This window comes from Tachyglossus aculeatus, chromosome 19, assembly GCF_015852505.1.
Source record: "Tachyglossus aculeatus isolate mTacAcu1 chromosome 19, mTacAcu1.pri, whole genome shotgun sequence".
NCBI lineage: Eukaryota > Metazoa > Chordata > Mammalia > Monotremata > Tachyglossidae > Tachyglossus > Tachyglossus aculeatus.
Window position 1 is genome coordinate 6,332,268 of NC_052084.1, and position 140,922 is coordinate 6,473,189.

The window sequence follows — 140,922 nt, forward strand, 5'->3', positions numbered from 1 at the left end:
CCTAAGTGCTTAATACAGTATATACATATTTATTATTCTACTTATTTAGTGGCTCAGTGGAAAGAGCACGGGCTTGGGGGTCAGAGGTCATGGGTTCAAATTCCGGCTCCGCCAATTGTCAGCTGTGTGACTTTGGGCAAGTCACTTATCTTCTTTGTGCCTCAGTTCCCTCATCTGTAAAATGGGGATGAAGACTGTGAGCCCCATGTGGGACAACTTGATCACTTTGTATCCTTACCAGTGCTTAGAACAGTGTTTTCACCTGTGTACATGTTTTGTTTTGTTTTGTTTGTCTCCCCCTTCTAGACTGTGAGCCCGTTGTTGGGTAGGGACAGTCTCTATGTGTTGCTGACTTGTACTTCCCAAGCGCTTAGTACAGTGCTCTGCACGCAGTAAGCACTCAATAAGTACGATTGATTGAATGAATAATGATGCGTATATATCTATAATTCTATTTATTTATACTGATGCTATCGATGTTTACTTGTTTTGATGTCTGTCTCCTTCCTCTCCCCTCCTCCCCCTCCCCCTCCCCCCGCCTTACCTCCTTCCCCTCCCCACAGCACCTGTATATATGTATATATGTTTGTACGTATTTATTACTCTATTTATTTTACTTGTACATATTTATTCTATTTATTTTATTTTGTTAATATGTTTTGTTTTGTTGTCTTTCTCCCCCTTCTAGATTGGTGAGCCGGCTGTTGGGTAGGGACCATCTCTATATGTCACCAACTTGTACTTCCCAAGCGCTTAGTACAGCGCTCTGCACACAGTAAGCACTCAATAAATACGATTGATTGATTGATTGAAGGAGGGGGCTCAGTCTGGGAGCTACTGTTGCTGAATTGTGCTTTCCAAGCGCTCAGTACAGTGCTCAACCCACAGTAATAATAATAATAATAATGTTGGTATTTGTTAAGCGCTTACTACGTGCCAAGCACTGTTCTAAGCCCTGGGCGGGGGGGGGGGGGGGGATACAAGGTGATCAGATTGTCCCACGTGAGGCTCACAGTCTTCATCCCCATTTTCCAGATGAGGTCACTGAGGCCCAGAGACGTTAAGTGACTTACTGTACCTCGTTCTGTCTCGCCTGTCCCGCCGTCGACCCCCGGCCCACGTCATCCCCCGGGCCTGGAATGCCCTCCCTCTGCCCCTCCGCCAAGCTAGCTCTCTTCCTCCCTTCAAGGCCCTGCTGAGAGCTCACCTCCTCCAGGAGGCCTTCCCAGACTGAGCCCCTTCCTTCCTCTCCCCCTCGCCCCCCTCTCCATCCCCCCATCTTACCTCCTTCCCTTCCCCACAGCACCTGTATATATGTATATATGGTTGTACGTATTTATTACTCTATTTATTTATTTTACTTGTACATTTCTATCCTATTTATTTTATTTTGTTGGTATGTTTAGTTCCGTTCTCTGTCTCCCCCTTTTAGACTGTGAGCCCACTGGTGGGTAGGGACTGTCTCTATGTGTTGCCAATTTGTACTTCCCAAGCGCTTAGTACAGTGCTCTGCACATAGTAAGCGCTCAATAAATACGATTGATTGATTGATTGATTGATTGACTTGCCCAAGGTCACACAGCAGATAGGGGGTGGAGTCGGGATTCGAAGCCATGACCTCTGACCCCAAAGCCCGTGTTCTTTCCACTGAGCCATGCGGCTTCTCCAGTAAGCGCTCAATAAAGACGATTGATTGACTGATTGTTCCGCACGTACTAATTGCTCAATAAATTCCATCGACTGATGGATGCAGAGCAGGGGGCGGACCACGACCTTATCAGAAGAGCCGCGCTCCTTATATAAGACCAGTGGGGAGCACCGCCTTAGCAACGCCTTAGCAACGCCGCGCCCTTCCTTCTCCTCGCTTCCCTTATCTGCCCCCCACAGCGCTTTCCTGTAGCGCGCGCGCGCAGCCCGGCGCCGCTCACGTGACGCCCGGGCTTTGGAGTCAGAGGTCCTGGGTTCAAATCCCGCCTCTGTCAGCTGGGTGACTTTGGGCGAGTCACTTCAATCAATCGTATTTATTGAGCGCTTACGATGTGCAGAGCACTGTACTGAGCGCTTGGGAAGTACAAGTTGGCAACATCTAGAGACAGTCCCTACCCAACAGTGGGCTCACAGTCTAAAAGGGGGAGGCAGAGAAAAAAAACAAACAAACATACTAACAAAATACCACTTCTCTGGGCCTCAGTTACCTCATCTGTAAAATGGGGGTGAAGACTGTGAGCCCCCCCGTGGGACAGCCTGATCACCTTGTATCCTCCCCAGCGCTTAGAACAGTGCTTTGCACATAGTAAGCGCTTAATAAATGCCATTATTATTATAATTATTATATTATAGTATTATTATATTATTATAATAATTATTATTATTATTAGAGGCCTTCCCAGACTGAGCCCCTTCCTTCCTCTCCCCCTCGTCCCCCTCTCCATCCCCCTCATCTTACCTCCTTCCCTTCCCCACAGCACCTGTATATATGTATATATGTTTGTACATATTTATTACTCTATTTATATTACTTGTACATATCTATTCTATTTATTTTATTTTGTTAGTCTGTTTGGTTTTGTTCTCTCTCTCCCCCTTTTAGACTGTGAGCCCGTTGTTGAGTAGGGACTGTCTCTCTATGTTGCCAACTTGGACTTCCCAAGCGCTTAGTACAGCGCTCTGCACACAGTAAGCGCTCAATAAATACAATTGATTTACTGATTTTATTTTGTTAGTATGATTGGTTTTGTTCTCTGTCTCCCCCTTTAGACTGTGAGTCCACTGTTGGGTAGGGACCGTCTCTCTATGTTGCCAACTTGGACTTCCCAAGCGCTTAGTACAGCGCTCTGCACACAGTAAGCGCTCAATAAATACAATTGATTGATTGATTGATTTTATTTTGTGAGTATGTTTGGTTTTGTTCTCTGTCTCCCCCTTTTAGACTGTGAGTCCACTGTTGGGTAGGGACTGTCTCTCTATGTTGCCAACTTGGACTTCCCAAGCGCTTAGTACAGTGCACACAGTAAGCGCTCAATAAATACAATTGATTGATTGATTTTATTTTGTGAGTATGATTGGTTTTGTTCTCTGTCTCCCCCTTTTAGACTGTGAGTCCACTGTTGGGTAGGGACTGTCTCTCTATGTTGCCAACTTGTACTTCCCAAGCGCTTAGTACAGTGCACACAGTAAGCGCTCAATAAATACAATTGATTGATTGATTTTATTTTGTGAGTATGATTGGTTTTGTTCTCTGTCTCCCCCTTTTAGACTGTGAGTCCACTGTTGGGTAGGGACTGTCTCTCTATGTTGCCAACTTGGACTTCCCAAGAGCTTAGTACAGCGCTCTGCACACAGTGAGCGCTCAATAAATACGATTGATTATTATTACAGCGCTTTCCTGTAGCGCACGCGCAGCCCGGCGCCGCTCACGTGACGCCCCGCGAGGGCGGTGCCGGAAGTGGGGGCCGCGCATGCGCACCCGCGCTCCCTCCCTCCCGCCGTGGAGCGGGCCGATCGTGAGGGAAGGAGGGGGAAAGATGGCGGCCGTTGTGGTGAGGGGCCCCGGCCCCACCTGCCGGGCCGGGCCGCTTTTTGGGGCCGGCGGCGGCTCGGTCGGACAGATGATCCGCACCTTCTGTTGGCGGCAGGTAAGCACCGCGGCCGGCCAGGGCCGGGACGCCGTGGAGGCGTCTCCCCCTCGTCATCATCATCATCTTCAATCGTATTTATTGAGCGCTTCCTATGTGCAGAGCACTGGACTAAGCGCTTGGGAAATCCAAGTTGGCAACATCTAGAGACAGTCCCTACCCAACAGTGGGCTCACAATTCTAAAAGGGGGAGACAGACAACAAAACCAAACAGACTAACAAAATAAGTAGAATAGATATGTACAAATAAAATAAATAAATAGAGTAATAAATATGTACAAACATATATACAGGTGCTGTGGGGAAGGGAAGGAGGTAAGATGGGGGGGATGGAGAGGGGGACGAGGGGGAGAAGAAGGAAGGGGCTCAGTCAGGGAAGGCCTCCTGGAGGAGGTGAGCTCTCAAAAATATCATCAGTCGTATTTATTGAGCGCTTGCTATGTGCAGAGCACTGTACTAAGCGCTTAAAAATATGGTACACCACGAATTTGCGCGTCATCCTTGCGCAGGATCCCCCCCATCTTACCTCCTTCCCTTCCCCACAGCACCTGTATATATGTTTGTACATATTTATTACTCTATTTTACTTGTACATATCTATTCTATTTATTTTATTTTGTTAGTTTGTTTGGTGGTGTTCTCTGTCTCCCCCTTCTAGACTGTGAGCCCGCTGTTGGGTAGGGACTGTCTCTAGATGTTGCCAATTTGTACTTCCCAAGCGCTTAGTACAGTGCTCTGCACATAGTAAGCGCTCAATAAATACGATTGATGATGATGGTGGTGTTCTCTGTCTCCCCCTTTTAGACTGTGAGCCCGCTGTTGGGTAGGGACTGTCTCTAGATGTTGCCAATTTGTACTTCCCAAGCGCTTAGTACAGTGCTCTGCACATAGTAAGCGCTCAATAAATACGATTGATGATGATGATGATGGTGGTGGTGTTCTCTGTCTCCCCCTTTTAGACTGTGAGCCCGCTGTTGGGTAGGGACTGTCTCTAGATGTTGCCAATTTGTACTTCCCAAGCGCTTAGTCCAGTGCTCTGCACATAGTAAGCGCTCAATAAATACGATTGATGATGATGATGGTGTTGTTCTCTGTCTCCCCCTTTTAGACTGTGAGCCCACTGTTGGGTAGGGATTGTCTCTATATGTTGCCAATTTGTACTTCCCAAGCGCTTAGTACAGTGCTCTGCACATAGTGAGCACTCAATAAATACGATTGATGATGATGATGAGGCCTTCCCAGATTCAGCCCCCACTCCCCCCCGCCTCACCTCCTTCCCGTCCCCACAGCACCTCTATATACGTTTGTACATCAATCAGTGCACAGCACTTGTATATCTGTATATATAGGTATATATTTAGACTGTGAGCCCACTATTGGGTAGGGACTGTCTCTATGTGTTGCCAACTTGGACTTCCCAAGCGCTTAGTCCAGTGCTCTGCACACAGTAAGCACTCAATAAATACGATTGATTGATATATACTTCTCTGAGCCTCAGTTACCTCATCTGTAAAGTGAGGATTAAGACTGTGAGCCCCATGTGGGACAACTTGATCCCATGGTACTGCCCCACCGCTTAGAACAGTGCTTTGCACATAGTAAGCGCTTAACAAATGCCATCGTCATCATCATGTTTGTACATCAATCAGTCAATCAATCAGTGCAGAGCATAGTACCTGTATATATGTATATATGTTTGTACATCAGTCAGTGCAGAGCACAGCACCTGTATATATGTATTTTTGTACATCAATCAATCAGTGCAGAGCATAGCACCTGTATATATGTTTCTGCATCAACCAGTGCAGAGCACAGCACCTGTATATATGTATATATGTTTGTGCATCAGTCAGTCACTCAGTCAGTGCAGAGCACAGCACCTGTATATATGTATATATGTTTGTGCATCAATCAGTGCAGAGCACAGCACCTGTATATATGTATATATGTTTGTACATGAATCAGTCAATCAGTGCAGAGCACTGTACTGAGCACTTGGGAAGTACAAGTTGGCAACATATAGAGACAGTCCCTACCCAACAGTGGGCTCACAGTCTAAAAGGGGGAGACAGAGAACAAAACCAAACATACTAGCAAAATAAAATAAATAGAATAGATATGTACAAGTAAAATAAATAACAAATACCATCATTATTATTATTATGCAGTGCAGTCAGCTCCAGCCCCCTAAATGGGGGAAAACGTTCTTTCCCGGGCTCCCAAACTGTACATTCAGCTGGAGGCAAAGGCTATTTTCAGAGCAGGGGAAAAGTGAATCATAAAAATGCTTTTCCAGGCGAGATTCCTAACGGACAAAGAAATAGATCAGGCGGTCATCTCATGAGCGTTTAGGAAAAGCGGGGAAGAAGGACTCTCTCCCCTCTGCCCGATCCAAATTATCAGTATCTTCTTTCCGTGGCCAAAAGCCTTGTCTCCCTCGGTTCATCCAAATTAGGCGGTCATGTTTGTACATCAATCAATCAATCAGTGCAGAGCACAGCACCTGTATATATGTTTGTACATCAATCAATCAGTGCAGACCACTGTACTAAGCGCTTGGGAAGTACAGGTTGACAACATATAGAGACGGTCCCTACCCAACAGTGGGCTCACATAATGATGGCATTTTGTTAAGCATTTAATCAATCAATCAGTCGTATTTATTGAGCGCTTACTGTGTGCAGAGCACTGTACTAAGCGCTTGGGAAGTACAAGTTGGCAACACATAGAGACAGTCCCTACCCAACAGTGGGCTCACAGTCTAGAAGGAGGAGACAGAGAACAAAACCAAACATACTAACAAAATAAAATAAATAGAATAGCTGTGTACAAGTAAAATAAATAAATAGAGTAATAAATAGGTACAAACATATATACATATACGCAGGTGCTCTGGGGAAGGGAAGGAGGTAAGATGAGTGGGGTGGAGAGGGGGACGAGGGGGAGAGGAAGGAAGGGGCTCAGGCTGGGAAGGCCTCCTGGAGGAGGTGAGCTCTCAGTAGGGCCTGTAAATATGTATATATGTTTGCAGTTGTAGGTTGTAGGGACCGTCTCTGTATGTTGCCAACTTGTACTTCCCAAGCACTTAGTACAGTTCTCTGCACACAGTAAGCGCTTAATAAATACGAATGAATAAAGGGGAAATGGGACAACCTGATTACCTTCTATCACCCCCAGCGTTTAGCACATCTTAAGCACTTAATACCATTACTATTATAACGATGGAGTTGTTAAGCGCATAACTGTGGGCAGGCACTGTGCTAAGCACTGGGGTAGATACAAGCAAATCGCATTGTACGCAGTCCCTATCCCAGGTGGGGCTCTCACCAGTCTCAATCCCCATAATAATAATAAAAATAGTAATGATGATGGCATTTATTAAGCGCTTACTATTTGCAAAGCACTGTTCTAAGCGCTGGAGAGGTTACAAGGTGATCAGGTTGTCCCACTGGGGGCTCACAGTCTTTATCCCCATGTTACAGATGAGGGAACTGAGGGCCAGTGAAGTGATTTGCCCAAGGTCACACAGCAGACAAGTGGCGAAGCCGGGACCAGAACCCATCACCTTCTGGCTCCCAGGCCTGTGTTACTATTCTATTTATTTTATTTTGTTAATATGTTTTGTTCTGTTGTCTGTCTCCCCTTTCTAGACTGTGAGCCCGCCGTTGGGTAGGGACCGTCTCTATATGTTGCCAACTTGTACTTCCCAAATGCTTAGTACAGTGCTTTGCACACAGTAAGTGCTCAATAAATACAGTTGAATGAATAAATGAATAACTCTGACCCCGCTCCCCGAGCAGCCCTTCGGCCCGGACCGTTGCTCCCGGGAGAGGCTGGGCAACGGGATTTCAGTGGCACTTGGTATCAGCCGTTGTTTCTCCCCACTCTGTTGTAGCCGCCTCTTCCAAGCACTTAGTACAGTCCTACACACCGTAAGCGCTCCGTCCAAACGGTCAATTGATTGATCGAGCAGCTGCAACGTGTGGGAGGGGCCTGTGATGGATGTCCCCGCGTGGTCGGTGGGCTCCCCACCTTCCCCACCCACCCCGGTCCTTAGAGTCACTCCTGACAAGGGAGGTCAGGGTAATAATAATAATAATAATGGTATTTGTTAAGCGCTTACTATGTGCTAAGCGCTGGGGTAGATATCAGGTTTTCCCACGTGGGGCTCACAGTCTTAATCCCCATTTTACAGAGGAGGTAACAGGCACAGAGAAGGTAAATGACTTGCCCAGAGTCACACAGCTAAGTGGCTTAGTCGGGATTCAAACCCGCGAGCTCTGACTCCCAAGCACGCTGCTTCTCAGAGAACATATTTACTGTTCTATTTATTTTGTTATTTATTTTGTTAATGATGTGCATATAGCTTTAATTCTGTTTGTTTTGACGATTTTGACACCTGTCTACATGTTTTGTTGTCTGTCTCCCCCTTCTAATCAGTCAATCGTATTTGTTGAGCGCTTACTATGTGCAGAGCACTGTACTAAGCGCTTGGGAAGTACAATTTGGCAACATATAGAGACAGTCCCTACCCAACAGTGGGCTCACAGTCTAAAAGGGGGAGACAGAGAACAAAACCAAACATACTAACAAAATAAAATAAATAGGATAGATATGTACAAGTAAAATAAATAAATAAATAGAGTAATAAATATGTACAAATATATATACATATATACAGGTGCTGTGGGGAAGGGAAGGAGGTAAGATGGGGGGGATGGAGAGGGAGACGGGGAGAGGAAGGAAGGGGCTCAGTCTAGGAAGGCCTCCTGGAGGAGGTGAGCCCGTCTAGGTGAGCCCTTCTAGACTGTGAGCCCGTTGTTGGGTAGGGACTGTCTCTATATGTTGCCAACTTGTACTTCCCAAGCGCTTAGTACAGTGCCCTGCACACAGTAAGCGCTCAATAAATACGATTGAATGCACTTTGGGCAAACTGGACAGGGGGCTGTTTGCCGCCCCACCCCCACCCCAGTTCTCCACTCTGAACCATGAGGGAGCCCACTCTCCTCGGTCCAGCGCTTAGAGCAGTGCTTGTTACATAGTAAACACTTAGCAAATGTCATCATCATTATTATTAGTATTATTACTAGGACAATATCCTTGGGTTCAAGTGAGCCAGTGGGAAGCAGAACGCTTAGCATTTATGATCATTAATTACCGGCTTTAAGGTCACGTCCGTTGCGAATGCAGTTTAAAGCGTCTACAGCTTCAATTGTATTCTGACTCCCAGGGTTTCCCGGTGGTAGTTGATCGGTTGAAATCTCTCATCATTTTGCATGATTTGTACTTCCCAATTCCTGGGAATTGGTACTTCACTGTTTAGTATTTGACAAATGGTGGGTTTGCAGTCCAATTACAGGAGCTGTAGAGAACTTGGACGATATCCATAAAGAGGAAATGTCTGTTTGCAAATATTGTGGTTTCTCAGCTTCCCCTTTTTTCTTCCCACACGCAATCCAGTCTACAAAATAACAGACCTGTTCATTTGCTACCATCTGAAGTGGGGGAAGGCTTCCAAAAAATGAGACACACTCTAACTTCATCTTATCAGTGAAACTTGTTTCAAAAATTAATCCAAATGAGAACAAAAAAAGTCAACTCATGACAGAAATACTGGTTAATTGTTAAATATGAGACAAAAACCTGAAAAGCTAACACACTCTTCAACAATAGTAGTATTTACTAAAGCTTAACAGATCTTGGAAATGGGACCATTTAAAGTACATCCAATTGAAACACTTTGACTTTGTTTTCTCTGAGGTAAAAATTGTGACTTTTGTAACTGCTCAGCTTCATGCAGTGAAGTATGTATCAGTGCTGTTTTCCTTCATTTGCAGATACTTTCCAAAATATTTACTATTCACTCCCTTTTGTGAGTTCCCAAAATACTTTCTTCTTTTTGAAGCTGGAGAAGTAGATAGGTGTCCCCTCTTGGATACATGCCCTTGTCTCTGTTTACTTGTCTCTACTACTTTCAGTGAAGCTTTTGGAATTTTTTTTATGATACTTAAGCGCTTACCATCTGTCAGGCACTGTACTAAGCGCTGGGGTAGAAGCAAGCAAATCAAGTTGAACACACATGTTCCACATGAGGCTAATATTCTTAATCCCCATTTTATAGATGAGGTAAGAGAAGTTAAGTGACCTGCCCAAGATCACACAGCTGACAAGTGTTGGAGTTGGAATTAGAACCCAGGTCCTTCTGATTTCCAGGCCCTTGCTCTATCCACTAAGCCACACTGCTTCTCAATATAGAATATGCAAAGCAGTTAGGAATTATGCCACTCTTGAACAGAAAGGCCCAGTTTTAAGTTGCATTTGGCCTGATGGTGTGTCCTGTCAGGAATAACAGATAAGCCTGGGTTCTGGGGCTTTGGGATAGAGAACCTGTGCAGATGAATTGATTCTAGTGCTAGTGGCTTGCTCAGTGCTGCTCATCCTCATCCCTGCCAGTCGTCTTTTTCCTCTGGGTCAGGCAGGAGGGAACGGAAAGTCTTTTTGGAGTACACTAAAACATTGTTTCATATATGTCACATGTTTTAAAAACAGACATCTTGATGCTATACAAAAGTAATTTCATTTGAAGGCATGCTTTAAATAAATAATTTTATTATCTTTAGGAAATTCCTGTAGAATGTTTCTACGTGAAATGTAATGGGCAGCTGGTTAGCTTTGAAGACGTCATCCAAGATGGGGCCATTTACAGTCTGGAGCCTAGACTCTGTGGAGGGAAAGGAGGTGAGTAACTACATCTTGACAATTGCAACCCCTTGGATTCTCTAGGTTCAATTAAGCTTGTGCTTGTTTTAATCTGCCATCATCTTCCGTCTGATAATCTACTTTGTGTCTCAACATTTCTGTGCTTCCTATGCGTTTGTTCACTCATGATCACTTTACATATTCGTTTGTCTGCACTTACGTTTTTCTTTTTTCCTCCCTATAAATGACTTTTGTATCTGTCTCCTTTGCTAAGATCCCCAAGGGCAGGGATTTACTTGTTCCTGCACTCTCCCAAGTGTTTAGTACAGTGCTGTGTGTAGGCTATTAAGCTAATAATTGCAATTGCTTACAGATCATTGTATTCATTATACATCTCTCTCCAGACAACTTATTTGCCTCGTGTCTGCATGGGGCAAAATCCATATGGTCAGTTCTGCCATATAATGAATGTTTTTGGCTAGAAAGCTGTTGAGGAATTAGGAAGTGTTGTTCCCATCACTTGTATTTGGTTAGAGCGCAGGGCAGTTTCAGAAGAAACAGATGTGAGCAGCATTTACCTAGGCAGAAGTACAGGAAAGTAGTGTGGCCGAGTGGAAAGAGCACAGGGAGAGACAGAGGACCTGGGTTCTAATCCCAGCTCCACTAATAGCCTGTTGTGTGACCTTGGACAAATCACTGAACTTCCCCGTGCTCCCTCATGCGTATACTCTGAGCCCCATTTGGGACATGGACCATCTGACCTGATGATCTTGGATCTACTTCAGTGCTTAGTACAGTGCCCAGCACATAGTAAACACTTAACAGATACCTTTAAAAAAAGTATTGCAATCTGATTTCTCCATAACAAAAGCTTCTGCAAGAACTGCTAGGGGAGAAATAGAAATAAAATAACAGGACATGAAGGGATTTTAACAGCCTTGTACAATAGACCAAGTACAGTGTAGTACAACTACAAGAAAAAAACAAATGTCCATCTACACGATGAAAAGCTCAGAGATAACTGACCTGACTCAAGAGGCCTCAGAGTCATTGTTGGCTGTTCTGTTTAGGCATCGGTCCAATGTGTAATGATAGGTCCACAAAAATTAGCTGAACCCTGGACTTCGTTTCTGTCACTTTATAAAATTACGGTGTGCCCATACTTGAACTGTTGCAGGCAATCTGGTTTCCAAATTTTAGGAAGAACGTAACAGAACTAGAGAAGGTACAGAGAAGAGCAACTAAGTTAATCAGCAAAAGGAGGATGCTTCCGGGAAAGGATTCCAGTCTGGAGAGATGCAGAATGAAATCTAATAATTGAATAATTATTAGATGAATTGAATAATTGCATAATTGAAATCTACCAAAGTGGGGAGTAGGGAAATTTAGGATTTCCTATTCACCAAATCCCATAGCACCACGGTTGAGGGATCACCCTTATTGAAGCTTGGAGATGGTAGGAGTTACAAACAAAATGAATCACTTCTTCAACCACTAGGTTTTAAGCAAATAACACTTGTTTCAAGTTGTGCAGACTGATGATATAAGACAGTTCAAAAAGGGGTTGGGAAAATTAATGGATGAGAAGGCCATAATGGTTTTTTATAGGGAGGACTTAAGAATTCCATACAGGTATTAGGGAGGTTGCCAAGGAAGGCAACAACCTCGTGATTCCTTCAGTAATCTTTTGCTACTGTTAGAGTGAATACTGGGCTAGATCGACTCTGAGTTTAACTCAGTAATGACCTCACTTAGATTTTTATGTTCTTAATTGGCCCAAACATCAAGTTTGACCTGTGCAGATACAAGCCATAAAAAGAATACCCTACTAGAAGAATCAGCTTCACACCCTAAAGCTTATTTCCCTTAGCTGTGCTATGCCTCCTGTAGTGAGTACTAAGTTCTGTTAGGAACAAGATTCAGTTCTAACCGTCCTTGTGTCCTCTCTGAAATGTTTACCTAGTTCTTCCAAATTTACAAGGCTTATTTGACATCTCAGAATGTCATCTCAATCAGAGCCTGTTGGATAGCCAACTACTGCTTAATATTCTGTTTCCTGTAAAGACTAGGCAGAATCTAGCAGGTGATTATCAGAGTGATTCATTTGGAAATCCCTAGAACTAACAAAAACTGGCAAACCTTTTTAACTGGTTTGTGGTTAACCGGGAGACCTAAGGTGAAGTTACACTGAAATTTTTCATTTTCTCATTTTTTCTTTCTGTGCTGAGGGTCAGTGTATTTCAAAGAAATTAGACACTTCATCTTTGGATGTTGTGGCTAGCAAACAGTTGTCATTTTTGGATTAAACGAATGTTACAAAAACATTCTTAGTATTTTTAATCTGTCTATATATTTTTCTCAGAATATTTAAATTCTCAAATAGCATTCCAAAGCATCATACAGTTTGTGACCATCTCAGTGTCAGATGGTGGTAGTTTGAGAATTCATTCTTGGGTATTTACTCTTAGTTTTCTCGGGTGCCAACAGGACCCGTCATGGCTTGATTTCATTTTACATTTTCCCTTAGGTTTCGGGTCTATGCTTCGGGCCCTTGGTGCGCAGATTGAAAAGACCACCAATCGCGAAGCTTGCCGAGATCTCAGTGGAAGGAGACTGCGAGATGTTAACCACGAAAAAGCGTGAGATACTTTTACGTTTCTTTGAAGCCACCTCAAAGCTGAATGCCGGCAGGCTTGTGTTCTCCACACAGGCAGAACTATAAACCTGCTATATTTCCTCTCAAAACCTTAGTGTTATTAGGTTAATTTTGCTGTTTAAATGTGGTGAAAGTTAACTCTTGAATCACTTAGAAGCCTGCAGTGGGGACTTAAAGTGAAGTGTGGGCTTTATCTTCTAAATGTTTGTGGCAAAAGCTACTCAGAACTCAGTTTATGTAGCTTGGTTTCCTTGGGGAGAGAGGCAGTGTTATCAGAGCTCCAAGAAACCTCGTTTTGTTAAGTCCCCTTTCCTCAAGATGGGCTTGGTATATACACTGGCCTCCTTCCCTGCCCCCATCATCACTAGCTCAATCCATTTATGGGGAGAATTGAAATTCCCTTCCACCTGGTGAAAACAATGTCGCTTTCCCAGCCTGATACCCGAACCCCGGCCCAGTGACCAGAAACTGAGAGGTTTCCCATGCCTGAGCCTCACAGTGATGATATGAGCAACCAACCTTTTGGAAATTGTATTAATTGGAGAAGAATGAAATCGCAGTGTGGGCAGGATGTGGGGAGGAGCGGGTGACCCAACAAAACTGCTTGACCCACTGCTCTGTATCTGTTACCATTTTCCCTGCTGAAAATGGAAGTCATCTTTCCAGTTTGCACATGGCTGTCTCTGGGGTCTTTCAGCACGGCCACTCCTTTTGTCACGTAGCTGAGCACAGGGGTGGTCCTTCTGTTCAAGTCTCTGCCTTAAGTGGAAAGGACTGTGAGGGTGCTGGATTTCAAACGGAGGTTGAGGAGAAAAGTGACGGTGCTGAGAGAGGACTGCAGATCTCTGGAGCAGGTGGGAGCTGGCAGGTATTCAGGGAACAGCATTGGCTGCAGGGGTTTAGGGTTCGCCAAATGGAAGCACTTAGAGTTGCCATTTAGGCTTGGATATGAGAGGAGCAAATGAAATGAGATTGTGCCTGCTTGTTTTCGTTGCTGCAGAAAATGTGTTTTGGGGTGGGGAAAGGTCTAACTTTAGCCACAGTAAATTGGCTTAAAAACAGAATTAAAAGTTGATCTATTTTGGCTGTACAGCTTCTCCTAAAGCCAAGGTGATATCCAACTATTAAGCTTTCATTGGGTTTTAACTGGGGACGCCTAGAACCCATTATGAAGGGTGCGGGGGAGGAGAGAGAGAGAATATGAATGCAGTGTTGCCTCAAAAGTCAACAGAAAAAACACAAGCCATAATTTTGAGTTCTATCCGTAGCATCATCAAAATGGGAAGAGGAAGTTGGTGATATCCGTCACTCTTGCTGCCTGGAGAAGGAGCTAGTGGAAAGAATCAACATTTAAAGGAGGGCAGAGGAGAACACTGGGACAGAAGCAAAGAAGTTCTGGGCATCTGTTCAGAAGTGGTGATGGGAGGGGAGGGGAACACAGCATAAACCTTGTAAAAGGCGAAACTGAGGCAGGATGGAAATGAAGTTAAGGCAGGAGCCATAGACTACTGTTATGATAATCCCCAGCAGTGCCAAGCACCGACAGCTGTTTATTTTGTCTGCAACTTTTTCCCAGTGAGTGATTGCAGATGAAGATTATTTGGGGGGTCCAGATGTGTCTTTGCCTCAGTTTCTAATGTTTCTCAGTTTGAATGAAGGAGATAGGCCGGACAGTGTTATGTCCTCAGAGCATTGTGTCCAGTTTTCATCAATTCTCGATAAGATGAAGAAGCCATAGAGTCCCCAAAAGAGCTACCAAAATGATTAATAAGGTGGAAAATCAGTAAAATGAAGACTTAGCTGTCTAACCTAGCCCCACACTTAACTGTCTTCAAGAAAATAAAAGGTTTTTTTTGAAGCAGATGCGCTCTCTTAAATCTCCTGCTGCCTGAACGGTGCTCTGAGGTGAGCATTCCTCTCTCTTTCTCGTGCTCTTCCCCTCCTCCCCCGCCTCACAGAATGGCTGATTGGGTAAAGCAGCAAGCAGAAAGGGAGGCTGAGAAGGAGCAAAAGCGCCTGGAGAAACTGCAGCGGAAGCTCACAGAGTCGAAACACTACTTCACCAGCCCCGAGTACCAGCAGCAGTGCCACGAGATGGCCGAGCGCCTGGAGGACTCTGTCCTGAAAGGTGAGAGGGACGAGTCCTGGGGGCCGCACTGCTACACCCCCCCTTCCCGCTGCTGGGCCTTCCGGCTGAACCCTCCCCTAGATATTTAGCATTTACCATAGTGAAGTGCTCCTTTCTGAATTTTCCCGGGTTGTCCCTGGAAACTCTATTCTTCCAAGGTGCGTGTTTTGGATAGAATGCCATTAGGGAGTGCTTTTCCAACATCATGCGTCTGTTTTTACCTTCCCAAGGGCTTGTACTCTAGTAAATATGACTGAATGATTCAAAGTTGATACCGGAAGGAACAGTGGTGAGCCGGTGCGTGGCATTGGCCAAGGTGCCTGTCCTCCTAACTCGAGTTGGCCTTCAGTCAGGGTTTAAGGATGAACCCCTGTGTCACAAGAGAACTGAGTGACCCTTGAACCAAGCATCTCCTGAGGCAGTAATGTGTTGAACAACTAGCCTGACTTTTTCAGGATTGTGATTGCCAGGTGCTGGGCCAGAAATTCTCCACAGCTGTGGGAAGTGGCAGTGGTATCTAAGTGTGCCCTGCCTATGTCTGCCCGCCAGGCCCTTCCCCTAGGGAAGACTTCCACCTCACTGCCCGCAGCAGCCTCTGTGTCCCTGCCCTACACTCACTGGTCAGGTTTACACAACCATGGCCACAGACAGAGACCTCAAACTGGGGCACACACCAGCAAGCGCACAGTCTAGGTCACAAGTAAACGAGCAAACAAACACAGGGAGGAAAAATGGATGACAGACTTCTGGGAACAGACCAGGAATGTCTGCTAGACATCATTTGAAATCTCAAGGTGAGTTAAATCCTGAAGCTTTTCAGTGTGCTCCATCACTGTCTTAGCCTTCCAACATTACCAGGTTTGAGAAGTATTGCTTCTGATCCGGACCACTGAATTACCCCATCTCCCATCAGGCATGCAGGCTGCCTCCAGCAAGATGGTGTCACCAGAAACCAGGGATAGTCGGAAGCGGCCGACCGAATCCGAGATGACAGGCGTAAAGTCGGAGAAGAGGAAGTGCTTCTGGTAAGCGTCCTCCACCTGGATGCCAGTTGCAGCTTTTGGGAGTTGAGGTAGCTTAACAACCCTATATCTTTGGGCTAGTTTCTTCTCCATTCCTCCCCCCGCCCCCGGCCCAGTGCCAGCTGAACTTCTAGGGAAGGGAGATTCTCCACATCAGTACAGGCTTACACTGCAGGTAGTGGAACTTCCCAGTTTGGGCTCAGGAGTTTCCATCATCGTTCCCCTTGGTACTTCTGTGGCACCCCTGCCCTTTTGGGCCTTTCAAGGCAGGTGGGGAGTGTGGAGAGGGAGTCCTGGGATAAGGACTCTTCTGTGGTTCACTAGTTTCATTTCAGCGTATGTGCGGGAGTGTGCTGCAGTGGGAGTGTCTGTCTGAATGAGAGTCTGTTTGTATAGATATGTCGGGGATCCAGACCAAAGGGAGTATGGGAGGGGTGGGAATCTTGGAGAAACAGAATGCTGGGGGGAAGGGGAGAAGACTAAGCCAAGGGGAGATCATCAGGAGGAGTGAAGTTGCAGTGAGGGGGTGGAACCCGGTGGAGGTGAGTGAGAGAAGAGAAATGCCTAACATAGGTGAAGACCAGGTACTCTAGAGTTGTTTGGTGATTCTCACTTTGTGTCCTAATATGCAAATTATAGTTTCAGGGCTACTGAAACTTAGTTTTTCCTGTAGGTACAAACTAAACTGTAGACAAAAATCAGTCATCAAACTGCTACAGCTCAAACACTTGGGGTGTATATGTAGACAGTTGGTACTATAAAATGTTATGTGATTTTTTGTCCACTCTTTTGTCTTTCTGTGTCATTCTGTCTCCTGTGTCTGCTGTTTATCTTTGAGGGCACCACACCACCTTCTCTCTAAGTAATTGTTTTGGATAGTTCAGCTTCATTTACTAGCCCTTGTCCTCCTCCCTCCTTCCTGTACTTCCTCCTCCTGGTGTCTCCCCTTCAGTCTCTTGGGAGAGATGGCTTTAAGCAAGTAAATCCTATTTTTCCTCCTCTTCCTTATTCCTTTTCCCCACTTCTTGTTCTGGCCCTCCAACTCTCCCCATCCCCGGTTGGTGTTTGAACATCACATGCTGTAAATTCACATATCTTCCCAAGCCAAATCTGCTCAATGTTTTAAGACCTTGCGTACAGGCAGTAAGTGATGGGATCAGGACTGGAGAAATGATAATTAAATTATTGAAGAATGAGTTTAGCCATCAGCATATATATCGTCTGTCTGAGCCTCATCCTGAATTTTTGAATTATTTGGGAATGGGTAGACATTCAGTAGGGGGAAAATCATCAGGAGTGGTATCACTTCCTTTTAACTTTTTCCTGGGGTCAGTCTGGTTCTCTAAAGTGGAAACTTAGTAGCTTGGTAAGGGAAGCTTTGGGAGGCAGAGGGATTTAATCAACATAATCTGGAACTGGGAGCTAGGAGACCTGATTCTCATCCCAGCTCTGCCATTAATGTGCTGTATGACTTTGAGCAGATAGCTTCATCTCTCTGTGCCTCTTCCCTCATCTGTAAAATGGAGACGATAACACCTGTCTGTGTGTGTTTGTTTTTTCCAAGAAGCTCCTTTACTTCACTAAGATTCTTTCTAACTGAACTGTCTTAGAGGCAGTATCTCTAGCTCCATTTAGACCATGTACTCTTTCCCTGAGGTCCTCCCCCATCACCTTCCTTAGCTACAGTGAGGAGGGGAAGGTCCCAGGGGGTCTGGCCCCAGGATCTCTCTCCTGTTGACAACACCCACTGCGTAACTAGGGGTTCCAACCTGAAAACGGTCAGCATTGAAACCTCCTATTCCCTCTGGCAGGTTGGGGATCGAAGAGCTGCAGGATGCTGGGAGCTCCGAAGATGATGAAAGTGAAGGTGGCGAGTCCCCCGGCACTTCGGGAGCGAGCTGCCAGCCTGCTGGCAGCCAGATGGATCTTGCCGTGACATCAGCTGGGTTGTCACAGGGCTCCGAGGGGTCTGTGGGGCCCAGGACTGAGGATGGAGCCCCAGAGAAGCCCCGGGAACTAGTGTCTTGCCCCGGGCATGCCGAGATGGGAGAAGCAGAGGCAGATCAAGGGCTCTGGGAAGAACCAGCTGAAAGGCCAACTGCCAAAGAAAAGGGAGAGGACCACATGGAGACAGGAGAGGTGGACGAAACCCGGACAGGAGCAGAAGTGAAGGAAGAAACCAGAGCAGAGATTACGGAGGAGGAAAGGACTGAGGTGGAAATAAAAACCAGAGCAGGCGTACAGGCAGAGGAGGAAAAAACTCCAGTTGCCAGGCAGGAGGTGAGCCAGTTAGAACTTCCAGTAACTACTTTGCCGCAAACTTCCTGAGGGGGATTTATCTTTGTCCCTGTCAACCCTGGCAGGAAATGGGAGTTCGGTGTACTCCATTTGTGGAAAGGCCTTTCAGTTCCAGGGATGCAGTCAACCATCTTGGCTCTGAAAGCGCCTTGCGGAAACAAAGCCCTGAAGTGGCTCTTCACCACTAGGTGGTGGCCGCGTATTTCCCGCTGGGTGTTTTTATTCCTTAAACCTACCTCCCCGCACCTCTTTCCCCTTCGGCCCCCACAGATCCCCAGCCGCTGTCTTGAATTGGGTGACTGTGTGCACCCTTTGTTCTCCATCTGTGATAGGGCGTGTTCCTCGAGCAGCGGGAAGAGATGACTGCGCGTCAGAGCACAATCCAGCACTTGATCTTAGAAGGAAGGGCCGGCCTCCGTTGCTTGTAGCTTTAAAACGGCTCCCAGTGATCAGCCGCTGTCTCCCTTGGGCTGACGTGAGAGAATCTTGCTCGAAGGTCACACGTCAGTCTAACAGGGCGGACAAAACCTGCCCTGCCGGTCTTTTCCACGTGGCTTCGCTCGGCATAAACACGTTCTGTCGTTGTGGCCGCTCTGCCAGCTCCTGGGGAAATGGTGGGATTCCTTTGCAGGGAGAACAGCTTTGCTGAGTGCTGGCCTGCCTTGTGGTCTCACTGGTGGTGGGATGGGGGGCCCGGATAGGACCCGGGGCTCTAAGGAAGCGGGGGGCAGGGACAGGAGTTCCCTGAATTTGAAGTGGCTTCATTCATTCATTCAGTCGTATTTATTGAGCGCTTACTGTGTGCAGAGCACTGTACTAAGCACTTGGGAAGTACAAGTTGGCAACATATAGAGATGGTCCCTACCCAACAGCGAGCTCACAGTCTAGAAGGGGGAGACAGACAACAAAACAAAACATATTAACAAAATAAAATAACTAGAATAAATATGTACAAATAAAATAGAGTAATAAATGCGTACAAACATATATACATATATACAGGTGCTGTGAGGAGGGGAAGGAGGTAAGGCAGGGGGATGGGGAGGGGGCTCAGTCTGGGAAGGCCTCCTGGAGGAGGTGAGCTCTCAGTAGGGCTTTGAAGGGAGGAAGAGAGCTAGCTTGGTGGATGTGCGGAGGGAGGGCATTCCAGGCCCCGGGGGATGACGTGGGCCGGGGGTCGACGGCGGGACAGGCAAGAACGAGGCCCGGTGAGGAGATTTGCGGCAGAGGAGCGGAGGGTGCAGGCTGGGCTGTAGAAGGAGAGAAGGGAGGTGAAGTAGGAGGGGGCAAAGTAATGGAGAGCCTTGAAGCCCAGGGTGAGGAGTTTTTGCCTGATGCATAGGTTGATAGCCACTGGAGATTTTTGAGGCTTCAGACCCTTTGGAGTTGGTGGGAGGTCAGGGTTGGGCGATTTTTTATTTTTGATGGAATTATTGTTGGTCTTGCTCAAGGCTCTCTTCCCCAGGTGGTCCTTTCCACAGTTGTGAAACAAGTGAACATAGCTACTGGTTTTTCATAAGAGGTATACATTCAAACATATTTATTGAACGCTTACTGTGTGCAAAGCAGTGAGAGAGTACAGCATAACAGACACATTCCTGCCTACAGTGAGCTCACAGTCTAGAGGGGGAGATAGATACTAATATGAATAGAATAAATAACAGATATACAGAGGAGGTATCTGGTAATTGTGGCCGTGAAGAAAGGAGTATAAATATAGCAGATAAATTAGTGAAGATGTGGTGAGCCAGATGGCAATTTCTTTGTAAAGAGAGTGAAATGCCATTGTTTAGAGATAATGTAGGTCTATGTTACCAGGAAAAGATGTGGGGAGCAGCGTGGCCTAGTGAAGAGAGCCTGAACCTGGGAGCCAAAGAACCTGGGTTTTCATCCCAGCTCTGCTACGTACCTGCTGTGTGACCTTGGGCAAATCACTTAATGTCTTTGTGCCTCAGTTCCCTCGCTGGCAGATGAGGATTCAATAACTGATATCCCTCCTGCTTAAACTGTGAGCCCCATGTGGGACCTAAATATTTTGTATCTACCCCAGCAGTTAGGGTTGTGCTTGGAACATAGTAAGCACTTAAAACAAATACCACTATTGTTACTATTTGTTTAAAGACTCTTCCTTTGTTTTGTCTTATTCTTTTCTCCCCTTCTCTTCTCAGGAGCCTGAGAAGAACCTCATAGACCTGCTGGCATTTCATTCATCTGCAGAAATGGAGGCTCTGGGTTTGGACAGACTCAAGTCTGAATTGCTGGCGCTGGGATTGAAGTGCGGAGGCACTTTGCAGGAGCGAGCCGCCAGACTCTTCTCCGTCCGAGGCCTGGCCAAGGAACAGATAGACCCGGCTTTATTCGCTAAACCTTCTAAAGGGAAGAAGAAGTGAAACCCAGAGTGGCTGATTTCTTACTGCTCATGTATGCCAGTGCTTCTTGGAAGGACTTGATCGCCTTTTGGAATATTTTCTTTTCTTTTTTTTTTTAATAAAATTATTTAATGACCTTTCTAACTTTCATTTTGCATTTATTACATTAGAAGAGTATCCTATGAAGGAAGGAGGGGCTGGAACATAAAGCGTATCGTTGATGGACATCTAACTTTTTAAAACAATGAGAATATTTTTGTACTCTCCACTGTACCTATTAGCAAAATGAGGCCAATTTGTATGACTTAGTAATAGCAGCGTTTACTGAATGCTCACTTGGAGTGGAGTGCTATACTCTGTGCTTGGGCAGTACAGAATAAGCAAGTGGCACCTTGCCAGCTCATAAAAAGTTTCCACTCTAATGGGGGAACTGAACGTAAACATTTTTATAACTAGAGTGATCAAAATAGAGTAACAAAAGACATGGAATGGTTTAATCCCAAATTTGTCTTCCATACATTTCAGGTAACCAAAAAGTGTCTCTGGATGTTGGGGTAGGTTCAGACCCAAAAACGAAATGGGATCTTTTCATGCTATAAATACTATTTTGAGAAACTTGAAATTAAAACTCTTATTCAAAGAGTGAAAAGTTTTACAAATGCAATCAGTGTATGGTGTTTGAGGTTGTTCTGATATCTATTTAAATATTTGTGTCTTCTAGGATTTTTCTTTGCCAGAGGGAAAGTGACCCAGACGCTCCTGAGCCAAACACCAAGGAACCTTTCTGATCCAATGCACCCATGGGTAGGTTCAGGTATGTATAGATGCAGCATGTAATACAAGGCAGCTAAAACTTTGGAGAAGGGTGGGATGCTGTGTATACACACAGGGAGTAGTCATAAGAGGAGGAAAGAGAGTGCAGGAAAAATAATGAGGAGGCTATTTCACTTGTCTGTGAGCCCCAGGACTTAAGTGATCTATAAGCTATTGCCCTAAGCCACCGGAAGGCAAGGAGTGGCCTGGGCTCCCAAGCCACCTGTAGGATTTTGGGAATATAAAAGTTTGAGAATTAATTATCCCTTGAGTCCAAACAAGTGGAACAAGAATTAGATTAGCAGGTGAGCCGGAGGGAGGGAGTCACTCTCTCCCTTATTTCAGAAAGGAAAGACATGGCTTGGTGTGACCAGCAGTAGAGACGCCAGAAAGGTTGAGGGGAAGGAGGAGGAGTTCTGATCTTGATTGGAGGACCCTTTTAGCCATAAAATGCTCATCGGTTTTCTGCAGATTGTCTACCTAGCAATTAATCGTATTTATCGAGTGCACACAGTAAGTGCTCAATAAATGCGATTGAATGAATGAGGAAGCAGGAGGGTTGTTCTGAAGGGAAACGATCATATAGTGGCAGGGAGGGAAGGGTGAGGTGGAAAAGGGACAGCATTGGTGGGGGCTAAGGGTCCCCAAAACGTAGTCAAAAGGGATTCCTGTGAAAACCAATTGTGCAGATATTGCTGTGGACAGATGGCAACTTTGGCCATTAACCAACATGTGACTCTTGGTATGTTGGGTCAAATTTATTGCTCCGAATTGTCATGTAAAGTTCACACTTTGTGCGCACACACCCCTTTTTCCAAATTCCCCCTAGATCTCGGGCAGGCTGAGTGTTTGGGGGGCAGCTGGGTCCTCGTCCCTCCCAGCCGGAGAACATGGCGTGTCAGCGTCTCCGACAGGTGCACTTCTCTACTCTCATGTCGAGTAGCTTGCCCAGGACGACCTGAATGCCCTCGCTGTCTGGCGCCTGGATGACATACAGGACGGGCACGGAAGAGGTCTCGGTGGGGACGCAGTGCCAGGATGAGAGGCGGGGCAGGGACCCTGGCAGGCGTTGGCAGCCCCCGACGCACTCGGAGGCCTCAAAGCCGGGGGGGTGCAGGATCCAGTGGTCGTCCCAGTGCATCTCGGCCAGGTTGATGTATTTCTTCTGACGGCAGCAGTGGGTGGAGTTGGAGTCATTTGCGGAGTTGCAGTCTTCAGAGGTGCTAAACAGGTGGAGAGGCAGAGGACATTTGGGAACCGGGTTTGAAGTGCTCTGGAGAGCACTTGGTTTTCCTATTGCTGTGGCATGCGGTGCCTCAGCTGTGTTATGTAGAATGTGTGCTAGAGTGGCCTAGTAGCAAGAGTATGGGACTGGGAGCCAGGAGACTCATATTCCTGTCTGTCACTTTCCTGTTTTGTGACCTTATCAATCAATCAATCAATCGTATTTATTGAGCGCTTACTGTATGCAGAGCACTGTACTAAGCGCTTGGGAAGTACAAGTTGGCAACATATAGAGACAGTCCCTACCCAGCAGTGGTCTCACAGTCTAAAAGGGGGAGACAGAACAAAACCAAACATACTAACAAAATAAAATAAATAGAATAGATATGTACAAGTAAAATAGAGAAATATGTACAAACATATATACAGGTGCTGTGGGGAAGGGAAGGAGGTAAGATGGGGGGGATGGAGAGGGGGACGAGGGGGAGAGGAAGGAAGGGGCTCAGTCTGGGAAGGCCTCCTGGAGGAGGTGAGCTCTCAGTAGGACCTTGAAGGGAGGAAGAGAGCTAGTTTGGCGGATGGGCAGAGGGAGGGCATTCCAGGCCTGGGGGATGACGTGGGCCGGGGGTTGATGGCAGGACAGGCTGAATTTCTCTCTGAACTAGCAGTGCTCTGCACAGTATACACTCAGTGAGTACTATTGATTGTCTGTGCCTCATTTTCTTCATCTGTAAAATGGGGATCAGATACCTGTTCTCCCTCCCTCTTGGACTGTGAGCTCCATGTGGGACAGGGGTCAGGTCTGATCTAATTATATTGTGTTGACCGCAGCGCTTGGCCTAAAGTAAATCCTTAGTAAATTCTATCATCGTGATTAGTTACAGCATAGGCAGGCCCCACTGGTCCCGGCAAAACTGTCCCACCTAAACGTGGCCTACCCATAGCTGCGGAGGTCCAGGGTTTGTAGCTCCAGTTGGGGCTTCTGCAGCGGATTATCGAGCGGGTCCTGGGAGGCAAAGCGGATGACTTCGGTCAGGTCAGTGGACATGTGGCTGGCGCTGTCCCCGTGGACCGAGATCTCCAGCACCAGAGGCTCGTCCGCAAGGCCCTGCTGCTGCCAGTGGTGCACGGCCTCCGTTACGTCAAAGGTCACCCAGCCAGAATGGCCGATGGCCACTTGCCTGTGGGGAAAGGAGAGGTCAGCGGGCCCTGCTTGGGTACGGAGAGGGACTTGAACCCCTCCAGTTCCTGAGTCATAGTGCCGGGTGCGTTGCAGAAAGAAGGCGGAGAGCTGGGGGAGGGAGAGAGGGAACCGAGGCAGGAGTGGGAGACCAAGCTCTGGAGTTGGAAGCTTCCTCCAGGAGGCCTTCCCTTGTTTTTTTTTTCTTCTCCCTTGCTTATATCCCTATAACTACCACCCATCCTTTTACCGACTTAGGCACTCATACCATCCCAGAGTCCTTCTGTACATATAGATTTAGACACCCTGTTGTCTGATCTGGGGACCTCATATCAATCAATCAATCAATTGTATTTATTGAGCGCTTACTGTGTGCAGAGCACTGTACTAAGCGCTCGGGAAGTACAAGTTGGCAACATATAGAGACAGTCCCTACCCAACAGTGGGCTCACAGTCTAAAAGGGGGAGACAGAGAACAAAACCAAACATACTAACAAAATAAAATAAATAGAATAGATATGTACAAGTAAAATAGAGTAATAGATATGTACAAGCATATATACATATATACAGGTGCTGTGGGAAGGGAAGGAGGTAAGAAGGGGGGGATGGTGAGGGGGAGAGGAAGGAAGGGGGTCTGCCCCAACTGCAATGTTTAGTGCATAGAGCCCTCTAGACTCCTTGTTGGCAGGGAACATGTCTACCAACTGTTTCACTCTACTCTCCCAAGGCCTTAGTATAGTGCTGTGCACACAGTAAGTGCTCAGAAAATACCATTGATTGGTAGTAAGTGCGTAATAAGCACCATAATTATTATTATTTAAGCATCTATCTACATAACCATTTTTCCTTTCTCTTCTCACTAAATTTTGTGCCCCCTCCCCCTCTAAACCTTTTAGGTACAGGGGTCATGTCCTCTAATTCTACTGTGTTCTTCCAAGTGCTTAGCACAGCACTCTTCACGCAGTGGGTGCCAGATAAATGCGATTAATTGAGTTCGCCACCACAGCGGCTCTTCCCACTAAGCCACCCTGCCTTTCCCCTGCGGAGCTTGAGTCACCTGGAGTCGATCAGCGAAGTGCGGTTGGCCCCATCCACGTGCAGGTGCAGCCAGTAGACGGTGACACGGGCGTGGGAGAAGGAGGAACCGGGGTGGAGCTGCAGCACCTGGCCGAGGGCTGCCTTGGGGGAAGGCTTCTGGAAGAGCTTGATCGTGGCCTGGCTCACCTCGCTGTCCGGGGGAATCTGGGCCGTTAGGTTGAACACTAACAGCTGGTTGAAGGTGGCAGTGTGCAGGAAAGAGCCTGAGATTTCTGTTCCATAGTAATAACGATAATTATGGTATTTGTTAAGCATTTGCTATGTGCCAAGCACTGGGGTAGATACAAAGTAATCAGGTTGTCCCATGTGGGGCTCCCAGTCTTAGTCCCTGTTTTACAGATGAGGTGACTTCGGCACAGAGAAGTTGAGGGGCTTGCCCAAAGTCACACAGCAGCCAAGTGGTGGAGCTGGGATTAAAACTCACATCCTCTGGCTCCCAAGCCTGTGCTCTTTCTACTAAGCCACGCTGCTGTTCTAGCAACTCAGTTAAGCACCCCTTCACATAGGAGCTGCCCTGGGCTGGGACTGGCCCCTTGAGGGAGGGTGAGCTGGCAGCTGCTCCCCGTTTTACAGATGAGGAAACTGAGACACGGAGAGGTGAAGTGACTTGCCCAAGGTCACACAGCAGCTCTGCCACTGGGACTAGGTCTCCTGGCTCTCAGTCCCAAGCACTTTCTACCGGCATACTGACTCATACTGGGGGTTTAAGGGCTCCCTCTCCCACTCTATCCCCCCCACTCAGAGTTTTTGTGGAAAACAGTGGGGGTAGAGGGCCCTCTATGCCAACCTGGCCCCTCCTGGAGACCACAGGAGAAAGTAGCCAGAGTTCCAGGGACTTGAGACCAACTGTCCCTCCCTCTGCACAGTGTAAAGTCAGAAGTCCATCAGATGAGGGTGGAGTGCAGCCCAGCCCCTTGGGGAGAGGCCAAAAAGAGGTCTCTGTGGACTGGGTCTGAAGTTGAAGGAGCTGCATCAGATCAGAAATAATGGTAAATGTTGTATTTGATAAGCACTTTACCATGTGCCAAGCACTAGGGGTAGATACAGATCAGACAGTCCTTGTTTCCCAGGGCTTTTAGTTTAAGGGAGAGGAAGGACAGGTATTTAATCCCCATTTTATGGATGAGGAAACGGAGGCAGAGAGAAAAGTTACTTGCCCAAGGTCACATAGTAGTGGAAAGAGGAGCTCCCCTTCCTTGCCCCCGCCTCCTGGCATGCAGGGCCCCATCCCTGGCAAACAGAATAGCTCCAGGCCACCTGTATCTGTCACCTCTCCCAGTACCGATTGGTCCCAGATGAGCAAGCGACCGAGGGACCGGAGCTTCCAGGAAGGTTACCTGCAATGTTCTCGCTGTTTTCTGCCACATTCCTCTTCCTCCTCCTGGCCAGGGCTCGCCTCTCCCAGTACTGCTTCACCAGGCCCACGTACTCATCCTTCAGGGCATTGGGGACCACCACGGCCCTCCTCGGGTCGGCCTCCCACTGGGCAGCACCCTCTCTGAGGCTCTTTTGGAGCTTCTCTGTGTGATGCGTCCTGGCATAGGCCAAGAACAGAGCACCCAAGGCACAGCTGAGCCATGCGGTGTTCATCATGATGCTCTGCCCCAGTTGGTTTGGGAAGGAAGCCGCTTGGGCTCCAACTGGCTGCTGCAGAAAGAAAGAAAGAGAGAGAGAGGGAGGCTGCAGGCCTGGCTTTATACAGCCAGTCAGCTACCACCACGGAGGGGAGGCCCCAGAGGAAGAAGAGAGGAGGAGCACTCACATTGGGGAACAGAAAGACCCATCAAGAAACATGGGGATACAAAGGACACAAAGGCCTTTCAAACTACTGTTCTGACCTTTGGCCTCAAAGGATTTTGCAGGCTTCCGCTCCCCCTCAGCCTGCCCTTCACCGCCACCCCCTTCCCCTCACCTCTCCTCCCACCTGGATCACCAAGAAATCAGGAAAGCGGAATTAGAAACTGCAGGGTTTCACTGGAGAAAACTCCCAGCATTTCTGCCTTGGAGCCACCTATTCCACCCACCCCCTGCAACACTTCCAGCCTCAACCCTGGGAATTAGAGGTGGGGAAGAGAGAGACTGAGGGATTTAGTTCAGGGCTGTCACTGAGACTCCAAACACAGAGAGTTTGTGCTCATCTTGAATCATTTCCCATGGGACTGGGACCTGATAATAGTTCATTCAATCATATTTGAGTGCTTATTGTATACAGAGCACTGTACTATGCACTTGGGGTACAAAAGGACAATTAAACAGACACATTCCCTGTCCACAATGAGTTTACAGTCTAGAGTAGTGGTGGTGGTGGTGATGGTGGTGGGAGTAGTAGTAATGATATTTTTTGAGAACCTCCTGGGTGCATTGCATTGCACTAATCCCTTGGGAAAGCACAAGGCACATTCCATGCTCACAAGGAGATGACAGTATAAAGCTCCCTGCCTATAGGAGTTTACACTGTGCAGAAAGAAGCAGTATGAACCCATGTGTTGGCATCATTGCTCCTGAGCCCTAGGTGCTCTGGTAATATCCCTAAAAACACCCTCTATCTAAAAATTCACTTCCTAATAATGAGAAAGTGAGTCTTAGCCAAGAGAAGACAGGATTCAAAATTTTCCTCAATCACTTAAAGGCAGAGATGAGGAGGGGAGAGAAGCTGTTGGCTGGGCTGGGAAAGGGTGAATAGCACAATGGTTTCTGGCAGTTCAAGCCCAGCTACCCAGCTACAATATCTTATGGAGTAATAATAATAATTATGCTATCGTGTTTTTAAAGCACTCTAATTTTTCCAATGTGCTTTCACATTGATTATCTCACTTGATTTTCACAGCACTCCTTTGAGAGGCAGATATTAATGCCCCGCTTTTACAGATGAAGAAACAGAGGCTTAACCTAGCAGCCCCTCGAACATTTCCCATCCCAAGGTATTATTATTATTAAGTACTGTCATTTCCCATTCATAGCTACTCCATGGATTTACTTTCTCCAGAATGTCCTGTCTCTTTTCAGTGCAGAAACAGGCCTGCCCAGATGTGGATGGAGCTGCCCATCAAATCCCTGAGGGGCCTTGGGACTTCAGGATGGAGAACCCAGAGAGAAGGTGCTGGAGAATGAGTGATGGTGCTGGTGGCTTGTGCAGCATCACTCCTGGGGGAAGCCAGCCAGGCTGGCTAAATAATAATAATAGTAATAATGATGGCATTTGTTAAGTGCTTACTATGTGCAAAGCACTGTTCTATGTGCTGGGGGGGGATACAAGGTGATCACATTGTCCCACGTGGAGTTCACAGTCTTAATCCCCATTTTACAGATGAGGTAACTGAGGCTCAGAAGTTGTGACTTGCCCAAGGTGACACAGAAGATGTGGTGGAGCTGGGATTAAAACCCGTGACCTCTGACTTCCAAGCCTGTGCTCTTTCCACTGAGCCATGCTATCCAGGTGACTGGGAAACTCTCCATTTCCTTTGGGTGGGGGCAGGGGTCAAAAAGGGTCTTCCTGACAGGGTCATCGGGACTGAAAAGGCAGGATGTGGTTGGCTTTTGCAGCTGTGAGGCAAAGAAAGGGAAGGGGAGCACCTGGAAGCGATTGCCTGAAGGTGCTGCTTGACCCCTCCCTCACCTGCAAACCCAGAGAGAGCCTCCAGATCAGAATGATATTGTGCCTGACCTGACTGATTTGTACCTATCCCAGCGCTTAAAACAGTGCTTGACAGTCTGTGCTTAGATAATAATAATAACTGGCAGAGCACTACTACTCAGATTTTTTTTGTTGTTCCCTCCTGAAAAATATGGAAAGTCAATGGACTTCTTTAGTGAACTCCACTGTCTCCAAAGGACTTTCTGTTATTTCAAAGGACCTGGATTTGGGGATGAAAAGGCTTCACTGAATCAGACTGGGCCTGTGTTTGTGGTTGCTGTGAATAGAGGGCTTGGCCTTTCTTATTCATGCTTAATGGAATCCTTCACCTAGGCAACATAATTCCTACCTTAGGTAAATGTATAATAATAGTGGTATTTGTTAAATGCTTACTATGTGTCAAGGACTGTTCTAAGCACTGGGGAGAGTACAATATAATAATAATAATGGTATTAAGCGCTTACTATATGCAAAGCACTGTTCTAAGCGCTGGGGAGGTTACAAGGTGATCAGGTTGTCCCATGGTGGGCTCACAGTCTTAATCCCCATTTTACAGATGAGGTAACTGGGGCCCAGAGAAGTTAAGTGACTTGCCCAAAGTCACACAGCTGACCAGTGACGGAGCCGGGATTTGAACCCATGACCTCTGACTCCAAAGCCCAGACACATTCCCTGCCCACAATGTGTTAACAGCCTACATTCTACCAAGTGGACCTTCCCTGCAGAAATCTTGAAAGTAGTTAGAATGGCTACCAACGTGGCTGCCCTGGCAACTACCTGCTGGGTCCATGGCTCTGCAGCCCATTGTCGCTACCCACTTGAGCTACCTATCAGTTTTGTCTCTAAAGCTCCTGCAGGAGTTTTGCAGTGTGTCGCCCTCCTGTCCACTTGCCCCTTTGTTGCACTGCCTCCAGCATAAACATGACTGGCAGTTTGAGAGAGTGTGGGTGGGGCTGTGCATCCCACTTGCATTGTAATAATAGCAATATTTACTGCTTACTAGGTGCCAAGCATTGGGGCAGACAAATGGTAATCAGATTGGACAAAGCCCTTGTCCTACACAAGGTCCATAGTCTGAGGAGGGAGAACAGGTATTATCCTCACTAAACAAATGAGGAAACTGAAGCAACAGAGAGGTTAAGTGACTTGCCTGTGGTAGAACAGCAGATAAATCATCATCATCATCATCAATCGTATTTATTGAGTGCTTACTGTGTGCAGAGCACTGTACTAAGCGCTTGGGAAGTACAAATTGGCAACATATAGAGACAGTCCCTACCCAACAGTGGGCTCACAGTCTAAAAGGGGGAGACAGAGAACATAACCAAACATACTAACAAAATAAAATAAATAGAATAGATATGTACAAGTAAAATAAATGGCAGAGCGGGGACTAGAAACTCCTCACTCCTAATCCCATACTCTTTCTGCAGGGCCATGCAGCCTGCCTAATAATCAGTTCTTTACCCAGGTTCTTATCAATCAATGGTTTTAATTGAGCTTTTACTGTGTACAGAGCATTGTACTAAGCGCTTGGGCAAGTACAATGTTCTGCAGCCTTTAGACATGATTTTCTTGGTCCTAATGAGTGACCCGGAGTTCCTCGGCCATCTCTGGATGACTTCTGTCCCTCCATCTGTTTTAATTTTGTTAGAAACCCTGGCTTGAATCGGAGAAATTGGTCAAAATCCTGAGCCTCCAGATCAGAATAATACTGTGTCTGAGCTGACTGACTTGTACCTATCCCAATGCTTAAAACAGTGCTTGACACAGTGCTTAGATGATAATAATAGGTAATCCTTTCACTCTTTAAAATAGAAACTCCTCCTTCCTTTTCCCTCTCTTCCTTAATCTCTCTCTAGTTCCCTCCCTCTCTCTCTCTCCCTCCCTCCCTTCATCCTTCTCTCCCTCCCTCTCTCCCTCTCCCTTCCTTTCTGTCCCTTCCTTTCTCTCCCTCCGTCTCTCCCTCCCTCTCTCTCCCTCCCTCCCTCTCCCTCCCTCCTTCTTTCCTTCCTTCTCTCCTTCCTTCCTTCTCTCCCTCCTTCTCTCCCTCCCTCCTCTCCTTCCCTCTTCCTTCCTCTCCTCTTTTCCTCCCTTCTCCCCCTCCTTCCCTCTCATCCCTCCTCTCTTTCCCCCTCCCTCCCTCTCATCCCTCCTCCCTCTTTCTCCCCTCCCTCCCTCTCATCCCTCCTTTTCCCCCCTCCCTCTCATCCCTCCTTTTCCCCCCTCCCTCTCATCCCTCTTTTTCCCCCTCCCTCCCATCCCTCCTCTTTTCCCCCCTCCCTCCCTCTCATCCCTCCTCTCCTTTCCCCCCTCCCTCCCTCCCTCTCATCCCTCTGCTGTTTTCCCCCCCCCTCCCTCTCATCCCTCCTTTATTTCCCCCCTCCCTCCCATCCCTCCTCTCTTTTCTCCCCCTCCTTCTCATCCCTCCTCTTCCCCCCCTCCTTCTCATCCTTCCTCTCTTTCCCCCTCCTTCTCATCCGTCCTCTCTTTCCCCCCTCCTTCTCATCCCTCCTCTCTTTTTCCTCCCTCCCTCTCATCCCTCTTCTCCTTTACCCCCTCCCTCCCTCTCATCCCTCCTCTTTTTTCGCCCTCCCTCCCTCTCATCCCTCCTCTTTTTTTGCCCTCCCTCCCTCCCATCCGTCCTCCCTTTTCCCCCCTCCCTCTCATCCCTCGTCTCTTTTTTCGCCCTCCCTCCCTCTCATCCCTCCTATCTTCCCCCATCCCTCCCTCCTCTCTTTCCCCATCCCTCCTCTCTTTTTCCCCCCTCCCTCCCATCCCTCCTCTCTTTTCCCTCCTCCCTCCCTCCCTCCCTCTCATTCCTCATCTCTTCCCCCCTCCCTCCTCCCTCTCATCCCTCCTCTCTTTTTTCCCCCTCCCTCCCTCCTTCTCATCCCTCCTCTCTTTTTTCCCCCTTCCCTCCCTCCCTCTCATCCATCATCTCTTTCCCTCTCTTCTTCTGTCCTCCATTTTTCCCCCCCCCCCGTCCCTGCTGCCTTACAACAGGCCTTCATGCTCTTTTCCCCCCCGGAGTAGCTCTCCTCCTCATGAATATGGGCCACCTTCCTTCACAACTCATTAGCCGGAAAGGAGCCTCTTTGTGCAACATTTGGGCCCTGAAATGACACCAAAAGGTGCAGACTGCGGGTGTCACCTGTAGAAGAGTCTCTCCCCCTGGACCGGAGGTTCTGAGTCTTTTAACACTGTCTGTGCCCTGGTGTCTCATAACACAGGCTCTGGTGTGAAAGCTCAGTGGAAGACAGGAGAGTTGAACGCCCAAGGGTGTTAAGGAAGGGATGAGCCAAGGCTGAGTTGGGGGCGGCCCGGGGAGAGCAGGGGTAGGGCAAGGAGGGAAGGAAAGCAACTTGGCCTAGAGGAAGGAGCACTTTTGCCTGCCATGTGACCTAAGATGTCAGCTTCTCTGAACCTCAGTTTCCTCATCTGTACTTATTCTTCCTCCCTCTTTGACTGTGAGCCTTGAATTGGACAAGGACTGTGTCTGATCTGAGGGTGGGAGAGCAGGTATCTTATCCCCACTTCACATCATCAATCCATCAATGGTATTTACTGAGCCCTTACTGTGTGCAAAGCACTGTACTATAACAACTTGGGAGAGTACAATACAACAGAATTGGTAGACACAAATATTGCCTGCAAGGAGCTTATAATCTACAGTCTTTTCCTAATTATTCCTTTTCAGTAGCAGTAGTAGTAGTGTTTACCGAGTTTTTACAAAAACTGAAACCAGAGAGGTTAAGTGACTTAGGATCATAGACAGCCAAGGGTTGAGCTGAGACTACAATCCCCATCTCCTTACTCGTAATCTGAGCTCTTTGTACTTGGCCACGTTGACTCCCAAGCAGTAACCACTGTGGTCTTCATTTCCTATGCAGGCCAGCTATTTTCAAGACTCCTGCTAAAATCTGTCCACCACATGAGACTTCAGACTTCACCGCTGATGGCATGGCTCCAACAGGTAGTGCCCCACCAACAGCTGTTTCATACAACCCTCCTTACCCCCACTGACCGGGGAAGTATGGAGTGGACTTTAAGAGGGGACAGTTTGATAGTCCAGGGAAATGCTGGGCCTTGGAGAGAAGTTCCCATTTGTCCCAGGAAAGATAGCCCGGTAGCCTGGATAGCCCAATTGGAAGTGAGATGCCCACCTTGGCACCTTTTAAGGCATTATGGGAAAACCGACCGCCTATGATGGTTTGGGTAGCTCTGACTGGACAAATGGGGATGAAAGTCAGCTCTGAGTTTATGGAGAAAATGTCTGGACCAAATTGTAGATGGGGTTGGAGTGGGAAGGGGAAATCAGTCCATCAGTGGTATTTATCAAGCATTTACTTTGTGTGAAGCATTATACTAAGCCTTCAGGAGAGTACAGTAGAGTTGATAGACATGATCCCTGCCCTCAAGGAGTTTACGATCAATCTAGTGGGGATAGAAGAGACAGAGGGAGGACCCTTGGAACCTGAGTCTTCCTCAGGATGTACATCTGTAGGGTAATTGCCCTTCCTCTTCAAGGATCTTGGGAGATGGTGGAGAAACTGAGGTGCAGAAGTGGGTGGGACCACTCCAAGACTACAAAGAACAAGGCAAAATAATAATAATTATGGTTCTTGTTAAGCACTCACTGTGTGCTAAGCTCTGTACATCTCTCCCAGAATGCCCCCCTCTCCATCTGCAATTGTTCTGGTAGTGCATATGGAGAGTTTCCTTGGTAAAAATACAAAAGTAGTTTACCATTGCCTTCTTCCATGACCTCAACTCTCTCCCATGCCACTGCTGCCCAACACAGGTGAGTTTTGACTTGTAGTAGATTGCCTCCCACTCATTAGCCACTGCCCAAGCTAGGAATGGAATAGGTCTGCCCCTGCTTGACTCTCCCACTCATAGCCGAGACTGATAGAGTACTGGAAACTCTCCAGGTGTGATCCTGAGTGGTAAAGTACTGGAGTAGATACAAGATAGTCAGGTTGGTTAAGCACAATCTCTGTCCCACATGGGGCTCACAGGAGGGAGTATAAGTTAATACCCATTTTATAGGTACACCTGAACACCTACTGTGTGCAGAGAACTATACTAAGGCCTTGGGAGAGTACATGAGAGTTGAACCCCTGCCCTCAAGTAGTTAATAATCTAGCGGAGGAGACAGACACAGAAGCATTTATTCCTAGAAGAGGAGAAAAGAAAAATGGATGAGTAGCTGGCCAGGCTCTAGGGTGGGAGGCAGAAGAACCTTTTATGGACATTTTGGCTACTGCACATATTTCAGTTGCCCGGGGGGTCCTTGTGCTAGCCCCCCAGGGATTATTTTTGTTCCCTCTGGCTGGCTGTGCAGTCTGGGTAGGGCTGTCAACTCAGCCACAAATGATATCTGAGCGTCTGCTTGTCTTCCTCTAGCCCTCCAGCCCTTGGGGCCTCGACTGGGGACAGAGAAATCTGGGATTTAGCTGGGGTATCACGCTCCCATTATTTCTGTCTTAGCAAAAGCCTGAGCTCAATCCATCTCCTAAATCCTTTTTATCTCCTCATCACGGCGGGGATCTCCTGGAAATTACCGACATTAACCCCTTGTCCTGCGACTTGACATTCCTTCCCGCCCACCCCCAGCCCGAAATCTAACAAACAGCAGCTCAGTTGTACTGAACATCCCCTTTGGATGTAAGGAGATACTGAACAGCTGCAGCAAGATGGGCTATTGTCCCAGTAGCAGGAAACCCACCCCAAGACGGCCACCCAGGAACCGGACCCCAAAGACCTAGAAGGGCTCAGTTCCTCTCTTTGGTGATTCATTTTCCCACATCCCTGTAGAGTTCCCTGCTGGATTATGCTCCAAGAAATTGTGATCCCTGAGTGGGGCAGGGACTGGATCTGTTTGGATTAGCCTGTACATATTCCAGGGCTTAGTAAAGTGCCTGACACATAGTTACCCCCCCAAATGGTATTTACTGAGTGCTTACTGTGTGCAGAGTTGTTTGGGAAAAGGACTGTATAACTGATTTGTTAAACGTGATCCCTGCCCACAAGGAGTTTCCAGCCTATAGGGGGGAGACAGACATTAAAATAGTTTAGGGATTGGGAAAATAGTCGAGTAATTAGAAGGAAGGACTCTAGTCAGGGCTTCCTCAGGCTCCTGCTCTCCAGGCTCTGAGGCACTGCATGTGTCTGATTACTAGAGGGAAGGCTTAGAGACACATTTTAATGTCTGCCCCTGCTGCTAGCTTGAAAGCTCTTTGTAGAGATTATTTCTAACTCTTTTGTACTCTCCTAAGTAATTGGTACAGTGATTGATTGATTAGGTGTTAGAGAATTTTTAGCCAGTAAAATCGATGTAAGCTGCATTGGCCTAGTGGAAAGAAAATGGCCCTGCAAGCCAGAGGACCTGGGTTCTAATCCTGCTTCTGCCACTTGCCTGCTGTATGACCTTGAGCAAATCATTTAACTTTGTGCCTGTTTCCTCGTCTGTAAAATGGGAATTAAATCCTGCTCCCTCCTACTTTGATGGTGAACCCCATGTGGGAAAGGGACTGTGTCCAACCTGATTATTTTGTATCTACTCCAGTGCTCAGTACGGTGCTTGGCACATAGTGCTTAATAAATATGATTATTCTGCAAGGAGAATAACCATCCCACAATCCTTCTTAGTATGTGGTGGTGATGCACAGGAGTTCAGGCTGGATGGACCACTTACCCCCTAGACTGTAAACTTGTTTTGGGCAGAGAACATATTTACCAATCCTGTTGTATTGTATTCCTCAAGTGCTTAGTATAGTGTTCTGCACACCCTAAGCATTTACTAAATACTATTGATGATGAGCTTCTGCCTTCTGTAATGTCTGGAAGAATAGGAAGAGATGGGAATTTTGAGGACTTGCCAGGGCTGGGGAAAGGAGAAAAATGGGTGTTTTTGAATCTCTCTAGTAGGAGTAGTAGTATCAATCATATTTGTTGAGCGCTTACTGTGTGCAGAGCACTGTACTAAGCGCTTGGGAAGTACAAGTTGGCAACATATAGAAGTAGTAGTAGTATTGGTTTTTATTAAGCAGTTACTGTGTGCAGAGCACTGAGCTGTAGCTTGAGGGGGTGAGGGTCCCCGCAGGGGCTTCCCAGGCCCCTTTAACCAAATTTTCCCTCTCCCGGAAGGAAGGCCCAAGGGCCTGTGATTACCAGAAATAGGATGGCACAATCTGGCCGGGATAGTGCTTCCTTAGGCACAGTCTTGCCACCCCAGATACCACCCCTGCCCCCTCAAACTACAGCTGGAATTTGTGTGCTGAGGACCCTGTTGACTAGAGTCTGGCCAGCAGCCCCTTAGACTGCATGAGAAAGGAATACCAGACTGGAGAAGGTGAACAAATGCAATCCTGCAATCCGCACCCAGAGGAGCTGAACAGCCTGTTTATTTGGATCTTGTCTTGCCCTTCTTTGTCATTCTCACAGACTGCAGGATTGATGATGACATCAGAGAGCCAGGCCATAATGCTCTTTGTCAGGCCTTAATGGCCTATGTCAAGTCATAATGTCTCCCATGCCCTGGCTCTGACTCTGTCTGGGACACACAGGCCCTGGGCAAATATTTGGAAGGAGGGATGGGAAAGGTGTGGAAATGGCTGAAGGACAACTCTTTCTTTGACCTCTCTGTCTCCTCTGGATAAACCACTTGAGTGCAGTAAAGATTCCATTAAAGCTGGGATCCACAACATGTGGGTGCCCCATGCCCTCGTTCAGTGTTTCCCAAAGAAGCCAGGGCTAGGAGACATGGATAACTGGGTGCAGAGCACTGCATTAAGCGCTTGGAAAGTACAGTTGGGCAACAAATAAACATTCAGTCATCCAATCGTATTTATTGAGTGCTTACTGGGTTCAGAGCACTGTACTAAGTGCTTGGAAAAGTACAATTGCAAGCAGCGTGGCTCAGTGGAAAGACCACAGGCTTTGGAATCAGGTCATGCGTTCGAATCCTGACTCCATCACATGTCTGCTGTGTGGCCTTGGGCAAGTCACTTAGCTTCTCGGAGCCTCGATTACCTCATCTGTAGAATGGGGATGAAGACTGTGAGCCCCACACGGGACAATCTGATCACCTTGTATCCCCCCCAGTGCTTGGAACAGTGCTTTGCACATAGTAGGTGCTTAACAAATGCCATTATTATTATTACAATTGGGCAACAAATAGAGAAACATTCATTGTATTGAGCGCTTACTGGGTGCAGAGCACTACTAAGCAAATGACAAATACAATTGGGCAACAGAGACATTCATTCAATCGTATTTATTTAGAGCTTACTATGTGCAGAGCACTGTACTAAGCTCTTGGAAAGTCCAATTGGGCAACAAATGGAGACAACCCCTGCCCAACAACGGGCTATGGAAGTGTCTGGCCAATGGCCCGGCTGGGATTAGAAGCCCTGTCCAGCGTTTAATACGGTGTTCTGCACACAGTAAGCGCTCAATAAATACGATTGAATGAATGAATTACTCCATTAATTTATTTATTTTACTTGTACATATTTATTCTACTTATTTTATTTTGTTAATATGTTTTGTTTTGTTGTCCGTCTCCCTCTTCAAGACTGTGAGCCCGCTGTCGGGTAGGGACCGTCTCTAGCAGTTGCCGACTTGGACTTCCCAAGCACTTAGTACAGTGCTCTGCACACAGTAAGCGCTCAATAAATACGATTGAATGAATGAATGAATGGATAAATTTAGAGGGAGGGGCTGGGGTGGGGACTAGGAACTGGATGGGTAGGAGTCGGGACTAGGGGTGATTTGGAGTGAAGAAGGGGGAAAGGGTATAGTAAGGGGAATGGAAAGGAGGAGAAACTGAGAACAAAGGAATTAGAGGCCCAGGGAAAATCCCAGGGTCCAAAGCCCCACCATGGATTTGCTCATAAAGGCCAACCGTTTGGGTTTACTGGGGTTTAATTTCCCTGTTTTCTTGAACTGAGACCTAGAATAATAATTATGGTATTTGTTAAGTGCTTCCTATGTGCCAAGCACTGTTCTAAGCACTAGGGTAGATACAAGGTAATCAGGTTGTCTCGCGTGGGGCTCAAAGAGAAGTTAAGTGGTTTGCTCAAGGTTGCACAGCAGACAAGCGGTGGAGCCGGGATTATAACCCATGCCCTCGGACTCCGAAGCCGGTGCTCTTGCCACTAAGCCACACTGCATCTCTACATTTTCAATATGGTGAAGGCACCCCTTTAGAGGCTTCAGACTTCAACCCTTGGGGACAGGTAGAAGCGGTGGCCCACAGGGAAAATTCTGTAGATTGTTGTTCCTGGCTCTTTAGCTTCCTGTTTTTATGGGAAAGGTTTCTTGTCCTTGGAATCCAAGTTGCAGGCAGATAGGCCTACTGGGTGAGGGAGCAGATGACGCAGAGGTCTGGGGAGCAGTGGCTCATTCTTCATTTTACTTTTAAAGACCAGGGCACTCCTTGGTGAGTGGAGCTCTCCAATCCATATTCCCAGCTGAGCTGCCAAGGCCCAAATTTCAGACCTGGGTGGTATTGTGGTCTGGCCTCTTGGAAGTCTGGGATTCTACCCTCTGCATCATCATCAATCGTATTTATTGAGCGCTTACTGTGTGCAGAGCACTGTACTAAGCGATTGGGAAGTACAAGTTTGCAACATATAGAGACAGTCCCTACCAGCTGGCCTCTCTTCAGCTAAGAATTTGGCCCAGGACCTTTCCCTCCAAGTGCCTCAGTTTCCCACCTGGAAGATCCGTACCATAAGACAAGGTGGAAGGAACACAGTGGGGACCACAGGTTTGGACCGTATTGTGGGAGACAGCCAGCAGGAGCTGGAAGCTGGGTTCTAGAAAATCTGGGCCTGACAGGGGACCTGGGTTCTAATTCTGGCTCCACCACTTGCCTGCTGTGTGACCTTGGGCATGCTACTTAACTTCTCTGGGCTTTAATTTCTTCCATTGTAAAATGGGGATTCAATCCCTGTTCTCCTTCTTATTTAGACCGTGAGCCCCATGTGGGTCAGAGGCTGTGTCCGACCTGATTAACCTGTACCTATCCCAGCACTTAGTACAGTCAGTGCTTGGGACAGAGTATGTGCTTAACAAATACCATAAAAAGGGGTCACTCACCAATCCAACTATACAATTTGCCCACTGTTTTCCCTGATCACTGTGGAAAGTTTCCAAGAAAGGACAAGCCGTGGCTTTGGGCCTTGAGCATACAGCCCAACAGGAAACAAATGCTCATAAAATCCAGAGGCCAGATCCCTATAAAACAGCTAAAGCTGTGCAGAGACAGACACGTAAGGGCTATGTGAATTCTTGGGTGATTGGGGTCCAGCGGTGATATAGTGGAAAGATCACAGCAATGAGAGTCAGGAGACCCTGGTTCTAGTTCTGGCTCTGCCACTTGCCTGATGTGTAATGCTGAGCAGGTCACTTTCCTTCTCTGTGCCTCAGCTTCTTCATTTATAAAATGGGGCTAAAATATCTGTTCTCCTTGCCTTCTAGACTGTGGACCCTACATGGGACAGGCTCTGTGTCTGATCTGATTATCTTGAGTCTTCCTTTAATGCTTGGCACCTTTTTAAGTGCCTTTAAGGTAGGAGAGGAGGGAGGAAGTGAAAGGAATTGTGACTTCATCCTAAACTTCTGAAGAGTACTTCTAATGATGTTAACAATTTTGATATATACCAATCACTTCCAATGTGCCAAGCACTGTGCTAAGTGCTGGATTAGATGCAAGATAATCAGATTGGATGTAGTCCCTACCCAACATGGTCTAAGAGTGAGGGAAGGCAGGTGTTTTAACCTTATTATGCAGTTGAAGTAGTTGCTCAGAGCAGTTAACTACTAGTAGTAGTAATAACATCAGGTATTGAACACACTGTACGGTACTTGGGAAGAACAGAATAATGAAATGACACATTCCCTGCCAGTAAGGATCTCACATATTAATCGAGGAGACAAACATTAAAATGTTGAGTGGTCAACAAAAATACATTTAGAAGACAGATATGAGGGCCAAGGAGGGTGTAAATCAATCAATTAATGGAATTTACTGAGTGCTTACTGTGTTCACAGCATTGTACTTAGCACTTGGAAGTGTACAATATAGTAGAGCTGGTAGACAGAATACCTGCCTTCAAGGAGCTTTCAACCTGGTGGGTAAGTGTATAAATGCTTCAGAGTTGGCCAAAGGGATGCTATTCATTGGAAAATGAATTCTGATTCTCCTTAATTTGCACTACAATTCTCCCTAGGTTTATTCTCCACAAAAAGGGTTTACTTTTGAGCTAATATCAGAGACCAGCACCAAAGGAGTTTTGACCCTGGGCCTATGTTGCCCAAACTTCCCTCCAGTAAAATGTGGGCCTAGTCAATCAATCAGTTATATTTATTGAGCACCTACCGAGTGATCAGCACTGTAGTAGGCATTTGGAAGAGTACCACAGAAGCAAAACACACATTCCCTGCCCTCAAAGAGCTTGAAATCTAAGAAGGGAGTCATTCCAAAATGACTTTCATGTAGAAAGAGTAGGAGGAAGAACAAGGATAATAGCAGGAAGTAACGGAGCTATAAGAAGATGAAGTAGATCTATCACATTCTTCTAGACTGTGAGCCCGTTGTTGGGTAGGTACCGTCTCTATATGTTGCCAACTTGTACTTCCCAAGAGCTTAGTACAGTGCTCTGCACACAGTAAGCGCTCAATAAATACGATTGAATGAATGAATGGAAGTAGATGAATAATCAAATATGCAAAAAAGTATATGTAAATAAAGGTTAAGGATAGGTATATAGTACTTAAGTGTTAAGGATGGCTATTGGGTTGATACCACTTGGGAGATGGGAATTAATTGGGGTAGGCTTCCTGGAGGAAGTGGGCTCTTAGGAGGGCTTTGACGCTTCAGAAGAGCTGTGGTCTGGTGGGTTTTTAATACGGAGGGAGTTCTACAATGGGGGAATGATAGGAGTGAGGGATGGGAGGGAATGGCGTGGAAAAGGGGTACAGTTAACAGGTGAGCGTGGGTCCATCTTTTTTTCACTCAGCTGCAGCTCCTCTCTATCCCTTCACCTCTGGGTCCCAGAGCTCCAATACACAGAGCCCACAGGGAGTTGGGCAGGAATCTGATTCCCCTCATTTACAAGACAAAGAGGGCAGTGGTTTGAGCCAGGATGATCAGCCCCATTGAAAAGTCTTGCAATCCACATCCTCTTTCTTCTTCCCTCAGCAACTGACTCGACACTGTCTGTTTGCTCAATAGCTTTATTTCCCTAGCAAAGCCCATAAATCTGCCCCAATCCACATTTGGGGAAAGTGCCTGGTCTTAGGCCTGGCTGGTCATTGCTTTCCCCCAGAGGAGAATGACTCCTCTATCCCCAGATACACACCATCACACACACACACACACACACACACACACACTCGTAATTCTCTCTCTCTCTGTCTCTCTCTGTCTCTCTCGCTCTCTCTGTCTCTTTCTCCCCCCCCCTCCCCACACACACTCTCTGGTGGGAAGAAGGACTTTAACCTGCCTGGCTGCCCAGTCCTCAGTGAAGCAAACACTCATCACCCGTGCAGAAATCTCTCCTATGTATTTTCCCCATGCTTAGAACAGCGCACTACATGGAGTAAGGAAAGGCCTCATAAATACTATTTTTACTGTTCCCCCCATCATAGAGCCCCAGGCCCGAACTGGAAGGAGGGTAGGGGTGAGTTTCTCACCCTGCTGGGTCCATATTGTTGGCAAACACCCCCATCAGCCTTCCCCGACACTCCCCTCCCAGCCCAAGCCTTCCTTCTTTTCCTGGTTCTAGGTTTCTGAGATCCTTGGATTTTACCCTCCCTTGGGGCAGCAGTCTCAGCCTGTTCCTCCATGACTTTCTGGGTCGTCCCTTACACCCAGGAAAAGTTCAGTGAACATTTGTTTTTGGCAATGAGTATTTTGAATGAAAAGTGAAAATGTGCATTCCCTCAGGCACCCCTCTCTGGCCCAGCCCTATCCTGCCCTGATAGCTTTCCAGAGGGCAAGACATTCCACCAACCAATGCCACTGGGCCCATTTCCATCCCTTTCAGACTCTCCTGGAAGAACTGGACAGTTTTAATCAGCAGGTGGACAAGCCATGTTGCTTTACGTTTCACCATCATTAGGGAATATTTTCTTTTTGTCCAAAAAATACTGATTGACCAGCATTTCCAACCCTGTGGGAGGGGAAAAATCGTGACTTAGTGAATAGAACGTGAACACAGGCCTGGGAGTTGGAAGGCCCTATGTTCCAATCCTGGCTCCACCACTTGTCTGCTGTGTGCCCTTGGGCAAGTCACTTAACTTCTCTGTGCCTCAATTACCTCATCTGTAAAATGGGGATTAAGATGGTGAGCCCCATGTGCGACATAGACTATGTCCAACCTGACTAGCTTGTATTTTCCCCAGTGCTGAGTACGGTGCCTGGCATATAGTAAGCGCTTAACAAATACCATACAAAAAAAGGAAGAGTCCACCGTCTTTGCACATTGCTGCCTAGGCGGGAAGCCATTTCAAAGACACTTAGCAGACAGACCTTTGGACCAGGACACTACTCGGGAGTCAATGACTTGGCTTGATTGTGATCAATCAACCCTCTTTTTTTTTTTTTTAAAAAAAAAGGTATGTTTTAAGCACTTACTATGTGTCAAACACTGCTCTAAGTGTTGGGGAATGTCCCAACAGTCCCTGTTCTGTAAGGAGCTCATAGCGTAAGTAGAAGGGAGAACAGGGATTTAATCCTGTTTTTACAGTTGAGAAAATGGAGGTAAAGAGAAGTTAAGTGACTTGCCCAAGCAATTGGCAGTCAGGATTAGAACCCAGGTCCTCTGACTCCTAGGCTCATGCTCTTTCCACTAAGTCACAGTGCTTCTCACAAGTAATCAATCAGTGGTACTTAGTGAACTTTTAGACTGTGAGCCCACTGTTGGGTAGGGACTGTCTCTATTTGTTGCCAAGTTGTACTTCCCAAGCGCTTAGTACAGTGCTCTGCACACAGTAAGCGCTCAATAAATACGATTGATGTTGATGATGATGAACACTTACTGCATACAGAGCACTATATAAAACACTTGGAAGAGTACAATAGAGTTGGTGAACACAATCCCTCCCTGCATGGTGTAAAGCAAGCACAAACTAGGAACCCCAACATCTCCCCCATAGCCATTTGGGATTATTGACTCTTTATGAGCACCACAGGCAGGCAAGGAGCAGTTTTGCAGGCAGGGGAGCGGAGGATAAAGGTTATCTCAAATTGCCTCTCCATTCAATGCTGAGCTGCTGGGATTGTTCAAGGAGTTCCTGTAATGTGGGATGTGTGTTCTGGAAGAATTTCGCATCATGAAAAAATCAGGTCATAGTAACCTGCTTCCATGATTCCATCCTCATGATTCCATGAGAGTTCATGGGTTAAGGGGTGAATGGTTCAAAGTCACCACCAGGACTGACATTTTTTGATACATTCCTGCACTTCTGCTGTGTCCACCACTAGCAGAAAAGCTTCACTCCTTTGCCACTCATTACTAGCTTATTGAATTAAGTACTGCCAAGTTGCAAAAACATAATCCCATGCAGAACACAGCAGCATCACGCCTGGACCACAAGCATACATGCAACTGTTTTTCTCTACCCTGAATATTCTTTGTGTCAGCTTCTGGGTCGAGCTGTCCCAGAGTGAACTTGTAGTGTGGGAAGAAAGTTCCCTAATTTTTCCATCGTGCTCTATCCAAAACATATACCTCACTTTGCAGCCTTGCAGACTGATTGGTCAGTACTTGGGAGCTACCGAGGCCTAGACGGTGTTCAAAGGTTAACAGCTACAGGACCAGGGACAAGTCTCCTCTACAGGCGACGCCGGCAGGCAGTCTGCACCTTTTGGTGTCATTTCAGGGCCCACATGTTGCACGAAGAGGCTCCTTCCCCGCTAATGAGTTGTGAAGGAAGGTTCCCCTTTATTCATGGGGAGGAGAGCTGTTTCAGGGGAAGACAGACACTGGGAAGATGGTGGGGGGTCAGGGATAGGAGAGAGGGAAAAAAGAGCCATTTATTTGGCAGCTGAGAAACACCAAGAAAGGAATCACACTGTTCTGGGTCCCTGGCTCCCCGTCCCCCACAAATGGGAAAGGTCTTACCAGGGAAGGAGAAGGAAAAGCAACCCTGCTTTAAACCCCAAGTTGTCCTAGCTTCTGGCCCCCTCCCACTGAGAATTATAGTCTTTTCATCATATCCTCCAACTGGGTGCCATTATCATTTTCCACTGCCTCCACCACTAACACCTTCTTCTTTCCTTCTAGCCAAATTCTCCAGCACTGATCAGTCAATCAAAGGCATTTATTCATTCATTCAATCGTATTTATTGAGCGCTTACTGTGTGCAGTGCACTGTACTAAGCACTTGGGAAGTACAAGCTGGAAACATATAGAGACGGTCCCTACCCAACAGTGGGCTTACAAGTCTAGAAGGGGGAGACAGAGAACAAAACATCATCATCATCATCATCAATCGTATTTATTGAGCGCTTACTATGTGCAGAGCACTGTACTAAGCGCTTGGGAAGTACAAATTGGCAACATATAGAGAGAGTCCCTACCCAACAGTAGGCTCACAGTCTAAAAGGGGGAGACAGAGAACAAAACCAAGCATACTAACCAAATAAAATAGAATAGATATGTATAAATAAAATAAATAAATAAATAGAGTAATAAATATGTACAAACATATATACATATATACAGGTGCTGTGGGGACGGGAAGGAGGTAAGGTGAGGGGGAGGAGGGGGCTCAGTCTGGGAAGGCCTCCTGGAGGAGGTGAGCTCTCAGTAGGGCTTTGAAGGGAGGAAGAGAGTTAGCTTGGCGGATGTGCGAAGGGAGGGCATTCCAGGCCAGGGGGAGGATGGGGGCCGGGGGTCAACGGCAGTACGGGTGAGAACGAGGCACGGTGAGGAGATTAGTGGCAGAGGAACAGAGGGTGCGGGCTGGGCTGGAGAAGGAGAGAAGGGAGGTGAGGTAGGAGGGGACGAGGTGATGGACAGCCCTGAAGCCGAGGGTGAGGAGTTTTTGCCTGATTTATTGAGCCCTTACTGTGTGCATAGCACCCTTATAAGCACTTAGGAGAGTACAATATGATGGAGTTGGTAGATATAATCCCTGCCCTCAAGGAGTTTATCATCCCCAGATTGACAGGGAACCAGGGGGAGAAGCAGGGCCTATACCTAAAGATCCATCAGTCCTGAAGTATGGTTTATCCTGGTCTGAGGCAGGGGAATGGCCTTAGTGACCTCTTGATCCCTTTTGACGCTGTGATTCCGGGGTAATTCAGGGCAGGGGTAGTAGGGAACTACTGCCTTGCTTATTTTAGTGGGTGACAGAGCCACGGATTTGCAAAGTTTTAACAGGCAGAATCCTGCCAAACATTCCTTGTCCTTTCTGGGTCTGAGGTGGAGCGGGGGTCAGCAGCACCTGGGCAACAGCTTCGAGGGGTCTTGCCTCCCAGTCCTTGCCCCTCAGTCGTGACACCACTCTGTACCATTTCAAGCCCAGTGGCCTTTCAAACAAGGCCTTTGGGGCCAGGACCATGCAGCCCAGGGTAGGGAGTATAAGTGGACCAGGGATGCATTAGAGGATATGGAAGTGGGGCTTCTCAGCCTGGCATAACTTTCCAGGGGGGCCTTCCCAAGTGGGCTGGTTACCGTGATCACTGCTGGCGGGTGTTGATTGGCCTAAGAGCTAGTTTAGAAATCCCTTTCCGTCTTTTATTAGGGGACCTGGGACCAAGTCCAAGACTCCCCGCAACCCCAGTCACAGGGGAAAGACTAGTTTCCTCATCAGTGAAAAGGGATTCCCAGAGGGACCTAGGAGCCCCGTGCCCCCTGTCTGACTCCGTAATAAGGACATTAGTCTTGGGATTCACACTGCAACTTTTGGACCCAGAGCAAGAGGTATAGGCTCTGAAGATGCCAGAAGACTCAGTGATCTGCCTTGCAAAATCCTCCGGTTGCATACTCCTAATCTACGCGGAGGCTAGAGGAGAAGAAAGAATTGGCCAGTCGGTGTGTATTTACAGAGACTTGTTCTGAAATGAGGGGGCAAGTATCCATGAGGCTGATCCCTTATTGCCTATGATGGGTCCTTTGTGTTCCTCCTATATTCCTGCAGGACACTGATTTGTCCTATCCCCAGGGGGTAATGAAGGGGGTGTGCTCTCTTATCTCCTCCCCTGCTGGCCCCTGGGGCCCACAGCTCCTGGGCTGGCTGTATAAAGCCAGGCCAACAGCCCCTGTCGCTCTCACTGCAGCAGCCAGCCGGGACAGAAGCCGGTCCTGACAATCCTAATACAAACCCGCGTCATCACGGCCTGGAGAGTGCAGGGGCATCTTCAAGATGGGGACGGTGTGGCTCAGCTGCATCCTAGGTGTCCTATACCTGGCCTGTGCCGGTGCGATCGAGGCTGACGAGATCCAGAAGGCCTTGCTGAGCCACCTTGGCCTCAAGGAACCCCCTGTTCTGGACAAGGCTGAGCTGGGCAGCCTGGTCATCTCCGATCCCTTGAGAAGTGAATACCTGAGGCGTCTGAGGCAGAGCCGGGCGATGCCCTTATCTCGGGGGAAGAGGAGTCATGCCAGTATAAAAGGTATCGTTCCCTGGCTGGGTCCTTGGGCTAGGCTGGGCTGATTGAGGGAAGGCTGAGTGAAGCAGTGTGGGCCAGTGGAAAGACCATAGGCTTGGGAGTCAGAAGGTTCTGGGTTCTAATCCCAGCTCTGCCACTTGTCTGCTGTGTGACCTTGGGCAAGTCACTTAACTTCTCTGTGCTTCAGTTACCGCACCTGTAAAATGGGGATTAAGACTGTGAGCCCCATGTGGGACGGGGACTGTGTTCTACCTGACAGCCACGTGTCTACCCAGAGCTTAGTACAGTGCCTGGCAGATCATAAGTGCTTAACAAATGCCATAAAAAACAAACAATAAACAAACAAAAAACACTTCTATGCCTCAGTTTCCTCATGTGTAAAATAGAGATTCAATACCTGTTCTCCTTCCTTTTTGTGAAGGAGACTGTGAGTGGGACAGGGACTTTGTCTTTTCTGGTACTATTGCATTTACCAGTGCTTGGCCCACAGTAAGTGCTTAACAAATACCATAATTGTTGCTATTATTATTATTGTTTGGGCTGGTGAAGGGTGGTGGGAGGGCTAAGCCTTGGCAGTGCAACATTTCCATTGTCCTCTGTGGGAAGCAAATGGGACTTCCTAGATTTCCACAGCCTCCTTTGAAATTTCCCACTTGGCCAATTTTAAATTATTGTAAATCCCCCTCTCCACCAACTTCTCCTAGAGACCTCCTTCTCCCGCTGGGCCCGGCACAAGAGGTTCAGTCCTCTGCTCATATTCTCTTCCCCATTTTAACAGCAGGCATCACTACCCTTTTTCAAACCAGACCTTCAACAGCTCTGGTAAGAGGATGGCTTAGCCAAAAGGGTTTGGGGTTTTTTTGGTCTTCCCCTTGGACCTCAATTCACAAGGTTAACACTATCCTAACTGGGAGCAGAGGGAGGGGAATGAGTTGAAGTGGTGCTTATTGGTGACCAGGCCTTAGTGGTTGCCGCTGAACGCTGGCCTTGAGGATGCCCCCAGGACTGTGGGTCTCTGGGTCCCTGACTCTTTGTTCTGCTTATGTCGCCCAGAGATCGTGGGCAGAGTCACCTTCACAGAGGTCAACGCTCGGCTACTGACCTTCGACATGACGAGCCGGATCCCCTTCAACAGTGAGGTGCAGCGAGCCCTGCTGAAGCTCTACAAGAAGCAGCCCCGGAAGGCAGACATCAAGCGGATCCACCGGCTCCAGCCCTACTCCCCAGTGACCCACGTCCGTGTGGAAATCCAGTGGGTGCACATCCAAGCAGATGGTACCAACCGGACATTCCTGGTCGACTCCAGGTAGGACCGGTCCAGGGAGGTGCCGCTGGGTGGTCTCTCAGAGCCAGAGGATCCTGCTGGGAGGGCAAGGGTCTGGGCTGAGGGCGGCCGGGCAGAGGGAAGGTCACGGGGAACCGCTCTGATGGAGCCTCAGCGCGAGTTGTGCCATCCCTCAGCAGAAGGGTCCTGCCTGGGGATCCCCCAACTCCAAACCTTGTCCCCACCCACGGGGTCCGTCAATCTTGCATCTCTCCTAGGCCGCTGGATATATTCGAGTCAGGCTGGGTGGACTTTGACGTGATGGATGCTGTGCAGTACTGGCAGCAGCTGGCTCAGCCCGGGGATCCGATGCTGCTGGGCGTACGCATCCGGGGAGACGGGGCGGGCAAGGAATACTCCAATTTGGTCAAGGCCGTCCACTTTGCCATCGAAGACCCATCCGACAGACGTTACGAGCCCCAGCTGGAACTGCATACTCTGGACCTGTCAGAATATGGGTATGAAGTGGGGATGCCCACTCCCTCCACAGCTGGGAGAGGAGTAGGGAGGAGGAGGAAGTCCTGCAGCTTCAAGTACCCAAACCTGAACTCCCAGTGCTTAGTACATTGCTTGGCCCATAGTAAACACTTAACAAATACCATGAAAAATAAAGCCAAAAAGAAAATGAAAAGACCCCTGCTCATTGCAGTGAGCCCATGGTTGGGATGGTGAGAATAGGAGTACAGTAATTATTGAGCACCCACTGGATGCAATACACTGTAGTGAGCACTTGAGAACTACAAAAACAAGCAAGTGACACATCCCCTGCCCACAAGGAGCTTACACTGTAATGGAGATGGGCAGACGTAAAAATTACAAAGTAAATAACTGATTGTACAATTGAATAAATGTAGGTAAGTGCTGAGGAGGAGTGTAAGTGCTAGAGATGGTTGATAGGTTTATAGTGCTTGAGATTTGGGGAAGGCATGTTGGAGGAAGTGGGCTTTCTGGAGGGTTTTGAATATGAAGAGGGCTGTGCTCTGTCAGATTTTACTGGGGAGGGAGTTCTGGGAGCAGTGGGGAGGTCAGCGTGAGTGAGGGGATGGGAGCAGGAGAGCCGAGAGAAGATGGATTAGAGGGCTAACTTGGGAAGCAGTGTAGCTTAATGGAAAAAGCATGGGCCTGGGAATCAGAGGACCTGGGTTCTAATCCTGCCTCTGCCACTGGCCTGCTGGCCTTCTGTATGACCTTGGGCAAGTCATTTCATGTCTCGGTGCCTCAGTTTCCTCATCTGTAAAGTGAGAATTAAATATCTGTTCTCCCTCCTACCTAGACTGTGAGTCCTATGTGGTACAGGGACTGTATCCGACCTGATTATCTTGTACTTCCCCCAGTGCTAGACACATAGTAAATATTTAACAAATACCACTATTACTAGTAATAAAAAGAGTAGTTTTAGGGCGCAGTGGGTGAAGAGAGCATATATAAGATGGGCTGAGTTAGTAGAGAGCCTTGAAGCCTACACAGGCAACTAGTAGGAAATTTTGGAAAGAAAGCTTTCCCCTATTTGTAATCTATTTTAATGTCTGTCTACCCCACTAGACTGTAAGTTCCTGGAGGGTAGAAATCGTATCTACCAAGTCTATTATAGCAGCTCTCCCAAGTGTTCAGTACAGTGCTCTGCACATAGTAAATGCTCAATAATTGATTGATTGACTGAGGTTGATGCCTCTCAGGAACAGATTTCTTCTGGAAGAATTGCAACTGCTATTGCACTTCCCATCTGCCCCCATCCAAGGGCTGAGCTGGCCTGCTAGTTTCTAGGCTAGTGAGGGAATTTTTCCTGTTGTGTCATAGGGACTGGCTTCCCTGAGCCTTCTCCTTTGAGCTCCAACCCCTGATCTCTAGTCCTCTAGACTAAGCTCGCTGTGGGGCAGGGAATGTGTCTGTTTATTGTTGTATTGTTCTCTCCCCAGTGCTTAATACAGTGTGCTGCACACCATTAAGTGCTCAATAAATATGACTGACTGACTGACCTCTCTGCCTCCCACAAGGGCCCAAGATGACTGCGGCGGCCACGGCGTCTCCCGCTGCTGCCGGCAGTTGAGATACATCAACCTCCAGGAGCTCCCCTGGGCCCACGCCTGGATCCTGGAGCCCCCCATCCTCCAACTCTACGACTGCGTGGGGAGCTGTCGGCAGCCCCCGCCCCCGGCCCGGGCCCCGCCGTCCGCTGAGCGAAAGTGCCTCCCCGTCGACACCAGATCCATGCCCATGATCGTCGCCCTCAAGGACGGAAACCACGCTGAGGCCCAGGTGGTCGAGTTGCACAACATGAATGTGCTGAAGTGTGGCTGTGCCTCCAGTGGCTCCCGGCCCAGAGTCTCCAGAGCAGCAAGTGGCGAGGTGGCCCTGTTGGCCACGTAGGCCTCAGACCTGATCTGCTCTTCCTTATTTCTTCAGCAGGGAACACCTAGAGAGTGGGAGGGGGTGTGAGTCACTGAGATTCTTAGGAGCTGGAAGGGCTAGCGTGGGGAGCTTTCCTATCCTACCTTATGCCCTTCCCTGAGTCACCACCACCTCTTCTAAGCACTTAAATGTGTAAATGCAACATGAAAGGCACGGGCTTGGATTGCTCCCTGCCAGTCAGCACTCTCTCCTAGTAGCATCCCTGATTTGAACTTCGGTAGCTGATCTTCAGTTCCAAGTTTGCCAATTCTGGGCTCAAGTTGGGGAGTGGATGTGTCATGTATGAATTTTGTGTTTTCTGACCGGCCCTTCTGCAGAGCTAATAGCAATAAAATATTGATATAGTCCAGCCGTTGTCCTGTGAGTCCCTTTAGCTTGGGAGAGGTGAATCGGGCAGGGAGGGGGTTGAAACTGTCAAAAGAATGAAGCCTTGGGCAAGGCGTCTTTATTAGGTTGGGGAGAACTGGAGTTGGGGGATTTCCGTCTTAACTGTTGATAGGTATGGTGAGAGATGTTTGTGTGGGAGAGTGTGAAAAGCTTGGCAGAATCCATCCTGGATAAACTCTTGGATTATTTAAGAGTAAATCCTATGTGATGTGGGTTTCCTGGTAAAAGCCTTTCACAGGAGGTCCTGGGGCTTTGGCTGACTGGTGGCTGAAGCAGCAGTAGGGTCATGGAGACCTAAGCAGCCCTATTTAGGAACGTGCCCTGTGCCATACTTTTGTCATATAATAATAATAATAATAATAGTATTTAAGCGCTTACTATGTGCAAAGCACTGTTCTAAGCACTGGGAAGGTTACAAGGTGATCAGGTTGTCCCATGGGGGGCTCACAGTTTTAATCCCCATTTTACAGATGAGGGAACTGAGGCACAGAGAAGTTAAGTGACTTGCCTAAAATCACACAGTTGACAGTTGGTGGAGATGGGATTTGAACCCATGACCTCTGACTCCAAAACCCATGCTCTTTCCACTGAGCCACGCTGTTTTAATGCAAGCATTAGCAGTGTCTAGATTTCTCTGGTCCCTCTAGACTGTAAGCTCATTGTGGGCAGTGAATGTGTCTATAGTATTGTTATATTGTACTCTCCCAAGCGCTTACTACAGTGGTTTGCACCCAGTAAGCACTCAATAAATATGATTTATTGGTCCTTGTAGAGAGAAATCTACTGCTGCAGGCTTCTCCAACTTCTCTGCTTCCCTTTCTTTTCTCCCGGAACCCAGCCTAATAACTGAGAAATTTTAAAAGTGTTCATTATGTGCCTAACACAGTGCTAAGCACTGGGTAGATGCAGGATAATTAGATGGGACATTCCTTGCCACCCCCCCTGGCTTCTTTCTCCCTCCCCCTCTCTGTTCATTTAATTAATTCTTTCGGTCGTGTTTATTGAGCACTTACTGTGTGCAAAGCACTGTACTAAACGCTTGAGATAATACAACACAACAGACACATTCCCTGCCCAGAATGATCCCCCTCTCTCCCTTCCCTGCCCCCCAGCCCCCCACTCTCCCTGCCCCCCCTCTCTGTGCCCCTTTCTCTCAATTCATTCAATAATAATAATAATGATTGTAATATTTTTTAAGCACATACTATGTGCCAGACACTGTATAATAATTAAAAAAGCATTTGTTAAGAGCTTGCTATGGGCCAATCACTGTTGTAAGCGCTGGGGTAGATACAAGGTAATCAGGTTGGCCCACGTGGAGCTCAATCAATCCCCATTTTACAGCTGAGCTAGCTGAGGCACAGAGAAGTGAAGCGAGCTGCCCAAGGTCACATAGCAGATGAGTGGCAAAGGCGGAATTAGAGCCCATGACCTTCTGACTCAAAGGCTCCGGCTCTAGCCATCGTATTTATTGAGCGCTTACTGTGTGCAAAGCACTGTTTTAGAAGCTTGGAAGAGTACAACAGACACATTCCCTGCCCCTCTCCTCTCCCCACTGTCCTCTCTCTGCCCCCTTGCTCCTCTCTTCCAGCCCCTCCTCTCTCTTCCTGCCCCTCTCATTCATTCAATCCAACCTGATCACCTCATAACCTCCCCAGCGCTTAGAACAGTGCTTAGCACATAGCAAGCGCTTAATAAATGCCATTATTATTATAATTATTATTATATTTGCTATTCTATTTATTTTGTTAATGATGTGCTTTAGTTCTATTGGCTCTGATGATTTTGACACCTGTCTCCATATTTTGCTTTCTGTCTCCCCCTTCTAGACTATGAGCCCGTTGTTGGGTAGGGACCGTCTCTATCTGTTGCCGATTTGGACTTCCCAAGCGCTTAGTCCAGTGCTGTGCACCAAGCTAGCTCTCCTCCTCCCTTCAAAGCCCTACTGAGAGCTCACCTCCTCCAGGAGGCCTTCCCAGACTGAGCCCCCTCCTTCCTCTCCCTCTATTCCCCCTCCCCATCCCCCCCCGCCTTACCTCCTTCCCCTCCCCACAGCACCTGTATATATGTATATTTGTTTGTACATATTTATTACTCTATTTTACTTGTACATATTCTATTTATTTTATTTAGTCTATATGGAGCGTGGCTCAATGGAAAGAGCACGGGCTTTGGAGTCAGGGGTCATGGGTTCAAATCCCGGCTCCACCAACTGTCAGCTGTGTGACTTTGGGCAAGTCGCTTAACTTCTCTGTGCCTCAGTTACCTCTTCTGTAAAATGGGGATTAATGATGATGATGATAATGGCATTTATTAAGCGCTTACTATGTACAAAGCACTGTTCTAAGCGCTGGGGAGGTTACAAGGTAATCAGATTGTCCCGCGGGGGGCTCACAGTCTTCATCCCATTTTACAGATGAGGTAACTGAGGCACAGAGAAGTGAAGTGACTTGCCCAAAGTCACACAACTGACAATTGGCAGAGCCAGGATTTGAACCCATGACCTTTGACTCCAAAGCCCGGGCTCTTTGCCACTGAGCCACACTGCTTCTCAGTGTGTGAGCCTGCTGTGGGCCAACCTGATCCCCTTGTTACCTCCCCAGCACTTAGAACAGTGCTTTGCACATAGTAAGCGCTTAATAAATCATCATCATCAATCGTATTTATTGAGCGCTTACTATGTGCAGAGCACTGTACTAAGCGCTTGGGAAGTACAAACTGGCAACACATAGAGACAGTCCCTACCCAACAGTGGGCTCACAGTCTAAAAGGGGGAGACAGAGAACAAAACCAAACATACCAACAAAATAAAATAAATAGGATAGATATGTACAAGTAAATAAATAAATAGAGTAATAAATATGTACAACCATATATACATATATATATATTAATAAATGCCATCATCATTATTATTATTCTGTTTTGTTTTGCTGTCTGTCTCCCCCTTCTAGACTGTGAGTCCGCTGTTGGGTAGGGACCGTCTCTACATGTTGCCAACTTGGACTTCCCAAGCGCTTAGTACAGTGCTCTGCACACAGTAAGCGCTCAATAAATAGGACTGACTGAATGAATGAAGCGCTGGGGAGAGTGCAGTACGGCGCTGAAGAGCGACGATCCCGGCCCAGGACGAGCTCCCAGTCGCCGGGGGGGGGGTCGGGCCGGGGTTGGGCGTGTCTAGGGGGGTGGGGTCCAGTCCAGTCCTGCCAGAGGGAGGGCACAAAGTTGGGCGAGGGCTGGACCGCCGGCGCATGCGCACCTGGGGACGCTGGAGTTGCACTTTGGAAGTTTGGAGTTCGCCCACTCGCCCACTCGCCCACTCCGAGGCTTCTCCGGGAGCCGCAGGCCTCGCCCCAGGTACCACCCCCTTCTCCAGGCCCTACTGAGAGCTCACCTCCTCCAGGAGGCCTTCCCACCCTGAGCCCCTTCCTTCCTCTCCCCCTCGTCCCCCCTCCATCCCCCCAATCTTACCTCCTTCCCTTCCCCACAGCACCTGTATATATGTTTGTACATATTTATTACTCTATTTATTTTACTTGTGCATATCTATTCTATTTATTTTATTTTGTTGGTATGTTTGGTTTTGTTCTCTGTCTTCCCCCTTTTAGACTGTGAGCCCACTGTTGGGTAGGGACTGTCTCTCTATGTTGCCAACTTGGACTTCCCAAGCGCTTCGTACAGTGCTCTGCACATAGTAAGCGCTCAATAAATACGATTGATGATGATGATCTATTTATTTTATTTTGTTAGTATGTTTAGTTTTATTCTCTGTCTCCCCCTTTTAGACTGGAGCCCACTGTTGGGTAGGGACTGGCTCTATATGTTGCCAACTTGGACTTCCCGAGCGCTTAGTACAGTGCTGTGCACACAGTAAGCGCTCAATAAATACGATTGATTGATTGATTGACCCCAGCGGGCCGGGGGTCACCAGGGGATCCGACCTCCAGGCCCAGTGGACGGTCTGCGGGCAAGTGGGGACCCCTTGGCCTCGCCCACCCACCCACCCTGACACCGAGGGGACCCCCTTTACATGCCCCCTATATCTTCCCCCGAGGGTGGAGACAGGAGCGGGTGCCCCGAGGCTGTTGCAAAGGAACGAAACCCGGAACTCCGAGCCCAAATTGGAGGGAGGGTGGCAGCTTGATGGTCGCCACCGCGAGGCTCAGACTGTGAGCCCGTTGTTGGGTAGGGACCGTCCAACTTGTAGTAATAATAATAGTGGAATGTATTAAGCGCTAACTATGTGCAAAGCACTGTTCTAAGCGCTGGGTACTTCCCCAGCGCTTAGCACAGTGCCCTGCACGCAGTAAACGCCCAGTAAATATGAATGATTGAATGAATAATAATAATAATGATGGCATTTATTAAGCGCTTACTATGTGCAAAGCGGTGGGGAGGTTACAAGGTGATCAGGTTGTCCCATGGGGGGCTCTCAGTCTTAATCCCCATTTTACAGATGAGGTAACTGAGGCACAGAGAAGTTAAGTTTGTTTTGATGGCATGTGTTAAGCGCTTACTATGTGCAAAGCACTGTGCTAAGCGGTGGGGAGGTTATAAGGTGATCAGGTTGTCCCATGGGGGGCTCACAGTCTTAATCCCCATTTTACAGATGAGGTAACTGAGGCACAGAGAAGTTAAGTTTGTTTTGATGGCATGTGTTAAGCGCTTACTATGTGCAGAGCACTGTTCTAAGCGCTGGGGGGGATACATGGTGATCAAATTGTCCCACGTGGGGCTCACAGTCTTGATCTCCATTTTACAGATGAGGTAACTGAGGCACAGATAAGTTAAGTGACTTGCCCAGTCACACAGCTGACAATTGGCAGAGCTGGGATTTGAACCCATGACCTCTGACTCCAAAGCCCATGCCCTTTTCCACTGAGCCACGCTGCTTCTCAGCGGATGAATGAACGGATGGTGCCAGCCAGAGCCCTTGCCACGGGCCTCGCTCATGGCACTCCGATGTTGGGGCCGGGAACCAGGAGTCCTGGGCCTCCCGTGGATGCTAGTAGGCTCAGGGGCTCAGGAGACCGGACCCCCGTAGAAATCTGCAGCCTCTCACAAAATGCAAAACCATCGGCAAGCCCCCCAGAGTGTAGAAGTGCCCCCAAAGAGGACTCTCACGAGCCTTATGCCATTTGAGTCAGTCCCCTCACATCCACAGGTTAGGATGAGGGCATTCATGCATTCAATCGTATTTATTGAGCGCTTACTGTGTACAAAGCACTGTATTAAGACAGAGATGAGCCTCCACTTCACAGCCTTGTGGGCTTAAATTTGGGTGCTTTTCACCAGCAGTCAGTGTGTCCATATGTAGCCTAGGTCGTTCATTGAGAAGCAGCGTGGCTCACTGGAAAGAACCCGGGCTTTGGAGTCAGAGGTCATGGGTTCAAATTCTGACCCCGCCAATTGTCAGCTGTGTGACTTTGGGCAAATCACAACTTCTCTGGGCCTCAATTACCTCATCTGTAAAATGGGGATTAAGACTGTGAGCCCCCCGTGGAACAACCTGATCACCTTGTAACCTCCCCAGTGCTTAGGACAGTGCTTTGCACATAGTAAGTGCTTAACAAATGCCATCATCATTATTATTATATCAGCAGGTCCATTCTTCAGCTGGTCAGTGCCCCATCAGGGGTGGGGAAAGGGTTTGTGTTGGGGTGGGTGGGGTGGTGTGTGTGTGTCAGAGACATCAGGTGGTTTTGAGTGCCATCGGTGGTATTACCCACATATATTAAAGAACTGAAGGAGGCAAAAGAGCCAAGAGCCCCTGGGTGCTGCCGGGGGCACTAGCACCCCCGTCTCATCCTCCCTGCTTGGGCCCCTGGGTTGAAACTCATTTGTTGACTCTGCTCCACAGGTTGCTGGTCTTGCACAGGTGAGTCCTGGAAAATCCAGATTTTTATCCTGTCAGTGAACACCCCACGAGGCTCGCTGCTGGAATCAAGTTTGCCCCCCACCCCCCAAACACACACAGACACACCATGGCTGGAATTTTAAGGTTGATGGAGACTGGGGAACGTGTCTGCTTAACTCTGTTGTATTGTACTCACCTGAATGCTTCTTTTAGTGCTCTGCACATAGTACGTGCTCAGTAAATACCATTGATTGATTGACTGAAGTGTAATTTACATGTCTGGCCATGATATTGGAAGCAGCATGGCTCAGTGGAAAGAGCACAGGCCTTAGAGTCAGGAGACCTGGGTTATAATCCTCGCTCTGCCACTTGCCTGTTGTGTGACCTTGGGCAAGTCACTTAACTTCTCTGTGCCTCAGTTTCCTCATCTGTAAAATGGGGATTCAGTACCTGTTTTGAACTCCTACTTAGACTTGGAGCCCCATGTGGGACAGGGACGGTATCTGACATGATTAACTTGTATGTACCCCAGAGCTTAGAACCATACTTAACACCTAATAAGTGCTTAGCAAATACCATGTTTTTTTTAAAAGATTTATTATTCATTGTATTACCTGCTGCCATTTCTTGGAGTCTGTCTTGTTTGTTTTGGCTATATCTTAGTGTTCTGGAAGTTAGAGCTCAGGTCTCATAATGCGTCTTTTCCTGGTTCACTGTGGGGTCTGAAGGTGATACCAGCCCTGTCCAGAAATGCGTATCCAGATGGAAGGCTGCCACTCTGGCAGTTGGGCATCTGAGGTTATAAACAGAATTCCATAGGGTAGCCTTGAGTGGGATGTCATGGAGAGGTCTGAGTGAAGGGCTGTGTGTCTGTGTTTGTATATGTGCACACTCAGTGTACATTTTTAGGAGTCTCCATTTGAATGTAGTAGGCAGTGGGGCAACCCCTGCCTACCTGCTTAGTACAGGGCTTTCTGGTTTGCTACTCCTGGAGCAAGGAACACCTTATTAAGGAATGGAATGCTCCCAATTTCAGAGTACAGGGAGTCTGGAGCAAGGGCTTAGTACAGTTTTTAGCACCCAGGAAGCACTCACTAAATGTCATTGATTGGGTTGGGGGTGCAGATTCTGCCGCTTCAAGAGCTGCGTGCCCCCTCTTAGAACTGAGGGTGCCAGAGAATGAGGAACTTGAAACCACGGCAGTGAACTGCTGTTCTGGCCACAGTTCCTGTTCTTCTCACTCCCAGCCGCTCCGGCCTCCTGTGGTCAGACTCAGGCCCTGGGGAGGGGCTGGAGTTTAGGAAACTGGGCAAGTTAGACTGCTGGGACTGAAAAAGTGGACTTGAAGCATCCCGTGGGAGGTCGCCCTAGCCAGGAAAAGGGCAACACCTGACCCTCCCCTGCCTTTATTTCTTCCTGTGCACTTCAGAATCAACCAGGAAGCTTTGAATTTCTCAGGAGCTCACTGGCCTGCAGAACCCGGAAGGAAATGATTTACTGAAGTGTCGTTCATCTGACAGCCCCAATGCTCCCTACCCTTCTGGGTTTGTAGACACTGGAGTCGTCACAGGCAGAGGCCATTTTTGCAAGATCCACGGTACTTTTTTTATTCTGTTGAATTCCTGAGCTTCCCCCACTGTATGCCGAGCACTGTGCAAGTGTTTGGGAGAGTACAGTCAAAGTAAAATCCACCAATCAATACTATTTATTGAGTCCCCTCAGTATGAGAAGCACTGTACTTGGGAAAGTACAGTAAAAATAAAAATCAGTAGAATTTATCAAGCATCCATTGTGAGAGAGCTCGGAAGAGTATACAGTAAACGTAAAATCAGTCAATCAATGATATTTGAACCCTCCCTGACTGAGGAGCACTGTATTGGGTGCTTGGGAGAGTACTGTAAAAGCCTGAGATGTGGTTTCTGAAGAGAAAGAGCATGGCTGTAGAGAAGCAGCGTGGCTTAATGGAAAGAACATGGGTTTGGGAGTCAGAGGTCATGGTTTCTAATCCCGGCTCTGCCGCTTATCAGCTGTGTGAACTTGGGCAAGTCACTTAACTTCTCTGGGCCTCAGTGACCTCATCAGTAAAATGGGGATGAAGACTGTGAGCCCCACTTGGGACAACCTGATTAGCTTGTACCTACCCCAGCGCTTAGAATAGTGCTTGGCACATAGTAAGCGCTTAACAAATACCAGCGTTATTATTATTATTATTATTTCTGGTTCCTGGCCTTGATGGCAGTAGACTGTAATGGGAGAGACAGGCAGACCTAAGACCTGGGAGTGGGAGGAGAAACAAAGATGCGGCTAGTAACAGCAAGAATTTAGAATTACGGGTTAAGTGGGTACTTATTAGGAGCAGGGAATGTGACTGCAAATTCTGTTGTACTCTCTCAAATGCATAGTATACAGTGCTCTGCACATAGTAAGTGCTTAATAAATACCAATGATTGAATGATAAATACGTTTTCCATGTCCAGTTACTGAGTAACTGCAGAGGTGTTGGAGAGGGAGCAAGCTAAGTCAGAGGTAGCTGGGTTTGACATGAGTGTTTTGGGCCAGGCAACAGAAGATGGTCTGTCTGACCGTGAGCATTCTGATTGTAGCATCCTCCCCTGTGCTGCAGCTGCTGTTCTGGGCACCATCAAGCCTTACACAAGGATGAAAGAAACACTTTTGCTGGAGGATCCTGTCTAACACCACTGTAGGCAGGTCCCCACATGGGATTGGCCATAGGCCAAAGTTTGGACTTGTCGAATCATTTGGGTCCAGGCTGCTTAAATCCCTGGCTGGGCCTCCCTGGGGTTGAGTGCTTTGGTGGTCTGCTTGTTCACCTGGGCTGCTTCTGCTGCTCAGCCTGTCCTGAGACCTTTGCTCTCCCCTGATTGAAGGGACTAGGTTCTGCTGAGACTGTGAGCCCACTGTTGGGTAGGGACTGTCTGTATATGTTGCCAATTTGTACTTCCCAAGCGCTTAGTACAGTGCTCTGCCCATAGTAAGCGCTCAATAAATACGATTGATGATGATGATGATGCTGAGACTTCAACTCTCCCAAGTGCTTAGTGCAATGCTCAATACTACTACTACTACTACTAATAATAATAATGGCATTTGTTAAGAGTTTACTATGTGGAAGCACTGTTCTAAGTGCTGGGGGGATAGAAGGTGATCAGGTTGTCCCACGTGGGGCTCACAGTCTTAATCCCCATTTTACAGATGAGGTAACTGAGGCTCAGAGAAGTTAAGTGACTTGCCCAAAGTCACACAGCAGACAAGTGGTGGAGCCGGGATTAGAACTCATGACCTCTGACTCCCAAGCCAGTGCTCTTTCCATGGAGCTACACTGCTTCTCATACACTAATACTGGTGATTGATTCTTAATGTGATTATTTTTTTAGCCATGGGTTGCTGTTTAGTGGGAGTTGGGAGCAAGGGGGCTGGAGCATTTCTTTTTCCTTCTCCAAGAACAGTTGCATTTTTGTGGAGGGCTGGTAATCTCAGAACATGATCAGCACTTTTCCCTGGCATTATTCTCTCTCAGAAGCAGCGTGGCTCAGTGGAAAGAGCCCGGGCTTTGGAGTCAGAGTTCATGGGTTCAAATCCCGGCTCTGCCAATTGTCAGCTGTATGACTTTGGGCAAGTCACTTCACTTCTCTGGGCTTCAGTTACCTCTTCTGTAAAATGGGGATTGACTGTGAGCCCCCCATGGGACAACCTGATCACCTTGTAACCTCCCCAGTGCTTAGAACAGTGCTTTGCACATAGTAAGTGCTTAATAAATGCTATTATTATTATTAATAATAATAACAATAACTGTGACATTTGTTTAGCTTTTATTATGTGCCAAGAACTCTACTAAACACTGGGATAGATTCAGGATAATCATGTCGGATACTGTCCCTGTCCAATTTGGGTCTCGCAATCATCATCATCATCATCAATCGTATTTATTGAGCGCTTACTATGTGCAGAGCACTGTACTAAGCGCTTGGGAAGTACAAATTGGCAACATATAGAGACAGTCCCTACCCAACAGTGGGCTCACAGTCTAAAAGGGGGAGACAGAAGTAGAAGGGAGAACAGGTATTTAAGCCCCACTTTACAGATGAGGTAACTGAGGCATGGAGAAGTGAAGTGACTTGCCCAAGGTCACACAGCAGACAAGTGGCAGAGCAGGGATTAGAACCCAGGCCTCTTTCCTGTGACTTTCTGCGGTTGGTGTGCTGCTCTTGACTCTTCTGTTCCCCATCCCCTGTTGGGCCCCTGCCCTTATCCTCCTGCTTTCATGCTCTCTTTCTCTCTCTCTGTCTCTCTGTGTCCCCCCAGTTCCACCACCCCCTACCACCATAGGGAGGAGCAGAAAGATGACTGGCTTTCCTGACCTGAACCTCTGGCGTTCGCGGGCGGTCTCCATCTGGAGCCGGGAGAGGCTCGGCGTCGGGGACAAGCCCAATGAGAGCTATTGCTACAGCACGGCCCAGGACAGCACGGTGCTCCAGGGAGTGACCTTCGGCGGAATTCCCACCGTCCTGCTCATCGACGTCTGCTGCTTCTTGGTGCGCTGCTCCCCCATTAGTCACCGAAGGACCTGCAGCCCCTTGGCATGCCTCTTCCTTCCCCCCAGAAGCTTGGGGGCTGGGGGGAGTTGGGGGGAGTTAGTGGGTCCAGAAGCTCCTCTAACCTCAGAACAATCTGGGCAATGTCTCCCTTATAGCACTCCTGACCTGTAGAAGGGAAAAATAGGTTTTTTTAATGGCATTTATTAAGCGCTTACTATGTGCAAAGCACTGTTCTAAGCGCTGGGGAGGTTACAAGGTGATCGGGTTGTCCCACGGAGGGCTCACAGCCGTAATCCCCATTTTACAGATGAGGTAACTGAGGCCGAGAGAAGTTAAGTGACTTGCCCAGAGTCACACAGCTGACAAGTGGTGGAGCCGGGATTTGAACCCATGACCTCTGACTCCAAAGCCCATGCTCTTTCCACTGAGCCACGCTGCTTGCCCCAACTCCTGTGCCAAAGGGAGGGGGTGAGAAGGAGAGGATAAGTGGGGAGCAGGAAGGGAGGAACAGAGGGAGAATGGGGCTGAGGGGAATTCTGAGAAGAGTCCTGGCTCCCTCAGCAATTTCAGAGCACATCCTGAGGCCTCACATGCGGTCAGCTGGGCATTTCCTTTTTGTAGTAAAACTGTTTACTTTCAAATCTCTGCAGGAATTAAGCACTCATTACAGTGCTTTGGACTCAGAAAGCACTCAATAAATACAATTGGATCAATAGCTTAGACCCCAGGGTAATGGGCTGCTCTCTGCTCCGCCGGAGGGGGAGGGGAATCGCAAAGGCCAATTCAAGGAGAGGAAAGCAGAAATGAAGAGGCACAGGCAGTGGAAAATTTGAAAGGCGTGGGGGTGTGCAAATAAGAGTAAGCAAGCCACCCTCACCAGCACCCAATTCCAGCTCTCGTCTGGGGAGAGAGGACTTGGTGTGCCCCAAGATGTTCGTCCGTTGCTTAGGGGAGGGAGCCAGTCTTATTGGTTGCCTGATTTCGGTGGCAGTGTCCACGGGCCTGAGGTAGATTTGATTTGAGTCTTCTACTTCAACGTTGCCTGCTTTCCCACTCCTAGGTTTTAATATTGGTGTTTACCATCATTCGGAGGAGATTCTGGGATTATGGCCGAATTGCCCTTGTTTCGGAAGCAGAAAGGTAAGAGGAAGAATTCAATTCACTTAGGTAGTTGAGTGTGAGAGTCCTTGTTGGTCTCCGCTCAGTTGTTGTCGACATTTGAAATGACTTTTTGAACCACACCCCATCCATCCCTGGCTCCTTTCCCTATCCAGAGACCCAGGGGTTGGAACAGGACCCTACCTTCCTGGGGTCTCCTATTACCAGAAAGGGCAGAGTATGGGCAGTTGGTAACTGTGCTTGGGCTTGTCACCTAGAGGAAATATAATTGCTTCCATTTACTGTAGGTTTGTTTGGTGAAGGATCTGGGCCCTGCCAATCAGTGATTACTCTGTTCAAAGCACCGAACTCAGTATTTGGGAGAGTACAATACGACAGAGTTGCTAGGCACATTCCCTGCCCAAAATGAATGTACAGTCTATAGGGGGAGACAGACATTAATATAAATAAATTATGAATGTGAACTTGAATACTGTGGGGCTGAGGATGGGATGAATACCCAATGCCGAAAGGGTGTAGATCCAAGCGCGTAGGTGACTGGCAAGGAGCGGGAGTAGCAGAAAGAGGGCTTAATGAGGGAAGACTGCTTGGAGGAGATGTGATCTTAAGGCTTTGAAGCCTTCCCTGGCTTGTTGCATCTGTGGAGCTTGTGGCTCTGCTTCTGTTGAGCAGGGGACATAGTGTGGCCCCTGAGCCGGGAAAAAGAGGGAGGGCTGAGGGACCTGTTTGGAAATAGTGAAGGGGTTGATATCCAATAAAATGGCTTGGCAGGACTGTGGGAATGGGGTGGCCATGATCCCAAGTTAGGTGGAGTAGTAGTTATATTATTCCTTAAGTGTCTATGCAAAACACTGTCCTGAGTGCTGGGAAAAAAGGCATGGTGGGGATATAGAAACAGTCCCTGGCTCTCTAAGGGCTCTGAATCAAGGAGTAAGTTGGGGAGGGGGCTGGCAGTGGGCACATAGGGAAAGAGGTCAGTAGGGAGTTTACCATTAGGATGTTACCATGAGGAACAGTCCTGCTATGGGCTCAGCTATATTGGTGGACCAGATCTCTGTTCTTTAAGGGCTAAGTGTTCTGCAAGTCACTATAGATGGTCAGTTTGACCCAGAGGAAGCTCCCTCTTCCTCGCCGAGACTCAAGAATGCCTGGGGACACGTCACTCTGTGGACTAACCCATTTTCCTTTTCTCCTTTGCCCCAGTGAGTCCAGTTACCAACGATTGTCTTCCTCTTCCTCCTCCTCACATCACGACTTTGAAAGTGATTGGGTAAGTAATGGGCTAGTGAAGGAACTCAGTGTGGGCATGGTGGGGTGGAGGAGGGTTTAGGCTGGCGGGCGTAGTGGAAAGAGCACAAGCTTGCGAGTCAGAGGGACCTGGGTTCTAATGCCAGCTTTGCCACTTGTCTGCTGTGTGACCTTAGGCAAGTCACTTCTCTGTGTCTCAGTTACCTCATGGTAAAATGGGGATTAAGACAGTGAGCCCTATGTAGGACAGGGACTGTGTCCAACCTGATTATCTTATATCTATCCGAGTGCTTAGTACAGTGCCTGGCAGCACGTAGTAAGCGCTTGACAAATACTGCAGTTATTGTTATTAGGGGAGATTGGGCTGGTGGGCATTGGGGTAGTGATGAGAGGAGCCTAGAGGGAGTGGGGAATTCTAACCCCAGCTTTGCCACCGTTTGGAGGAGTATAGCACTGAGCCTTCTGGGGCAGTGGGCCACTGCTCGGGGTCATATCCAAAGGCCCATTTGCTATGGGATGCAGCCTTGATTACATACATCACCTAACTGCTATGCTGGGTGTGACCCCAGGCCTGTGAGATTTAAAATAGCCCAGACGGGGGTCTGTATTTTTGTATATGCAGGGGGAGGGGAAGAGAGAGAGATGCTTAAAGAAAAACTGCATATTAGTCAAGATCATGGCATATTTCTGTGATGTTTCAAGTTAAAAAGACTCCACACAGAATCCTCCCCATTTCCTCCCTCCCTGACCTAGGAGGGGTTGATTTTTTTTTTCCCCCACTCCTGTTTCTCCCATCCTCCCTCAGCCCCCTTCACTCCACAATCTCCGCTGCAGCTCAAATATTTATTTTCCAATGTTTTAAATATTTGAAAATATTCTAATTAGACTCTCCAGTAATGTCTCCCCACTGATCTGGGATTTTCCCAGCTTTATTTAAGTTCTCTGACTGGGTCCCTTGGGTTCTCCTCCATTCGAAGCATTGTGTAGGACGAAAAGAATCGCTTTCTCCAGGGCTTTGTCGACTTGGCCCACACAGCGACCTTAGGGGAACATCTTCAGTCCAGGTGGCAGGAAGTAGGGGGTTGTGGGGAAGCATTGATGAACCGTTTCTAACATTACAGGAGGTTAAATTGCTGTTCATTTTAAGTAGGGTGAAGGCAGCTGTCCCCAGAGACCTAATCAAAACCCTCTTGGTTTGCAGGGGTGTTGTTCATGGCTAACTGCTGTCTTCCGAATGCAGTAAGTATATGGAGCACTATCAGGTCACTGCCACGGCTGATCCTTTGGGCAGTGGCAGAGCCTGGACTTCCCACCCCCTTGCCCCCTCATTCCTCCACCAGGCGAACATAGCCCTGTTCGCTACTGGGGCCCTACTCAAGCTGCTGGGGCCCACAGGAAAATGTTGTTGTTGGCAGGTGTGAAGGAGGAAACAGCTGAGAAGCATGGAGGGTTGGAGACGGGGGTAGGGGGGCACCAGTCCACTCTTGCAGGGTCTTACTGGTGACCCAGAGGGAGGGCCAGAAATTGGTAGGGGAAACGACACCGCCTTCCAGGCATGTAGGGAGCTTCTTGTATGCTTTTGTGATCCACAGTGGGGTTTCAAATTCTGGGTTTGGTGAGTCCTACCAGCAAAATAGGACTGTAGGTAATCAGAGAAACTGAAAAGTTCTTCTTGGCTCCACACATCCCCCCACAGTACCCCCATCATCACAGTATCCCATTATTCAACGGCTACACCCACCACGGGCCACTCCCGCAACATTCATTCATTCAATCAATCGTATTTACTGAGCGCTTACTGTATGCACAGCACTGTAGTAAGCGCAACATCCCAGGAGGGGCTTTGACAAGGTCGAGAGGCAGCGAGGTTCTGGGTAGCAGAGGACAGACTTTAGACTAAACCCCTGAGCTGTGCTGGGCTGACGTCCATCTGTCTCCTTTGTTCAAGGGATGAGGAGATCCAGGAGCGGTGTGGAGATGACGCCGTTCACTACCTGGCCTTCCAGCGCCACATCATCTTCCTGCTGGTGGTGATCAGTGTCCTGTCGTTGTGTGTCATCCTGCCCGTCAACCTTTCTGGGGACTTATTGGGTAAGAGCTTCCCCCGCCTTGGGGCACAGAGAGCAAGCTGGCACCAGAGGAGCAGAGTATGCAGGCCGGGCTGTAGTAGGAAAGTGGTGAGGTGGGGTGGGGCGAGCTGATTGAGTGCTTTAAAGCCGATGGTAAGGAGTTTCTATTTGAGGCGGAGGTGGATGGGCAGCCATCAAAGGCCCTTGAGGAGTGGGGAGACTTCCCTAACTTTTCCTTTAGTTGCAGAGGTCTTGGGTAATTTCAAACCCAAATAAAACTCTGAAGACCACTGTGGACCAGTCATCCGTAAATGTATCCAAACACCACTAAACCTGCTGAGGTTTTTGTGCTTGCAGACTTTCTTGTGAGGGCAAATTGCCACCTAATGTGCACCCATTGTTGAAAACTCATTTTCCCAGACCCAGAATTCCATCTTTATTACACCACTCTGCAGGGTGCTCACTTCCAAATTTCCCAACAAAATTTGTCCCCCATGGATGGAGTCCACGAACACGTTGCCTGTCGCTGATGTTTGGGGCGTGAAAGTCATGGTAGAGAGGTGCCTGGCCCTATGTATCTTTGTGTCTCTGCAGATAAAGATCCTTACAATTTTGGGAGAACGACGATAGCAAATTTGCAGACCGGGTAAGTACGGGGCTGGGAGATGGGTAGGCCAGAAGGCTCTGAGGGGGTGGTTTCTACACACCGGATTTCCTTTCTCTGGGGAGATGCTTTTTCAGGGCTCCAGGATGACCCCAGGGTGGGTTAAAGCCCATTGATTTCTAAAGTCTCTGGGGCAGGTAGTGATGCTGTCATGGCTTGGGCTTCTCAGGCACAGTTTGGGCACTGGTATCCTTCTCCTTCCCATCCCCCCAGTATGGGCACTGGTATCCCTCTCCTTCTCAACTCCCATACCTCACTCTTCTCTCTGTGGGTCCCAACTGCTTCTCCTGGCAGGTCAGTGAGCTCTCTGGCCTGGCACTGGCCTTACCCTCCATCTCCCTGGTCAGAGCCCAGTTCAGAGCACTGGGAAGGGCTCCAGGCTGGGCTGGGAGTTCCAAGGCCCTGTTGGCTGCTGGGAGCAAGTGCCCAAATCCCCTTCAGACCTTGCAGCAGAACGTACTTCTTAAGCACCCCATCATTCAGGTCCACCCACGTGCCTCTTCTCCCACCCTCAACTCCCATCCAGCCCACCTCCAGAGGTGGCCCGGAGAGGCTGCTGCTGCTCCAGGCTTGTCTAAGTGGCCTTCCATCCACAGCAACGACCTTCTGTGGCTTCACACCATCTTTGCGGTGATTTATCTCATCCTCACGGTCCTCTTCATGAAGCATCACATGCAGTCCATCAAGTACAAAGAGGAAAGCCTGGTGAGTCAGCTGGGAGCTGTGCTTGGCGGGGGCACCCTGGAAGGAAGAGTGAGAGTCCAAGAAGCCGAGGCCAGGAAATGGTAACAGCTGGGGCCAGTGGCCATGTCAGTTGGGCAACTGGTCTCATTGAGAAACTCTTATCACAGGGTACCTAAATGTGGCTCATGGATTTGTACCCACACTTTTTTTGAAGCAGCTTTTGGTCTGGTAGATTGCAGTCTTTACCGTTTTTTTTTTTTGTGGGAAAATTCTGTGGAGATTTTTGGGTACTTCAGTTCGGTGTTATCCCACGTTTTTGCCATCATTTTGTTGGCTTCCCATAAATCCCAAGTGGTGGAGGGCTGCCTCTGGCCTCTCTGCTGCCCATTCCCTGGGCCTCCAGAAAGAGGGGATCCCCTTGGGCTCGCTGTGTGTGACCTTGGGCAGACCCTTCCTCTCTGTTGGCCCCGCTACCTAGCCTACCCCTCTCCACAACCCCACAAGGCCAGATTTGGGAAAGCAGTGAGGTCAGGGTTGAATGGGCCACAGGGAATGGTCAAGCCTTGTGGGAAGTGCTCATGCCAAGCTAAACGAAGAGACAGTCGGCTGCCCCCATTCGACAGCTGTTTGAGAATTGTTGCAACTTTGGGACAAAAGAAAAGTTCAATTTGTTTTTTATTATTTTTTATTATTTTTTTCTCCCCTCTGCGACTCCTGTGCTGCTGCGTTGCTTCCCTGCCTGTGACATTGGAATTTTGGGGCTCTTTGTCCCGTAGGTGAGGCGCACGCTGTTCATAACGGGGCTCCCCAGAAATGTCCAGAAAGAGGCGGTCGAGAACCACTTCAGGTGAGGGAGCATGGGGGAACCGGGCCTGACCAGAGTAAGTTGCCTTCCAGAGCCCGGTCCCGAAAAGGCCCTCGTCCCTTAGGCCTGCCCTGGAGATGGCCTCTCATCTCCTCTCCCAGGTCAAGTAGACATTCATGCAAGAAGATGAGGATGCTGGGTTGGGAGGTCTGGGAAGGTGGCCAGCCCGGAAATGTGTTGGTCTGGTTCTTGTTCGGAGGTCTGAGGGGGTAAAGAAACTGGCTTGTTCGCCACAAGACATTTTGAAATGCATCTGTTGGTCAGGGGTGAAGGGGCGTTGTCCTCTCCACAAGCCTCACCCCTTTTTGGGTACCAATGAGAGGCTCCCGGTTGACTGCGGGGATAGAGGAAGGCATTCCCTGATTTAGATTTGCTCTTTCAGTAAGTGTCGGCTATTTTCATTCCTCCTGTCTTCCTTTTGTCCTCCAGGGATGCCTACCCAACCTGCAGGGTAGTGGACGTCCAGCTGTGCTACAACGTGGCCAGGCTGATTTACCTGTGCAAGGAAAGGTAAAGCCACTGGTGGGTCGGGCTGGGGGGTGTGAGCAGGGCTGCCCAGGGGACAGAGGCCAACTGGTGACTCCCTCCCCAGTCCTTCCGCTTCCCCTCTGAGTCCCTGCCCTTCCTGCCAGTGGGCTGAGCTCACAGCCCCAGTCCCGCAAGCTCCGTCGGGTCACACAACTCTCACTCCATCCCCGCAGAACTCCCCTCCCACCACCTGCAACTCACAACCCTGTAAATTCATCATTGGCAGGGAATATGTCTGTTTATTGTTAATATTGTACTCTCCCAAGCACTTAATGCTCGGCACACAGCACTCAATAAATACGATCTTCTTCTCCCCACCACTCCCTCCCCACGCCCCTCCTTCTCTCCAGGAAGAAAGCCGAGAAAAGCCTGACCTACTTCACAAACCTGCAGAATAAGACCGGTCGGCACACCCTGATCAACCCGAAGCCCTGTGGTCAGTTCTGCTGCTGTGAAGTTCAGGGATGTGAACGGGTGAGGGGGAGCAGAAGCAGGGCGGGAGGTTTGGTGGGGTCTGCAGGAAGGCTGGCAGCACACTTCACTCCATGCCCCCTCCTCACCACCCCAATTCCCAGCGCCTTGGTCCTCTGGGTCCCCCAATGAAGCATCCCCCGAGTAGTCTTTGAGTCCACCAGTAGTGTTTACTGAACACCTGCTTGGCCGGGCACTGCACTCAGCTTTTGGGAGTATTCAGTAGTAGCAAGACAAATGTCCCTGCTGTAGGAGCTGGCCATCTAGTGTGGGGGTGGATTGGGTGGATTACAATTCTTTGCAGATGGCAAAAGCTGAAGGAAGAACAGGTATAAAGCAGGCCCAGTATCGACTCTTTGTGGGCAGGGAATGTGCCACTTCTTCAATCTGCATTTCCCAAGGGTCTAGTACAGTGCATTGCACCAAATGGGTGCTCAGTAAATACTCCTCCTCCTACTGCAAACGCATCAGAATGAAAACAGCTGAACAAAACAGTGTGGCATAGTGGAAAGTGTACGGGCCTGACAGAGAACCTGCTGTGTGACCTTGGGCAAATCAATCAGTGCTATTTATTGAGCACTTACTATGTGCAGGGCACTGTACTGAGCAATTGGGAGAGTATAATGCAACAGAATTAGCAGTCACGTTCCCTGGCCGTAATAGGCTTATGGTCTAGAGCGGAAGACAGACACTAATATAAGTAATTTATAATACATAATTTAAAGATATGTATAAATCACCTAACTTCTCAGTTTCCTCAGCTGTGAATTGTAGGTTTAATATTTGTCTTCCCTCCTACTTAGATTGTGAGCCCCATGTGGGACAGGGACTGTGTCCAATCTAATTAACTGATTAATAATAATAATAATAATAGCATTTATTAAGCACTTACTATGTGCAAGGCACTGTTCTAAACGCTGGGGAGGTTACAAGGTGATCAAGCTGCCCCAAGGGGGGCTCACAGTCTTAATCCCCATTTTACAGATGAGGGAACTGAGGCACAGAGAAGTTAAGTAACTTGCCCAAAGTCACACAGCTGTCGACAATTGGCAGAGTCGGGATTCAAACCCATGACCTCTGACTCCAAAGCCCATGCTCTTTCCACTAAGCCATGCTGCTCCTCTAACTCTGCTTAACTGCTTATCTCTGAATTAACTAACTCCTGTGCTTAGAACAGTGACACTTAGTAAGCACTTAGCAAATACCATGATTGCTATTCTAATGATAACAAATAATTGAATATACACAATATTTATATAAATAGGTTGTATAAACATATAAAAATATGGACAGCAGCTAGATTGTAACTTCCTTGAGGGCAGGAATCATGTCCACTCAGTTTACTGTACCCTTCCAAGGCCTTAGAACAGGGCTCAGCACATAATAGGTGCTCAGCAAATACTATTAGTACCAATTCTACCAATACTATTAATTGGTTGTTGTCTACGAGAGCTCAGAATAGGAGAAGCAGGGTGGCCTAGTGGATAGAGCAGGGTCCTGGGAGTCAAAAGGACCTGGGTTCTAATCCCAGCTCCGCCACTTATCTGCTGTGTGACCTTGGGCAAATCACTTCACTTCTCTGTGCCTCAGTTACCTCATCTGTAAAATGGGGATTAAGAATGTGAGTCCCATGTGGAACATGGACTGTGTCCAACCTTGTGTTTACCCCAGCGCTTAGTACAGTCTCTGGCACATAGTAAACGCTTAAGAAATACCATAAAAAAAACTGAATAGGCATGCAGAAGGCTTAGACTCAGATTTGGCCCCCTTCCCCCTTTTTCTTCTCCTTCCCACCTCTGATTTCTCTAGGCAGTGTTTGTTCTTCTCCTGTCCTTCCCAGAACATCCTTATTGGGAGTCTGGGAGCATGGGAGTCTTCAGGATAAAATGAATTGACCACTTCCTACAGCAAATAGGGAAACAAGTTTCTCTATTGCTCTTTTAATTCATTGGGAAATTCACTGAGATTTCTGGGTAGAGCCTTTGCATTCAGGCCCCTGTGGAAGCCCCTCTTTTCCCCGACTTCCCTCTTCTCAATGCTCCTGAATGATCACCGGGCCAGAAGCCAAAGTGACCAAAGTGACCCAAGTGACCGTGCTCTGGCTGGTCAAGAGACTGCTCGAGGGTTCTGGAGGGGGTGGATCCCCAAGGGCACATGGCTGCTCACGGGCACTCCCCTCTGCCCCTTTGGGACCCCCCGTCCCCTTGCGACTCAGTCAGGAGGAGCTGGCCAGGGGTGGATCTGAGGCTCTGGTTTGTTGCTGGCAGGAGGATGCTGTTTCTTACTACAGCAGGATGAAGGATGACCTCATGGAAAAGGTCTTACAGGAGGAACAGGCTGTTCAGAACCAACCCTTGGGAATGGCCTTCGTCACCTTCCAGGACAAGTCGATGGCCAAATAGTGAGTGTGCCCTGAGGCCAGCTCGGCCCCACTCCAGCTCGCCTCTCCCCGGTCACCCTGCCTCTCTGTTCATTCCTTCGGATGGTGGACGAGGGGTCAGTGGCCGGAGTCCTCCTCCAGCCAGGCTGGACTCCCATCCCTGTCCCACACTCCCGGCAATCCGCAGTAGAACTCTGGCTGCTCTCTCCCCCACTCGTCTGCCTCTTGTCACTGAGCTGCAAGGTGGGTCTCTGTCGTTCACCTTAAAGGGCTCCAGGAAAGCCTCTTCTAAGGCAGTCCAGGGAGAGCCCGCTGTTATTCCCATCCGGGTCTGTGGACCCATTAGATCCTGGGGCTCAATTGGGGGTGGACCGGGCCAGGGAGTGAACAAGTAGAAATGGTATCCTGGGGTTGTTATTGAGGAGGGTTAGGGGAAGGGGGATCTGGCGTGAATGGAGGTGGGGTGGGGGAATCCCTCAGGTTAAGGGTTGGCCATGGGACTCTGAGACTGTGGTGCTGAGCACCATTCTTGGGGGAAGTGTGGGGTCCTCCATGTTCTGGAGGTGGCTGGGAGGGCTGGGAATAGGAGGGGCTTAGGAGGGTCCCATCCATCCTCTGGAAACCTCACTTGGTCAGTGCGGTCTTCAGAAGGACTGGTGCTTTAGGGGTAACCGTGCATGCGTGTGTGTGTGTGTGTGTGTGTGTGTGTGTGTGTGTGTGTGTGTATGCGCACACTTTCCCCCTGCCTCTTGTCAGCATCCTTAAAGACTTCAACGCCTGCAAATGTCAAGGCTGCCTGTGCCAAGGAGAGCCTCAGCCGTCCTCCTTTAGCAAAGACCTCCACATCTCCAACTGGAGTGTCAACTTTGCCACCTACCCGGAGAACATCTGCTGGTAAATCCCTTTAAGTTGTGGTCCAGAGCTAGCAGGGAGCAGGACCACAAGGCTTGAGTGGAGGGGTGGACTCACTGGGGACTAGGGAAGGGCCTTATGCCGGCCTGTGACTTCTCCAAGTGCCTCGTGGGTGAACTCCTCCACTGGGTTAACAGTCCTTCACTTCCTGAGTGCTAAATTCCTGGTTAGGGTCTGCCTGACTTGCAGCCTGGATACCCTCGATTCTGCAGGAGAATTCACCCTGAGCGCCTATCACCAGAAGCGTCCACTCCCTCTCCTCTACTTCCGGGGGTGACACCGAAAATCCTGAAAAGCTTTATGTTCTTCCTCCTGACTCAGTCCAAAGTTGCAAAACCAGTTCAGTCCAGGCTCCATTCTGGTTCCAGTTCTTTAGAGAAGAAAATGAAGCGGAGTTTGTCTTCATTTGCTTTTTTTTTTAATGGTATTTGTTAAGTGCTTGGGGCTCACAGGCTCAGTTCCCGTTTAACAGATGAGGTAAGTGAGGCTCAGAGAAGTGAAGTGACTTTCCCAAGGTCACACAGCAGACAAGTGGTAGAGCTGGGATTAGAACCCATAACCTTCTGACCCCCAGGCCTGTGTTCTAGCCACTACACCATGCTGCTTCTCCTCCACCATGATGCTTCTCTTGCCTGTTAGCCAGGGGGCCTGATCCTTCTAATGAGCTTCTTCTCTTCTGCTCCCTCCCCACCGTCAGGAAGAACCTCTCCATCCAGGGCCCTCGCTGGTGGCTCCAGTGGTTGGGCATCAACTTCTTTCTCTTCGTGGTGCTCTTCTTCCTGACCACACCCTCCATCATTATTTCCACCATGGACAAGTTCAACGTCACCAAGCCCATCCGCTACCTGAATGTGAGTTCCGTTCTGCCGGGGCCCGCTCCCAGGGGAGACCTTGGGCCACAGGAAGCAGTCACTTGGCAGCTCCATGGACCAAGGGGCGGGGCCTCTGGATGGCCTCTGCTCCAAACCTGGGCTTCCAACCCTGGCAAGTGAGAAACAGAATTTCCTAGTGGTTAGAGCACAGGCCATGGTAGTCAGAAGAACCTGGGTTCTATTCCTGACTCTGTCATTGAACTTCCTTGTGTCTCAGTTACCTCATTTGTTAAAATGGGGATTAAGACTGTGAGCCCCATGTGGGACATGGACTGTGTCCAACCTGATTAGCTTGTATTTACCCCTGTGCTTAGTACGGTGTCTGGCCCATATAAGTGCTTAATACCATAAAAAAAGTGACCCGAAGGGATGAGATAGAAAACTCTGTCGCTTCCCCTAGCAGTAACTTATTTTAGTGTCTGTCTCCCCCACTAGATTGTAAGTTCCTTTAGGGTAGGGATCGTGTCTGCTTAGTCTATTGTACTTTCCCAAGTGCTTAATACAGTGCTGTTCCCAGAGTAAGTGCTCAAAAAATATAACTGCTTGATTCTCCCGGATAGGGCCATGATCCCCTTCCTAAGAACTTGAATTCCCTGAATGATGTTGGAGTACTCTTTCTTTCCCCCCTCCCTATTTCTCTGGGCTCATTTCCTCCCTCCCAGTCCTGTGGACTTTCTTCCAGTTTCACTTTTATTCTCTGCTTATCTGGTGAAAGCTGTGGGCTACTCACATGTGAGAAGCAGCATGGCTCAGTGGAAAAGAGCACGGGCTTTGGAGTCAGAGATTATGGGTTCAAATCCCAACTCTGCCAATTGTCAGCTGTGTGACTTTGGGCAAGTCACTTAACTTCTCTGGGCCTCAGTTACCTCATCTGTAAAATGGGGATTAAGACTGTTAGCCCCCCGTGGGACAACCTGATCACCTTGTAACCTCCCCAGCCCTTAGAATAGTGCTTTGCACATAGTAAGTGCTTAATAAATGCCATTATTATTGTTATTATTATTATTACTCTGTAATGAACAGTGCTGAACAACTGCCTGGTTGGAAATAAGCCTGGGTTCAATCCATCACATTCATTGAATGCTTTCTATGCACAAAGTACTACACTAAGCTCTAGGGGGACAACAATAGAGTTAGACCACACGGTCCTGGCCCTCAAGGATCTTACAGTCTAGTGGGGGTCAGTGGCTGTCTTAGATGACTTTGGTGTCTGCTGCTCCCCCATTCCTCCTGCCGGCTTTGGAGGTGGCAGCCGAGCCGTGACGGTCTGTGTTGCTTTCCAGGATCCGATAATCAGCCAGTTCTTCCCAACACTCCTTCTGTGGGCCTTCTCGGCGCTGCTGCCAACCATTGTCTATTACTCCACCCTGCTGGAGTGCCACTGGAGCAAGTGAGCAAACCGGGCTTCCTGGGGTGATTGCCAGCTCTGCGGGGGAGATCACTGGGGCTGGGGGAGGCTTGAGGACTTTTAACTCTGATTTTCATGTGCACACTCTCCTCCTCCTCCCTCCTTCCTCCCCTCTCTCCCAACTCTCCCTCCCTTTCTGCCCTTCTTTCCCTCCCTCCCTCCAGATCGGGAGAAAACCGGATCATGATGACGAAGGTCTACATTTTCTTGATCTTTATGGTGCTGATTTTACCTTCCCTTGGTTTGACCAGGTAATAACTGCCCACTTTCTGCTTCAAAATTTAGTCCCTTTGAGCTTCCCCCACAAACCGGCACTGTAATCCTTTTTCTCCAATGCGTTCGAGATTCTGTCTTGACTTGTGCCACAGTGAGTCCCAAGAGCCCTAAGGCTTGTTGCAACAGGCAAATCCCCTCCTTCCCTGCAGTCACTGTCGAGGTTTGGGGTGGCCCAATTGATACCAGCCCCATTTAGGAGGTCCATTGCTGTGGGTGTGAGGAGGTCCCAGAGTGACTGATGACATTGGTTCTCCTGTCTCGCTAGGACATGTGTGTGTTTGTGTGTGTGAGAGAGAGACAGACAGACATACAGACTCCTCCCCTTTGGTGCAAACTCCCCACCTGCAGCCCCTCACTGGATCCATTTCTTTTTCAGCTTGGACTTTTTCTTCCGCTGGCTGTTTGACAGAGCCTCAGCCGAGCCGTCAGTTAGGCTGGAGTAAGTCCTCAGGGGCAACTGGCTCTTGAGCACACTTGTCCCATAGTCTGGGCCAGGCCCAGCAGCCACTGGGGGCCTAAAGAGGAGCCTGGGACTGCAGCCTGCTCCTCTGCATCCTCCCCTAAACACCCCATGGACTGCTCCTCCCTTGTCCCGGCCCTGTGACCCTGAACCCCACTTGTGATCCTGCCATGGCGCCTGCCTGGAAATGCCCCACTTAGACACACGTACCTGCTTTGCTGCTTTGCTGAAACCCGTGATTCATTTTCTGAGGCTGAAGCTCCATCTGCAGCAGGAACCTCATTGCATCCTAGATAGTGTTCCCCCAAACAGGGCCTTGCAGGGGCCGGAGTGCGGGGTTCCGGGGTTGGGGGCGGGAAGGGACGATGAACAGTAACTAAACTGTGAGTTGAGACAGGCGGCTGGGTTGGCCTCTCCCTTCCCCTTTCCCCCGGCCAACCCTGACCCCAGCCTTCCTGTAGGTGTGTCTTCCTGCCCGACCAGGGGGCCTTCTTCGTGAACTACGTCATCGCCTCTGCCTTCATCGGCAGTGCCATGGAGCTCCTTCGCCTGCCTGGCCTCATCCTCTACACCATCCGCATGGTCACGGCCAAGACCGCCGCAGATCGGAGGAACCTCAGACAGGTACCAGCGGCATCTGCTCGGCCAGCCCTCCCAACCACCAACCGCTGCTCCCGGGCCTCGACCCCTGCCCATCCCCTCATCCTGGAGCTATGGGACGGGCCTGGCCACGGCTGAGTCACCCTCCACCTCTCTCCCTTCCAGCACCAGGCGTTCGAGTACGAGTTTGGGGTGATGTACGCTTGGATGCTGTGTGTGTTCTCTGTCATCATGGCCTACAGCATCACCTGCCCTATCATTGTCCCGTTCGGTGAGTGTTCCTGGGGGCGGGAAGAGGGCTGAGGGGGGCCTCAAGGCCTGGACACCTGAGGTGAGGGTGGTCGGCTCCCCCTGCCTCGGCCTCAGACTGCCTGACTGTCCCGGGTGACTGTGGAAGAGATGGAGCAGTGACCTTCCCTGGTCCCCCTACATCAGAAGTCCTTCCCCAGGGCCCATTTGCTCTCTGCGGTGACTGAAATGGTGGCCAAGGAAACGGGGGACCATTTGGCACCTTCGTTTTCAGTCAGGCAAGCTGGCAACCTCCTTCCCCTCTGTCCTTGTTGTGCTCAATGAATAACGGCAAGCCTGGAAGCCCCTTTGAAGAGTGACATTCCTCAGAAGTCAACCCCCACCTATGAGCCTTAAACCTACCCGTCGGGCCCCCTTTCCCATCTTGCCCTTCTTGGGCCGCTCTTCATTCATTCATTCATTATTGAGCACTTACTGTGTGCAGAGCACTGTACTAAGTGCTACAATACAGCAATAAACAGACACAAAGCAGCATGGTCTAGTGGAAAGAGCATGGGCCTGAGTGTCAGAGGGCCTGGGTTCTAATCCCCACTCTGCCAATTGCTTGCTGTGTGACCATGAGCAAGGTATTCTCTGTGCCTCAGTGTCCTCATATGTAAAATGGGGATTAAATCCTATTCCCTCCTACTTAGACTGTGGGCCCCATGTGAGACAGGGACTGTGTCTTACCTGATAAACATATATCTACCCCAGCGCTTAGAACAGTGCGTGACACATAGTAAGCGCTTAACAAATACTATAAAAAAAAATCGTCACTGAGTCTGCGTCCATCTATCTCTCCGCTGGCCCCCGCCTCTTCTCCACAGGTCTCATCTATATCTTGCTCAAACACATGGTGGATCGCCACAACCTGTACTTCGCCTATCTCCCCACCAAGCTGGAGAAGAAGATTCACTTCGCAGCGGTGAACCAGGCCCTAGCAGCCCCCATCCTCTGCCTCTTCTGGCTGTATTTCTTCTCCTTCCTCCGGCTGGGTGAGCCTGACCCTGGGCTTGACTGACCCAGGCTCCTGCTGCTCCTGTGGCAAATATGGTGTCCTGAAGCAGTGAGGGTCCCTACTGACCCCCTCCACGAAGAGGGGAGGGCAGACCATTATGGCCCCCTCATCCCCACCCCACCCCTTCACAGAATGTGGCGGCTAGTTGAGACCTAGGAGCTGCTCCGGGACTCCTTGAAGGCAAAGAGCAAGCTGAGTCTCTGGGCTCTCCACCACTGAGGGGTCTCTTAGCATGGACCAGGGCTGCCCCCTCTGTGGGTCTTCAGAGCCTGGGTTTTTCTCTTTTTCAGGCTTCAAAGCTCCCACGTCCCTCTTCACATTTCTCGTTGTGCTCCTCACCATCCTCATTTGTGTAGCCTACACCTGTTTCAGCTGCTTCAAGCATCTGAGCCCTCTGAATTACAAGGTGAGGAGAGCCTCTCAGCGAAGTGAGGGGTGTTGGGGGAGGGAGGGGGTTCTGCAGGGATGTCCGGTCTGTACCCCTGCTCTTCATTCAGATTTCATTTGTCTGGGATGGGGAAGGAGAGAGGAGCATGAAGGGAGTTGGATAGAACAGGAGGTGGTGTGATCTTTTGGAGGAAGTGCTGTATTGGGAGTCGGGAGACCTGTGTTCTCCCCTCAGCTCTGCCACAGGCCTGCTGTGTGACCTTGGACAAGGCACTAAACCGCTCTGAGCCCCAGTTTCCTCCTCTGTAAAGTGGGTATAAAAATAGCTACTCTCCCCATCTCTTAGATTTTTAGTCCCATGTGGGACAGGGAATGTGTCCAATCTATCTTTTATCTACTCCAGTGCTTAGCAAAGAAAAATCACTTCATAAATAACATGGCTGCTGTTATTGTTATTCCCTCCCTCTCTCCCTTTCCCCATGACCCCATGCTTGTGCACTGGCAGACAGCAGAGAGCATGCTGGCACTGTTATTCCAAGGGGCAACGAACTGTTTGTGTGGAGGATGTCACATTGGCACAGTTTGGTTCTGTTTATTGTTCCGACTTTTCTTTTTGTTGTTGACTGCAGATAGATGACTCGACAAGCGAACGAGGAAACGAAACAGAAGTGCCAACAGCTCCACAATCAGCTGTAAGCTACAACCATTAGTAGTATTATTTATTTTCATTGCTCAGATGAGCCTGCTCATTATCTGTTCTGTAACCAGAGAGGCACTTACCAAACTGCTCATAATAACAGAGATGAATCCAGAAGCCTCACCAGGGTGTCATGAATCCCCTCAGTATTTTGATGTTTAAGCTAACAAAGCCTCCAGCCTAAGTCCCTGAGGTAATGGGTTTCCCTGAGCATTTTTCAATCTCCATGGGACCCATGGGCTTATTTATCCTCTCCTCTTATCTGGAAGTGGGTCTGTTGAGGGGATCACCAGATCAGGAGGCTTCACTGCCTATTATTAGGGACCACTTTGCTATAAGTGGACCGCTATCACGACTGGTATCATGGCTCTCCCCAGTAGTCAGATCCCACAGGCTCAGTTTTGTCAGGACTGGTCCCTGGGCCAAGTGGCCCCAGAGGGAATGCTGACCACCCCTAAGAGGGCTCGCTTGGTCTGCCATTTTACCTCCTTTCCCTTAGGGTGGTGGAGCCTGGCACTGAGGCAGGGGCTGTGAAACACCGGGTGTTGTGCAGCCTCTTTCTCAGGAAATGTTTAAAGCAGAAGACCAAGCCGGTGATCCCTCTGGGGTAACTGAGGTGCAGACTAGCTCCAAGGCAAGGGGTGGACCAGATGGCCTTTCTAGGTTCCTCTCACCATTATGCTTCTGTGCAGAATTGGATTTTCTTGGTCTCCTCCTTGGCTTAGTGGGGTAGGAAGGGAGCAGCTGCAGGCTTTTTCCATTGTGCCTGTTCCTCAGAAGGCCTAGCCCCAGCCTCTCCCTTCTCTCAGTATATTTGCTGCCCTCTGTCACGGCTCTGGAGAGGCCAGCAGCTGCAGCGTGGGCTGGATGAACTCAGCTGACTGGGCCTGGATCTTACCATAGGAATTCTAAAACGTCAGCCTTCTCCGGCCATGAAGTACCATTCACATTGTTCCCAGGGCTCTAGGTGGCAGCCGAGTCATTCCGCTCTTTAGGATTTTTCCCGGACGGTCCCTGCTGACCCGCGGGTGGCCAGGAACTGATGGTCCCTGCTGACCCGCGGATGGCCAGGAACTTGGGGAGGGGCTGAGGTAGGGGAAGAAGAGGAGAATGTGAAGGGACCCCCTTCCCCAAAACCTTGAGGACATGAGAGGTGTAGAATAAGTGGGAGGCCCCCGGGGCCCCCTGTCTCCCCCCCCCCCCCCGCCCTCTGCGCGAGGTGGGGGGCGGTGGGGCGGTCCCCTGGCTCTGGGCCGCCAGTGAAATACCACTACTCTTATCGTTTTAAGCCCTACTGAGAGCTCACCTCCTCCAGGAGGCCTTCCCAGACTGAGCCCCCTCCTTCCTCTCCTCCTTCTCCCCCGCCTTACCTCCTTCCCCTTCCTACAGCACCTGTATATATGTATATATGTTTGTACATATTTATTACTCTATTTTACTTGTGCATATTTATTCTATTTTATTTTAATATGTTTTGTTTTGTTGTCTGTCTCCCCCTTCTAGACTGTGAGCCCGCTGTTGGGTAGGGACCGTCTCTATATATTGCCAACTTGTACTTCCCAAGCACTTAGTACAGTGCTCTGCACACAGTAAGCGCTCAATAACTACGATTGAATGAATGAATGAACGAACCCTCTCTCGGCACTGACTCCCGTGTCTGTTGACAGATGTATGTCCCCCGAGTCCTGGTCACTTCAGAGAAGACCACCCTGGCCCCTCAGGAGCAGCTGACGTACGGCGCCATCAGCGAGCCTCCGGCCAGTCCCACGAGGCCCGGGGCCTTTGGGCCGGCCTTCCAGAAAGCCTAGAAGGGACCCGAGCTTCCCAGGCTGGCTACAAGGTGGAACAGCGGGGCTGGCCGAGGAGCTCAAGAAGCACGAAGTCCTGGCTTCTGGGCTGGGTCCCCTTTCAAACTTCCTGCTCTGCCCTGCCCTGGGAAGAAGCAGCAGTAACCGGGCCCGAGGCTGAAACTTGTCAGCCAGGCTGGGAGATTTAGGTCACTGCCCCCATCCCCCTTCTCCCTCCTGAGCTGGGCAGAGGGCTGGCTGGTGGCGGGCTTCCCCTGGGGAATGGAGGGTTGACAGCCAAAAAGCTCCCACCCCTTGCCCCCTCACCACCCCTTCAGGGGCAGCTGGAATGTTGCCTCCTGGCTTTTAACCAGACCCATATTTATTTTGTCGTCCACCTGGGTGGGATTGCCAGGGCTGTAGCCCGTGCCAGAAGTGTAGGTATCATTGGGTGAGAGTAGAGCTGTCCGAATGCCTTCCTTATGGGCAGCTTCGCTCCTTCTTCCTACCCTTTCCCCGCCCATGCATCCCCACCCAACCCACTTGGTGGTCAAGGGCCCTCTGGACCAGTGAGGGAAACCAGACCCCTCTTCCCCCATTTCTGGCGAAGGCTGCCCAGCCAACTCAGGACCGCCCAGCCTGGGCCATCACTAGTGAAGAGTGGGAGTGTTTTCTGCACTCCCCTTTTCTTTTTAAACTCTTGGATTGCACCAAAGACTGCACTTGTGTCTGCCAGCTCCCAGCCTGGCTGGTACGTGGGCGCCGGGGCTGGGAGGGGTGAGGTTTTACTGATGCTAGACATGTGTGGGTTCAGTCTGCCAAAGGCCTGTATTTTTGCTAAAGGGGAATTGGGCACTAATGCTAATGAGCGTCACTTAATAAAGTACGGACATGTGAGAGATTGTGTGGTGCCTCTGCATCCCCTTCCTCACCCTTGGGTGTGGTCTGACTGGTGAGGTATCTCCAGCCAGGCTGACTGCCCGCTCCCACTTCAAGCCACTGGAATGGGGCCAAGAGCATCAGCCCACAATGCCCTCTGGGCCCCAAATACTCTGGGGTGGCTGACTTTGCTCTGCAGGTGACCGTGACACTTGTGGTTGAGGGTCAAGGGAAAAATCCTTCGCCCTTATTGGCTGCAGAGGTGGGGAGGAAGGGTGGTATTCCTGTTCTAGGGCTTCAGGGTAGGGGGCTGGGGCAGGTCCTCTCTGTGCAGGTAAGGTCCATTAGTTAAGTCTATTGCCATGGATACAAGGTCCCAGCTGAAGTGTGAACTTGTTGGCCCAGCAGGCATCCCCATTTTCCTCCTTCCCCAAGTTACAGAGGGAACAGGACAGACCTTGCAGTAGCCCAAGGAATTGACAGGTCATATGGAGCGGGGGAGAAGTGGCACCCCTCTCCTCCCCCCCCCCGCCCCGCACCTCCCTTCTAGTGAACTGGGATGGAGTGGATGTGGGAGGTGTTCCTGGATTGGGCCTGACAAGGAGCAAGGTGAGAAAGCCAGCTCCTCTTCCACCACCTGCAGCCTTTCAGAAGCAACTTGGGGTTTAGGCCCACCCCTCCCTATGCAAAGCAGAAACTAAGGTAAGAGACCTCAGTTTCCCTTCCCTTCAGCCACCCCAACACACCCAGCCAGCAGCCCGACTGCCCCCATTCTTCCTCCATGGCACAGCTCCATGCCAGCCTAAGCTGTTTCTCCCTTCTGGGGGCTGTACTGGTCCTAGCTGGGAGTTCCTCCTGGTTGAAGTGGTTTGTGGGAGGGGCATAGGTATTGGGTTGGAGGTGGGAGGGAGGGTGGATTTAGATGTGCTGTGGGGAAGGGCTGAGGATCTTTTGAGTATGAGAGGAAAGAGTCTCTGGTAGGGAGAGGAACTCTCTTCTCCTCCTCCTGGGCCAGGAAGAGCCACACCCTTCCTTCCTCTGGCTCTTCTCCCCAGCGGGGAAGGGGATTTCTCATGCTGGACGGGAGACGGCAGAGAGTCCAAAGCAGATGGCTACCTGGTCCCCAGGCCCCACCCCTGCCCTCTTGGTCTCCCTTCCAGCTGGCTTCTGTCAGCCAGTTCCACTCTTTAGAGGGATGTAGGACATGCCAACTGAGTGGGGAAGGGTGGCAGTGCTAAGGCCTGGGGCAGTACTCCCAACTGGACTAGGTCAGTCGGCACAGATCTAGGCCCAGCTGCAGTACAAGCCTTCTGGTCCTGCCCTGGGTCCCCATTCACTAACCCAGAACCTGGCTGCTGCTCAAGACAGCCCATTCCCCCAAACAGCACCTGACCTCTTGGAAAGCAAAAGCGTTTATTGCAATTGATCTTTTTCTTTTACAGAAAGAAAAGCAGGCGTCACTTCCCCACCTCCCCTTGCCCTCTATTCCTTCCTCCCTGGAAGAAATGACTGCAGTTACGGTGAGCCGGGGAGACAGGAGAGGGGAAAGCAGCTTGGGGCCACGGGGTGGGTGAAGGAACAGGGCTCGGCCAGGGCTTTAGGCAGCCTTAGCTGCAGCAGCTCAGCCTCCCTGCCCTCCTGTACCTCAGGGGAGGAGGGGAGAGTCCACGCTCAGGCCCCAGCCGAGAAGGGCAGTCAACAAACCCAGGCCCCGGGAAGGGTGGCGGGAAGTGCGGTTAGGGGAGGGGAAAGGGAGCAACCGCCACTGCTCGGTCCCGCCTCTATCCTCACTCCTGCTGCTCCACTCTCCCGACGAACTGGCGGATGTCCTGGGCTAGCAACGCGGGCTCTTCAAAGGCAGCGAAGTGGCCGCCGCGGGCCATGTAAGCGTAGGAGACGAGGTTCCGGTACTTCAGCCGGGCCCAGGAGCGTGGGCTGTGGAGCAATTCCTGGGGGAAGGCGGCCAGGCCTGTGGGGACGTACACTGGTATCCTGCAGGGCACAGAGATGTGGGCAGGGCTGGAGGGTCAGACTCCTCTCCCCTGCCTCCCAGGCAATTTCCTTCCCTCCTTGACCAGGGTCTGGGAGCAGAGCAAAGAGAAACTCAGGATCAAAGTGACTAGATCCAGTCTCTCGTTTCTCCTCATCTGCCCCACTCCCCTGCCTGCTTTGTAACAGGAAACCCCTTCTGTCTCTGGTGGTGGGAGGTGGGGGACTCTGGTACACTAAGTGCAAGGATGGGATAGAGAGGAGAGGGGTCGAGGCTGAGAGGAATAGGTGACTGTTTTAAAACCTTCTCCAATGCCCCCCCACAAATGCCTCGAACTGGGGAGTAGTCTCCTTCCAAGCACTGTCCCAGACTCATCCCTCACGATATTCCTAAGTAGGCTGAACCCTCTTTTGGGGAAATGAGGGGACCCCAGCCCTCCCACCCCCTCTGCCCAGAGAAGGCAGACCTGTATCTTTTGCTCTGGCAGAACTCTTTAAGGACTCTAAAGACGGGGTGGGGGCTGGCCCTTCAACCCCCCACCCTCAGCTGTCCCAACCGCCCCCAGCTCAGCCCCAATGCTCACTTCTCATGCTTCTCCTGGCCCAGCCCTTTAAAGTTCTCCTTGTAGAAGCGCTGGGAGGACACAATGTTTCCCGACACCCAGTAGAGCATGACGTTGGTCAGCAGGTCATCCAAAGAATACTTCCTGCCAAGACAAAAGCCCATTGAGGGGGCCAGGGACCAGGGCTCCGTGCTGGACCACACTGGGGTCACAGTGATGAGAAAGCCAGGTCCGAATGGACTGGCGGCCCCCTCCTTTGTGTGGTAGAGTCATGATTTGAGGCCACCGGTGGGCGAGGGAAAGGGCTACCTACCTCTCCAGCCCTCCATCCTCTAGGTTCCTGAATTCCATATCCGTCCAGGACGAGAACTTCTCCAGGATGTACGCAGCCAACCCAACTGGGGAGCTGTTCAGCGCACAGCCTGGAGAGGGAAAGAGCAAGGTAAATGAACTCAGGCTCAGCGGGCTTATTGTCCCCAAGGAAACCGCCTGCCATCTCCACCATTTTTTTTTCTAAATGGTATCATTTCATTCATTCAATCATATTTATTGAGCACTTACTGTGTGCACAGCACTGTACTAAGCACTTGGAAAGTACAATTCGGCAACAGATAGACACAATCCCTACCCAATAACAGGCTCACGAAGTCTAGAAGGGGGAGACAGACAAGAGAACAAAACAAATAGGTAGACAGGCAACAGTATTAGCTAAGCACTTACTGTGTGCCCGGCACTATATTAAGCACTGGGGTAGATACAAGCCGATCAGGCTGGACGCACTCCATGTCCCACGTGGGGCTCACAGTCTTAATCCCCATTTTACAGATGAGGTAACTGAGGCCCAGAGAAGTGAAGTGACTTGCCCAAAGTCACACAGCAGACAAGTGGCGGAGGCGGGATTAGAACCCAGGTCCTGATTACCAGGCATGGCTCTTTCCACCAGGCCACCCTGCTTCTCCAGGTTGTCAGTCGAGCAGTAGTATTGACTGCGCATATAATGTTTCTCCTTTGGGGCGAGAGAGATTATGCCAATGCTATGTAGAATAACTAGATGAGTGATGACTTTTTACAAACATCACGTGCTAATCCCCGACTAAGCTCTCACTTTCTCATCCTATTTCCCTGTCGACTGCCCCTTTTAACATTTTCACATCACCTTCACGAGAATCCTCACCCCAAAAGCAGTTGGGTATCCACTTCCCCTAAAGTATTCTGGTATGTACCTTTAATTCCACCGCTCCCACTACCTGAACTTTACAACTAATGATATTTATTAAGTGCTTTATTAAGTGCTTACAAGGTGCCAAGGACTGAACTAAGCGCTGGGGTAGATACCAGACAGGTCAGGCACAATCTCAGTCCCAAGTGGGGCTCAAAGACAAAGTGGGAGGGAGAATAGGTATTGACTCTCCATTTTACAGATGAGGAAACTGAGGACCAGAAGTTAAGTGACTTGCCCAAGGTCACACAGCAGGCAAGTGACAGAGCCGAGATTAGAATCCACATCCTCTGACTTCCAAGTCTGGGCTCTTTCCAGTTGGCCATGTTGCTTTTAAAGTTTCTCTCCCCAACAAGATTATAAAATGCTTGAAGGTGGGGATCATTGCTACTAACTCTACTGTACTTATCCAACCACTTAATACAGTGATCTCTAACTGACTGATATATTAAGTAACCAAGCAAGGGATCAGGGCTGGGAAGTTAAGATGAGCACATGTTTTCACGCCCCTGTAAAGAGTTTTCAGTACCCTCTGGCCTGGGTTAATAAAAGCTGAACAGAACCCCCGCTCTATTCCCCCTTGCCTGGCCAATCCCTCCCCGCACCCGCCACACACACACACACTATTCCAGCACCCTGAAATCCTCGCTCACATGACTTACCTACACTGTCGGGCTTCGTGGCCTGGATGTGGAGGTAGCCAGATTCCTTTAAAAGTACAGACCAAATCTTCTTGAGTGGGTAGAGTAGCTGGATGTCTCTCTCCTGAAAGCCGACGAGTCCAGGGAACCAGCGGCCCAGCATGAGAGAAGTTATCTGGAAGAACATCTTGTTTGACAGGAAAGCCATATTTATGTGGAGACCTTTCACGTGCCTAAGAGGAAAAAAAGGAACCAGAGCTATCCCTTATGCAGGGGAACATTCAGAAAGGCTGATGGAAAGGTCACAGGATGAAAACAAGGCCTGGTCACCTTTAGGTTACCAGGAATTACCAAAATTCCTTGTTTTTTCCCCACTTTATGGTATTTGTTAAGCGCTTACTATGTACCAGGAATGGTTCTAAGGGCTGGGGTAGCTACAAAGAAATCAAGTTGGACAAAGTCCATGGCCCACAAGGGCCTCATAATCTTAATCCCCATTTTTTATAACTCTCCCTTGACTGGGGAGATGATGATGGCATTTGTTAAGAGCTTACTATGTGCCAAGCACTGTTCTAAACACTGGGGGGATACACGGTAATCAGATTGTCCCACATGGGGCTCACAGTCTTAATCCCAATTTTACAGATGAGGTAACTGAGGCACAGAGAAGTTAAGTGACTTGCCCAAAGTTACTCAGCTGACAAGCAGCAGAACCGGGATTTGAACCCATGATATCTGACTCCCAAGCCCGTGCTCTTTCCACTGAGCCATGCTAAAACTGTAGCCATGCTAAGACTGTATGAGATGAGAGGATGGAGGTGAAGAGGTCAGTGAGGAGGCCACTGCAAAAGTAGAGGCAGGACTACTGTGATAGCTGTTTGGGTGGAGAGGAAGGGCTTCATATTTTTACGATATTTATTAAGTGCTTACTAGATGCCAGCCACTGTACTAAGGGCTGGGGCACATACAAGCTAATCAGGTTGAACACATCCATGCCCCACTTGGGGCTCATAGTCTTAATCCCCAATTTACAGACGAGGTAACTGGTTCATTCTGGAAATGAGAAGAAAGGCCTGCCATGATTTGGTGACTGACAAAGAGAGGAGTCAAGGATAAAACCAAGACTGTGGGCTAATTACATAACTAACTTATTCTTATCGAATGTCTGTTTCCCATTCTAGTCTGTAAACTCACTGTGGGCAGAGAACATGTCTACCAACTCTGTTGTACTATCCCAAGCACTTAGTACAGTGCTCTGCAGACAGTAAGTGCCCAATAAATACCACTGGTTGAGAGGTGGGGATGATGGTAGTGTTGTCAACAATGATGGGAAAGATCAGGGGAGGAGAAGGATTGGGGAGGGAATAGGAGGATGAAGGGATACCCACTGAAGCTTTTCAGGGGGTATCACCAGAGGGAAATTTAGAGATATTGAAGGGAAACATTAAGGATGAGAATTGGTTAAAAGGAGTGTGAAACTCACTTGGGTGCTATCTGGGCCATGACAGTGCCAATCATTGAGCCCCAGTCGCCACCCTGGACGTAGAATTCCTGGAAGCCCAGTCTGAGCATCAGCTTGTAGAAGATCCGAGCAGCAGCCACGGAGTTGAAGCCTAGGAGGTTGCAGGGGGAAGCAATGTTAGGCAGAGGGATCCCAGATTCTTTCTGCCAAGGGTTTGCCTCAGAACCCCTATCCATGGATGGGCCACAAGGCAAATGGATGGACTTCTTCATGAGGGAGGAGATGTTAGAGGGTGGTGGCAGCAGCATTGGGGCCAGCTATACTATCGAGTAGATGGGTCTCACACTGGATGTCTGAGGAAAAGAGGAGCTGAGCACTCACTGGCACCAACCTCCTCCTCCTCCTCCTTATCCTCTGCCTCCCTTCTGCCTTTTCCATCCTCTTCACTGTGAAGACAGGATGTCAGTCTCGGACCACAGGAATCAGCCCATACTGCTCTTCCTCCCACTTCCCCTTCTCCTCTAGTTGTCCCTATCCCCTTCTGTGCTGTGTAGTCTTCAGTGTGACAGAAACCAAAATGGCACTAGCAGAGGACCAGCAGGAAACTTTCTGCTGCTCCCTCAAGCCACCAGTTGGTAGTGGCAGAAAAAAACAAAACAGAGAGACCCTTGTCTGCTGTGTGACCTTGGGCTAATCACTTAACTTTTCGGTGCCTCATTTACCTCATTTGTAAAATGGGGATTAAGACTGTGAGCCCCATATGGGACATGCACTCTGTCCAACCTGATTAGCTGTATCTACCCCAGCGCTTAGTACAATGCCTGGCACATAGTAAGCGCTTAAATATCATTAAAAAATGACAAAGAAGGGGCAAGCTGGTGAGAAGTGTGATGTAGCTCTCATGGTCTGTTGAGTAAATCTGCTAATTCTGCTGTATTCTCCCAAGCACGTAGTACAGTGGGACACAGTCTCAACAATGGAGAACAAGACCAAAAAGTGGAGTCACAAGAGGAATAAGGCCAAGTGGCATACTGGAGAGACACAAATTGAAAACAAAATGTGCAGTGTGGTACCATAAAAGGACATATTACAATTCTATAAACTTCAGACTAGCACTTGTGTTTCTAAATACCGGATCTCAAATGTTCTTTACTACTTTGGTAAAATGCAGAAGGTTATTTTTAAGAATCTTTAAAAAAAATCAGATCTAACTCCAGAAACAGATTCACTGGAAAAACCCTCAAATTCTGTTGAATGAAAGCTGAAGAATGGTTTGGATAAACTCATGGATGAAAGTTCCAGAATGGTTTAAGAGGGAATACAGCAGAATGTCAGCTCCTTGTGAGCAGGGGCCACATTCACCAACTCTGTCGTATTGTAATTTCCCAAGTGCTCAGTACACTGCTCTGCACAGAGTAAGTGCTCTATGAATACCACTGATTGATTGGAAAAGTTAGAGATGTTAGATCCTGGCCCCCCCACCCCACATCTCTCTCTTTTCCCGACCCCCTCCTCCTCTTTCTTGCTGCCCCCCCTTCCACTGTTTCTTCTTCCCCCCATCCCCTCTGCTTCTTCCTGCTCCCCCTCCCCCTCTCTCTTTCTTCCTGCCCCCCATCCCCTCTCTGTTTCTTCCTGTCCCCCATCCCCTCTCTGTTTCTTCCTGTCCCCCCTTCCCCTCTCTAGATGGTGAGCCCGTTTTTGGGTAGGGACCATCTCTGTTGCTGATTTGTACTTTCCAAACACCTAGGTACAGTGCTCTGCACACAGTAAGCACTCAATAAATACAATTGAGTGAATGAATGAATGAATGGTCCATCTCTACTCACTAAAATGGACAATAATAATTATGGTATTATGGTACGGGGTGCCAAACACTGTGTTAAGGCTATTCTAAGCATTCTATTACTACTGGTGGAGACAGAATACTAGGCTGGAATGGACCTCTGACTAAGCCCAATAATGGCACAGGTTTGGTCTAATAGGATGCGCTACACTGAAGGATAATGACTGTGCTATTTTGCTGCAGCTAAATCAGGGTACCTCTAACTAGAGATCATCGCAGGAAAAAAGTTATTACCACTTTACGTTTCCAATTCAAATGGAGATGTTCAATTCATTTGGCAAAGGGAACTCATAAATGGTGTGCATTATAATTACAATCCTATACTGCAAAAATGTAGGCGTATGAAGTCTATACTCTCATAGACAGGTTTAGTATGAAATGTAAATCTCTCCACGGAGTGAGGTTGGGCACGTTTAGTCTAAAATGAAAACCTCTTTTCCCTTGAGTATAGTACTTTACAAAGGTAAGCAAGCACAAGCATAACTGCTTCTATAAGTCACCCTAAATTAGGCTCTTACAAAAAGCTCATTAATTATTGACAGCCAACCTAAGAAACCTGGCCATTGTCAGTTTACCACTTAAGGGAGCCCTTCCAAATTTTAACCCAATTATTGGTGTGGAGTGGAAATAATGCAGGAGGCAGAGAGAAAGGAGGAGCTTTGGGGATAGGTCCTAGTTGGAAGGAAGAAGCAAGAGAGGAGTAGTGGGGAAAAAAGGGAGAGATGACCTGGCAGAATGAAAGTTTGAAGAACATGATAGGGCAGGGGAGGAAACAAAAGCTACCAAATGTTGAGCCACACTGGCCAACCGGACCTCCTGAGGTCTCTGCAGGGCCCACTTCACCAGGATCCACAGGGCTTTCTGGTCCCTTAACTGTGAAGGCAGGGTAGGACAGAGCCCCTCTAGGGCCCAGGCCCAGACCCACCCATCCGGCAGGTCTGCCCTGACCTCACCTCCTTCTGCCCTGACAAGATGCCCGTCCTGGCTCTTTCCCTTTCAAATCCCCGCTGGACCGTTTCCAGATCCTTCCTCCTAGTCAGCAACAAGGACCCCCTGCCTAAATTACAGGGGACTTCCCCAATCCCGGACCAGATCATCCGGACGGGCGGGCAAAAGCATTCCCACTCCATGGGCCAGTCACTTCACCTTGCTTGTGAGATGCCTCGGAGAATCCATAGCCAGGAATGGAGGGGCAGATGACCTCAAAGATGTGCTCATCGCTCAAGCCGTGACTCTTGGGGTCGATCAGGAGGGGAATGATCTTATAGAACTCGTAGAAGGAACCGGGCCAGCCGTGCAGCATCAGCAGAGGTTTGGCTCTCTGGCCTGGGGGGACGTTGCGGGGCTTCACGTGGACAAAGTGGATGTCAATCCCTAGGGCGAAACAGAGCACAATAGGAGGGGTCCCGGGACAGATGGTCTCAGAGGTCCAGCCTGTGTCTGGGTAGGAAGCAAGAGCTCCCACTGGGGCCCCGGGGGGTAGGGGGAGAAGGGGTCCAGTTACATGGGGAGGGTAGAGCACTGTTCCACCAAAGTGGGGAGAATTCCACAAAACTTTCCTGGCAGAATGCTGGAAAGATGTGGTAGAGAACGCTCTCTAGACGGGGGTGGTCTCTAACTCAGTGGTAAAAGTGGGGAGGGCTGGCAACATTGGATGTGATTTTTAGACTTTGAGCCCACTGTTGGGTAGGGACTGTCTCTATATGTTGCCAACTTGTACTTCCCAAGCGCTTAGTACAGTGTTCTGCACACAGTAAGCGCTCAATAAATACGATTGATTGATTGACTGGATGGTGACATACAAAGGAGTCCCCAAAATCAAGGGACAAATGGAAATAACTGTTCTTCTGGGGAACTCTCCACAAGCCCTTTCCCAGAGAAGCCACACACAGGCTGAAGTTGGAGGGCATCTGGGTTCTAATCCTGGCTCTGCCATTCGCCTGTTGTGTGACCTTGGGCAAGTCACTTTGGCTTCTCATAGCTGCAGTTTCCTCCTCTGTAAAACGAGGATTCAATATCTGCTCTCCCTCCCACCTTAGACTGTGATCCCTCTGTGTCCCACCTGATTATTTTATATGTACCCCAGTACTTAGTACAGTGCTTGACACACAGTTAGCGCTTAACACCACTTTTATTATTACCCAGGGATGAGAAGACTTTCCTTACTGTGAATATTGTTAAACCTGAAGATTCTTTGCTGAGAAAAACCCTGGATTACTCCACCAGGACACTTCCAAGCCTGGAAGTCAGTAAATCTTTCAATCTCTCATGAGAAATAGTGGGGCCTTAGTGGGTAGAGCCCAGGCTTGGGAGTCGGAAGGACCTGGCTCTGCCACTTGTCTGGTGTGTGACCGTGGGCAAATCACTTCACTTTCTGTGCCTCTGTTACCTCATCTGTAAAATGGGGATTAAGACTGTGAGCCCCATGTGGACTGTGTTCAACTTTGTATCTACTCCAGCACTTACTACAGTGCCTGGCACATGGTAAGTGCTTAAAAAATACCATTAAAAAAAAAATCTGGGTGAAGACCCAAGTGTCTGAGGAACTGGGGTATGCCAAGGCTACAAGAGCCTCCAAGAGGTTTGTAACTGGAAGTTTACCCACATCTCCTCCCCTCTCCTCTAGCTACCCGATGACCCTCTACTGGGCCTGTCTTTAGTGAGGGGTTGGCGGGGCGCTCTGGACACCTACCCTCGATCTTTGTTTTGAAATGGGGGTACTGGTTGAGAATGTCTACTTGTTTCTTCCAGTCAAATGTATTCCTCCAGTAGTCAGCGACCTTCTTGAGGTAATTTGAGTTAAACCCGTACTGGAAGCCACTGTCCTCCAGGGGTGGGGTGAAGCGGGTCTCATCAATCCTCCGATGTAAATCCTAGAGGGAAACGGCCCAAAGAAGGGAACAGTAATGTAGCAGAAAATGTCCTTTTTCAGAAAAGTCAAGCAACCCTGGTGAGGAGAAGGCCAACTAGATGTCGGACCACTTCAGGCAGGCTACGGCCTCTGGGTAGGAGGCCCCACCCTGGAAGTCCACAAAAAAACAAGTAAGTTTAGTATCTTCTTTCTTTAAAGTACACCAGTTGTTTGAAATGTGCAAAGCACCAGGCTCTCAGAGATTACACCTGAAGCAATCCACATATTTGCATTCTACATTTTGGAATGTGTATAGTTCACTTGGTGTTTTAACTCCTAGAATCTCCAGGCAAATAAAGAGATCAGCACTAAATTACATATTAACCCTGGTCCAGGGAAACCAGATACGGAGGGAGTCAGTGATCAGGTCAGATGAGGTTAACCTGGCAAGAAAACCAGATACAAGGGTCAGCAAATTTGCCATTAAAAATTTGCTAGGGAGGGACGGAGTTGCAAAGATATGTGCAATCACAGAAAATAACCTCCCCAAATTCCCTTCTAAAATCTTTGCCTCCCACTTCAGAACATAAATTCCTTGTGGGTAGGGGAACAGTGTGGTCTAGTGGATACAGCAGTAGCCTTGGAGTCGGAAGGACCTGGGTTCTAATCCCAGCTCCGCCACTTGTCTGCTGTGTGACCTCTGGCAAGTCACTTCACTTCTCTGTGCCTCAGCTACCCCATCTGTAAAATGGGGATTAAGATTGTGAGCCCCATGTGGGACAGGGACTGTGTCCAACCTGATTATCTTGTACCTACCCCAGTGCTTAGAACAGTGCCTGGCACACAAAGCTTAGCAAATACCATATGGAAAAAAAAATCTTGTGTTTCCGTTCTACTTTCTCAAGCCCTTAGTACAGTGCATGGTCCCCAGTAAGTGCTCAATCAATACCTTCATTACGACTACTTTACTTGATTTGTTTATTTCAAGGTGCCTCCCAGCAGTTTCTTTAAAACCTTTGCGGGAGAGCCTCCGCTATTTTGGACAGTAAATGCGGATAGAAACTGCAGGGGCATAGAAGCTCCACACTAGTTTTCTTTAGTGCCCCTACTGCCTTACTTCCCTTTGGTTGCCCTGGGAAGTGACTTTTTTTCACAGTATTTGTTAAATGCTTATTATATGTCAGGCACTGTATTAAGCAGTGGTGTAGATACAAACTAATCCAACTGGACACAGTCCGTGTCCCACATGGGGCTCTCAGTCTTAATCCCCAGTTTACAGATGAGGTAACTGAGGCACAGAGAAGTGAAGTGACTTGCCCGAGGTCATACAGCAGACAGATGGTGGAGCCAGGATTAAAATCCAGGTCCTTCTGACTCCCAGGCTCATTCTCTATCCACTAGGCCACACTACTTCCCTCGAAGGCTTCCCTGGGATTCTCCAGTTCCAGCAGCCTCTGATTTCTCCCCATTGGATCTGACCTCTTCCCATTCCTCTTCAATGATATTTCAATGATATTTATTGAGCACTTACTGAGAGCAGAGCAGTATTCTAAGCACTTGGGAGAATACAATACGATAAAGTTGGTAGACAAGATCTATCCCCACAAGGAGCTTCCAGTCTTGATGGGGAAGGCAGACAATAAATTACAAAGGGGAAACGGCAAAAGTATAAGGATCTGAACATAAGGGGTAAGGGACAAATATCAAGTGCTTAAAGGTATAGATCCAAGTGTGTAGGCAACACAGAAGCGAGAGCAAGTAGGGAAAACGAGAGCATAGTCGGGGAAGGCTATGTGAGGGCTTTGAAGTAGGGAGAGCGTTGCCCTGTCAGGTAAGAAGGGGCAGATGAGGGTATGAAATGGGGAGGGAAAGGAAGAACGTGGGCAAGAAGTTGGCGGCAAGATGGAGGTACTATGAGCGGATCGGCAATAGGAGCAACGAGGTGTGTAACAGGAGACTAGCGAGAGCCTGGAGCAGAGGCTGATTTCCTCCTTGCACCATCCCCACCCCAGCAAGGCGTCACCTTACCTTGATCTCCTCTTCTGAGGTTTCCACAGTGAACGGGCGGATGCTTTCATCTTCAGCTATGGTGGGCTTCTTGCCTGGCCCCCACCACCCATCTCCAATGAGCAGGGTTTCCTCCTTCTTTCTGGACATAAACAGGTAGATGACCAGGCCCAGCACCGTGGCCAAGAAGATTTCCAGCCACATGATGTCTGTCTGAAAAGACAAAACAAAAAATGAGCAGGTTAGGCAGAGACACTCTGCTCAGAAACAGTGGCTCAATTTGACGGGCACAGAGGTACTGATTGAATAATAATCATAATAATGGCACTTACTACGTGCAAAGCACTGTTCTAAGCGCTGGGGAGGTTACAAGGTGATCAGGTTGCCCCACGGGAGGCTCAGTCTTAATCCCCATTTTACAGATGAGGTAACTGAGGCACAGAGAAGTTAAGTGACTTGACCAAAGTCACACAGCTGACAATTGGCAGAGCTGAGATTTGAACCCATGATCTCTGACTCCAAAGCCCGTGCTCTTTCCACTGAGCCACACTGAATGCCTACTGACTGTAAAGCGCCACGGTAACCTCCTCGTAGTCAGGGAACGTGGCTACCAAATCTATAGTACTCTACTCTCTGAAGTGCTCTGCACATAGTATGCACTTAATAAATACCACTTATTGATACAACAGCAACGAGACCCATTTCCCTGTCTTCAAGGAGCTTACAATCAAATGGGGGAAATGGATGAAAAAGAGCCTCCTTGCTGGCTCATTCCAATTCCCTTTCTTGGTCAGGGAAGGCTGATAGGGAATGCTGGGTAGGGCTATGGTGATGCAGGAGGGACGAGTCCACATCCTGCTTCTCATCTTTGGCAGCCTTGTTGGTCCCTGTCGCTACAGTTGTGATTACTGGACTCAGAGTCACAAAGATCCTGAAATTTTCTTCCTCTAGCCTCAGTCACCTACTGACTTTTGTTTTTATTTTGCGTTTTTGTCCGTGTCTTTATGAAACCTTGGTGTTTTGCTTCATCTCTCCTTAAATACCTCCATTCTCCTCCCTAATAGTTTTTAAAATTATTATTATTATGGTATTTGTTAAGAAATATGGAGTAGGTACAAGATAATCAGGTTAATAATAATAATAATGGTATTTGTTAAGCGCTTACAATGTGCCAAGCACTGTTCTAAGCGCTGGGGTAGACACAAGGTAATCAGGTTGTCCAACATGGGGCTCAGTCTTCATCCTCATTTTACAGATGAGGTCACCAAGGCACAGAGAAGTGAAGTGACTTGCCCAAAGTCACACAGCTAACAGAGGAGCCAGAATTAGAACCCATGACCTCTGACTCCCAAGCTTGGGCTCTTTCCACTAAACCACGCTGCTTCTCTACTTTAATCCCCATTTCACAGCTGAGGAAACTGAGGCACAGAGAAGTTAAGTGACTTGCCCAAGGCCACACATCAAGCAATTAGAGAATCCAGGTCCTCTCACTCCCAGGCTCATGCTCTTTCCACTAGACCACTGTGAGCTCCCAAGGACAGAGACCATGTCTAATTCCCATCCTTGTATTCCTTCCCAGAGCTTAGTAATCAATCATCATCATCAATCGTATTTATTGAGCGCTATGTGCAGATCACTGTACTAAGCACTTAGTACAGTATTCTGTGCCCAGTAAGTGCTTCATAAATACTATGATTGCTACTTTTAAGTGCTTTGGAACTAGACAGAACAAAGCAAAGAAATTCTGACTTGGGGAAGTTTACTCTTTGTCAGGAATCCTTTAAAGCAAGGGGTCATCAGCCACCCAGTGGCTTAAACTCCACCTTCCCTGGCTAATTGTGCTGGCTTTCTCTCACTTTCATCTTTTCAGCCAGAGTTTGGGGTTTTTTTAATCCAACACGATAATGCAGAGAAAATTAACAGAAGCCAGGAGACTAAACAAGTCATATCCTGCCCCGTTTCTATCCAGCAGCTTGAATGACTTCAGTCAAACTGAGCATTCCAAATAGCCACTCCTCATTCTCATTCACAGGTCTGGCACAGTGTAACCTTATGCTCCTGGGATAAGGAAGAAGAGACTCCCCAGCTCTGGGCTATTGGGTTTCCTGGGACTGGGGTAGTTCAAAACAGCCCAGGCATGGGACTCGCTCCCCGCAATGCCATTGGCTCTGGGCTTCCTAAAAGAGAGCAGTTTGGCCCAAGGGAGTCCAGGGTCAGCTGTGTTGCAAGAGCATCATTATGGCATTTGTTAAGCACTTCCTATGTGTCAAACACTGTTCTAAGCGCTGGGGTAGATACAAGTTAATCACGTTGGACACAGCCCCTGTCCAACATGGAGCTCATAGTCTTGGTAGGAGGGGGAATGAGTACTGAATCCACATTTTACAGTGGAGGAAATTGAGGCACAGAGAAGTGACTAGAACCCAGGTCCTTTGACTCCCAAGCCCATGCTCATTCCACTAGACTGCGCTGCCCGAGACAGAAATGCACTTCCCATCAGCCTCGTGCCTGGTGGCAAGAGGTTCCCGGACGAGATGGGGCTGCAGGTCCCCCGTGACCTCCTCCTCTCCCTGCCTCCAGGGACATTCAGCAGCATTTCTGCTCTGGCTTCACAAAGGTTTTCCAGGCAGCATTCCAAGCATCATGAGAAAAGGGGACTAGCTAATCTCAGGCTCCCATGCCCTTTCCTGAAGTCTCAGGACACAATTCTTTCTTAGACTGACTTAAAAATGATAACAAGGCTCAGGCTTGCTTCCCAAATCCCATTCCCAACTTCAGACCTATAGGCCAGGGAGAATGACTGGCAAGTGCAGCAGGTTATGAATCCCAGGAGAGGGGAGAAAAAGGGAGAGGGGGGGAGAGACAGAGGTTCGTGGGCAATGGGAGCAGAAAGGCATATATCATTGGCTATCAGGCTTATCAAAGACTGGGGCTTTTGCTGTTTTTTTTTTATTTTAAGCACTTACAATGTGCCACACACTGTTCTAAGCGCTGGTGTAGATACAAGCTAATCAGGTTGGACCCAGTTCATGTCCCACATGGGATTTGCAGTTTTAATCCTCACTGTACAGAACGGGTATCTGAGGCAAAGAGAAGTTAAGTGATTTGCACAAGGTCACAAAGCAGACAAGTGGTGGAGCCAGGATTAGAATACAGGTCCTTCGGATTCCCAGGCCTGTGCTCCATCCACTAGGCCACGCTGCTTCTTGTTTCTACACTGTAAGCTTGTTGCGGGCCAGGAATGTGTCTACCAACTCTGCTGTATTATACTCTCCCAAGCACTTAAATACAGTGCTCTGCATTCAGTAAGCACTGAATAAATACCATTGATTGATATTTATTTTTCCAGAAAATGCTATATTTCTCTCCACAACCCAATTCAAAAAATAATTTCTTTTCTCCCTGGATTTCCATATCTCTCTTTCTCACTCCAGCTGCCCAAACACTACGCTAGACACCTCACAGATCCCATAGATGAAAATCCAATATGTCTTTGGTGGTTATGTTGCCCCATGCCCCTGGCTGCAAGATTACAAGTTCAAGAGAAGGATGCAACAGAGGTTTCCTTTGTCTGCTGTGGGATCTGCTTCTAATAAGGACCCACAGTTGGTGAGACCCAGGGCTTTCTGAGCCCTGGTGAAATTCAAGAAGGTTTTGGGAAAATAAAACAGAACAACAAAAGCCTGCTTTAAATCCACTGAGTTTCCACTCACTACCTGCAGCACTGGAATGGAACTGTATTTCAATACTACCGCATCAACAATTCATTACAAGGGGCACATAACTCCTTTAAGTTCACTGCTCATTGGAAACAGTGAACTTTAGTTACAATACCATAATAATAATTATTATTAGCCAGCTCCCTCTGCAATGAACTACTTTCCTCCATACCCCGAAGCACAAAGCACCCCCAGATTTGGGTGGTTTGAAATGACAGGTAGTAATAAGTTGGCTCAAAACCAAAGTCAAAAAGGTATTCAGCAGTATGTACAAGGATAAACAAAACTGCAGCTGGAAAAATGTGGTTGTTGTGAAATTTGCATTGGCTTATTTGCCAGGATGATGCAATGTCGGACCTCTGGACAAACAGTCCATCTCCTGCCAAGGAACGCCAGATAGGCGGGTTTGAAATTAATGGTTTAAAGGCTGAGGTGCTGAGGCAGTAGTTCCAAGCTGGGCCGTTTAGGCCCTGGAACATTCCAATTTCGACTTTTTCCAAGTGGGTTTAAAGACTCAACAACTGACTCCCTGATAAAAACATTCTGTTGTTTTCTACTAAGGACAGAAAAATCACAGGGGACCTTCAGAGTCCCCCTAGGCCCCACCTCGAGAGAACCTTCTGGGTCTTGATTATCCCAGGTCTGGGACACGTACTCAGTTATCTGCATATCTTTGTTATATATCATGAATTATTTATTCATACTGATGTGTGTCTCCCCCCTCTAGACCGTAAGTGTATTGTGGGCAAGGAATTTATCTGCCAACTCTTGAGAATCAGCGTGGTCTACTGAATAGAGCACGAGCCTGGGATTCAGAAGGATCTAGGTTCAAATTCCAGCTCTGCCACTTGTCTGCTGTGTGACCTTGGGTAAGTCACTTCATTTCTCTGGGCCTCAGTTACCTCACCTGTCAAATGAGGACACAGAGGCACTTAAATACTATTTAAAAAAAAAAACAAACCCTCTACTGCACTCTCCCAAAAGCTCAGTACAGTGCTCTGCACATAGTAAGCACTCAATAAATGTCATTGATGATGATTATGAGAATGAGAGTTTCCAGGTGGGGCTAAAAAAGGCAGCTTTTTGCTGTTTTGAGAGCATCATCTGCATAGGTTATATCATTTTAAATCAGAAGTTTCCCCCTTCTAGACTGTGAGCCCGTTGTTGGGTAGGGACCATCCCTATATGTTGCCAACTTGTACTTCCCATGCGCTTAGTATAGTGCTCTGCACAGCTCAATAAATATGATTGAATGAATGAATGAATTATAAACTCCTGCTACACTGATAGATTTCTAACTTGTTAAACCTAGGTGGCCTCTTTTAGGGGAGATGCACAGATTTTGTACAGATTTTTGATCTGGGTAGTTGTATTTGTAATTATATTTTCTCTTCCTGCTAAGTGAAAGAGAAACTGGCTTCACATGGAAACAGTATCCACCCTCAGCTTGCTTAGAGGTTAAAACTCCACTGCCTATTAATCCTGACAAGATGGGAGGGAAAAAAAATACCTTTCTAGCCCACTTTTGGAATTTTGATACTCAAACCAAGACTTTTCCGAGGAAGCATTAAATCCATCAATGCACACAGGATTCAGATTTCATAGAATAGTATGTGGCTTATACTCCTCTAGCTTGGCTTCCTCCCCATTATTAATTTACCCCACTCCCATCCCCACCTTCATCATCAATCGTATTTATTGAACGCTTACTGTGTGCAGGGCACTGTACTAAGCGCTTCATTTTCCTCCAGCCCAAAACCATGAGCAAAATTACCCAGGAAGTTTTCTGTGTTGGGGTATTAAAAGCACATTTTCTTAGTCTGACAAAGAGAAAGAGAGAGGGAGAGAGTGTGTGAGTGTGTGTGTGTAGCCACAGGCATGTGTACACACACACATAAGACATCAAAAAGTCTGTGGAGATAGGGCAGCATTAAGGCCAGACTTTCTCACGCTTTTTATTTAGTGTCAGACTTTCTGTGGTTTTAAAATTAGAGATAAAATAAAAAAAGGCTAAATTCATTAGCAAAGCTGTGTGGCCTGAGGCCTGGTGGAAAGACCACACTGGAAGTCATAGAATTAGGTTCTAATCCTGGCTCTGCAAATTGCTTGTTGTGTGACCCTGGGCAAGTCACTTAACTTCTGTGTGCCTCAGTTTCCTCAACTGTAAAATGGGGATTAAATACCTCCTTACTTAGACCATGAGCTGAAACCCATGCGGGATGAACTGTGTCCAACCTAATTGATCTGTATCTACCCCAGCTCTTAGAACAGTGCAGGCACTTAAATACCATAATAATAATTAATGGGCTTAGGCAAAGCACTGTAAAACCAAAGCATTTTAGATATTCCACATGCCACTCTGATCATGTATAATATGTAGATGGTCAGCCACGGATAAATATTTATCCATCAATATTTGGAGGAGTGAAATGTACCCTGATTAGAAGAGCAGTCGGGGAAAGGGCTTTTGATTATTGTTATTGCATTTCACAGCTCTACTTTGCCATTCCTCTAGGGAACAGCTTCATATGCCAAATTTACTTTGGGTCAGAGGTTGCTGGGTTGGTTGAGTCAGAGATGGACTGATGTTCCCCTAGGGTGGCCAAAGAGTCAGAAGACTTTATAGTCCTCACCCCCTCTACCCACCCCTGCAGGGAGGAAATACATCTAGAAAGTTTTTTTTGACCTGGCAATACTGAAACCAATTAAACCATCTTATATTTTCTGATTCCAAGTAAATATCAAGTCAAGCAAATGCTTATGCTGAGCCATTCACTCACTAGAGAATCCAGGTGGCCTAGTAAATAAAGCATGCATCTGGGAGTCGGAAGGTTCTAATCCCTGCTCTGCCAATTGTCTGCTGTGTGACCTTGGGTAAGTCACTTCACTTCTTTAGGCCTCAGTTACCTCTCTACTACCGTAAGCCCTATGTGGGACAGGGACTGTGTCCAACCCAATTAGCTTGTATCTACCTAGTGCTTAGTACAGTTCCAGGAACATAGTAAACACTTAAATACCATTAAAAAAAAGCTGGAGGCATTGCTTTTTGCAGTGGGCCAGAAATTCAAGGCAAGCCACTCAAGAGTGCTTGAAGCGAGGGGCCTCCAGTTTACCTTCCCCACCAGGACTGGGGAGCACAGTTGATTTGCCCTCATTCCCAATGCTGTACAGCATTTATGCTTTCAGACCCAGGGTGACCCTGAAGGCAAAGGAGGGGGAAAATATCTCCTCTTGGCAGTTCAACTCTAGGTTACAGGAATCCTTGAGAACAGGGCTGTTGTCTTCAAGTTCTACTGTACCCTCCCAAAAACTTTCAGCAAACTGTTCAGCACAGAGCAAGGGCTCAATAAAGGCTAACGATACTGATCAAGCTCAGGTTTGCACAGGGCCCGGCTCCTCATCTCTCCTGATTCCTTTCAGTCAATTTCCCCCACAGCCCACTCACAATGGGGAGGATCAGAAGTCAGAAAGCACCTTGAAGTGAGCCCTGCCCCTGGGGTTTCCTGATACAAGGGTACACTGATGACTTCGGCAGAAGAGGAGGTGGCACACAAGATGAAGAGGTAAGGAAAAGTTAACGGGTTTAGTCCCCCCTTTTTATGATATTTGTTAAATGTTTACTCTGTGCTAGGCACTGTACCAAACGCTGGGGTAGATACAAGCTAATCAAATTGGACAGAGTCCCTGTCCCACATGGAGCTCACAGTCTTAAACTCCATTTTAAAGAAGAGGTAACTGAGGCACAGACAACTGAAGTGACTTCCCCAAAGTCACACAGCAGACAGGTGGAGGAGGCAGGATTAGAATCTAAATCCTTCTTACTTCCAAGCCCATGCTCTATCCACTAGATCTGCTACTTCTTGCATCTAAATAGCAGCTGATTCTCTTATCAAATTTTCCATCCCAGTGAACAAGAAGCCCCCACCCTTACAAATATTAAATTTCAATCATAAGGACAATGAAGGCCATCCTGTATTTATAATAATGATGGCATTTGTTAAGTGCTTACTATGTGCCAAGCACTATAATAATGATGGCATTTGTTAAGTGCTTACTATGTGCCAAGCACTGTTCTAAGCACTGGGGTGGTACAAGGTGGTCAGGTTGACCCACGTGGGGCTCACACTTTTAATCCCCATTTTACAGATGAAGTAACAAGGTGCAGAGAAGTTAAGTTACTTGCCCAAAGTCACACAGTTGACATACTGCAGTGTTTGCCTGTCTCAATAATCAATGCTATTTATAGAGCACTTACTGTGTGCAAAGCACTGAAGTACGTGTTCCAGAGAGTACAATACAACAGTTTGATAGACACGTTCCCTGCCCTCAACTGGCTCACAGTTTAGAAGGAAGCTCCAATTCTAAAGGAGAATGTCATTAACATCTTAAAATATTGATACTATCATCATCATCAATCGTATTTATTGAACGCTTACTGTGTGCAGAGCACTGTACTAAATGCTTGGGAAGTGCAAATTAGCAACATATAGAGACAGTCCCTACCCAACAGTGGGCTCACAGTCTAAAAGGGGGAGACAAAACCAAACATACTACAAAATAAAATAATCAGCGCTGGGGGGGATACAAGGTGATCAGATTGTCCCACCTGGGGCTCACAGTCTTAATCACCATTTTGCAGGTGAGGGAACTGAGGCTCAGAGAAGTTAAGTGACTTGCCCAGGGTCACACAGCAAACATGGGGCGGAGCTGGAATTAGAACCCGTGACCTGACTCCCAAGCCCGTGTTCTTTCCACTGGGCCACACTGCTTCTGCTGCTTACTAATGAAACTAGGAAGACACTTCGACATCAGTATTTGTTAAACAGCCAGTGTCTGCACAGCATTATGCTACATCTGGGGAGGAATTAAAAAGCTAAGAAACTCAAGGTCCCTGCCTCTAGAAATTTGCAATCTAATAGGGCAGAAAAAAAATAAACACAAATCTATAAAGGAAATGGAAAGCATCGGTAAGCAGTAAGGCATGTTACAGATGCATAAGAATGAACATATAATTTACATATAGAGGGTATGCATATAGAGGGTACCAAGCAGAGTGTTTGTGGCCAGCTGAGTGTAATGCAGGAAGACTCAGGCTGCAGATTAGCTTTTCGTAGTTTGGAAGCAAGGAAAGGAAATGGCTTAGCAAAATGGATGAAAGGGAACACCCAGCACTGGAAAGAGCCCAGATGGAATTGTTCACACATGCTGATATAGCCATGGCTCTGCAACACAAGAGGACAGAATGCAGGCTGCTTGATGAAGTTGAGAATAGGAAAGAGGGAGAGAGTAAGTCCGGAAAAAGACTCCCAGCCCGTGAAGAGCTTTAAAACAGTAGAATGAAGCTGTAACTTGATGGTCAGAGCAGTTACAAATCATTCCAGACTTCTGACATGATGAGAGAGTGTTTCAGGATTCAGAGGTGTGAGGTGCTGGGAGGTTGGAGAGGTAAGGGAGAGACAAGAACAGGAGCTGGGAGAGTAAGTGTTGAAATTGATAAAAGTAGAGGATTTTTTTTGTGGGGGGGGTGGCGTTGAGTCCTATATGGTTGTGGATAGACATGTTCAGTATTACGGGGCAATATCAGATATATTTCAGAAAGGAAGAAATGAACAAAGGTAGAAGGGTGAGAAGCTGGCTTAAAAATGTAGCTTGATCATGATCTTTGATCATGTAGTTAACTCTACCAACTCTGTGGTATCAAACTCTCCCAAGTGCTTAGTAAGTGCTCTACCCCACAGTAAGTAATGAATATCACTGACTGAGATAACAAGTTAGGGTGCTGTAAACAGATGTGATTTTTGGACTTTTGGCTAGAATGAAACAAGTTTATCTAAATAAGGTAGGCCATCAGTTTACACACAGCTCTGAATACTGTGGTGATACAGAGCAGTGAGGAGAGTTCTCAAAAGGGGCTCCAGTGTTACCAGGGGACAGCAAAATCAAAATAAACTAATTTAAAATGAGTTTAATACAGACATTTGTGAGAAGGTATTTGATTTGCAAAAAAAGGGCTGCCAAGTATTGATTCACTAGCCTTAAAGCTGTGTAGAGAGAGAGTACAGTAGTCTGCACATAGTAAGTGCTCAATAAATGCTGTTGATTGATTGACATATTAATTTTGGCCATGGACTCCAGGAAGCCTTCCACTAGACTGAACAGAAAAGCAGCCTTCATATTTTAAATAAATTGTTGGAAGGCTACCTTGGCATTCTCCTTACATTCCTGATGGAAAAGGAAGGTAGTCCTGTTCTCCCTCCTACAGAGACTGTGTCCAACCTAATTAACCTGCACCTACCCCAGGGCTTAGAACAGTGTCTGACACATAGTAAACGCTTAGCAAAAACCATTAAAAAAAAGGTCGGTGAAGGGAGCAGGTGGGAAAGAGAGGGGAGCGGTGGTGGGGAAGAGGGTGCAGGGAAAGGGGAGCCCACTCAGTAAGGGGGGGAAATACAGTTTATAAATGGTAATAATAATAATAATGGCATTTATTAAGCACTTACTATGTGCAAAGCACTGTTCTAAGCACTGGGGAGGTTACAAGGTGATCAGGTTGTCCCACGGGGGGGCTCACAGTCTTAATCCCCATTTTACAGATGAGGTAACTGAGGCCCAGAGAAGTTAAGTGACTTGCCCAAAGTCACACAGCTGACAAGTGGCGGAGCGGGGATTTGAACCCATGACCTTTGACTCCAAAGTCCATGCTCTTTTCCACTGAGCAAAGGAAGAGGAGGGAGGGGTGGCAGCTTCTCAGACGGGTCCCCGAGGCCGATGGCCGCCCCCCGCGGACCCTGGCTCCCCTATTTAATAATAGTAATGGTATCTGTTAAGCACTTACTATGTGCAAAGCACTGTTCTAAGCGCTGGGAAGTTCCAAGATGATCAGGTTGTCGCATGTGGGGCTCGCAATCAATCAATCGTATTTATTGAGCGCTTACTGTGTGCAGAGCACTGTATTAAGCGCTTGGGAAGTACAAGTTGGCAACATATAGAGACAGTCCCTACCCAACAGTGGGTTCACAGTCTAAAAGTCGCAACCTTAATCCCCATTTCAAAGACGAGGGAACTGGGGCCCAGAGAAGTGAAGTGACTTGCCCAAAGTCACCCGGCTGACAAGTGGCAGGGTCATCATCAATCATCATCAGTCGTATTTATTGAGCGCTTACTATGTGCAGAGCACTGTACTAAGCGCTTGGGAAGTACAAACTGGCAACATATAGAGACAGTCCCTACCCAACAGTGGGCTCACAGTCTAAAAGGGGGAGACAGAGAACAGAACCAAACATACTAACAAAATAAAATAAATAGAATAGATATGTACAAATAAAATAGAGTAATAAATAGGTACAAACATATATACAGGGTCGGGATTAGAATTCACGGCCTCTGACTCCCAAGCCAGGGCTCTTTCCACTGAGCCACGCTGCTTCTCTGTTTGTCCCCCGGTTCCCACCCCCATCCCAACTTTTTCCCGGTGGTGGGAAGGAAGGACACAAACTTCCCCCAGCTCCGGCCCCGCTCTTCCCTCGTGAGACCCCCAACCCTGGGGACTGGCGACCCTAAGGCCTAAACTGCCGCTCTTCGAATACTTACGGCGGGGCGGTTTCCTTGCAAATCCCTGGAGCCTCCGGGAGGGCAGTGGGAAGGCGGCTATTCCCGACGCTCCGGGAGCAGCAGTGCAGCTTGCAGAAGCCGCAGCTTGCAGCAGGTGCAGCAGTTGGTTGCAACACAGGGCGGGACAGCTGCAGCTCTGATCCGCCCCCGTCCCAGGCCGTTGGTCCAGGGTCCAAGGAGCTCCCCGATTTGGGGCGGGGAGAGGAGGAGGGGTCTCAGGGCCCGCCCTGGGACCGGGAACAGCAAATGGAGGAGCCCGGAAAATGCAGTTTTTCAGGCCCAACCCATCGGAAGTGGAAATGCAAACTTCGACCTCTCTGCCCTGGCCCTGGAGAGAAAGAGAAAGAGAGAGAGAGAGGCCGAGTCCTTTCTCGTCAACTCTGCCCTGCCCTGTCCCCCCCAAGCCCTTCCTAAATTCATTCAATCGTATTTATTGAGCGCTTACGGTGTGCAGAGCACTGGACTAGGCGCTTGGGAAGTGCAAGGCGGCAGCATATACAGTCCCTACTCAACAACGGGCTCACAGTCTAGAAGGGGGAGACAGACAACAAAACAAAACATGTAGACAAGTGTCAAAACAGGCAGAATAAATAGAATTATTCCCCCCCCATCTTACCTCCTTCCCTTCCCCACACCACCTGTATATATGTGCATATGTTTGTACATATTTATTACTCTATTTATTTTACTTGTACATATCTATTCTATTTATTTTTTTAGAATGTTTGGCTTTGTTCTCTGTCTCCCCCCTTTTAGACTGTGAGCCCACTGTTGGGTAGGGACTGTCTCTATATGTTGCCAATTTGTACTTCCCAAGCGCTTAGTACAGTGCTCTGCACACAGTAAGCGCTCAATAAATATGATTGATTGTGAGCCCACTGTTGGGTAGGGACTGTCTCTATATGTTGCCAACTTTTCAAGCGCTTAGTACAGTGCTCTGCACACAGTAAGCGCTCAATAAATACGATTGATGATGATTGAGCGCTTACGGTGTGCAGAGCACTGGACTAGGCGCTTGGGAAGTGCAAGGCGGCAACATATACAATCCCTACTCAACAGCAGGCTCACAGTCTAGAAGGGGGAGACAGACAACAAAACATGTAGACAAGTGTCAAAACAGAATAAATAGAATTATAGCTATATAATACTAATGTTGGTATTTGCTAAGCACTTACTATGTGCAAAGCACTGTTCCCAGCGCTGGGGGGCATACAAGGTGATCAGGTTGTCCCACGTGGGGCTCACAGTCTTAATAAAATAGAGCAGTAAATATGTACAAGTAAAATAGAGTGATATGTACAAATATATCGTGGCTCAGTGGAAAGAGCACGGGCTTTGGAGTCAGAGGTCATGGGTTCGAATCCTGTCTCTGCCACGTCTGCTGTGTGACCTTGGGCAAGTCACTTAACTTCTCTGAGCCTCAGTTACCTCATCTGTAAAATGGAGATTGACTGTGAGTCCCACGTGGGACAACCTGATCACGTTGTATTTCCCCCAGCGCTTAGAACAGTGCTTTGCACATAGTAAGTGCTTAACAAATGCCATCATTATTATTATTATTATTATTATATACAAGTGCTGTGGGGAGGGGAAGGAGGTAGGGCAGGGGGGTTGATGGGGAGGAGGAGAGGAAAAGGGGGGGTTCAGTCTGGGAAGGCCTCCTGGAGGAGGTGAGCTCTCAGTAGGGCTTTGAAGGGAGCTAGTTTGGCCGATGTGTTCAGGGAGGGAATTCCAGGCCGGAGGTGGGACGTGGGTCAGGGGTGGACGGCCAGACAGGCCAGGTAGAGGCCCAGTGAGGAGGTTAGGGGTGGCAGAGGAGTGGAGGATGTGGGCTGGGCTAGAGAAGGGAGGTAAGGTAGGAGGGGGCAAGGTGACAGAGAGCCTCGATGCCCTGGCCATCCTCTCCCTATGTTCACTTTCAACTCAACCTGCACCATGTCTTCCTAGTGCCCCCCTTCCCCCCAAATTGTTGGGATTTAATTTTTGAATAGACACTGCTGCCGAGGTACATATCTATAATTCTATTTTATTTATACTAATGCCTGTTTACTTGTTTTGATGTGTATATAATTCTATTTATATCGATGCTATTGATGCTTGTTTACTTGTTTTGATGTCGTCCCTCCCACCCCCCTTATAGACTAGAAAGCTGTGGGCAGGGATTGTCTGTTGCTGAATTGTACTTTCCAAGTGCTTAGTAATAATAATAATGATGGCATTTATTAAGTGCTTACTATGTGCAAAGCACTGTTCTAAGCATTCAATAAATACAAATGAATGCACAGGTAGGCACCAGCTCTTGCAGGCAAACAGTCCGCCAAGCAACAGTGCCAACTGGGGACCTTCCCAGTGCAAAATATTGTAATAAGTACTGGGGCATAGTACTCTGGAAGCACAGGTCAGGGGCTTGCACTTGCCTTCTCTTGAGACCCTCCCCTCTGAGCTGTTTTTCCTCTAGGCCAGCTTGATGGCCTCATGGCAGGATACTCAAAGCATGGATATCGCATACCCTCTCTCCCCATATCCATTTTTGCCTATCTTATTGAGGAGACTAGCATATCAACTCAAGGTTGTAAGCACATATGGGCAGGGAAGTGTCTGCAAATTCTGTTATTTAGTACTCCTTCAAGTGCTTGGTGCAGTGCCCTGCACATAGTAAGTGCTCAAAGAGGATTGACTGAGTGTGGGATGACACTGTTCCTTCTTCATTCATTCAGTTGTATTTATTGAGTGCTTACTGCTTGCACATCACTGTACAAAGTGCTTGGGAGAGTACAACAATAAACAGACACATTCCCTGCCCCCATTGAGTTTACAGTCGGGGCTGGGGGGACGGGACGACAATGTCAACAACAGACATTAATATAAGTAAATTAGGTATGTAAGTGCTGTGGGGCTGGGAGGGGAAGAACAAAAGGAGGAAGTCAAGGCGACACAGAAGGGAACGGGAGAAAAGGAAAGGGGGCGCTTAGTCAGGGAAGGCCTCTTGGAGGAGATGTGCCTTCAATAAGGCTTTGAAGGGAGGGAGAGTAATTATTTCAGATTTGAGAGAGTTCCAGGCCAGAGGCAGAACTTGGCCGAGGGGTCAGTGGTGAAATAGATTCAAGGTTGGGTCCCCTGGCACTGTTTACCAGTGGTATTTGATCAGCTACTAGGTGGTATTTGATCAAAGCAGGGCCAGGACTGGAAATTCAGTGGAAATTTATTGTTGCCTGTCAAAGTATGTACCGAATATTGTGCTCTCTGATCACATGCGGATGCTCTACCACCTGCATACATTGAAGCCCTGCATTGTGTAGAGTTGAGCTGGCCTTGGTTAGTGAACTCTGCCCATTAACCACTGCTCCCTACTAGTGATAGCGAAGTGCTAACAGTAATAAACCTGTCTCTGACATGCCCGTTTGAACACAATGCAGAGTCCGTTTACTTTTCTTGGACAGGACTAAGTCCTGCCACTCCAGCCTTTGGATGAAGCTGGAATCCACTATGAGGTGGTGGAGGAGGAGGAGGACCTCTTGGAATGTTTCTGATTTGAAGAACCAGAAATCCATCCTGAGCCTGCAAGCAAGAATTCTGCTTTTGTCAAGGCAAGTTGGTGGATTGGGGTAGGACACGACAGGGAAGGAGTCAAAGAGACTCTTATTGCTTATGTATTTATACCCAGACACAACTCTTTTGAATGTTTATTCATTCAATCATATTTATTGAGCGCTTACTGTGTGCACAGCACTGTAGTAAGCATTTTGGGAAGTACAAGTCAGCAACATATAGAGACAGTCCCTACCCAACAACGGGCTCACTTATTCAGTTTCACTCTGGCATTGCATTCCTACTTTATCCTTGTTCTTTTTCCCCACTATATGTAAATCATTTTTATCTGCCTTCCCCTTTGTAAGCTTCTTGAGAACACAGAATGTAGGTTTCTAAGGCACTCTTCCAAGTTCTTGAAACAGTGCTGTGCACTCATTAGATGCTTAGTATAAACCATTGACTGATTGGGGAGGAGGGTCCGAAGGTGAGAAATCTGGAAGAATGCCCAAACCAGGGGATCGTCAAGCCCCCAGACTGGCTCCTGTTGCTCTCTCCACATGTAGGAGTTTTGGAGTATAAAAATGGTTAGACACATCTAGTACTAGTAGGGGAAGTCATTAATTTATTAGGCCTTCACAAGGTGCTTAGGGAGTAATGGGCTTTTGATTTGCCAAAAACAAGAAGGATGAGTTGACCTGTCAGGACAGCTAAGTTAGAGGGAAGGAAAGCACTCATAGAGGCTGGATTTCCAGTTTTCAATTTTGCTATCACTCAATTGTGCTATCTGTACCGATTACATTACCAGTACAATAGCTTGAAACAGACTGGTCAAAAAACAGTAAGTGCAGAGTGCTATTAAGTTCTAAATGAGAGCCACATTCAGGTGCACCCCACACCAATCCTAACACACCTAAAACATAATGCTTTCACTCAAATCCAGCCTGTTTGGGGGAACCACGTGGCCCAATGCTTTTGAATAGCCCTAAAATTCAGACACGTTGGCCCCGGTCTGACTACTAATGAAGTGCTGATGTTTTTCTCCAGAAACTTCACCAACAGATTATGACCCCTGGGGGCCTCAAAACAGTTGTTAATGTTTACTGTGCAGTGAAAGCAGGAATTATCATGAGGCTCCAAGAATCTTCCCACAGCTGGACTTGGCATATATAGTCAGTCACCTCAACTAGAAACTGCAAGATTATCTAGGAATCTGTACTAAGGGGAAATATATGTCTAATAATGAATTTCATCCTTGAACTTGTATAACCCTTGCTATTTTTCCAAAGTGTTTTTTACATTACTCATCTCATTTTGTCCCTTCAACACCACTATCAGGCAGGGAGAGAACAAAAGTTTCTTTGGCTTCACTCCTATGTCAGTAAGGACTTCACATGTCCCACTGACCATACTCATCCTGGGGTTTCAATGGGAGAGGAATGATAGAACTCATTAACTCCTCTCCCAGCTCCTATTAAATAGCATTAGCCCTTCCTAGGCAATTCTTTTCCATTATTAAAACACACACAGGAAAACCAGTGTATATTTCACTGAGTGATAAGGCCCATTACTTCTAGAAGGTATTCATCTGGAGTTGCAAAACACAAAGAGCAGCTGCTTTTCTCAGTCACTCCACCAAAAAATAGGGGGAACACTTGGGGTTCAGATTAAAGAAAAGGCAAATTGCTTATGGCAGCCTTCTACATTACTTAAAGTTATCAAAGCCTTCAAGGCCAACTGTGTTGTTTTTTTGGAATATTTCATTGACTTTGCCTATTGTCCACTCTTTCCCCATTAGCCAGTTTCAAGGACATCACACTTTTCAACTCTGAGGACAAGCAGATGATATTAAAGAAGGGAGAAACAGGGTGATGACCAGAGAGACTGATTTCCAGAGAAGGGGAATTTGATGAAAGGTACTCTGGAAAAACGGAATTTCTCTTTAGTAAATCATAACAGGTGGAAAAAAAAACTGGCAAACTACTGCCCTTAAGTACGGTTTCCAGAAAAAAAGTCAGTTAACCTTCAGCCAACCTAAAACTGATACTTTAAAAGTGCCAGTTTTGTAGATAAATGGTACACTGCAATATTTAAAAATGATTTTAATGTGTAAATCCTCAACCACTTTTTTCCCTCTGAAATTAGTTGCAGTTCAAAATGAACTTTAATGATTGAATGTGGTTTGTATCAAGATGTGACGATTTGGCAGAGGGAGGGGAAAGATAAAAAGGAACCCACTGACCCCAGCTACATATTAAAATAATTTAAAATTACACTTTATAGTAGAAATAGCATTATTAGGACTGGGGAAAGGAGGGGAGGGAGAGGTAAAAAATCAGAAAAATCTTGCTATACAGAATAATTACATAGTTGGCCAATTAAAACTGAAAGTGTAAAGTATGATTTTGAGACGCTATGAATCTTTCATTCATTCATTTGTATTTATTGAGTGCTTACTGTGTGCAAAGCACTGTACTAAGTGCTTTCAGATCAAATTTACTCAGTTTACTATTGGCAAGAAATCACAAACTGCTGCAAAATGAGACTTCAGTAAAAGCATTAGAATGTCACGTATTGAGTATTTTTATTGGCTTATCTCTTTAAAGCATGCCAAACTCATAGGGCTAATAAATACTACAGCATTTTGAACAAGAATAATTTAAATGGGCAATTTCAAAACCAAAACACATTTTTTACTTGGACCAATTTCTCTTAAGATAAATTAATTTTATTTGATGTTACAAAAAAAATCAGATGGTATTTTCCTATTTCTAATTCAACTACATACCACAATTAACAATGATTTTAAAATCTTGGCACATAAAGATTAGCAAAGGAAAAAATGCAGTAACAGAAGTTTCATTTCAACTCAAACTCCTCAGTTCTTCAATGCTTCTTGTAGGCATTACAAATAGGAGAGTTTCGGCCCATTTTCAAGAGGACATCGTGTACATTTGAGACTTTATCCTGGATTCAAAGGATGACTATCCTAATTATTAACTCTGTGAGCCTGTAACACTCTAGGTATTGATATTTTAAGGTTAAAATACAATAGTCTATGTATTTGTGTGTATGGAAAGGTTAGGGTAAAGAATTTTTACATAAACCCCCTTACAGTTTTTAGAATATTTGAGACTGCAGCACATTACTGGGAATACTTACATCTAGTTACTTTTTTTTAATATTTCATAGAATCATATATTGTGTTATACAGCAAGTTTATATTTAAAGAGAAACACATTTGATCAAAATGGAATAAGCACATCTAGTCATATGAAAGGATGGCTGAAATTTCTCAAAGGAATAATTCTGGTTCATCATCCTTCCAAGTTAGTAGACTACAAGCTTACAACAAAAAATAGTTCCAAAGTTTTGTCCCACATCAACCTGCCCATGGAGGATGCATTTCCTGCTCAAATTTCAAAAATAAATAGAGGCTTTCAACTGAAAGCATAAAGTTTTATAGCTTTCTATGGCAGAGTCTGAAAGTTAAAAAAAAAACAACCGCTCTCCACTTTTCAACAACCTTCTTCAACTATTTTTCTGTCCCAACATATTGTTTATTCAAGTGATATTTTCTTCTCAAGAAACATGACCTGCAGAGCTTTCATTTCAATTCAGTCCGTTTCCATGGTAGCACTGCGGGACTCCTTGGCTACCATAAGTCGCATTAGTTGACTGTGGAATTTCTCAATCTTCTTTACATCTTGGGCCTGGTCTGTTCTATACAGCAGACACTATCACAAAATTTAAAAGCATAGATTAACAAAAAGTCAGGTTTTCTTCCTGGCATTTAAAATTGACAGAGTAACTTTGCTACATACAGTAGAATAGATTGCATAGATTGAGTCGCATAACAGAATTTCAACACAACCCAGCTAACCCTCAGCCCCACAGCTCTCAAAAAAAGGGGGTTCCCTGTCTTGGGTTCTGTTTGCCCATAGGCTCCCAAAGGAGAGCTCTGCACATAGGAAGTGCTTAGTAAATACTATAATTACTTCTGCCTCCAGGAAACTGTGCCACCCTGTCCTCTCTAAGGTCACCAATAAAGCAGCATGGCCTAGTGGATAGAGCCCAGGCCTGGGAGCCCAAAGGACCTGGGTTCTAATTCCGTCTCCGCCACTTGTCTGTTTACCCTTAAACGACTTGATATTCACCCCACCCTCCATCCCACAGCACTTAACACCTGTAATTTTATGTATATTAACGTCTGTTTCCCCATCTAGACTGTAAGATCATTGTGGACAGGGACACCTATCAACTCTACTGTATTGTGCTCAGTACAGTGTTCTGCACACAGTAAGTGCTCAATAAATACCAGTGATTGTTTGCAACAGGTAGGTATAAATAAGTCAAAGTTAACTGAACTGTTCCTGCTGTACAAAATTGCAGGGAAAGAGGGAGAACCATTTCCTGTTTGGCATTCAGAATCATCACTGATTAGCTCCCTAAAGACAGCCACTTGACAGTCACTAAATCAGGGAAAGGGATGGTCATGCATGTATGTGGCATCACATACAACAGGCATCTGCTCTGTTTATCCCCCTCTATGTCTCTGCCCAGCCTGCTCCTGGGCAGTAATTACATTGACTAGAATTTTTGACTAATCAGCACTTCCCATTCCCAGAATGTCATACCACAAAGCATTCACTGTGATCTCACTATTTTGACTACCCCAGTTCTGAGCACATAGTAAGCACTTCAGGAAAGCCCATAATTATTAAACATTCTTCAGGACATGAAAAATCTGTCAATCAATTTGACAGAACTCAGTCAGACTTCACCTTTGTTCAATGAACTCTCTCCACTGAATGGAATCAAGGCTTCACCATTTGAAACAAAACTATTAAAGGGTGAGGTCTTTCAGGGCAGAAATTGATTCAAGCATTATTACTTTCTTTTAATGTTATCTGTTAGGCACTTATTATACGCCAGGCACACTACTAAGCACTGGGTAGATCCAACGTAACCAGGTTGGACATAGTCCCTGCCCCACATGGGGCTGTCTTAATCCCTATTTGACAGATGGGGTAACTGAGGCACAGGTAAGTGAAGTTATATTGCCCATGGTCATCTAGCAGATAATGGCAGAGCTGGGATTAGGAGCCAGATCCTCTAACTCCCAATGCTGGCCTCTTTCTGCTAGGCCATGCTGTTACTAGCAGCATGGAAAATAGACGAGGTTGTCCACCAAATGGGGAAGCTGGAATAAGTGAAATCGGCAAAAAAGTGAAGCCGACAATATACACAGGCTGCTGCTCTCCTGCTAGGAGCCAACAAGATGGAGAACTTGAAATCCTTGGCAGCTGGTGAGAACCTCAACGTAACCGGCACCTGACACTTGCTGGAGGGAAGGAAGCCGACAGGGAACAGTACTTCCTTGCAGAGGTACCAATTTTCCATTTTGAGCTCGGGGGAGAAACAAGAGCAGGGATTTTAGAAAGATATGAGAATTAGGAGAGACCTAATAAATCAAAAAGCCACCGTCTTGGGTCTTTTTAGCCCCAACTAGGAATTCTCTGGACTTGTCAGAGACCTAGGATAAGTGAGACCAGCCCAGAAAATTGGAGGGGGGGGGGGGGGGGGGGGGAGGGTCCACTGCCCCATCATCCCACTACAGTGAGCATGCCATTGGGGTCCTCCTCGATAAAAGTTCCAAATTTACACAAAACCATATAGTAGGACTGCTCTACTGATCATGGTAAGGAGAGTTCATTTATTCATTCAATCGTATTTATTGAGTACTTACTGTGTGCAGAGCACTGTACTAAGTGCTTGGGAAGTACAAGTCGGCAAGGAAAGTGAGCAGGCAAGGTTAGACACTGAAGAAGCTGGAAAACTAAGGCAGGTTGTGGGAGTAGTCATTTTGCATGAGAGTAATGGTTAACACAAGTAAATCTCAAAAAGTTATACACTGCAATCAAAATTTATACTTACAACTAAATCATCTGTTACTTTGATACAAAGATTGCCATCAGCATGCCTATACTTCAGAACCACACGTGCCTGAAATAAGAACACAATTTAGAAATGGAAGTCAATATTTTTCTTGGGGAATCTGGCATCGACAAAAGTAAATTAACAAAGATTTCCTGGGTATAAACAGATTTGTTATTGCAATCAAAACTTCTACAGAAATCTTCCTGCATTTATACTATTCAAAGAGGTGAATTTGGCTGAAATCAAGCCAAAAAACAACCACCTCCCTGCTCCATTTAGGTGTAAACAAGCCCTCTAAAATTTCATTTACCAAATTTCTAAAGCTGATACTGTTCCATTTCATGCCGAGTTTGTCAGCTTTGGCGCATCTCTGTGGCTTGGTGGATAATTTGTGGCCCTCTCTGCATGGATGAATATGAGTGGCATGTAGATCTGTCTCCCTGCTGCTCTCTTATTCATTCATTCGTATTTGAGTGCTTATTGTGTACTGAGCACTGTACTAAGCGCTTGGAAGTACAAGTCGGCAACATAGAGACGGTCCCTACCCAACAACGGGCTCTTACTATGCACTTGACTGTGTACTCCTTAAGCACCTTTATACTCCTCAGCCAAGTCACTTATGTACGTACCCTTAAATTATATTGTCTCTATCTGTAATTAATTTTAAAGTCTGTCTCCCCCTGTAGATGGCAAGCTCCTTCTGGACAGAAACCAACTCTACTGTATTGCATTTTCCCAACCAATAAGTACAGTGCTCTGCACACAGTAAGTACTCAAAGACCGTTAATTGACTGAGGAACCATACGTTTGGGCTCAAACTTTGGGGCACTAGCTTGGGATTCACTGAAGGGTTGAATCCCTGGGAGACTTATCTGATGCCTGTAGCTCAAGGAGTCAATCAGTTCTCCTCCTATCTTTCTGATTTCTTATTGCACTGATTAAGCGCTTACTATGTGCAAGGCACTCTTCTAAGCGCTGGGGTTTTTACAAGGTGATCAGGTTGTCCCACGGGGGGCTCACAGTCTTCATCCCCATGTTACAGATGAGGGAGTAAGCGCTTAATCAATGCTATCATTATTATTATTAAAATGGGGATGAAGACTGTGGGACAGCCTGATCATCTTGTAACTTCCACAGCGCTCAGTACAGTGCTTTGCACATAGTAAGCGCTTAATAAGTGCCATTATTATTATTATTAGACGGTGATCAGGTTGTCCCACAGGGGGCTCACGGTCTTCATCCCCATGTTACAGATGAGGGAGTAAGCGCTGAATCAATGCTATCATTAAAATGGGGATGAAGACTGTGGGGCAGCCTGATCATCTGGTAACTTCCACAGCGCTTAGTACAGTGCTTTGCACATAGTAAGCGCTTAATAAATGCCATTATTATTACAAGGTGATCAGGTTGTCCCACGGGGGGGCTCACAGTCTTCATCCCCATGTTACAGATGAGGGAGTAAGCGCTTAATCAATGCTATCATTAAAATGGGGATGAAGACTATGGGGCAGCCTGATCATCTGGTAACTTCCACAGCGCTTAGTACAGTGCTTTGCACGTAGTAAGCGCTTAATAAGTGCCATTATTATTATTATTACTATTACAAGGTGATCAGGTTGTCTCACAGGGGGGCTCACAGTCTTCATCCCCATGTTACAGATGAGGGAGTAAGCGCTTAATCAATACTATCATTGATTAATGATACATGATGCATGTACATCTATATACATAATACATCTGTACATCATGTTACAGATGAGGGAGTAAGCGCTTAATCAATGCTATCATTATTATTATTAAAATGGGGATGAAGACTGTGGTACAGCCTGATCATCTTGTAACTTCCACAGCGCTCAGTACAGTGCTTTGCACATAGTAAGCGCTTAATAAGTGCCATTATTATTATTATTAGACGGCGATCAGGTTGTCCCATAGGGGGCTCACGGTCTTCATCCCCATGTTACAGATGAGGGAGTAAGCGCTGAATCAATGCTATCATTAATATGGGGATGAAGACTGTGGGACAGCCTGATCATCTGGTAACTTCCACAGCCCTTAGTACAGTGCTTTGCACATAGTAAGTGCTTGATAAATGCCAATTATTATTATTATTACAAGGTGATCAGGTTGTCTCACAGGGGGGCTCACAGTCTTCATCCCCATGTTACAGATGAGGGAGTAAGCGCTTAATCAATACTATCATTGATTAATGATACATGATGCATGTACATCTATATACATAATACATCTGTACATCATGTTACAGATGAGGGAGTAAGCGCTTAATCAATGCTATTATTATTATTATTAAAATGGGGATGAAGACTGTGGGACAGCCTGATCATCTTGTAACTTCCACAGCGCTCAGTACAGTGCTTTGCACATAGTAAGCGCTTAATAAGTGCCATTATTATTATTATTAGACGGCGATCAGGTTGTCCCATAGGGGGCTCACGGTCTTCATCCCCATGTTACAGATGAGGGAGTAAGCGCTGAATCAATGCTATCATTAATATGGGGATGAAGACTGTGGGACAGCCTGATCATCTGGTAACTTCCACAGCCCTTAGTACAGTGCTTTGCACATAGTAAGTGCTTGATAAATGCCAATTATTATTATTATTACAAGGTGATCAGGTTGTCTCACAGGGGGGCTCACAGTCTTCATCCCCATGTTACAGATGAGGGAGTAAGCGCTTAATCAATACTATCATTGATTAATGATACATGATGCATGTACATCTATATACATAATACATCTGTACATCATGTTACAGATGAGGGAGTAAGCGCTTAATCAATGCTATTATTATTATTATTAAAATGGGGATGAAGACTGTGGGACAGCCTGATCATCTTGTAACTTCCACAGCGCTCAGTACAGTGCTTTGCACATAGTAAGCGCTTAATAAGTGCCATTATTATTATTATTAGACGGCGATCAGGTTGTCCCATAGGGGGCTCACGGTCTTCATCCCCATGTTACAGATGAGGGAGTAAGCGCTGAATCAATGCTATCATTAATATGGGGATGAAGACTGTGGGACAGCCTGATCATCTGGTAACTTCCACAGCCCTTAGTACAGTGCTTTGCACATAGTAAGCGCTTGATAAATGCCAATTATTATTATTATTACAAGGTGATCAGCTTGTCCCACGGGGGGCTCACAGTCTTCATCCCCATGTTACAGATGAGGGAGTGAGCGCTTAATCAATGCTATCATTGATTAATGATACATGATGCATGCACATCTATATACATGATACATCATGTTACAGAAGAGGGAGTAAGCGCTTAATCAATGCTATCATTATTATTAAAATGGGGATGAAGACTGTGGGACAACCTGATCACCTTGTAACTTCCACAGCACTTAGTACAGTGCTTTGCACATAGTAAGCGCTTAATAAGTGCCATTATTATTATTATTAGACGGCGATCAGGTTGTCCCACAGGGGGCTCACGGTCTTCATCCCCATGTTACAGATGAGGGAGTAAGCGCTGAATCAATGCTATCATTAAAATGGGGATGAAGACTGTGAGGCAGCCTGATCTTCTTGTAACTTCCACAGCGCCTAGTACAGTGCTTTGCAAATAGTAAGCGCTTAATAAATGCCATTATTATTACAAGGTGATCAGGTTGTCCCACGGGGGGCTCACAGTCTTCATCCCCATGTTACAGATGAGGGAGTAAGCGCTTAATCAATGCTATCATTAAAATGGGGATGAAGACTGTGGGGCAGCCTGATCATCTGGTAACTTCCACAGCGCTTAGTACAGTGCTTTGCACATAGTAAGCGCTTCATAAATGCCAATTATTATTATTATTATTACAAGGTGATCAGGTTGTCCCATGGGGGGCTCACAGTCTTCATCCCCAGGTTACAGATGAGGGAGTAAGCGCTTAATCAATGCTATCATTAAAATGGGGATGAAGACTGTGAGGCAGCCTGATCTTGTAACTTCCACAGAGCTTAGTACAGTGCTTTGCACATAGTAAGCGCTTAATAAATGCCACCATTATTATTATTATTACAAGGTGATCGGGTTGTCCCACGGGGGGGGCCTCACAGTCTTCATCCCCATGTTACAGATGAGGGAGTAAGCGCTTAATCAATGCTATCATTAAAATGGGGATGAAGACTGTGAGGCAGCCTGATCATCTTGTAACTTCCACAGCGCTTAGTACAGTGCTTTGCACATAGTAAGTGCTTAATAAGTGCCATTATTATTATTATTATTATTGTTACAAGGTGATCAGGTTGTCCCACGGGGGGGCTCACAGTCTTCATCCCCATGCTACAGATGGGGGAGTAAGCGCTTAATCAATGCTATCATTGATTAATGATACATGATGCATGTACATCTATATACATGATACATCATATTACAGATGAGGGAGTAAGCGCTTAATCAATGCTATCATTATTATTAAAATGGGGATGAAGACTGTGGGACAACCTGATCACCTTGTAACTTCCACAGCGCTTAGTACAGTGCTTTGCACATAGTAAGCGCTTGATAAATGCCATTTTTATTATTATTATTATAAGGTGATCAGGTTGTCCCACGGGAGGCTCACAGCCTTCATCCCCATGTTACAGATGAGGGAGTAAGCGCTTAATCAATGCTATCATTAAAATGGGGATGAAGACTGTGGGGCAGCCTGATCATCTGGTAACTTCCACAGCGCTTAGTACAGTGCTTTGCACATAGTAAGCGCTTAATAAGTGCCATTATTATTACAAGGTGATCAGGTTGTCCCACGGGGGGCTCACAGTCTTCATCCCCATGTTACAGATGAGGGAGTAAGCGCTTAATCAGTACTATCATTGATTAATGATACATGATGCATGTACATCTATATACACGATACATCATGTTACAGATGAGGGAGTAAGCGCTTAATCACTGCTATCATTATTATTAAAATGGGGATGAAGACTGTGGGACAACCTGATCACCTTGTAACTTCCACAGCGCTTAGTACAGTGCTTTGCACATAGTAAGCGCTTGATAAATGCCATTTTTATTATTATTATTATAAGGTGATCAGGTTGTCCCACGGGGGGCTCACAGCCTTCATCCCCATGTTACAGATGAGGGAGTAAGCGCTGAATCAATGCTATCATTAAAATGGGGATGAAGACTGTGGGGCAGCCTGATCATCTGGTAACTTCCACAGCGCTTAGTACAGTGCTTTGCACGCAGTAAGCGCTTAATAAGTGCCATTATTATTATTATTACAAGGTGATCAGGTTGTCTCACAGGGGGGCTCACAGTCTTCATCCCCATGTTACAGATGAGGGAGTAAGCGCTTAATCAATACTATCATTGATTAATGATACACGATGCATGTACATCTATATACATGATACATCATGTTACAGATGAGGGAGTAAGCGCTTAATCAATGCTATCATTATTATTAAAATGGGGATGAAGACTGTGGGACAACCTGATCACCTTGTAACTTCCACAGCGCTTAGTACAGTGCTTTGCACATAGTAAGCGCTTGATAAATGCCATTTTTATTATTATTATTATAAGGTGATCAGGTTGTCCCACGGGGGGCTCACAGCCTTCATCCCCATGTTACAGATGAGGGAGTAAGCGCTTAATCAATGCTATCATTAAAATGGGGATGAAGACTGTGAGGCAGCCTGACCATCTTGTAACTTCCACAGCGCTTAGTACAGTGCTTTGCACGCAGTAAGCGCTTAATAAGTGCCATTATTATTATTATTACAAGGTGATCAGGTTGTCTCACAGGGGGGCTCACAGTCTTCATCCCCATGTTACAGATGAGGGAGTAAGCGCTTAATCAATACTATCATTGATTAATGATACACGATGCATGTACATCTATATACATGATACATCATGTTACAGATGAGGGAGTAAGCGCTTAATCAATGCTATCATTATTATTAAAATGGGGATGAAGACTGTGGGACAACCTGATCACCTTGTAACTTCCACAGCGCTTAGTACAGTGCTTTGCACATAGTAAGCGCTTGATAAATGCCATTTTTATTATTATTATTATAAGGTGATCAGGTTGTCCCACGGGGGGCTCACAGCCTTCATCCCCATGTTACAGATGAGGGAGTAAGCGCTTAATCAGTACTATCATTGATTAATGATACATGATGCATGTACATCTATATACACGATACATCATGTTACAGATGAGGGAGTAAGCGCTTAATCAACGCTATCATTATTATTAAAATGGGGATGAAGACTGTGGGACAACCTGATCACCTTGTAACTTCCACAGCGCTTAGTACAGTGCTTTGCACATAGTAAGCGCTTGATAAATGCCATTTTTATTATTATTATTATAAGGTGATCAGGTTGTCCCACGGGGGGCTCACAGCCTTCATCCCCATGTTACAGATGAGGGAGTAAGCGCTTAATCAATGCTATCATTAAAATGGGGATGAAGACTGTGAGGCAGCCTGACCATCTTGTAACTTCCACAGCGCTTAGTACAGTGCTTTGCACATAGTAAGCGCTTGATAAATGCCAATTATTATTATTATTACAAGGTGATCAGGTTGTCCCACGGGGGGCTCACAGTCTTCATCCCCATGTTACAGATGAGGGAGTAAGCACTTAATCAGTGCTATCATTAAAATGGGGATGAAGACTGTGGGGCAGCCTGATCATCTGGTAACTTCCACAGCGCTTAGTACAGTGCTTTGCACATAGTAAGCGCTTAATAAATGCCATTATTATTATTATTACAAGGTGATCAGGTTGTCCCACGGGGGGGCTCACAGTCTTCATCCCCATGTTACAGATGAGGGAGTAAGCGCTTAATCAATACTATCATTGATTAATGATACATGATGCATGTACATCTATATACATAATACATCTGTACATCATGTTACAGATGAGGGAGTAAGCGCTTAATCAATGCTATCATTATTATTATTAAAATGGGGATGAAGACTGTGGGGCAGCCTGATCACCTTGTAACTTCCACAGCGCTTAGTACAGTGCTTTGCACATAGTAAGCGCTTGATAAATGCCATTTTTATTATTATTATTATTCTAAGGTGATCAGGTTGTCCCACGGGGGGACTCACAGCCTTCATCCCCATGTTACAGATGAGGGAGTAAGCGCTTAATCAATGCTATCATTAAAACGGGGATGAAGACTGTGAGGCAGCCTGACCATCTGGTAACTTCCACAGCGCTTAGTACAGTGCTTTGCACATAGTAAGCGCTTGATAAATGCCATTATTATTATTATTATTATAAGGTGATCAGGTTGTCCCACGGGGGGGCCTCACAGTCTTCATCCCCAGGTTACAGATGGGGGAGTAAGCGCTTAATCAATGCTATCATTAAAATGGGGATAAATATTATTATTGATAAATATTATTATTATTATTATAGCTGGGGCCGGCTCCGTTTTTACCTTCATGGGGTCGGCGAGGTAGAGCTTCTCGGCGGCGCGGCTGAACTCCTCCCAAGTCTGGTACTGCGGCATGGCGGACACCTGGCCCTTCTCCACAGCCGCCCCGCCGCAGCAAGATGGCGGCGGCGACGCCCCCCCCACCCCGCCACCAACGCCCCACCCCATTGGCCGGCGGCGGCTGGCTCTGCCCAATCAGCAGGCGGCTTGTAGAGCCAGCGGAGGCGGGAGGGAGGAGGGGCGGGACTGCGCCCCCTACAGGCCCCCCCCCAAGCCGCGCTATTCATTCATTCATTCAATCAATCAATCAATCGTATTTATTGAGCGCTTACTGTGTGCAGAGCACTGGACTAAGCCCTTGGGAAGTCCAAGTTGGCAACATATAGAGACGGTCCCTACCCAACAGTGGGCTCACAGTCTAGAAGAATACTGGTCTCTATCGGCGATATTGATCAATCAATCGTATTTATTGAGCGCTTACTGTGTGCAGAGCTCTGGGCTAAGCGCTTGGGAAGTACAAGTTGGCAACATAGAGAGACAATCGTATTTATTGAGCGCTTACTATGTGCAGAGCACTGTACTTAGCGCTTGGGAAGTATCAATCAATCAATCGTATTTATTGAGCGCTTACTGTGTGCAGAGCACTGTACTAAGCGCTTGGGAAGTGCAAATTGGCAACATATAGAGACAGTCCCTACCCAACAGCGGGCTCACAGTCTAAAAGGGGGAGACAGAGAACAAAACCAAACAGACTAACAAAATAAAATAAATAGAATAGATAGGTACAAGTAAAATAAATAATAAATAGAGTAATAATAGTATTTATTGAGCGCTTACTATGTGCAGAGCACTGTACTAAGCGCTTGGGAAGTACTAGTTCATTCATTCAATCGTATTTATTGAGCGCAGGGCACTGTACTAAGCGCTTGGGAAGTACAAGTCGGCAGCATATAGAGACGGTCAATCAATTAATCAATCAATCGTATTTATTGAGCGCTTACTGTGTGCAGAGCACTGTACTAAGCGCTTGGGAGGTACGAGCTGGCAACATATAGAGGCAGTCCCTACCCAACAGTGGGCTCACAGTCTAAAACGGGGAGACAGAGAACAAAACCAAACATACTAACTAAATAAAATAAGTAGAATAGATATGTACAAGTAAAATAAATAAATAAATAGAGTAATAAATATGTACAGACATATATACAGGTGCTGTGGGGAAGGGAAGGAGGTAAGATGGGGGGATGGAGAGGGGGACGAGGGGGGGAAGTACAAGTTCGTTCATTCATTCAATCAATTGTATTTATTGAGCGCAGGGCACTGTACTAAGCGCTTGGGAAGTACAAGTCCATTCATTCATTCAATCGTATTTATTGAGCGCAGGGCACTGTACTAAGCGCTTGGGAAGTACAAGTCCATTCATTCATTCAATCGTATTTATTGAGCGCAGGGCACTGTACTAAGCGCTTGGGAAGTACAAGTCGGCAGCATATAGAGACGGTCCCTAATAATAATAATAATGATGGCATTTATTAAGCGCTTACTATGTGCAAAGCACTGTTCTAAGCACTGGGAAGGTTACAAGGTGATCAGGTTGTCCCACGAGGGGCTCACAGTCAATCACCATTTTACAGATGAGGGAACTGAGGCCCAGAGAAGTTAAGTGACTTGCCCAAAGTCACACAGCTGACAGGCGGTGGAGTCGGAATTTGAACCCATGACCTCTGACTCCAAAGCCCAGGCTCTTTCCACTGAGCCACGCTGCTTCTCTACCCAACGGTGGGCTCACAGTCTAGAAGGGGGAGACAGAGAACAAAGCAAAACATATTAACAAAATAAAATGAATAGAATATGTACAAGTAAAATAAATAAATAAATAAATAAATAGAGTGATAAATACGTAAAAACATATATACAGGTGCTGTGGGGAAGGGAAGGAGGTAAGGAGGGCGGGGATGGAGAGGGAGAGAGGAAGGAGGGGGCTCAGTGTGGGAAGGCCTCCTGGAGGAGGTGAGCTCTCAGTAGGGCCTTGAAGGGAGGAAGAGAGCTAGCTTGGCGGATGTGTGGAGGGAGGGCATTCCAGGCCATTGGGATGACGTGGGCCGGGGGTCGACGGCGGGACAGGCGAGAACGAGGCCTAACAGTGAGGAGATTAGCTGCAGAGGAGCGGAGGGTGCGGGCTGGGCTTGTCAAATGATTTTGACAGCCTAGAGTCTTCTAGACTGTGAGCCCACTGTTGGTTAGGGACCGTCTCTATATGTTGCCAACTTGTACTTCCCAAGCGCTTAGTACCATCAATCAATCAATTGTATTTATTGAGCGCTTACTGTGTGCAGAGCACTGTACTAAGTGCTTGGGAAGTACAAGTCGGCAACACATAGAGACAGTCCCTACCCAACAGCGGGCTCACAGTCTAGAAGGGGGAGACAGACAACAGAACATAGTAACAAAATAAAATAAATAGAATGAATATGTACAAATAAAATAAATATAGAGTAATACGTACAAACATATATACAGGTGATACATATATATACAGGTGATACGCTACACGCAAGCACCGGCCTAGGCCCCAAGCCAGACTCCTGCGCCCTTTACTTCCTGTTTTCCCCAGCCCCGCGCAGGGCCTGAGGGAGGAAGCGAGCGGAGAAGCTGTAGCCTTGACATTAGACTGCTGTGTGACCTCAGGCAAGTAACAATAACAATAATAATAATAATGATGGCATTTGTTAAGCGCTTAGTATGTGCAAATTGTTGCCAATTTATACTTCCCAAGCACCTAGTACAGTGCTCTGCACATAGTAAGTGCTCAATAGATACGATTGATGATGATGATGATGATGATGCAGAGCACCGTTCTAAGCGCTGGGAAGGATACAAGGTGATCAGGTTATCCCAAGTGGGGCTCACAGCCTTAATCCCCATTTTACAGATGAGGTAACTGAGGCACAGTGAAGTGACTTGTCTAAAGTCGCACAGCTGACAATTGGCGGAGCCGGGATTTGAACCCATTATGTTGCCGACTTGTGCTTCCCAAGCGCTTAGCATAGTGCCCTGCACACAGTAAGCACTCAATAAATACGATTGAATGAATGAATGATGGGTTTTTGTTAAGCGCTTACCATGTGCTAAACGCTGGGGTAGATACAGGGGAATCAGGTTGTCCCACGTGGGGCTCACACTTTTAATCTCTGAGGCACAGTGAAGTTAAGTGACTTGCCCAAGTTCACACAGCAGACAATAATAATGTTTGTATTTGTTAAGCACCTACTATGCGCCAAACACTGGGGTAGATACAAGGTAAGTAGGTTGTCCCACGTGGGGCTCACAGTCTTAATCCCTATTTTACAAATGAGGTAACTGAGGCCCAGAGAAGTTAAGTGACTTGCCCAAGTTCACACAGCAGACAAGTGGCAGAACTGGGATCAGAACTCACGTCCTCTGACTCCCAAGCCTGTGCTCTTTCCACTAAGCCACGCTGCTTCTCTTGACCTCTCTGGGCCTTCCCTACCTCATCTGGTGGGTGGTCAGAGGACAGACTGGTTTTCAACTGGCCACCTGGTTCTGGTTCTGAACAGTTTTTATGTCCTTTTTGGTTTTGGTGCCAAGTCTTTCAGCCGTGGCTCCCTTTGTTAAGTTACTGGGAGAGGAGAGGAGGAAAGGGGCAGGTAAAGGCTCTGGAGGGACGCTTAGACTCTGCCCTTTCCAAAGTACTACTAAGCTGACCCAAGCGTGTATCACAAGTATGTATCTGTTACAGAATTGTGCTTTCCAAGCGCTTAGTACAGTGCTCTGCACACAATAAGCGCTCAATAAACACGAGTGAATGAATGAATCATAGTCTGCCTTGACTACTGCATCAGTCTCCTTGCCTCCAGTCTCTTCCCTACTGCAGTCCATACTTCACTCTGCTACTTGGGTCACTTTTCTTAAAAACTGTTCTGTCCATGTCTCCCCACTCCTCCAGAATCTACAGTGGTTACCCATCAAATAAACTCCTCATTGACATTAAAGCCCTTAATCAGCTCTCCCCCTCCTATCTTACCTCAGTGATTTCCTACTACAACCCAACATGTTCACTTCACTCTAATGCCAACCCGCTCACCGTACCTTGATCTCATCTAGCTTGCTGCCAGCCCCTTTGTATGCAACAGACATCATATTTCCAGAATCAAGTGTAAAAATGACAAAATTATTTTGCTCCCACGGCGGTGTCTTGCACCCCCTCATGTCCCCCAACATGACCCTGGCACTCTCCCTTCATTGATACTAGATCACTTGTGCCCACCTGGGCAGTAAGTTATTCAAAATAGGATCCAAACTGTCTCAAATTAGTGCCAGGCCAGGGAGCATGCACCTGGAGCCAGCTTAAGGGAGATACAGGATGCAGCCCTAGGAACTAAATGATAATCTCACTCCACCTGTAGCCCATGGGATGGCCCAGTCAATCAGTGGTATTTACTGAGTGTTTACCAGGTGCTGAGGGAGTATGATCCACCCTCCACTACCCCTGCCGAGCTGGCAACCATGACTGTAGCTATCTGATTTCGTCTTCCCTAACACACCCATCCTGGCCTGAGATCATTAAATAGAGAGCCAAAGGTAAAAGGAAGGAGGGAACCAAGTGGCTACCCATGCAGTCACTCAAACGTTTTCTTGGTCCTCCCTGCACTTTAATAATAATGATGGCATTTATTAAGCACTTACTATGTGCAAAGCACTGTTCTAAGCGCTTTGCCCTAGCTCTCCTTTTCTCTGGCGATAGAACTCAAAGCTTTTGATGAGACCAGCATTCTTTAATAGTATTAATTGGTTTATGTTGCATGCTTCCCCGAGCTCGACTTTGCAACACCAAGGGCCTGGGAAAAGGCACCTGCCATTCCAACAGGGGCCACCTACACACGGTCTGACCCGGGAGATGCACCAGGAAATAGACAGGAAGGCAAACCCCTGCAGCACTGGTGCAGAGAGAAGCAGTGTGGTGTAAGAGTCAGAAGTCAGAAGGTCATGGGTTCTAATCCTGACTCCACCACTTGTCTGCTGTGTGACCCTGGGTAAGTCACTTCATTTTACTTCATTTTCCTGGGCCTCAGTTTCCTCATCTGTAAAATGAGGATTGAGACTGACCCCATGTGGGACAGGGACTTTGTCCAACCCGATTTGCTAGTGTGCACCCAGAACTTAGTACAGTGCCTGACATATAGTAAATGCTTCACAGATCATAATTACTATTATTACAATTAGAGGCAATTACCTTGGACAGCTATGGCTTTGTGTGCAAGAATACACTTGTTTCTAATGGTTCATGGAATCCAACAGAGGGCAGCAATGCACAGATGGACTGAATCCTTAGACAACAATCATTGAGGATTTTACCCCAAAGCAATCCTTTTTCTATATTTCTTTCAGATGCAACTATTGGGAGATGCTTTCTTCCTCTAGAACTTCAACTCCCGAGCATCCTGGGGAGACTTGTCGTCTGTGGTTCTCTCTGTTTACTGTTGATTGTTTAGTGTTTGGACTGCCAACCTGTCAGTCTACGTGCATTTTGGTTAAGGAGAATAGCACAGTGTGTGACCTTTCACCCAATCCCTACACATCTGCCCATGGCATACAGTCATTCAATTAATAGTATTTATTGCATGCTTACTGCATGCAGAGCACTGTACTAAGCACTTGGGGAGAGTACAACAGAGTTGGTAGACATAGTCCCTCCCCACAGGGAGGGAGGAGATAGATGATAATATAATGAATTATGGACACAGTTGTTGGAAAAGGCATTGCATGCTGTCTGAAGATTCCTTTGCAGTATCTACCTAAAATGTGAAGTGAAAACCTGAGTTGTGGAAGTCAGTGTACTGTTGATTGAGTCAAGAATTTCTTGGTTCTGAGGGATAATGCATTAGATCAGGGTACTAGGTTTGGGATCTCTAGGCTTAAACATTTTTAAGAAAAGAATAGACACCCCTCCCCTCCTTAGCCATTCAAAAGAACCCCCTGAAAGCTGCTTTGGGAGATGACCCTTCCCTAGAGGACCCTTTCAGTCTTCAGAGTCTACAGTCCCATGAAAATCCTGGTGCTTCTTTCATTTCCGACTCCCACAGCTCCTTCTTGCCCCGTCCTCTACCTTCTCACTGCACTGAACTTAGCATCCTCTAGAGCTGGCACATCCAACTCCCAGACTGCAGAGTGTGTGGCCCATTTTCAGGTCCTGTGAGGCCCACAGGAGGAGACTGAAAGAGACACAGTCAAGGCCATTCCTATCCCACCTCTGCCCACCACCAGGCTTCTTGGTCATACCGTAGAGGCTACTTCTTGCTCTATTATTCCTGGGACCAGGAAGTGGGGCACCCTGAAGGTGTCTCCACCACCCTGGACATGACAGAGAGATGGCAGAGGTGCCACCTTTTCAGTTTGAGCATGGAGGCAAAAAGGGGAAACAGCAAGGCCTAGTGGATAGAGCATGGGCCTGGGAGTGACCCTGGGCAAGTCAATTAACTTCTCTGTGCCTCAGTTACCTCATCTGGTAAATGGGGATTAAGACTGTGAGCCCCATGTGGGTCGTGGACCATGTCCAACCTGATTAACCTCCATCCCCTCAGCCTTACCTCCTTCCCCTCCCCGCAGCACCTGTATATATGTATATATGTTTGTATTTATGACTCTATTTTATTTGTACATATTTATTCTATTTTATTTTGTTAATATGTTTAGTTTTGTTCTCTGTCTCCCCCTTCTAGACTGTGAGCCCACTGTAGGGTAGGGACCGTCTCTATATGTTGCCAACTTGTACTTCCCGAGCGCTTAGTACAGTTCTCTGCACACAGTAAGCGCTCAATAAATACGATTGAATGAATGAATTAGCTTATATCGTTCCTAGCGGTTAGTACAGTAAGCTCTAAACAAATATTGTAAAATAAAAGGGAGCAGGGTATGGATTTTAGAGGGGATGAGGACTGAGAGGAGAAAGGATTCAAAGAGCTAATCAGCCTGAAAACCTCCAACTGAGGACTTTGCTGCCCTGGTTGGAAACTCTCAGGTCTCACCAGAGATCTGGATGAGCAAGGCAGGGCATCTCGTTCAAATATCTGTGCTGGTGATGGCCCTCCTTGCCCCATAGAGAGGGCCCCTACACCCACAATACTGGTCCAGTTCTCCAGAAACAGTGTATCTGCCAGACGTCAATACTGGTGGTCCAGTTCAGTTTCCCTTTCTTTTTTCTCCTTAATAATAATGCTCGAGTTGCTGATGTTTTTTCAAATTGGTTAGTTGTTTGCAGCTGTTTTAAAGTGTGTTTTCCCCTCACCCCACAACCTCCGACTGTGGTGCAGGTGAGAGTTTGAGCCTGCTCTGTAAGCTGTGCCCTTTTGCTCTGTTTCCATTCTCCCGAGTAGGCAGCTTGCTCCTTTCAGGTGAAACAACAATAATAATAATAATGATTGTGGTTAAGTGCTTATTGAGGACCAAGCATTATGCTAAGCACCAAGGTAGATACAGGATCATCAGATCAGACGGTGTCAACTTGAAGAATGAAGCCCCTTTTTTAACCACCCCGCCCCAATCTGTCTCTTGGTGATAGAAAGCCAGGACATCCAGGGTTCAAGACCACCACCATCCCCACTCCTCTGTGCAGCCACCTCTAACAGGGGCACCGCAGAGCCAGGGAATGGCCCCACCGCTGGATAAACCTATCAGAGGCTGCCAGACTAGGAGGATTACCCAGGTTCCTGACTTCTCTGTTTCATCTGAAACTGATTAAAGAGTTTTGAGAAAGAAAAGTACTGTAACAGGAGGAAAAAAACCCCAACAACGCTGGATCTTTGTCTTTTTTCCCTGGGCATATTGAGCCCTGGCCCAGGGCCCATCGGGGCCTGGGGCCCACCGCGGCCCAGGTCAGAACTTCGCCGATCAGGTTCCCCGACCCCCACGCCCCGTCAGGCTGGCCTGGACCACAGATGGTTCAGAATGGCTCTATTGTGTACAAGGCCAATCAAAACAGCACCATCTTTTGGTTTCAGCCTTCGGGGGATTCATTTAACCCCCAAGTCCCTGAAGGGCGCTTCAATGGCATCTGTTGTTGAGAATTAGTGTATCCTGGAACGGAGCGAGGAGAACCTCCCGTGCAGCAGTGCGGGCAAGGCAGGTATTGTGCTATTCAGTTCTCGGAAGGCAGCCAACAGGGAGGGTGAGGCAGAAGGGAACAATCACCCAGTCACTCCATTAACCCAATTAGCAAACATTGGCAGGAAACCTCTCCAACTCCAAGGAGCACAATGGGGGAGGTGGGGAAAGGGGACAAAGAGAGGGCTGATGGAGAGGAGGGACAAAGACTAAACTTGGATGAAGACTTGAAAATATGAGTTGGATCATTCATTTTAAAGGGTTTTGAATGCAAAATGAGCCCTAGGGCTTGGGGGTGTTAATGAATTCATAAATCAAGGTGACTCAGAGCCCATTGCCCCCCAGGGGCCTCTGGGAAACCTCAGGGTGACTTTTTGCACCCCAGTGAGGAAAGATGGTCGCTGTGTGTTCTTGGTGACTGGTACCAGCGGGCCTGTTCCCAACAGCTGCTTTGTCTCTTGGACTCGAGCCCTGGGCTAGAACATCACCAAGCCCTATATCCTAGAGCTAGCAACTGCCAGTCCGTCTGCTGCCTCAGTTTCTCTGTCCACAACTGAAGGAGGGTAGGGAGACCATGTGGACCAGTTCAGAGATGTGGGCTCTAGTCCCTGTTTCCTCATCTGAAAATTGGGGGAAATGATACCTGCCTCCCCCACTTTACAGGGCTGGGTGAGAATGCATTGAGATCGCTGATAATCAGTCAATTAATACTAGCTATTGATCCCCTACACTGTGCAGAGCTTTGTCCTAAGCAATTAGGGGAATACAGTACAGTTAAAAGACACAAACTCTACCCTCAAGGAGCTTACAGTATTGCAGGGGAGATAGACAGGGAATCATTACAGACAGGAGAAAAAAGAATGGAAAAATCAAGATGTGGATGAGTAAGGGCCTAAGCAGTAGAGTATGCAAGTCTATGTGCCGAAATGCTACAGTTGTGGTGCAAAATGCTGAAGTGGTTGTTGTGGGGTATGACTCGGAGAGAAGGGGAATGATTTGGGAAAGACTTTGGAAAAATAAAATGGCTGTACAGAATACAAGATATTATTCCAGGGACCTATGAGGAAGGGTGCTCAGAAATTTAGCCTTCAATTGTACTTCTTCCTCGGTCCATAACAATGAGGCAGCGCTGTGTCCCGTAGCCAGATACTTTCCGTAAAGCCTTTGTTATCTGAGCCATCTTTGTTTGAAAAAAGCATGAAAGAAAAACCCTGCAATACAGAATGTTTATTTCCATCAAGCTTTCATCTGGCTGTTTCAAAACATTAACTCTTACCCAGTGCTTAATTTGTCCTGGGAGAGGCACCAGGGCACTGGAGACTGGCAGACCAACCTTTCTCCCGTGACAGATCAGCCTCCTCCCAGAGTTGGAGGAGAAGGGGTTGGAGGAGCAAGGGTGAGAAAGATGAGGAGTGGAGGCTGGGCAATGTGCAGCCACATGCCCCTGGGGGCTCCTTGCTGGCTCTGAGGTTTCTGGTTCACTGGTGACCCTCCCTACTGCCCTTCCAAAGCTAAAAGGTGCCAGGTCTCCAGAACAGGTCTCAGGGCTTTTGCCAACATGTCCTGGGGTCGAGCCCTGGCCCAAATTGAGCACTGTCCTAGTACACTTACCTCCAGTTCAGCTGAGAGATGGTTGTGTCTGGGACAAGACAAACCCAGAGGAGAAACCCGGGCCACCCAGAAAAGTAGAGTAGTCCCACATTCCCTAATTTTCACCTCTGACCCAAATTCTTGCAGGCGACTTCGTCCAGAAGCTCAATAGTGGATTTAGTTTGCCTGGGAGGAGGTTTTCTGGCTTTTGCAGCAAAACAAAGAGGATCCAAGGGCCATTGTTTACATTTCCAGAATTTCTAGAGATCTAATAGTAACAGTAATGAAATCTGTGGTATTAAGCGCTCACTATGTGCTGGGCACTGTTCTAGGCGCTGGGGTGGATACAAGCAAATCAGGTTGGACACAGTCCCTGTACCACATGGGGCTCAGTTTTAATCCCCATTTTACAGATGAGGTAACTGAGGCACAGAGAAGTGAAGTGACTTGCCCCAGGTCACACAGCAGACAAGTGGAGGAGCAGAGATTAGAATCCAGGTCCTTCTGAGTCCCAGGCCCTTACTCTATCCACTAGGCCATGCTGCTTCTCATCGTTAAATTCTCTTCCGAAGTTACCTCACATCCAGCAGTGGGGATTTGCTCAGAGATCCAAACAAGGCACTTGAAAAGAACATGGATTTTCCCAGCCATTAAAGAAAGGTGCAGGTGAAAATGGGTACACTCAAGCAAAGCCCAATCAAGAGTTTTTCAGGGCTCTACATGCATTCGTTGATGATGATAATGATGGAGCTTCCCTTCAGGAATAGCTGTGCCTCAGTCCTCAGACTTTGAGACCAAAAAGCGGTGTGAAGAAACAAATGGTTGTGCTGTATGCTCCTTGAGGGCAGGGATCATGTCTGCGTACCCCATTATACTCTCCCCACCACTCAGTACGCACAGTAAGCTCTCGATAAACACCATTAATTGATTGCTAGTAGTTTGTACAATACCGTCTCCGTTCTCTCATCCCTATCAGTGGTGTTTCCACCATCAAAGAATGCAACAACTGCCGAGGTAGGTGGGGGTACATCCCATTGGAAAGTGTAAGAAATGTCTTTTTTTCTTCTTATAGATGGTCCCCATTTAAGGTCCAAGTGATCTCACGTTAGTACCAATGCTGAGCACCATATCCCAGTAGATGTTATCTTGGTAGCTGATGAGCGGATGCCCACACTAACCAGATATTTTTCAGGGATTCCTGCTGAGCCCAAACTACCTCATGGGTTGTTCTTTGCTCAGAAACCTTCATCACCAGTGGCAGAGCCCCATCAGGGCTTCCCCTACTTGCAGAACTGAAACTGGAACTCTGGTCTCTTTTCATTGGGCTAACCAGTGGGTTTACGAACAAACACTCACATTCATTGGCATGTAGCTATAGAGAATTTCCTTCCCATTCAATCATTCAGTTATATTTATTGAGCACTTACTGTGTGCAGAGCACTGTACTAAGTGCTTGGGAAAGTACAATACAACAATAAACAGTGACCTTCCCTGCCCACAATGAGCTTAAAGGGAATACCACTAGTAGTGTGAACCCCCTCTATCTGGGTGGTTGTGGCCAAAGAGACCTAAGCCTGACCAATAGTGTTCTCCATACCATCGCACACAAATACTATTGTAGTTTGCAGCTTTCACTTGGAAAATCACTGATGTTTTCAGTCAGTCAATTAATGCTATTTATTGAGTGCTTACTGTATTCAGAAGATTATACTAAGCACTTGAGAGAGTAAGTACTAAATACAATAGAATTGATAGGCAGGATCCCTGCCCTGGAGGAGTTTACAATCTGTGTTTTCATCTCACAGGCTGTCCTTTACGGGCCAAGGAGCAGGAGATGGATGGCCGTGGAGAAGAAAGATCAGGGACTGGGGAATATTTTTTAAAAGGAACAGGAATTTTTATGCATTTTCACGTTAAATGAATAATGTCCAAAGTACAGTAAGGACAAATAACCATGCCATTATTTTAAATTAAACTGCTCAGGCATGATTTAAAATAAGACTGTGGCCTTCCTCACGATAGCATATTATCAATACTGTGGTAAAATAAATGATCATAATGTGAGAAGCAGCAGGGATAGAGTGTGGGCCCGGGAGTCAGAAGGACCTGGGTTCTAATCTGAACTCGTCCACTTGTCTACTGGTGTCCTTGGGCAAGTCACTTAACTTCTCTCTGCCTGTTACCTCATCTGTAAAATGAGGATTAAGACTGTGAGCCCTTTGTGGGACAGGGGCTGTGTCCAACCTGATTATCTTGTATCTACTGCAGTGCTCAGTTCAGTGCCTGGCATACAGTAAACCCTTAACAAATACCAGAATTACTAGTCTTATTTAATTCATTCAGTTGTGTTTATTGAGCACTTACTGTGTGCAGAGCATTGAACTAAGCAGTTGGGAAAGTACAATACGGCAATAAAGAGTGACAATCCCTGCCCACAACAAGCTTCTACACATGATGTTCCTTTTGCCCTGTTCAAAATTAATATGACCCTCTACAACTCTCCAGAAAACCTCCTTTGGTGACAGATGTCTTAATGTGAAAGTGACAACTTAAATTGGACTCTCCTCCCTGCCCCCTGTCTCCCCTCCCCCAGTTGAATCCGACATCACACCGCACTCTCTGGCTGCCTTCCTCGGGACAACCGTGTTTATACATTAGCTAGTGGACTCTGAGAACACCCCTCTGAATAAGAACAGGACTATTTTCCAGGCACCAGCAGGAATTCCAGCACTTAGTGCTGGGCAATAGTAAGCACTTAACAAATACCATCATTAATTACTCCAGCTTCTGGCCCCTCTTGCCCAGTGAGTGGCACCAGGCTCTCTCTGCCCCAAGGTGGTGGAATTTACCTCTTCAGAGGTGGCCCTTGATTCCCATGTAGACAAGGCCCAGAGATCAACAGGGTTTGGAATCTGACTCATGCGGGGTGAGTGGTCTATGGACATGACGTCTTTGCTTCATTTTGGAGTGAGTCAGGAAGGCGAGCTTCAGACTTGCTTCTCTTTGCTCCTGTCACTTCCCGAGGTAACTATGGGGCAGAATGAGCTGTGTGGAAAGCTGGTGGAGCTGAACTTCTTCCTGCAGTCCTGCCCCCTTTCCGCTGACTTAGCAGGCACATAATCAGTGTTGGGGCTTCAAGCAAGTTCTGACGTGCAGTCATCGAGTTCTGCGTGTCCCTGAATTGAGATAGCTGAAACATCTCCGTAGGCAAAAACAGAGCTCTAGAAAAAAAAAAAGAAGCTGAAATCATTGCCGTTTTTAGCCTTATTTTTTGGTTTTTGCGGGTCCAGATTGCAGGCTCCTTATCCCCCTTGTGCAAACGCTGCCTCTGTCCTTGGAAAGGGGCCCAGTGGGCTCCTCTGAAGCCCCCAGGATTTGAACTCTAGTGCCCTGCCTGAGTGTTGCAAAGCGCCACAGCTGGTCCGGGCAGGCAGGGCCTTCTCGCTGACGCTGGGGTTTAGGAACAGGGTGTTGGTGGAAAGGAACTCTGGCAGAGGTTGTGGAAGCTTCTGCCAACGAGGAAACTGGAAGGAGCTAATTAGGCCTGGTAATTGGTTGTGTGTGTTTTTTTTTTTGAGGTTGGTGTAGAGCATGGAGAAGCAGAAAAGGAAGGGCTGGCTGTAATTTTTCCTACTAGGGGACTCTCAGTGTATGGCCCACTCTAGTTTGTGGGACATGAAAGCTGCAACTATCATGCATCACCCTTTGCTCTACCTCCCCCCCCCCACCACAACACTTGTGTGTACATATCTATAATTCTATTTATATTACTGTTTACTTGTTTTGACATGTATATATCTAAAGTTCTATTTATTTATATTGATACCTGTTTACTTGTTTTGATGTCTATCTCCCCCCTTATAGACTGTAAGCCCGGTATAGATCGGGATTGTGTCTCTTTATTGATGAATTGTACTTTCCAAGTGCTTAGTACAGTGCTCTGAACACAGTAAGCACTCAATAAATATGATTAAATGAATGAAGTGATCACAGTGGGATTCAAAGTGGAATCATGGTATAAGATTAGGGGAAAGGAAACAATGGCAAAGAGAAGTTGAAAGAAATGGACAGATAGACAAACAGGCAGAAATTGGGGTTACTGATGGCACTTGAGAATACCAGACATTGAAATGCCCATGAGAGTGCAAGCATTTTGCCCAGCACATGGCTCATACTGTTGTTGTCACACATGCAGTTTTGCAGAAGTATGCAACTCGCCCAATCCAAGAGTGTTTCTCCTGGTGCATTATCATCCTACCTTCCTCTTCTTACCCACTCACTTGCTCTGTAACTGTTGTATTTCCTTCCCAGGCCTGTGTGAAAAATACTAGACCTAAAGACATCCGGTAGCAGAAAACACACCAGCTGAAAGCCAGGCTCTCCAGGAGAAAACTGAACAACTGATCATCTTTGGCAAGAAAGGCAAGCCACAAGCGCACCCAAACATATGGACACCACATCACACTCATTCATTCATTATCGTATTTATTGAGGGCTTACCATGTGCAAAGCACACAGACAGATCGCTCGCTCGGGTGACTTACCCGCTCAAGGCAGCTACTTTTGTAGCAGTAGGGCAGCAAAGAGCAGGAGAGAGGCAGCATGATTGTCCCTTCTCACTGCCTCCTTGCTGGTGCCCTACTCATAGTTCCATCCCCATTGGAAGCCTCCAGGAGTGTACTGTGGAAGTAGTCATGGTGCCAAAGAACAGGGATGTTCTCAGAGTTCTTGTTTTTATTGAATGGCAGGGGAGAGACAACCTTGCTGGATCTCTCCCTCCTTACTTGCTGTCGCTTGTTTATTAATAATAATCATAACTGTGGTATTTAAGTGCTTACTCCGTGCCAAGCACTGTACTAAGGACTGGGGTAGATACAAGTTAATCAGGTTAGACACAGCCCCTGTCTCACATAGGGCTCTCAGTAGGAAGAAGGAACAGGTATTGAATTCCCGTCTTACAGATGAGGAAACTGAGGCCCATAGAAGTTCAGTGACTTGCCCAAGGTCACACAGCGGGCAAGAGGCACAGCCAGAATTAGAACCCAGGTCCTCTGACTCCCAGTCCTGGGCTCTTTCCACTAGGCCATCCTGCTTTGCAGCCGTCACCTCGCTCTGGGCTTTCACCGCTGCCACTCTGGTCACTCTCAACATTCTGTCTGAAAATGCAACTGGTCGGGATCCCACCAGCTCTTTATGGGTGGCCGGGCAGGAGGTTAAAATGTGAAAAGAACCCTGGTTGACACAGTACTGTTTGTGGCCACATTTCCAGATTTTTTATTCCTTTTCCTAATCTGCAGCTCCTTGTGGGAAGGGATTTTGTCTATTGTATTGTACTCTCCCAAGCACTTAGTACAATGCTTTGTGGACAGTGAGCTCTCAATACAATGAGCTTCACTGCAGGCTCATCCTCAGCGGAACAAAAGTTTCCTGGCCAGGAGAAGGGGAAGAGCTCAAAGTTCCCCAGTTAGCAGACTGTCTGTCTCTCTCTCTAGACGGTAAGCTCATATGGGCAGGGAACATGTCTGATAGTTCAGTTGTACTCTCCCAAGTGCTTAATACAGTGCTCTGCACAAAGTAAGCACTCAATAAATGCAATTGATTAGGCCCACATTTAAATCTAGTACAATTTCTCCCCATGGCACCCCAGGACTTAAAGAAAAGGACTTTATAAAGTTTATGCCTGTAGCGAACAGTTTATTGCCCAGTGACCAATGACCCCATTTGTGGACTATCCAGGCCTTTGACCTCGCTCTCTTTTTCCTTCCTGACTTTTAGTCTACCACTTCTTATTAACCCCTCCGCCAGTTTATGGTAAGCATGGTGGGCAGAGAGCAGAAATTCAAATGAGACAGTTTGGCTGCTTGATAGCAGTTCTGGTAGGAGATTTGGCAGGAGAGGAGTGGAAAAATGTGGCCAAAATGAAGATTTCAGTCATCTGAAGGCTTTGATTATCCATGTTCCTCTGCCCTCTTATGATGGGTAATTGAGAATTGGCTGTGTAGCCACATGGGAACCGCATGACAATCATTTTCAGACTACAAATGTTAATAATAAGCCTTTTTCTCCTCCCTGTGGAGGTGTTGTATACATACCCACAGAGACTGTAGGGGGCTTCAGATTTTCCCAGCCTTTTAATCACCAATTATTTAATCCTTGTCACACCACATGATGCTGGATATTGTTCCGATTCCAAGAAAATGGAGTCACCAAGAAGTAAAATGGCTTCCTCTTGCTGCCAGAGCACAATGGTGAAAGGACAACTGGGGCTTGCTATTCCTCTTTCCTCTCCTCTTCACTTCTGCCCCGTCGTATGGCACTCAATCGTTCTTTGTTTTGATTTAAAGTTTGCAGTACTTGAGCTTTTACCATAGGAGCATAGCAAGAGAAGATCTGCAGCCAAATAATTAAAAGTAACATTTGATTCCATTTGATTCTCTATTAGAGTTTATTTCTTCCTATAGACTGTCAGCTTGTTTCAGGCAGGGAACGTGTCTACCAACTCCGTATTGTATTCTCCTAAGTGCTTAGTACAGTGCCCTGAATACAGTAAGTGCCCAATAAATAGCAGTGATGATGATGATGCCCGAGGCTGCACAGCTTCCTGGGCCAGAACTGGTAGGGAGGACTCATCTTTATCGTGGGGGAGAGATGGGCAAGAAGCAGATTCCACCTGCCAGCAGAGCTCTTTGCTTCCTTTCATGTGCGGCTGTCACTAGGAGATCCATGCCAAGGAGTGGAATCCCTGGCAGGCTTTGCGAGCATGTTAGGTACCAAGACTGCATGGCTGGCTGGCCAAGGAGACCTGACGGGGAGGAGTCGTGTCTGCCAGCAGAGTGGCAGTGGCATCTGTCTGCTTGGGAGGAAACTCACCGTTCAGTGGATGGCTCTCCCCTTTCTTGAGGTTGCCAGGCCCACTGGTGACGGAGGGGCTGAGAGTGAGTAAGAATATCTCAGAGACTCTGCCCTTTCCTGGGTTTGCTGAAGCTGTTTGGAGAACCACATTCATTTTGTTGTTGGAGACCCTGGCTACCTGTGGGAGGTGGGAGGTGGGAGGTGGAAGGGTCATTAACAGTCCAACAGGTGACTGAGCAGGAGTAGAAAATGCTCCCCTTCCCAGCTCCCCCAATTTCCTAGCTTCTTGCTGGACCTTAGGTACCACCTCCATTTAAATTTTTGTTAAAAATGACTGATTTATACACTGGTTTTTACCAAGTTAGTATAATATGCTAATATGGATGTGATGTTCCCAACATTGGTTTCTCAGACATCCCACAGGCCCCTGTTCAGATCCCTTTCCTGCTTCCTGCAGGGTCCATTGGTTTCCCACTTCCAGGGAGTTCCATCCTAGCCTGATTCTGGATCATCCACTAAAAGAACAGCTTTCACTGCATTTGTTCTTTCCTAAAGTTTATACAACATTTTCATTCTTCCTAAACGCTTCCACATTACTTAGATTTTTTTTAAATGGTATTTGTTAAGCACTTACTATGTGCCAGGCACTGTATTAAGTGCTGGAGTAAAAACAAGCTAACCAGGTCGTTAGATAGCCCATGACCCAAAGGGGTTCATAGTCTAAATCCCCATTTTATAGCTGAGGTAACTGAGGCAGAAAAGTTGTGACTTGCCCAGGGCCACACAGCAGACAAGTAGTGGAGCTAGAATTAGAACTCAGGTCCTTCTGAGTCCCACTGCTCTATCCACTAGGCAACACTGATTCTCATAGATCTCATTTTGTCTTCACAACAGCCCTATGAAAGGCAGAAATTATCCCAATTTTACAGATGAGGAAACTGTAAGAGTATAAAACCGAGGTCGCCTAGCAGGGTGGCGACAACTGAGACTAGAGACTAGAACACAGGTCCTGTGATTCCCAGGCCTGTTCCCTTTCCATTAGACCACACTGCCTCCCAATGGATGAAATGATCATTATGTGGGAGTAATAAAACCCATCGATTTACATATATCCTCCTTTCATCTCTGGTATTGCCATCTACATTTAGCAGTTGGAGAATCTGAGGGAAAGAGCTGTTGAGTGCTTACCTAAAGCTTCATAAAGTAATTTAGTTAGGATTCAATCCCATCTCCTGGCACTCTGTTCTGGACTTTCCTTTGGAGTATATACTTCACTCGTGGATTCTCCTGCCCCATGCCCCACTGTGGCTAGCAAGCAGCTATCCCAATCACCCCTGGCGCATCTCATGTGAGCTGGTTGGCATCATCAGGCAGAGGTTGCCTTCTGGAGAACTAAATCTTGTAGAGTCAGCCTGAGGATACTTTTCTCAAAATCTTCCCTCCTGCTTCAGTGCCACCTCCTGGATCTTGTGCCTCCTCTCAACTCTCCAATCCCTCTACCCACTCCCACACACTGCATGGGCAAAGCCACTAGTCACAGCTTCCCCAATCCACTGCCCCTTGCCTGCCATTGTCTGTCTCTAGCTACACTCCTGCCTAGCTCCCCGCCTGACTAGGGCAGCAAGCCCTTGGGACAGGCATTGGGGCCTTCCTTGCCATCTGTCTGTGGTACGGGGCTGTGAGGTGGGTGGATATCCATAAATAATTAACAGCAATAATCACCACAGCAAGGCACTATTGGGAACAGGAGCAGTGGGGAGAGGTTTGCAAAGAAGCAATGATAAAAACAAGATGGGCTTTCCCGGAGGCTTTGTTACTTGGTTTACCCTTCTGTTTTTCTTGCCCCTGCATGCTTTTCCTGGCCTCCCATTCCCAGAGGCTAAGACCAATAGCTCTCACAGCTGCCTGAGCTGGCCTCGGCTCACCCAGAACTCTGGATCAGACCAGAGAGCTGCTAAATAGGGCTGAAAAGGCCCAAGATGCAGAGTAGGTTGGAGGCTCCCTCCAGAGCCACTTGAAAGCACTGGAGTGGCTGCAGCAGGCAGGGAAAAAGGTCACCGGGGCACAAGAGGGATGTGCTGCTTCCGAGAGGTCCTAAGTAATAATTATTGTGGTATTTATTAAGAGCTTACTATGTGCCAAACACTGTTTCTGAGCACAGGGGTAGCTGTACTTCCCAAGCGCTTAGTACAGTGCTCTGCACAAGGTAAGCACTCAATAAATGCGATTGAATGAATATAAGGTTATCACGTTTGGTTACAGTCCCTGTCGTCCTATATGAAGTTCACAGTCTAAGTATGAGGGAGTAGGATTTAATCCCCATTTTTACAGATGAGGAAACTGAGGCCCAGGTTAGTTAGGTGTCTTGCCCAAGGTCACACAGCAGACCAGTGGTGGAGTCGAGATTAGAACCCAAGACCTCTGACTTCCAGGCCCGTGCTTCCTTTTTTTAATGGTATTTGTTAAGTACTTACTAAATGCCAGGCACTAAAATAATGATAATTATGATATTTTTTAAGTGTTTACTATGTGCCAGACACTTTACTAATTGCTGGGGTGGATACAAAGCAAATCGGGTTGGACACAGTCTTTGTCCAACATGGGGCTCAGTCTCAATTCCCATTTTACAGATGAGGTAACTGAGGCCCAGAGAAATGAAGTGACTTGCCCAAGGCCACACAGCAGACAAGTGTACTAAGCACTTGGAGTAGGTACAAGGTTGGGCACAGTCCATGTCCTACAAGGAGCTCACAGCTTTAATCCCCATTTTACAGATGATGTAACTGAGGCACAGAGACATTAAATGTCTTGCCCAAGGTCACACAGTAGAAAGTGGCAAAACTGGGATTAGAACCCGTGTCCTTCTGATTCCCAGGCCTGTCTTCTATCTGTTTGTCCATGCTGCTTCTCTGGTCAGCAAACAGTAGCACAAGCTAGGTTTGATGGGGTGTTTGCGCAAAATCCTGGCCAAAAGGAGAGCCCACTGAGTTGGAGAGGGGTAGGGAGGCTTCTGG

General features: G+C 47.5%; 6 protein-coding genes and 1 non-coding gene across 11 annotated transcripts; 3 read left to right on the forward strand and 4 right to left on the reverse strand.

The window, feature by feature from the left end:
* Window positions 1–755: 755 nt before the first annotated feature.
* Window positions 756–20,947, forward strand: SDE2 (SDE2 telomere maintenance homolog). 2 transcript variants are annotated; one of them, XM_038761434.1, is made up of 7 exons: window positions 756–775; window positions 10,256–10,373; window positions 12,862–12,973; window positions 14,949–15,118; window positions 16,032–16,143; window positions 17,952–18,420; window positions 20,607–20,947. In XM_038761434.1, exons 3-7 carry the CDS (start codon window positions 12,873–12,875, stop codon window positions 20,826–20,828), a joined length of 1,074 nt encoding a protein of 357 aa, XP_038617362.1. In that variant the 5' UTR covers window positions 756–775; window positions 10,256–10,373; window positions 12,862–12,872; the 3' UTR covers window positions 20,829–20,947. The 2 variants fall into 2 exon arrangements, with proteins under 2 accessions (XP_038617362.1, XP_038617361.1); XM_038761433.1 differs by lacking the exon at window positions 756–775 and adding an exon at window positions 3,524–3,635.
* A 1,443-nt stretch (window positions 20,948–22,390) lies between these two features.
* LOC119940986 (left-right determination factor 2-like) lies at window positions 22,391–26,715 on the reverse strand. Its single transcript, XM_038761406.1, has 4 exons — window positions 26,463–26,715; window positions 25,085–25,337; window positions 23,783–24,025; window positions 22,391–22,843 (listed from the first exon to the last, which is right to left on the reverse strand). The coding sequence occupies exons 1-4, from the start codon at window positions 26,713–26,715 to the stop codon at window positions 22,519–22,521; spliced, it is 1,074 nt and encodes a 357-aa protein (XP_038617334.1). The 3' UTR covers window positions 22,391–22,518.
* Window positions 26,716–33,573: 6,858 nt separating this feature from the next.
* On the reverse strand, window positions 33,574–33,711 carry LOC119941111. Its single transcript, XR_005455139.1, has one exon. It is a non-coding gene; the product is annotated as a small nucleolar RNA SNORA7 (small nucleolar RNA).
* Window positions 33,712–46,147: 12,436 nt separating this feature from the next.
* LOC119940940 (left-right determination factor 1-like) lies at window positions 46,148–50,440 on the forward strand. Its single transcript, XM_038761349.1, has 4 exons — window positions 46,148–46,397; window positions 47,448–47,700; window positions 47,937–48,176; window positions 49,713–50,440. The coding sequence occupies exons 1-4, from the start codon at window positions 46,148–46,150 to the stop codon at window positions 50,083–50,085; spliced, it is 1,116 nt and encodes a 371-aa protein (XP_038617277.1). The 3' UTR covers window positions 50,086–50,440.
* Window positions 50,441–53,784: 3,344 nt separating this feature from the next.
* TMEM63A (transmembrane protein 63A) lies at window positions 53,785–80,564 on the forward strand. 4 transcript variants are annotated; one of them, XM_038761269.1, is made up of 25 exons: window positions 53,796–53,871; window positions 56,375–56,392; window positions 57,801–57,968; window positions 60,695–60,924; window positions 61,988–62,067; window positions 63,250–63,316; window positions 64,496–64,533; window positions 65,243–65,385; window positions 65,958–66,009; window positions 66,624–66,732; window positions 67,488–67,558; window positions 68,006–68,086; window positions 68,455–68,578; window positions 70,843–70,976; window positions 71,712–71,849; window positions 72,565–72,718; window positions 74,023–74,129; window positions 74,312–74,398; window positions 74,800–74,862; window positions 75,345–75,507; window positions 75,649–75,754; window positions 76,599–76,766; window positions 77,080–77,195; window positions 77,806–77,868; window positions 79,541–79,681. In XM_038761269.1, exons 4-25 carry the CDS (start codon window positions 60,733–60,735, stop codon window positions 79,679–79,681), a joined length of 2,397 nt encoding a protein of 798 aa, XP_038617197.1. In that variant the 5' UTR covers window positions 53,796–53,871; window positions 56,375–56,392; window positions 57,801–57,968; window positions 60,695–60,732. The 4 variants fall into 4 exon arrangements, with proteins under 4 accessions (XP_038617198.1, XP_038617197.1, XP_038617199.1 ...); XM_038761270.1 differs by lacking the exon at window positions 56,375–56,392 and having other exon boundaries at window positions 53,785–53,871; XM_038761271.1 differs by lacking the exons at window positions 56,375–56,392; window positions 57,801–57,968 and having other exon boundaries at window positions 53,811–53,871.
* Window positions 80,565–81,933: 1,369 nt separating this feature from the next.
* On the reverse strand, window positions 81,934–104,584 carry EPHX1 (epoxide hydrolase 1). Its single transcript, XM_038761171.1, has 9 exons — window positions 104,424–104,584; window positions 93,136–93,327; window positions 90,949–91,129; window positions 89,403–89,630; window positions 86,435–86,564; window positions 84,973–85,184; window positions 83,405–83,513; window positions 83,113–83,235; window positions 81,934–82,531 (listed from the first exon to the last, which is right to left on the reverse strand). The coding sequence occupies exons 2-9, from the start codon at window positions 93,316–93,318 to the stop codon at window positions 82,327–82,329; spliced, it is 1,371 nt and encodes a 456-aa protein (XP_038617099.1). The 5' UTR covers window positions 93,319–93,327; window positions 104,424–104,584; the 3' UTR covers window positions 81,934–82,326.
* A 5,947-nt stretch (window positions 104,585–110,531) lies between these two features.
* SRP9 (signal recognition particle 9) lies at window positions 110,532–121,452 on the reverse strand. The gene is made up of 3 exons (XM_038761411.1): window positions 121,349–121,452; window positions 113,910–113,978; window positions 110,532–111,709 (listed from the first exon to the last, which is right to left on the reverse strand). Exons 1-3 carry the CDS (start codon window positions 121,418–121,420, stop codon window positions 111,590–111,592), a joined length of 261 nt encoding a protein of 86 aa, XP_038617339.1. The 5' UTR covers window positions 121,421–121,452; the 3' UTR covers window positions 110,532–111,589.
* Window positions 121,453–140,922: the final 19,470 nt, after the last annotated feature.

Excerpts from the sequence above, each read along its gene's own strand:
- SDE2 (XM_038761433.1), top strand. The coding sequence starts at position 3,525 with ATGGCGGCCGTTGTGGTGAGGGGCCCCGGCCCCACCTGCCGGGCCGGG. Across the intron at positions 3,636-10,255 it reads GCACCTTCTGTTGGCGGCAG|GAAATTCCTGTAGAATGTTT; the intron begins GTAAGCACCGCG and ends TATTATCTTTAG. Across the intron at positions 12,974-14,948 it reads GATGTTAACCACGAAAAAGC|AATGGCTGATTGGGTAAAGC; the intron begins GTGAGATACTTT and ends CCCGCCTCACAG.
- EPHX1 (XM_038761171.1), bottom strand. The coding sequence starts at position 93,318 with ATGTGGCTGGAAATCTTCTTGGCCACGGTGCTGGGCCTGGTCATCTAC. Across the intron at positions 85,185-86,434 it reads ATGGCCCAGATAGCACCCAA|GCACGTGAAAGGTCTCCACA; the intron begins GTGAGTTTCACA and ends TTTTCCTCTTAG. Across the intron at positions 83,514-84,972 it reads CACGAAGCCCGACAGTGTAG|GCTGTGCGCTGAACAGCTCC; the intron begins GTAAGTCATGTG and ends TTCCCTCTCCAG.
- LOC119940940 (XM_038761349.1), top strand. The coding sequence starts at position 46,148 with ATGGGGACGGTGTGGCTCAGCTGCATCCTAGGTGTCCTATACCTGGCC. Across the intron at positions 46,398-47,447 it reads GAGTCATGCCAGTATAAAAG|AGATCGTGGGCAGAGTCACC; the intron begins GTATCGTTCCCT and ends TATGTCGCCCAG. Across the intron at positions 48,177-49,712 it reads CTGGACCTGTCAGAATATGG|GGCCCAAGATGACTGCGGCG; the intron begins GTATGAAGTGGG and ends GCCTCCCACAAG.
- LOC119940986 (XM_038761406.1), bottom strand. The coding sequence starts at position 26,715 with ATGAACACCGCATGGCTCAGCTGTGCCTTGGGTGCTCTGTTCTTGGCC. Across the intron at positions 24,026-25,084 it reads ACTTCGCTGATCGACTCCAG|GCAAGTGGCCATCGGCCATT; the intron begins GTGACTCAAGCT and ends CTTTCCCCACAG. Across the intron at positions 22,844-23,782 it reads CTGGACCTCCGCAGCTATGG|CACCTCTGAAGACTGCAACT; the intron begins GTAGGCCACGTT and ends CCACCTGTTTAG.
- TMEM63A (XM_038761270.1), top strand. The coding sequence starts at position 60,733 with ATGACTGGCTTTCCTGACCTGAACCTCTGGCGTTCGCGGGCGGTCTCC. Across the intron at positions 64,534-65,242 it reads ACTGCTGTCTTCCGAATGCA|GGATGAGGAGATCCAGGAGC; the intron begins GTAAGTATATGG and ends CCTTTGTTCAAG. Across the intron at positions 75,508-75,648 it reads ATCGGAGGAACCTCAGACAG|CACCAGGCGTTCGAGTACGA; the intron begins GTACCAGCGGCA and ends TCTCCCTTCCAG.
- SRP9 (XM_038761411.1), bottom strand. The coding sequence starts at position 121,420 with ATGCCGCAGTACCAGACTTGGGAGGAGTTCAGCCGCGCCGCCGAGAAG. Across the intron at positions 113,979-121,348 it reads ACCTCGCCGACCCCATGAAG|GCACGTGTGGTTCTGAAGTA; the intron begins GTAAAAACGGAG and ends TTCTTATTTCAG. Across the intron at positions 111,710-113,909 it reads AAGTAACAGATGATTTAGTT|TGTCTGCTGTATAGAACAGA; the intron begins GTAAGTATAAAT and ends ATTTTGTGATAG.